This window comes from Aphis gossypii, unplaced genomic scaffold (assembly GCF_020184175.1).
Source record: "Aphis gossypii isolate Hap1 unplaced genomic scaffold, ASM2018417v2 Contig00401, whole genome shotgun sequence".
NCBI classification, from domain to species: domain Eukaryota; kingdom Metazoa; phylum Arthropoda; class Insecta; order Hemiptera; family Aphididae; genus Aphis; species Aphis gossypii.
The window spans coordinates 5448-116803 of record NW_026083092.1 but is presented as its reverse complement, the minus strand read 5'-3'; the positions used below and the strand labels follow the sequence as shown (position 1 = coordinate 116803).

The window sequence follows — 111356 nt, the reverse complement described above, 5'->3', positions numbered from 1 at the left end:
AGACTCAATATTACTAATTTTATTTACCAATAATTTATTTTCATTGAAAAAGTCTTCAAATTTCTTAGATAAACTATCCAACTTACACTCAATATCTCCGAACTGCTTGTCTTGTTTTTTTTTTCATCGCGAATTAAGTTCACGGAGTTAATTAACTTATTTTGAGTAATTTTCATATCGTTAATTGATTTTAATATTGAATCAAGCTTTACGGAAACTTCTTCATTTTGCATTTTAGAGAAAAAATAAGAATGTTTATGAAGAAAATTAAATTGACAACGATTGAATCTAATACAATAAACGCAACAAACACACTGATAAGCAAAACGGTGATGAAGAAGTAACGTGTTTATAGTTTAAAGGCTGAACTGTAACTTATACTATATATTATATACCTTTGGTCGTCCGTGTGACCGTGTTCCTGATTATCGAGTTTCTGCGAGTTATCGAATTACTGAGTTTCTGCGGATTTTCTGTAGATTTTCTGTATCGGTTTTCTGACACCAAAATCGATTGAACTCAAACGGCGGTAGTCCACGTAGGTTCTTTAGTGATCTCCAAAATTGCACCGTCGCAAAACAAATTACGACAGTTTTTCGCTTTTAGAGATCCCATCGCTGCCACCAATGAAGTGTAGCCCACCGTCAAATGGTGTTCAAATAGTAATATCGGCGTCAAATTAAACAACACAGGAATTTACTAGGTATATAATTAAAGATTTATTGAATAAAAACACTATAGACTGAATATGTTATTACAATTTACGAGATACTCTGACTAAAAAAAACTAAAAGATGCTCTGTGTAGACACGCTAGTCATTTACTCACTCTCGACTTTCCTCGACTGACTGCCGACCACCGACCGGCCCGTCGAAACGGCCCGTCCGGGGCCTTCGGTATGTGCTGACCCAGCCATTTCGGTCACGTAGCCCATCGTGGGAACCAAAATGGTCACACACTCCTTTACCCTGAATCAACACATTTGTATATGAGTTTATATGTAGCCTACAGTACATACATACACACTACATACTCACCAATATACAACAAAAGCGACTAGGGCAAATAGAAAACGTTTCATTTTTAGCAATTGCTACAATATTAGATCCTAGATTTAAAAAAATGTATTTTAAAAGTTCAGTCTCATTATCTAAAATGTTAACCAAAATATCTGTAGAAATGAAGTCGTATGAAGAAACATCTGAAAGTTCATCTGATTCTTCTGATTTAACTCGTGAGTAGTAAAAAATATTATTTGTCATGTAGGTAATTTATTTATTAAAATATATTATTAATTTTCAGAAAATAAAGAATATAGTCTATGGAATAACCACGAAAAAATTGTTCCACAAAGTAGCCATAGTCGTGGACGAGCCACAAGAGATGAAATTGGTTATCCATTTGAACTAAATTTATACTTGAAAAGTGCTGTAGGTCGGTTGACAGACGGCCCGTTATTACTATGGAATTATATATCCACAGTTTATCCTTCTCTGTCCAAAGTAGCTTTAAAATATTTAAGCACAGTAGCTACTTCGGTACCTAGTGAAAGACTATTCTCTAAAGCAGACTTGACTATGCACCAACAGAGAAACCGTTTGACTAGCAAAAAATTAAATATGCTATTGTTTTTACAATCTGATGATCGTTTTTGGGAATTGTAATAATTAATTAAATTTGTATCCATTTATTATTATTATCACATTATTATAAATTTAAATTGTATTCATTTATTATTATTTTCACATTATTATAAGTTTTAATTGTATATCAAGATTTAAACTTATTTAGGTTACGTTATATTTTATTGTGTTTTATATGTAGGTATTTAAAAAAAATAAAGTTGAAAAATGGTATTTTAATTTTTAAATTCATTATTTAATTAGGAAACTAATACACACTGCACTGAACAGAATACAGATAAAAAGGTGTGCATCAGATATTAGCCCTAAAGGCTGAAGGGGAAAAAAAATTTTCGATGTTTTTAAACATCGATGGTTTTACACCGATACGTCGAACACATCGATATTTCAAAAAACGATGTATCGATACATCGAAAATCGATGGTCAAACATTTTTGCCCATCCCTATTAATAATGAAATTAATAGTTAGTAATAGTAATTAGTTGACTTTCATTAACTTGCCCAGCCTCATTTCTAAATTGTATCTTTTCAATAAACTTTTAGGAATTAATTTGTGAACCAATAATGAATATTGAACATCCATGTAATGATCTTATGCTGAGTTCCAGAGTTTTGATAGAACATAACTATTCTACTGATTGTAATGATTCTTCTTTAAATGGCCACAGTACTTCTGATTTTAATATTCCCGTACATCAAAAAGTAAACTGATACTACTTTTTAAAATATTTAAAAATACATACCTATGGTGTCACTTTTATTTATAGAATAAATTGAATCAAACATCTAAAGAATAATTTAATACTGCCAGCATTTTATTTTACGAACTAGATACATGGAACTTGCCATCAAATTGGCAAAAGTATTTATTTATGGATAAAAAGTTCTTTGGTGTATCTGAAATGGTTGTAATAACGCAAAAATAAATAAAAAGGAAAAATAAAATTAAAAATAAGAATATTAGTAATTGTAAAAATATTAATATGTTGATTAATATTTTTATTGTTTTTATGAAAGTAATTGTTTTGTTTTATGTGAAGTAGTTTAAATAAATTGTATCGGCAATCACAAGGGACACAAGCCTTGAATGATTGCCTCAAATATATTTATAAGTTATTAGAGATTTGTCGATTATTTTAGCCTATGTTTTATCACTTTAAATTTGCGGAATCACCTTCCTCCTGATGGTCGGAGGGCTCTCGAGGTCGTGCTTCGAGAACGATCAAGTAAACTCTATAATACTACTATTATATAAACATGGATGCGCATGCACCTTACCTCGTAAGGTCGTGTAGAAACGTAGAATCGTGTTCCCAAAAAGGTAAAACGTACGGAATCGTGCTTTACCGAGTTATACATTTTACTAAGTCACCAGTCGAACACTTTGTGATTTTGTGTAGTGTTAAAGTGCGGTGCGTTAAACAAATACAATTTTATTAATTTAGTCAATAATATGGAAGTCAATAACGAAGTGAAGTTTATTATTTCTGAAAAAGGAAAACCACTTGCGTTACTTACACTGAAAAAAATAATACTTGTAACATTGACAAACGCGTTTTGTAAATAATTGACAAATCTAACATGTATTACGCTGACAATATTTTATCGTGGTGATACAATTATTGATAAATTAATAAAAAATTTGTCATATAATGTTGTTGTTTTTTTATCAACCTGACAAAAAGTTGAAAGTTTGATAAATCTTATTAAATCCAACCAACAAAATGTATTTATTATTTACAATATACATTTTTTTAAATCGATAATTTTTTCATCATTCTGACAGTAAATTGTACTTGAATGATAAAATCATATTGTATAAAATATATTTTTCAATTGACAAATTAATTTGTTTAGTGCAACTAACATATAAATCAGCTTTACAAAATATGATTATACTTTACCTAAATTCGTATCTCTGTCCACTAGGTATATATATTATATATGCCCACTTTATTTTTTATGAGAATTATTGTTATAACTTATAATACGGTATTATTAATACCTACATTGGCTAAACATTGAATGTATTAATTACGTTTATTAGTTATTAAATAATTTATAGTGTTTTTAAATATTATATTTTATATTTTGTAATCCAGCATATTATTATACAATGTTACACAATTTAAAAAATGGTCAATTTTTGGTTTATGAACCATAAAAGTGAGGTAAGTTTGTTTTTGTATTCATTATTTCATTACGTAAGTATATTAAATACAAAATTAAACGTTACATGATATGCATTTAGCATTAATGCACGTATATTTTTCGCAGAATCAACGTGCCTCTGTGTCTGTTAAAATTAGTTTGAAGCTTAATAATAATATGTTATAATATTAAATTCGGAAAAAAGCTCGATTGGTGATAATGGGAAATAATTTTCCATGAATGTGTGAGCGATTTAACGATGGGTAAATCACATTTCTCGTCAACTCTCATTAGGCCTTTACTGATTTTGCGCCTACAGAACAAACAAATAATAAGACGCGAACGTTCTAGATGATTATACATTTATACAGTCTTGCATTAGTCGCAATCCGATTTTGGTGTTCAACTTAGCTTAAACGCTAGATACCATAATATTCTATTATTATATAAGAAAAATTAGCATTTATATTTTTCTCATATTGTATACAGACTTTGTATCTTACTGCAAGTGTTATACAAGCCATAAGGTAAGTTTATATTAGTTACCTAGTTATAATTTACATGAATTAACCATAGTCCATAGCCCATAATAAGTATGTACAAGCATGTAGTTAACTTTTAGGCATTTTAAGGTTTATTTATATAAATATAGCTAATGTTGATCTTGAATTTTGAAAAATATACATACAAATTTCAAAATATAAAACAAAAAATTAATTATTTTGAACATAATATTATTATTAGGTAGCTAGGTACCTATATAATTGAAACTATGCTATTTTTTTTTATTTAATATAAGATTAACTCATGTGTAGGTAGGTACAATACATAATTTAAAAACATTTTTCTAAATATTTATATATAAATAACCAATATTAAATTAAGTAATAAATTCACATTTAACTTATATTTATTATAAATATTTTTAAAAACTGGAGTACATATAAATATTTACCTAATACTTGATTAATTTAGAATATCATCCATGCCCACCACACACACTTTTGTAGGCTTGTAGCTAATCACTAATTATGCAAGTTACTATTTTTAAAATGTGGAAAATATATAAATATTTTTTCAGGTTAAATTCCAATACTGCAGTACTGGCTGATTTTTCTTTTTTTTTTTACTTATTCTTACAATGATTTGTTTTATTTGTAAATCTAAATTTTCTAACTTGAAAAACCTGGTGGTCCATTTTAAAATATTTCACTTACTTAAGACAAATAGCACATATGAATGTGTTGAGGAATCTTGCCATCAGGCTTTCCAATGTTTAAATAGTTTTAAAAGGCACATTTCAACTAAACACATTTGTCATAATAATCCAATAGATAATGTTGAAAATTCTAATGCCAATAATTATAAAAATGTCAAAGAAAAATACCTTGATACACCCACATTAGATAGTCAGCCTAATTGCTCAACAAAAACATCTGAATGTTTTGATATAGATTCTGCTATTAATTCCTTATATAAATCAGCTATAACATTTATTATGAGTCTACACAATAATAATAATTTTACGGTCAAAGATGTTTTAAAAATACAAAATGGCATTATTGAAAATTTAACTAAACCGATGGCATTTATGCTTACAGAATTAAATAAAACCCAAGTTGAACATTCAGTCATAAAGTTAAAACTTAATAAACTTAGCTCAGTTTTTTCAAATCCTTTTCAACCTTGTAGTACCGAATATCGTCTAGAAAAATGGCTAGTTCAAAATCAATATGTTACTCATTTACAACAATTTACAATTAACAATGAAATTTGTAATGTTCAGCTCATGGGAGAAACAATCTATGATGAAAAGGTGACTAAAGGAGCTCTGTTACCCTTGAATGAACAATTTAAAAAATATTTAGAACATGGTGATAATTTGAATAGTTTTATTAATAAGCTCACCTTACTAAAAAATGACACTTCAAGTATCTCTCATTTTGTACAAGGGAATCTTTGGCGACAGAAAACATCCCAGTATGTTGGAAAATTAGTTTTTCCTTTTTTTTTTGTACATGGATGATGTGGAAATAAACAATCCTTTAGGGTCTCATGCAATGTCCCAATCAATATCTGCAATTTACTATAGTTTTCCACTTGCGGAAAACAGTTCTCAACTCTCAAATATTTTCCTGGCTGCACTTATAAAAACCATTGATTATAAAAAATTTGGAAGCGAACCATGCTTAACACATTTAATACAGGAAATAAATGTTCTTGAAAAAGAAGGAATAATAGTTACAACACCAAGCGGAGAGTTTCATGTGCATTTTATTCTAGGTTTAATATTGGGTGACAATTTAGGATTGAACACTATGCTTGATTTTAGTAAATCTTTCTCAGCAAACTACTACTGTCGTTTTTGCAAAGCTAGTAAATCTGAAGCTTTAGAGCTATTTGTTGAAAATAAACAATTACTGCGCACAATTAACAATTATTCAAATGGTATAAATACAAATGACTTTAAAAGTACTGGGATTTATCAAGAGTCTGTTTTAAATCAAATTTATAGTTTTCATGTTGTAACTAATTATTGTGTAGATGTCATGCATGACATATTTGAAGGGATATGCCATTACGATATCTGTCATGTAATTTTTTATTATACGCAAACTGTTAAATTATTTTCTTTAGAAAAATTAAATAATCGAAAAACCACATTTCACTATGGTCCAATAGAAGTTGGTAATATTTCACCCGAAATTACATTATTACATTTACAAAACAATCACTTAAAAATGTCTGCACGAGAAGTAATGACATTTATACATTTTTTTCCTCTGATGATAGGAGACTTAATTCCTGAAGATGATGAGGTATGGAATTTTGTAATTATTTTGTTAAAAATAGTTGAGTTATTATTGTCTTACAAATTTACAGAAAGCTCAATAATATATTTGGAACAGTTAATTAAAGACCATAATTTTTTATACAGCCAACTTTTTAATGATAGACTAAAGCCCAAACATCATTTTTTGATACACTACCCTAATATAATACGTGAATCAGGACCACCTCGACATTTTTGGTGTTTTCGTTTTGAAGGAAAACATAAGGAGATAAAAATGTATGCACGTTCAATAACATCAAGAAAAAATATAACACTAACACTTGCAAAAAATTTTCAAATTAAATTTGCCTATCTACTTATGCAGCCAAAAAAAGATGATTTGGTATTGAATTTTAAACACAAAATTAAAGAAAGTCAATTTGGCAAATTAATAAGTGATAAATATAAAATAACACCTAACCAGTATGAATGTTATAATAAAATTGAATTCAAGGGCACTAATTACAAAGAAGGATACTACTTAACCAGGTTTATTTATGAAATGTGTCTATTTAAAATTATAGAAATAATAGTGATTAGTAACATTAAAATAATTATTTTGACCAAACAAATACAATTAAATGGTTTTCATTCTCACTTAGAAGCCTACGAAGTAGATTTCAATGAGCATATCATTTTAAATCCAGTTTTTAATGAAATAAATGACTTTAATGGACCACCAATAAATGTAGTTAATACTTCAATAGGCAAAAAAATGTTCAGAACAAAAGAGTATTTTATGTAATATACATCTTTATGAATATTATGTTTATTATTAGGTATAACATTTCAATAACTGATAGCTAATTTTTGTTTTTGTATAATAATATATTATAATTTAACCAATAACTTTTAAGATTTATGATTAAAAACATATTATATTGTAATAAAATTAATTAGAATTAATTGTAATTTGAAGAAGAATGAATAGTATCAAAAACATTTTTGAAAATTTGAATGATTCAATGTCTGCTTCAATTAGTAATGAAGAGTGCTCTTTTACTGAAACTCAGGATTTTAATAAAGTATGTATTATCTTATAAAATATTTAAAACTGAATTAGAATTTAATTTTTTGTAAATATAGGATCAATCTGCAATTTATGTGGATATTCCAACGGTTGGCGGTTATGAATATCCATTGGAAAATATTGAAAGTTTAAGTGACTTGTTGAGCCAATGGGGATTGAGTTGTTTATACAAAACATGCTTAAGTAATTATAACATAATTCATAAATATAGTTCTGAAATATTTAATTTGTATCCTTTATTTTTATTTTTTTTATAGCTGAGCTGGTAGACCTTACAAGTTTGTCAAGAATAAATCCATCTGAAATGTCCATGTTAGTTAAGGAATATCCTTTAGGCGTTCAGATCAACTTTAGGTACCATGTTGAAGCATGGCAAAAAAGTAATATTACAGAAAATGAACCTAATACAAATATAACATCATCCCATGTTATCCCATCTTCTTCTTGTTCGTCTTCGTTGGAAATGATAAAATTAGACAAAAACCAAAGTATTCAGTGTATAATACCCTCAAAGAATCCAAACATTGAAGTATCAAATATATTAAACTCCACTCAGGGTGCTTTAATAATTGATTATTATAAGAAACATAACAGTATAAATGACAATATAAGAACACTTTTAGTCGAAATAATAATTCAAGAGTTTATCACAAAAAAAATATTAATGTCTGTGTCATTGGCAGAAGAAATTGCTGACCAAATACAGCAACTATTTCCCTCTGAATTGAAGGTTTGATATGAATAAATATAGTACCTATTAACAGTAGCGTATATAGAAATAATTTTTGGGATGGGCTATAGTAGATAGAAACTAGCAAGTTATCTAGCACCTAGACGCTATGTATATTTAACAGTTTCTTTTAAGGAATTTTACGAAAATCATCTAATGCAAATGCTACAGGTGGTGGTAATTATTTTGTGGTACATGCTTAAAATAATAGGTACCTAGACGTTTAAATTTTGTTGGGATTTTGGGAAAAGTATAATATTAATACATTATTATATAATAAATAATAAGTAATAAGCATATGGCATAGATGACAGATCAATTTTGTTTAATCTATATGCTATCAATATGTTTATAGAACTATAATAAAATATCTGAATATGATTAGGAATGTATAAAAATGGATATTTACCTAAGGTACCTAAACTAAACAAGTTATATCATAATCAGTATTCAGCATCTAATACCTATATCCTATTATGTACATTTATTATGATAGGAAGATTTTTTATACTAGGTAGTATAAAAAAAATAATTTTAGGTATGTATTATGTAACATTAAACTCTTTAGTCTTTATAACTTCATATAAAACAAAACAAAACAAATAGGTAAAAATCATTTTTCTATTTTTTTTTATAAAACTATTTACAGTGTCATCAATTTGCAATGGTATATTTCTATGAATTGTCATTAAGGCTAATCCAGTTAATCGAACATTTCCACATTGGTTTCTTATATATGTTTTTAGTCTTCCAAGAGTTGAAAAACTTCTCTCTACACTTGCAGTAGTAATTGGTATTGTACACAGAATTTTCAGCAGAATATAAATATTAGGGAACAGATCAAATTGACATACTTTCAAAGCTGTTAGAGCATTTTTTGGAATCTTTTCAATAGTTGTATCAACCATTTTCCATTTTTTAACCCATACTGTCCACTCACCTTGAATCATAGCTTCAACATTTTCAAAATCAGCGAGGTAAAAGTGTACAGCATCAACAATATTTTCATATTTTGATTTAATTGCATTTATCGGTATAATATTTTGTAAGCTCACAAGAGTCTTTTTGTGTTTAGAAAATCTGTTGACTAATGATGAGTTTAATTCATCAAGATACGGTATGAATAAACTAATTCTATAATATACATCCGGAGAGTTGGTTGAATAATTATGACGATGTCTTTGAATACCAACAATCCTAGGTATTGATGGTTCAACATTAAGTTTAGAACTAATAGCTTGAGCACTTAAATACAAGTGTTTAAATTCAATTTCAACATTTGATCTAATATCACTTATGACTGATTTTACAAGTTCTATGTGCCCAATAGCAGAACTTAATCAATATCAGGTTTTTGTAGGCTTACTGATATTTTATGAGTTATAGCTAACATTTTGCTAACAGTGACTAATGTTATTAAAAATTCAAAATCACAAAGTTTTTTATGAAATGATCGAGCAGCTGTTTCATCATCTTTATTATCTAACATTATCTGTTCCATAGTTTCAATAATTGGTAAAATATCATTTTTGAAATTAACAATTGCTTCATGCCGTTCTACCCATCTAGTGTCACAGTAATTCTTTAAACGTGAAGGTGTCAATCCTTGTTTACATAATTTTGTTTTTAAGATATTAGATCTTCTCACTGATGCTCTTATAAAAGTACTTATTTCCCTTATCACTCCAATACAGTTTCTAACCGGTTGTAATTTTGATGCATCATTTAAAACCAAATTCAATGAATGAGAGACACAATGGGTGTAAATTGCCATAGGATATTCCTCCAATATTATTGCTTGTACTCCATTGAAAGCTCCACTCATTGCAGCAGCCCCAACATACCCTTGTCCACGCATATAGTTTAAATCAAGACCAAGAGATTGTAGTTCATTTTTTACTGTAGTAGCTAACCCTTTGCCTGTAACATCATGCACTGGCACAATTTTTAAAAAATCTTCTCTTATTTCATTTATATCTTCATCAAAATAGCGAACAACTAATGAAAATTGTTCAATTCCTTGAACATCAGATGTTTCATCAGCAAGCACAGTGAAAAATTTGGTTTTTTTCACTTTTTCAATAATTATGTTTTGAATATAAGTCCCTATTAGTTCAATTATTTCATTTTGTATTAATGGACTTGAATACATTTGTTTTCCACCAGCATTTAAGATATGAGATTTAAGAGTATTGTCCCCATTTTTAGCTCTATAGCGCAACAAGGCTCTGAAGTTCCCATCATTATTATCTGGATCATTCAGACTTAAGCGACCATAATCTTTATGTCCTCTTAAGGGAATTTCTTGCCCCCCAAAATATTATTGTCTCAATTATTGCAGAAATTTTTTTGGTGTTTTCAATCAATTCTTTCTTCATTTGCTTATCGACTTGAAATTGTACACTATCTATCTTTCCATCAACCATTTTTAAAAAATTATCTGATTTTAAAACTGCTAATTGGTGATATTGAAGATAAGAATGACGATAAAAAATTTCTTTGGCTGATTTCCAATTCTGCAATGGTTTTGACACAAGCTGTCCAACACCCTGATGTGATCCTTTACCGGAAAAACTTCCAGGACCAAAAACTACACAATTTTTACAAAATGCTCCATTTTGTACTTTAGAATAAGCTAACCATTTAAATTCATCTAACCAAGATTTTTGAAAGTGCCTATTTACATTAGATAATACTTGTACATGCAAGTTGGTGAATGAATCTGGTATCCATGTATTTTTCAAAAGCTTTTCTTTAATACCGTCACTGGAAGTTTTACTAGATGTTATGTTAATATATAAACCAATATCATAATCACTGTTGCTTGAAGTTGTTTGGGTAGAATTAGAATTAATTATTAAATCCTAAAATTAAATTACATTAAAATCTGTCTCAGGATTTTCAAAACTGTCATTAATTTTGTGTTCATCGTTGATTATAGAATGTACTTGACTGGAACTTGTCTCATGTTTATGTGCCTTTAAATTAATTATTAAATTGGGTTAAAAAAAATAAACAAAAGAAATAAGTATACTTACTTAATAAGTAATAGATACATGTTACATAGTATTAAATGGTACAATATTGAAAAAAAATAATATTTTTAATTTAGTTCTTAAATAATAAAATCAAATTTTATAATGTATAAAAGAAAGTTATTGAAACTAATAGAAACATACAATTTTAAAATATAATTCTATATTTTTTATAGAAATGATATTTTACTAAATACTAGTATAATATCCATAGTATATTAAGACTTAAGAGTAATACTGGGAGAAGTTAAGAGTATCTACTATTGTTAAACTGTTAAAGTATTGGAAATGTACACAATTTTCAGAAAATAATTTAAATGTTACATTACACTAATTTAATTTATTACCTTTTTGGATATTTGTATATATTCACTAATTTCGTTAGAAAAAGGGCGTTTCTCAACAGAGTTTCCTTCATTCAATTGTGTGTTCTAAAAATTAACACATAAATAAAAATATATCATTAAGTTATGATAAAAAATAAAAATACGGATGGAAATAATGGATGTCTTGATTTATTAAAATAATTTTGTTTATGTTTTAAAGGTTTAATGTTTGTAATTTTTTTTAAAAAACATAGGTAGGTAACTAACTAAAATATCTAAATTTAATTTATTATTTTAGATATTTTAATACATATTTATTAATATGGGTAGACAATTAAATACTTTTACATTTTAATAAATGATTTGACAATGAATAATGATATTAATTTACGATATATTTCAAAATTAAAATCATCCATCAAGACATCAATAATGGTACCTAGCTTTTTTAAATAAATAAAATATTAATATTAAATTTTACTTACTTTTTTGGCATCAAACACATATTTTTTTAATTTGTCTTTAAAATTCATTATTTAAAATTCAATTAACTATAATATTATAGTAGGTATATACTAAGTAGCAATTTTCACAGTACCTATTAACGTATTTAACACGAAATATTTTAAGTACTACAATAAATAGGTATTATAATCAAACAAAATAGGTCATTAATACGTGTGATTGTGGCGAATATTTCAGCGTCTGTCGTTGTGGAAGTTTCAGTTATTGGATAGGACAATGCTATCAACGACAACGTAAACATGAATATCGAATAAATTAAATAAAGACGTATAAACCAATAATAATTATTAACCAACCTATAAATAGCATTTATAGTGATTGATAAACAATTACTATTATTGCCAGTCTGGGCGTCTGGCAGCATAATATTATTGTTATATTATTCCCACAGATATACTAAGATATTATAGATAATAAACGATGATAATACATAATGTCAAATATTCGTATAATCGTATTTGTTATTTTTCAACAGGCTACGATGTATTATAATTTATAACTTAAAATATTACCTAACAATTTAATATGTTGTTATTCTATTTAAAAATAAAGACTGTTATTTCGGGGGGGGGGCTGCAGCCTACTAGGCCCCCCCCCTATATACGCCACTGCCTATTAAAATACTTGTATAACTAAAAATTTAATTTATCATACCATTTTGTAGGAAAATTATTTCATTAAGGACTGTTCAAGACAACCCAAAGGGAAGTTATATTGCAAGTACTATAATACAATGAGAACATTGAAATCAAGTGGGTTAATTTCAAAACAAAAATCAATAAAAAAAATAACTAAAAGTAGGAATTTTAGTAGTTGGACTAGCAATACTTTTGGTAAATATATTTTTAAAAATCATATATTGTATCATACATATTATACATAATACATTATTTAATTTAAAACAGAACCTGAAGAAGATGTACAATTAATTTTGAATCAAATTAAACATGATAATTGTAGTCTTCCAGAACTTGAACGACATTGGAGTTCAACTGTCAATTATAGACTAAATGAAATTCAAAAGGCCACATCAACTCAGGAAATAATAAAAGAATGGAGGAGTTATAAATTACCAATGGGTTATAAATTAGTGAGTAAAAGTATATTTTTTAAATTAAATTTGAATCAACTTTCAACCATAAGTTGTTTGAAACAATTATATGCTGCACATTACATGCAAATATTAAGTTTAAATAAAATTGATTAATATTATAAGTAGGTAAATAATACCAAAAAGGGTATATATATACTACTATAATCAATTGTGTGTTCATCTATCTATTTTACATAATTTATTACAATTTACATAACACTGTTGCCTTAGACTTAGAGTAACATGTACCTAACATGTACCTAATGTAACCTAACCTATACGCCATTGTAAAACTGCGAATAGTAAATCATTGATATTATATTATGCATTATTTTGCCTAGCAACCATCATGTTACAAAAATAATTTATAAACATTGGTTTAATTTAATACATACCTATAAGTAACTAATTCCTACACTTTTAGTTGATACTAATACAAAATATAAACTGTAGCATCAATTTTTATGAATCTGCTGGTTGACCTTTATAAATGTATAATAAGGTATATAATTAATATTACCAAACATTTAATTTTATTAAATTTTTTATGTAGAAAGTTTACTTATTACTTACATAGTATAATTTGAATCAATATATTATGCTAAATGGTAAATAATGCCCTTGCATATGAAAAAAAATTATTATTTTTTGTTCGTTAATGGTTATAGCTGTAATAGATTGTAGCATAACTAGTTACTCGATTCCACACATGAATTTGAATATCTGCTACTGCATTTTAGTAAATTTAAATGAAAAACTACAACAAACTATTTAAAATCTTGAAAAATTCTGAATATTTGGTGCCTTGCTGGTAAACAGTTATAAATAATAAAAAAAATACTAAATCGGATATTATAGAACATACTACTATAGTACTACAATTGAAAGTTGTTTTAACTTCAGTTTCAGTTACTTTTTGATTCACTAAATTGTGACTGTTGTGTTTTTATCATTGAAAAAAAATGAAATGATAATGAAAGCATCTTATTTCTTATTAGTGACTAGACATTCTATTAGATTCTGAACGAAGTGATGAATGTATTGATTTTACAATGATGTGTGTTTTTTTTTTTTTTTTTTTTTTTTGTGTCTGTGTACAGCATAACTAGTCGAAATAATGCTCCAATTTCAAACAATGGGGGTGGTTTCCGATGTAAAAGTGAATATCCTTGGTGCATTATAGAGGTAAAAAGTTAACATTTTCCAACAGTTTTCAAAAAAATCGAGAAAAACAAAAAAAAAATGACGGAAAAACGGCAATTTTTACGCAAAACCAGTTTTCGACCAAATCGATTTTTTTTTATGGTTGTAATTCAAAAACTAATTACTGAAAATACTTGAAATTTTCACCAAATGTTAATGTCAGTGGTATCCGTATATAGTTAAATTTTCAAAAAATTTTGACTTTTTTTGAGTTATTTATAGACCACTGAAATTTTCTATTTTTTTGAGAAATTTTTTTTAAAGTGTCGATAAAAAATTTTTGGACGACCAAAAAGTTTTGAAAATTTAATACAAGGTTCCTTATGAGTTGTTTTTAATGTAGCTAAAAAAAATTAAAAATCGTTAGTCACAATTTTTTTTTATAAGCGTTTTTAGTTCAAATTTTTACGAAAACATTTTTCTTCAAATATCTGTAAAAAAAACTCTACCGGATTCAGACAAAAAATTTTTATGAGTGTTTTAAATTTAAATTTTTACAAAAACCGCGTTAAATAACAGTTTAGCCTCAAACGATTTTTGATATTTGTTATTATTCAAAAAGTAAGTCGTAGATACTTGAAAATTTTACCAGTTATTAATTCGCGTTTTCTTTACGTGATTTAAATTTCAAAATATTTTGACTTTTTTTGAGCTATTTATAGACAACTGAAATTTTCAATTTTTCTGAAAAAATATTTTTGAAGTGTCGATAAAAATTTTTTGGCCCTATCAAAATACTTGAAAATTTAATACAAAGTTCCTCATATGTTATTCTTATAGTGATTAAAAAATTATAAGAATACATAGGCACAATTTTTTTTTATTAGCATTTGAAGTTCAAATTTTGACGAAAATTCGTCAAAATTATGAATATTTGCGAAATATTTGAAGTTGAAAAATCATAAAATTTTTTGTGTTTATAACTAAGGATTAAAAATACAACACTAAGTTTTCCATAAGTTTACCTTCAAGTATCTATAGAGAAAACTCGAAGCATCATTATAGGAAAAATTTTAAGTGCGTTTGAATTTTAAATTTTAACGAAATAGCGTAACGATAACGATTTATCCTCAAATGATTTTAAATATTTGTTATTATTCAAAAAGTATAAGTCGTAGATACTTGAAAATTTTACCAGTTATTAAGATTCGCGTTTTCTTTACGTGATTTAATTTTCAAAATATTTTTTAATATAAGCTGGTTTTTTTAAACCACCTTTTTTACCAACCACTAGAAATTATATCCTAGGCTGACAAATCATCTTCGTTCAGAATCGTTTTTCGTATACAATGATAACTATCATTGGATTCAAATTTAACACTCCTATAATATATAATAATGATCCATACGGCACCTAATGTACAGCAGAGCGGTACTCACTTGCCCACTTTTTTTAGATTGTATAGTGTATACTGTATGATAACATTGTAATCACAAACTTGATAGTAAATAAAATAATTTTGACTGCGATTATCAATACATGATGTTCTATGATATTATAGATATGGATATAGATTATACCTGAGACCAGCGGTCGTTAACCTTTTACTTTTAGTTTCCTGTGTATCCAAAAACAAATACGTAAATGGACCCTGCTGATTACCTAATACCCCTACCGGCCCTACCTGTCTAGAATATTTTATAGGTAGACCTATTTGGGCTTGAGCTAACATGTCTTATAGCTTATTTAAATAACAAAATGTAAAATATTTATTAGGTACCTGCAAATTTATTTTTCAGAACGATATTGATTTTAATGTTCTACATCCAAATTGTTTCAATGTACTGGGCAATTATGAACTAAAATTATTCAGAATATTTAATATTTTAACAACAAAAAAATCAAAGATATAAGCTCTCGTAAATTATTAGAGAGTTTAAATGAGATTGAAAATCCATGTGAAAGTAATTTGCAACAATTTATATATTATACAGGGTGTCCCACTGAGATCTGACAAATGAAATAACTTTTGTTCTAATTAATATTTTTAAAAAATGTCTTTTAAATATGATTCATAGACAATTGAGCTACATTGTTAGTATACACTTTTTATTTTTTATTTTTTAATACTGAAGAAATTTTTTAAAAATATTAATTAGAACAAAAGTTATTTCATTTGTCAGATCTCAGTGGGACAGCCTGTATATTATATCTCTTAATAAGATTATAATATCTTAGACTTGTAGTCTTGAATATTGATAACTAATTATATAATATATTTTCAGATGCTAAACAAGCAGTTACGTTTTATTTATTACATTCGTTACTTGTTCCAACTACTAAGAAAGTAACCAGGGATGATAAGGGAAAAAAGAATATTATTAAATTCTCTATAAAAGATTCCCAAAATACTTTTGTGGTGTTTTGCAGTACTGTTTCCCAAGCTGAAGAATTAATATCTAATAAATATAGCCTTAATATGCCGATTCAGCCTTTTATTTTGATTATTGGTACACCACTACAACCAAAAGAAATAATAGTATATTTTGATACAATAAAGTATAAAGTTTTCACTGTATTAAGAGCTATAGATGTATGTTTCAAAATAATACATTTATTTAATTTAGAGTACCCAGTAGAATCGTGTGCTGTATGGCTATTTATTCAAAAATATTTGTATAATATTAAAACCAAGTTCGATAAATCCCACCCTAATCTAAATCAATTGATATTTGATTTAGAAAATAATGTTGAATAGTTAAATTTTATATAATTGTTGAGCTTTGTTAGTTATTACTAGAACCTAATAAAAAAAATAAAAATAAATAGTTAAATATATATTTTATAAGTTGAATAATAATTTATTTACTTACTTGTAATTAACTACTTTAACTATATAATATTAAAATATGTATACATTTATAAACCTATGTTTCTTTTTCTTTTTTTGTAAATACATTATTAATTTTATTCAATATACCTATAGATAATATATAAAAATAATAATATAGGTATGTATAAACATTTTTCATGTAATTTACACATAGTGTTATTTGTATTAGCCTATACTTGTTGTATTTATGTTGCTTAAAAAATATATGTTATCCTTAGGCTGTTGTGTGGTTTAAATTAAATATAAATTTCCTACTTATTCGTTATAATATAATTTAATTTAATATACCTTTTATTTATTTGATTTATTTGTTTATAAGTATTCATAGTAGTAGTGTAGTATATGGAAATTTTAAACACTACACAGTAAAACATTATAATGTAATTTATATGTATTTGTATTGTATACTTTATTTATCTAAACTTCATTAGGTACCTATGTTATTTAAATATATTTAATACACTGTCTTACTTGTATAATTTATATGAATTTATATTGTATAGGTACATTATGTGCCTAAACTATTCAATTATTTTAATATATGTTTAATATATCTATTTTGTTTAGGCTGTATAATTTTATTTATACTTACATTTTGCTCACATTTATGTTTAATAATATTTGACATTTTCTAAAAAATAAAAAAAAAATTTAATACCTTATATGTATTTGCAATTTGCATATTATATTTTATTTCAACCAATAATAAATTCAGTTAATATGATTAAAATAATTTATTGAAATAATAAACATATTTTGTTGAATGGGAACAGTTTTTTAATCAGTAACAAATTTCTTAAGATGTGTTAATCAAATAATTTATTGTATTGATTAAATATTTTATTGTATTGATCAGAAATTTTATGAAAACAATTTCACCATTACAATATAATATAATCAAAATAATAATATAAGTTAAATCAAAATGATAAAATGTTTGTCATTTTTGAAGATCCTTAGGAACTGACATTTTAATTTTGTTGATTGGATAAATTTGTTTGTAAGCTGTATAGTGACAAATATTTTATTGATCCAATCCATATTTTTATCAATGTTACCAAGGTTTTTTTTTCAGTGTAATTTGTATAAATATCGGCTTATACGAACACGAAAAGATGGTCTTAAAAAATGGTGTGTATACAAAAGTCGTGCTACTGTAGCATTGTAACAAATGGAAATTTACTCCACGAAACGACAAATGAACATAATCATAGTGAAAATTCAGTCCAAAGTATTGAAAGACAAATTATAAGAGAAATTTGTAAACGCAAAGCAAGTGGCTCTATTTCTGTTCGACCTATAAAAATAATTCGAACAGAACTCGTAAATAGTGTACATTCAGAAATTGAATATAGGGATATAGAAAAGCCATGTACGACAAACGACGACAAATATATCCGGCTTTTCCTAAATCTCTAATAGAGTCGATTGAACAACTTAAAAGTATGGATAATAATGATGTACTTAAATTTAAAGGTGACCAGTTTGTTTTTGTGCCCGATAACAAATTATTCGTTTGTATTACTACAGAACAAAATCTAAATTGTATGGTTGATTCATCAGATTTTTTTGCCGATGGTACTTTTAATTATGCACCAAAATATTATATTCAGCTCTATACAATTAATTGTTTGCGAAATGGCTTTTATATACCCGTGGCTTATTTTTTCTTGCCAGAAAAATCTATATCAACCTATATTGACATGTGGTTGTATCTTCAAGATTTGTGTGAAAAACTTATTTTCAAAAAACTTGTTATTCGCAAAATACATTTAGATTTTGAAATAAGCGCCCATGAAGCATGTCGAGAAGTATTCCCAAGTATTAAAATTCAAGCATGTCGATTCCATTTAGGACAGTGTTGGTGGCGAAAAGTAATTATAGTTAAAATATATTATAAATATATACATTATAAAATTATAATATTAAACGTATTAACTTTACAGATAAATTCTGTGCAGCAACTCCGTACAGCATATACTAACGACGGCGAGTTAGGAAAATGGTTGAAACTATTTTTTGGGTTGCCATTCCTACCACCACATGAGATTGAAAATGCATTCGTTGAACTTGTATCAATATGTCCAAATATAGATATAGGATGCTTATTTTCTGATTATTTATTAAATACGTACGTAGAAGATGATTGTCTATTTCCGCCAAAAATTTGGGCTCAAGAGCCATCAGAAAATCCTCGGTAATACTAAATAACTATACATAGTAACATAGTATAGATACTATAACCTAACCTGTTTTCTTATATATTTGTATTGTTGTTAGTACAACAAATGGATCGGAGAGTTTCCATAGGACATACAATGCGCAATTTCATAATCCACACCCTTCTATTCATTTGGTTATATCAGTTCTGAAGGAAACTCAAGAAGAGACCTGCATCAGCATCTAAAGGGCGTTTCAATAAAATTGCATTAGCCGACAAACAACGTTTAGACCACACAATTAACGAATACAAAAAATATTTGATTCATAAAAATATAATAAAATATTTATTAAGTATTTGTAACAAATACCAAGGAATTAAATTATAATTTTTTTTTTTTAGATTTTTACAGAAATTTTACAGTTTTTTTATATATATTTTTTTTATAATTTAAACAACGAATTTACTATAAATATTAAATTATGAAGTACAAAATATTTAACAAGTATTATATAATTATTTTTTTTACATTTTTAAAATTTAAAAATTTTTTTAAATTTTATACGAATCGACATAAAATATTTATTAAGTATTGTATAATTTTATATTTTTATTATTATATAAATTTTATATTTTAAACGAATTGACTATAACTAATATTAAATAGCGACATATAAAATATTTATCAAGTATTATATAATTATTTTTTTTACATTTTTAAAATTTTAAAATTTTTTTTACACGAATTGACAATATTAAATGGCAACATTGCACAGACAATCGTACGCAATCGTGTTGTTTTTGGGGCCTTTTTGACGATCTATTGTTTGAACAAAATCGTACGGAATCGTGTTCCCAAAAAGGTAAAACGTACGGAATTTATTAATTTTTTTAGCACTCAAAAAGAAATAACTAAACACTTCAGTAAGTTTCGTTTTAGAAAAAGGAAACGGTAAAGTTGTCGTAGGCAATGTCTTTTGAGTGGTCGTGTGTAAGTCTGCTGTGCTCCTGCACTTGTCTGGTTGAGTGCACTGAAAAAAAACCATTGGTAAAATTAAGAAGATTGTCTTGTTAGCAGTTAACAATCTATAAATTGTTACCTTAATAATATTATGGTCAAAATAACAATATTATTCATTTGTTTAATAGTAGCATTGGTTATAATGATAACTGTCAAATAAAAATTAACAATGTACTATTTATTAAATTAACAATGAATTGTTGAAACGATTATATTGATCTTATTATTCTATTCTGCAGTATTGTTACTGTGATCACTATTGTTTCGATACGAAATCTATTTATAGCTTGGTTTTACTAAAAAACAACAAATGTCTTGTTATCGCGATAAAAAAATTGTTAAAAAATATATTGTTTTAATCGTTTTTCCACTGCACTCCAGCATACATGGTCTATCGTCTGTCGCCTACTTGTCTGCCGTCTTCTAGTCTGCCGTCTACTCGTCTGCTGTCTACTCGTCTCTGATCATTTGCGCGTTTTCATATTTAAAAATTTAGTACCTATTTACTATTTCGTAGTGCCACTGTGATACCATATAAAACTTTCGAAATTTTAATAAAGATTGTGTTAAGTGTACAAAAATCTAAGTGAACTAATGAACTAGGTAAGTATACATAAAAGCTTTTTAACGGTAAGTCAAACTATAATTTTAATTATACCTATACCGACTTCTTTAAAAAAACGCATTTCTTAGGATACTAAAAATTTTATATAACAGGCACGTATCCAAGCTCATGAAAACTTTCACTTATATATTAAAATTTTAATATATAATAATAAATATATACCTATTATAATTTATATTTATTAATTATTTTATATAAAAATCAATTAATACATCATCACCAAACTAAAATTGTATTACGTATTTACGTGACTAAATACTAGAATTTAATTTAAAAGAAATTTGTGTTATCTACATACTAATTTTAATTTTAAAGTGAAATGTTATATTTGTTATTTAAATGTATCTAACTGGAAAGCCTTGGTGACCCATTTTAAAATTTTTCATTTACTTAAATCTGATAGTGCTTACAAATGTTGCGAGGGAAATTGTACACAATCGTTTCTGTGTTTAGGGTCTTTCAAAAGACATATGATAAGCAAGCATGCCCCTAAACCTGAACTCTTAAATTATAATGAACACCTTAATTGTAAATCCCCTCAGCCTTCTCAAAATAACGACTACATCGATAATAATATATTAATGCAATCTGACAATGACAATTCTATCCCTACTGCCGAAGTTCAATTTAACATAGATCAAGCTATTAAAGATTTATATAAATCTGTTGTAGAATTTATTGTTACATTACATGATAACAATAATTTTACTAAAAAAGATGTAACTAAAATTCAATCTGGTATAATACAAAACTTACTCACACCAATGGTCTACATATTAAAAGCGATTGTAAAAACCGAAGTAAAAGAACCGCTATCTCTTTCAAAATTTAACCAAATTATAACTGCCATATCTAACCCATTTCAATACTGTAGCTCTGAATATAATTTACTAAATTGGTTAAGTACTAATAATCTAATTTCTGAAATACAACAATTTACTATTAATAATGAAATTTGTCCAATTCAACACATGGGAGAGTCTATACATGACGAAAAAAAAACAAAAGGTGCATTATTACCATTAAAACTACAATTTAAAAAATATTTCGAACATGGTGATAATTTAAAAATTCAAATGGATGAAATCCAAAAATTACAATTAAATAATGACGGCAATATCTCAAATTTTATGCAAGGAAATCTATGGCGACAAAAATCTCTAATTACAGCCAAGAAAAAATATTTATTCCTTATTTTCTGTATATTGATGATGTAGAAATTAATAATCCATTAGGATCTCATTCTATGGTTCAACAAATGTCAGCAATTTACTATAGTTTTCCGGGACCTTTTCCGTTAGTTCACTACCACTACTTTTTTTGATTTTTCTGTTCATTCACTAACATTAATCCATAAACATATTATTTAGATTCTGGGGGTATGAAATGTGCTTTATGTGTATATAGTTACTACCAATAACTATATGCGTGTTTCGGCACTCGTCGCTACGCTCCTCGGCGCCGTCGCTACGCTCCGCACAAATCGAAAATATCCCTCGACTTGCTATGCAACGCCACCTCAAGTAGGTCACAGGGTAAGTTATGTCGTAGTATATGGGCAGTGATTATCCTGTGACTTACTAGACCAATAGAGTGTGGTAATCTTTAACCTGAAATTTCAATTAATCATTTAAATAATTTTCATTTAAAAATGTCTGCTAGGAAAGTAATGACCTTACATACCTTTATACATTACTTTCCCCTTATGGTTGGAGACCTAGTGCCAGAAAATGATGAAGTTTGGTCTTTTTTTTTAATACTGCTCCAAATAAATGATCAATTGTTGTCATACACATTTAATACAAATTCAATAAAATATCTTAAACGATTAATATCAACACATAATAAACAATACACCACCCTATTCAACGACACTTTAAAACCAAAGCACCATTTTTTAATACATTACCCTACTATTATAGAGAACTCGGGATCTCCTCGACATTATTGGTGCTTTCGATTCGAAGGAAAACATAAAAATATGAAAATGTATGCTAGGTCCACAACTTCTCGAAAAAACATAACATTGACTTTAGCTAAAAAGTTTCAGTTAAAATTTGCTCATTTTTTGTTACAACCTACTGCATTAAAAATAATTACAAAAGATAAACACAAAATTCATAGCAAAAACATTTTAGAGATATGTAGAACATTAGATTTAAATCCATCTCAATTTTCCTGTTATAATGAATTGGAGTTTAATGGTGTTGTTTATAAAGAAGGATATTATTCAAGCAAATTTATAAATGAAATGAATTTATTTAAAATAGGTAGTTGAAATAATTGCTGTTCATAAAAACTATGAAACAGTTTTCATTTTAGGTGAATCAGTATTGTTGAAAACATTTGATACACATTATGAATCTTATTAAGTTAGTGATGATGAAAATGTTTTAAAGAGTTCTATTATTTATAGTGTAAATGATTTTAGTGGACCTGCCATTAATATCACAAATGTTGCAACAGGTAAAAAAATGATCCGTTTAAAACAGTTTTACTGAATGATCATTTATCTTAAAAATATATATTAATATTGTTACTGTATATATTGTAAATAATTAGTTTTATTGCTTAAAATTTTGTATTTTTTTTTTTCATATTTTCATATTTTAGTACCTACCTATTTCATATTTGTAATGGAACACATTAATAATATTTTGAATTCAGATATTTATGGGCAATCTTCATCTGATTTTGTAAGTTTTAAGTTTATTTATCAATACAATAAATGTATTTGTTAGTGTGTCTGTTATTACCTAAAATTAATTTATACATATATTGATATATATATAATATGCTGCAGCATCCAGACCAATTACAAAACCAACTAATTGATTTAGATATAGAAATAAATGATAACATTAATAAGTATAATAACATACCTTATTATAACTATCCTACTGAAGATGATTTGCTTAAACTTAAAAATCTATTAAAAAAATGGAACTTACTATGTGTATACCAGACTTGTATTGGTAATAATATAATATAAATACTAATATATTACAATTAATAATTAATTACCTATGTTTATTATTTATGGTATTTTACCTATATAAATATTTTTTTCTTTGTAGACCAACTGATTGATCTCAAGATTATGGCATGTATGAGAGTAGAACATGTTCATAAATTGTTAGAAAAATTTCCTTTAGGTATTATAATATTATTTGAGTCTGAACTAATAAAATGGCAAAAAAATAATGGTACTATTGTTAAAAATATTGTATCTAATAATGAAATAGTTCAAGCTCAAGTTTGTGTTGAAAATATTTCATATCCTCAAAAGACATTTGAGTTAAAATTAGATGAAATATTACAATCATCTGGGAAAGGATCTCTTATAATTGATTATTACAAAAAAAAAATAAGAAACTAAATGATGGAATCAGAACAACTTTAGTAGACTTGATTATTAGTCATATGGTAACAAAACATATTCCAATGTCAATTGGATTAGCAAAATCCTTGGCCAATCAAATAGTAGCCATGTTCAAAACAGAAATTGAGGTATTTAATATGCTATTCTAAATTACAACATTCTGTCTGTAAAATGTAGGTATCTAATTAATTACTTTGTTATACTTATTTTAGGACACGTATTTCATGAAAATTGGTAACAATAGAAACACCAAAGGAAAATTGTATACAAAATATTTCAATTCTGTGAGAAATTTAAAAACAAATGGATTAATAGAAAGTGCCTCAACAATCAGTAAATCTAAAACAAATGATGATACATTTGACAAATATTATAGTTGGACACAAAAGGACTTTGGTAAGCCATATTAAATTTGAATTATTAATACACCTATATAATAAATTATTTACTGAACTAAGTTAAAATGTATTATCTAGTTTAAATATTTATTTAAATATGTACATTAATAATAATTATTACTATTGTTTTAGTGCAAGAAAAAAATATCGAATGTGTTTTAGATGAATTAAAACATAATTCGACTTCATTTCCGGATTTAGAAAGAAACTGGAAAGCTACAATTAATTACAGACTAAATTATATTAAAAATTCCTCGTCCACCAATGAGATATTAAAAATGTGGAAACAATATTTAATACCATATGAACATAAACTAGTAAGAGATCAATAATTATCATAACAACTTAAAAATATTATTTTTGTACCTAGGTACTTAATATCTTAGAACACCATCATATTGTACTTAACCTGTTAAATAAGTGTTTTATATTATTTATTTTATTTTGTGATGGTTTTTTATGTGACTTAAGCTACCTATTTATTTATAGGCCATCCCTTTCTTAAATAATCTTCTAATATGGAGCGATATCACAGACCATTGAAGTTTTTTTTTTGGGGGGGGGATTTGGATAACCATGTAGTATAATATACTGTAGTCTAAAAATAAACACAAAATATTATTTTATCTATATATTCAGATCTAATTATTAGCTTTGTAATAAATATATTTTATATTAATACAATTTTCAGATTGATATAGACTATAATGCATTATTTCCCAACAGTGCTAGTATATATGATGAATTTAATGTAAAAATTGATAAAGTGCTTACAATTATGGATGAAAAAATAAAAGATATTAATTGCCGTAAATTATTAGAAGAAATTAAAACTGCAAAGGATATTACTGAAAGTAATATATATTTTTTTAATGATAACAATTTTATGAATTATGACTTGGTACCTAATTTATAATTATTAGATATGTTTCAACTTCAAACATTTTTCTATATTATATTTCCCACTTTCAAGTTTCAGTCAATAATAAAAAAAAAAAATCATATTAAATCTGTAGTGATGTTCCTTTTAAATATATTATAAATATTCGAAAGTATTTATAAAATATGTTTTGAAATTGAATCAAGTATACCCAACAGATTAAAATCATTATAAAAATACATATAATACCTACCTACGAAAAACAAAAAAAAAATATAGATTTTTAATTTGATATTCAAAAAGTGGGCAAGTGAGTACCGCTCTGCTGTACATTAGGTGCCGTATGGATCATTATTATACAATGTGTCCCGGGGCGAAGTGACCGGCCGCCGTCATATGAAAGTATACCTAAAATGACGAAGAAATAACCTTTAAAGTGGGGGTCTAACTCTTTTTTTTTGAGTTATGGGCAATTTAAGTTTTTTTAAACCAAACAAAAACTACCACGGATTTTTTTATGTTTCTCCAAAACTTTTCAACATTTTAACATAATTTTTTTTTTGTTTTAAAGCTATTTAATTGTCCTTTCAACCAACATACGCAATTAAACCAAACTTATGTAAATTATTATTATTAAATTGAAAAAATTAAATTTTTTATCAAAAGTTGGAATTTTTAAAAATAAATCTCGTATTACTCAAAATAATTCAATATTTAGTATGGGTTATTTTGGTTGTGTATTATTCTACAGAATAATACCTTGATTACCTTATAAGTTTGGTTTTCATATCTTTCATAATTGCAGAGTTATACGCAGCTAAACATTACAGGTCTTTTGTGATTTTAATTATTGACAATTTATTTTATGGTAATTTTAGGTGATATAAATAATGTAAGAAGTCAATTTTTTTTTAAAATAAAATAAAAATAAAGTAGTTTAATAATAATAATAATTAAATAACAAGGAAATAAATGTTATGTTTATTTGATTAATTAATAAGATTTTCAAAGTGTTCCCCACCTAACTGCAAACAAGCTTGAGCTCTAAATGAAACACTTTGTGTAGTCCTTTGTATTTCAGCATGATTTTGTCGTATTTCTTCTGCTGCTATCACCCCTAATGAGTTTATGCCTAAGTTATACTTGATGTTTAGAAAAATTATAAATTGCCAATAATTAAAATCACAAAAGACCTGTAATGTTTAGCTGCTTATAACTCTGCGATTATGAAAGATATGAAAACCAAACTTATAAGGTATTCAAGGTATTATTCTGTAGAATAATACACAATCAAAATAACCCATACTAAATATTGAATTATTTTGAGTAATACGAGATTTATTTTTAAAAATTCCAACTTTTGATAAAAAAATTTAATTTTTTCAATTTAATAATAATAATTTACATAATTTTGGTTTAATTGCGTATGTTGGTTGAAAGGACAATTAATAGCTTTAAAACAAAAAAAAAATTATGTTAAAATGTTGAAAAGTTTCGGAGAAACATAAAAAAATCCGTGGTAGTTTTTGTTTGGTTTAAAAAAACTTAAATTGCCCATAACTCAAAAAAAAAAGAGTTAGACCCCCACTTTAAAGGTTATTTCTTCGTCATTTTAGGTATACTTTCATATGACGGCGGCCGGTCACTTCGCCCCGGGACACATTGTATATTATAGGAGTGTTAAATTTGAATCCAATGATAGTTATCATTGTATACCAAAAACGATTCTGAACGAAGATGATTTGTCAGCCTAGGATATAATTTCTAGTGGTTGGTGAAAAAGGTGGTTTAAAAAAACCAGCTTATATTAAAAAATATTTTGAAAATTAAATCACGTAAAGAAAACGAGAATCCTTATAACTGGTAAAATTTTCAAGTATCTACGACTTATACTTTTTGAATAATAACAAATATTTAAAATCGTTTGAGGATAAATCGTTATCGTTACGCTATTTCGTTAAAATTTAAAATTCAAACGCACTTAAAATTTTTCCTATAATGATGCTTCGAGTTTTCTCTATAGATACTTGAAGGTAAACTTATGGAAAACTTAGTGTTGTATTTTTAATCCTTAGTTATAAACACAAACAATTTTAGGATTTTTCAACTTCAAATAATTTGCAAATATTCATGCTTTTGACGAATTTTCGTCAAAATTTGAACTTCAAATGCTAATAAAAAAAAATTGTGCCTATGTATTCTTATAATTTTTTAATCACTATAAGAATAACATTTGAGGAACTTTGTATAAAATTTTCAAGTATTTTGATATTGCCAAAAAAATTTTATTGACCCTTCAAAAAAAAATTTTCAGAAAAATTGAAAATGTCAGTTGTCTATAAATAGCTCAAAAAAACTCAAAATATTTTGAAAATTAAATCAAGTAAATAAAATACCAATCTAAATAACTGGTAAAATTTTCAAGTATCTACGACTTATACTTTTTGAATTATAACAAATATCAAAAATCGTTTGAGGCTAAACCGTTATTTAACGCGGTTTTGTAAAAATTTAAATTTCAAACACTCATAAAAATTTTTTGTCTGAATCCGGTAGAGTTTTTTTTACAGATATTTGAAGAAAAATGTATGGAGAACCTTGTACCAATTTTTCAAAACTTAGTTATAAAAGAAAAAAATTTTATGATTTTTCAACTTCAAAATTACTTGCAAATTTTCGCGTTTTCGACAGATTTCGTAAAAATTTGAACTATAAACGCTTATAAAAAAAATTGTGACTAACGATTTTTAATTTTTTTTAACTACAATAAAAACAACTCATAAGGAACCTTGTATTAAATTTTCAAAACTTTTTGGTCATCCAAAAATTTTTTATCGACACTTAAAAAATTTCTCAAAAAAAACGAAAATTTCAGTGATTTATAAATAACTCAAAAAAAGTCAAAATTTTTTGAAAATTTAACTATATACAGATACTACTGACATTAACATTTGGTAAAAATTTCAAGTATTTTCAGTGATTAGTTTTTGAATTACAACAATAAAAAAAAATCGATTTGGTCGAAAACTGGTTTTGCGTAAAAATTGCCGTTTTTCAGTCATTTTTTTTTTGTTTTTCTCGATTTTTTTGAAAACTATTGGAAAATGTTAACTTTTTACCTCTATAATGCACCAAGGATATTCACTTTTACATCGGAAACCACCCCCATTGTTTGAAATTGGAGCATTATTTCGACTAGTTATGCTGTACACAGACACAAAAAAAAAAAAAAAAAAAAAAACACACATCATTGTAAAATCAATACATTCATCACTTCGTTCAGAATCTAAAATACATTATTAACTTTACATCTATAGGTATTAATATGTACATACTTAATAATATATTTAGTGTTTATTATAATGGTTTTTCTTTTTTTTTATTAAAAATTTTAATTTCTTAATAGATACAAAAAATGCAGCAATCATGTATTGTTTACATGCAATGTTTGCAGCTACATCAACAAAAGTTACTTTGGATGAAAATGGCAAAAAAAACCATAGAAAATATTCTATTAAAGATTCACAGGATCATTTCATGGTTGATGGTGAATCAGTGGAAGTCTTTATGGACCAGTTACAAAATTAAGACTGTCCTATTCAACCTTTTATTTTTATAGTTGGTAGTATTTTTCGGCAAAAAGAAATATTAGTATATTTTGATTCAATTTTATATAAGGTACATTTTATTCTAAGAGCCGTTGAGGTATGTTATAAAATCTTTCATCTATTTCAGTTAGAATATCCATTACAATCACAGATTGTATGGTTGTTCATACAAAAGTTTTATTTTTGTTTTTCATCTAAGCACGACAAGCCTTATCATAAGTTGTCTCAAATATTGTCAGAGTTAAGTAATTAATATTGTCCAGTAGGTAATATAACTAAACCTATACTTGTATTATTTTATACTATATTGTTTTTTTATAAATAAAAAGAAAATCTTAAGTTGAATACATTGTTTTTGCTTAATCAACAATTTATCTTATTAATATGATCATGGTTTTTATTTATCACAATGACAATTTAAAGTATGTTGGTTTGACTATAACGTGTTACCTAAATACTGTAACAAGATTTTTATCGAATCAACAATTTATCTTATTAATATGATCATGGTTTTTATTTATCACAATGATAATTTAAAGTATGTTGGTTTGACAATTAACTTGTGTTGTATTATATGTATGAATATTTTATAAGAGATGTTAGTACGTAAGAAATAAGTTAAGAAAAACTATAGATAATAAGTAAAACAGTAAAATTCAATAAGTTAAGCAATACTTAATTATTCACACAAATAGGTTAAAATAACAATTGTGCAATTCAGTATCTGTAAACTTTATATTACAGTTAGCATAGTAAGCAAGATATAATAATAAGAAATGTAAATAAATTTGTTTAATAATTTTCTAATCGGGTTAAAATAACAATTACATAATAATCATAGTGTCATAGTGTCTATAAACTGTAAATTTAACGTAGTAATAGAAAAATGTAGAACAATCGATAGTAATTCGATTGTAAGTGTAATATATAAGTGAGATGGCTAAGACAGCAAAGGGAGTCAGTGGTGGTGATCGTGTGACTCGAGCACCACCGGACGTCGTGTTCAAACTTCAAATAAAGTACTTTGCGTTATTTTGTGTTTAACTTTATTTTGGTGTACGTCCGAGTAATCGGCGTATACGACACTTGTTACCTAAATTGTAACAAGATTTTTGACAAATCAACAATTTATCTTATTAATATGATCATGGTTTTTATTTATCACAATAACAATATAAGATATGTTGGTTTGACGAATATCTTGTTAGCTAAATAGCAACAATATAATTGTCAAACTAACATAGTTTTTTTTCAATATGATCAGGATTTTTTTTTCAGTGATGGTGCTCGTGCACTGATGAGAGGAGACGATTTTGGTCAGGCCCGCCAGAGTCATCGGCGGCCCGATCAAAGGTGTCGGTGTCCCCAAAGAAAATTGTCTTTTTCCCTGGTGAAAACGACCCTGACCGGTCCGATGGTCCATCCCCCGTCTCCGGCGGCACATGAAAGAAGTTGCATGTGTTGCGCTGTACCGCTATAATCCCGTACAGTGTCCTGTACGTGACTAGATAATAGGAATCGTTCCAATCATCAGTGACTTGATTTATTGGGGTTATTTTAGATTTTATTACATGCGTGCGACAACTCAACCGTTATATATTTTATTAAATGAAAATAACGAATTTAAAAAAATTATGATATGTAAATTTGAGCATATCATTACACGGTTTTTGTATACGAACAGAATAATGTATATTCATTTATGCGAAAAACTATTATTGTTAATCAAAACTTAGACCTCACTTGCAATATTTTGGGCAAAAATATAAGCGGAGAGAAGTTTAAAAATTCCTTCCATAAACTTGAAAGTCGTCAACATTTAATAAATTCAATAAATGAAATGGCGTCCATGAAAATCTGTAGAGGCGTTGATTTATCATCTACAAAAAAGTAAATTTTATTTTTAAATTTAAATAATATATTTTCATTATTTTTTTTTTTTTTTTAGATATGATTCGATGCTTTCAAGAAACACAAATTTGCTTAGTGATATAGTGATACTATGCTAATAAAACGTCATTTTAATTGTTCTATAGTTATTATAAATTCTTACCATTGTTAATTTTGCACAAGAGCAAAACAATCAATAAATCGACAGATATCACAAAGATTGTCAATATCTTCACCAACACGTTTGACAATAAGAACAACTCCAAAAAGCAAAAAGAGTCTTGAAATTTTGCGTAAGAACAATGAACGGCAAAGAAAACAAAATAACCGTTTTAGAAAAAAAATTGACCTAATGAGAAAAAATATGGATAAATTACAAGAAAAAATAAAAAATACAACTGAATGTAGTATTGAACAAAAAATGAATGATATAAACTGTCCAGAATATCAAAAAACAATTATAAAAGAAATATTTGGGGCAGCAAAGGTAGTAATTTTAATCATGACAAGTAAATACTAAAATAATTGTATTAAATAAATTTAATTTAAATTAGGTTAATAATTCAAAGGGCAGAAGGTATTCAGATGAATGGATAATGCTGTGCATATTGCTGCACATAAGATCATGTAGTGGTTATAATTTTTTAAATAAAAATAATATACTACCATTACCAAGTATTAGCTCTATCACACGATATCTAGGATTAATAAATATGACTTGTGGTTTTTATCCAAGATTTTTGCCTTGTTAAAAAAACATTTGGAGAATAAAACAGAGTTTCAAAAACATGGAATTCTTCTAGTTGATGAAATATCAGTGAGAGAAGCAATCACTGTATGTTCTAAAACCTTAACATATAGAGGTCTTGTAGAAACGGAGAAAGCTACAAAGCAACAAACATCAATGAGAAGGCAACCAGTGGTCTAGTTTTTATGTTTCAGCCACTTGCCGATAGTTATTCACAACCAGTAGCTGTTTTTGCTTCCAGAGGTCCTGTAGTTGGAACTGAATTAGCTAAACTCATAATCAAGTGTATAATCCTTTTAGAAAAGTCCGATGGAATTATTCACGGTATAGTGTCTGATGGAGCTCAGACAAATAGAAAGATGTGGGCTGAATTAGGTGTCAATGGGCATATTAATTCTTTTCAAAATTGGATTCATCATCCACTTGATGATGATAGAAAAATATATGCCTTTTCTGATACACCACACCTGTTTAAAAATGTCAGGAATAAATTATACAACTATAAAACACTTAATGCAACTTTGAAATTAATTAATTGTTAATGTGTTTGTGTATCAAAATAATTCTTATGTGTTGTGTTTAGAATTTATTAATTTCCAACATTGGTAAAAAATATTGTAGGTATTTATACTAATTACTAATACTTTTAATTTGCTTTATGGTAAACATAAATGTGATTCGGTGCTATATATTTTAATTTCAATATGGTATGTTAGATACTAGATGCTAAGTGGTATATTATGATTTTAAAAATTGACATTTGAAACTATGTAAAATTGTTTTAATAATTGGATATGTTAAATATTAATTCTATTATTTTAAACAAAATTCAGAATACTAACTTTTAATAAATTTACCTATTTAATTATATATAATATAGATTCATGGTCAATATATTCAATGGCAACACATCAAATGTTTCTATGAAGAAGATGTGAAACTAATGGGCAATTCGAGAGTGCGCCCAAAGTTATCAAAAAATCATATTGTGCTAAGTGTATCTGATAAAATGAGGGTTCAATTGGCCATTCAAGTATGATATTTATTTATAAACAAATATAATAATTCAAAATATGAAGAATTAATGCAAATCAATTTTGTTAAGTTACCTTATTGTTTAATTTTATGTATAGGTCTTGAGTAATTCAGTAGCTAATGGGTTATTATTTTATAAAACCTATACAATTTCTGGCTTCGAAGACTGTTGCAACGTGCTCTGATACTTGTAATAAATATAATACATAAATTACTACATACTGTAGCCAATAATAACCACAACACTAGGGGCATAACAAACAACACCCATATAGTTATGCTAAGGGTGAGCAGTCAAACAAGTAATGATCGAGTATAAAAAATTAATATCTAAAAACAAATGGTAAAAACCAATCGAAAGTATCATCGCCCGTATGCTTTCTACCCGCAGGAAAATAATGACAAATAATCCGGTGACATATTATGGATACGTAATTACCACCCGGTAGAATATACTAGGAGCGTAATCACTCACCCGGTAGAATATTACAAGCACATAATTTATATTATTGGCGCACGACATCGTTCAGATAACGCAAAGCGTGGGTAGAAGCGGATGCAGGTGCAGATGACCAATAGGGACCTGAAGGTACCGCTGGAGTCCCTGTACGATATATAAGGGGGCCCAGATTAGGCACAATTCAGACGTGATCCACCAGAGTTAGAGCGAGCACCTTCACGTCACCCAGATCAATAGTTTTGTCATTTGGACTTGGAATATTTTTCACAAGTTTAATTAAATTAATTAATTGGACTTAGAATAATTTTTAAATAAAAACACTTAGAATAATTTTGAGAGTTTTCATTTATTTCAAAACAACCTCTCCGATTCGACATCATTCAACTGATTGTACGTGGCACGTTACACTGTGAACAAACTGCCATGTTTTTCCGTAAATTTAATGATTGCTTTGATGCTCTCAAAGGAAAATTTGGCGCTGAAGGACTTAGAGTTAATGGCAAAAAAGTGGGCAAGTGGGTACCGTTCTGCTGTACATTAGGGGGTGGGATTTACCTCGGACTAGGGTAGGTTAAATTTTAATGCAATGATAGGTATCATTGTATACGAAAAACGATTTTGAACAAAGATGATTTGTCAGCCTAGGATATAATTTCCAGTGGTTGGTGAAAAAGGTGGTTTATGTTTTAATGGCCTGAATACACCAACATTTAAGTTCTTTTATAATTATTGTAAGCTAAACTTATGAAAAATCTTGTATTAAATTTTCAACTCTTAGCTACCGATACAAACATTTTTATGAATTATACCCACAAAATAATTTGCAAATATTCATAATTTTGACGAATTTTCGTCAAAATTTGAACTTCAAATGCTAATAAAAAAAAATTGTGTCTATGTATTCTTATAATTTTTTAATCACTATAAGAATAACTTATGAGGAACTTTGTATTACATTTTCAAGTATTTTGATATGGCCAAAAAAATTTTATCGACACTTCAAAAATATTTTTTTAGAAAAATTGAAAATTTCAGTCGTCTATAAATAGCTCAAAAAAATTTAAAATATTTTAAAAATTAAATCACGTAAAGAAAACGCGAATCTTAATAACTGGTAAAATTTTCAAGTATCTACGACTTATACTTTTTGAATAATAACAAATATTATTTTTTATCCTAACTCTCTAAAAATCTCAATATAGGCATGTTAATTTTTCATTTAATAGGATATTTATCAAAATAATTGCTGAAATACACCAACGATTGCTTGAACGATTGTGATACCTGCAAATCTTCTTTTGTACTATCAGAAGTGTATTCTCAGCAGTTGCCTGCTACTTTGGTGAATATGAAAACAAGAGATGGATTGATACACCCAAACATGCACTTTTTTAATTTTATAAGAAAAATTGAAGAAAGTTTTGCTCAACATAGTTCATCAGCAAATGTTTTCGAACTTATAACAATTGATTTGATGAAAATTAAGCCATTAAATTTTCCATGTGCAATACATGGTGAACAAATTATAGCGTATACAGTCATGTATTATGTTAGAATGCGGATGAGACAATTTGCCTTCCAAGAAAATAGGAAAGAAAATAAGGCTAATAGGAATAAAAAAAATAGCCAAGTTTTGTAAGACTTAGCTGAATTTTTAATGTGTAAAACTAACTTACTAAAACGATCATACAGTTATTTTAATCTTTTCGTTCTTTATACAGGACCTTTAATGTCTTTATCTGATCTTCTCAACTCTTCCTTAGAGGTCTTAAAGGTTTCTTTCCCTTTGAAACACTCCATTTGTAAATATTTGGAATACTAAAATATTGTTTTAAAATTTAAAATTCAAAATAGCAACAATAACAGTAACATAATAAATATATAGTATATTAATGTATATTAGTGTATTAATGTAAATGTGAATTAATCTATTCTGTGAAAAAAGCATTGAAATTATTTGATTATTTTTGGTTCTGTTTTTACTTAACCTTAAAAATGTATAACTGTCAGCGCTAAATTTTACAGTGTCAATATTTTAAACATATTTGCACAATTAAGCGGAACACTGATAAGAAAGAGTTTTCCGACCGTGTCTTCTAAGACCGTGGAACAATATATGAATCATGATAATATTATGAGAGCTTGTCATAGGTAATAAATGGATGTATAGGCCATTCCTATATTAACAACATAGGGGTTTGCGGGCCGGAATGTGAATGAGAGACAGACTGCTTTTATATAGTGCTCTCACTTTAGCAAGGGGTATTATCGTTTATTTTATTTTACAATGATAACTGATAGCTATATGATATGATAATAAATAAACAAATAGTTTTGGTGGTTTTTATTTAAACAAAATAGTTATTATTATTATTATTTTATTTAAATTAAATAATATTTCTGTAGCAACTGTACCTAACTGAATTGAAAATTAATTAAATCAGTTTATTTTTTTTTTAAATTTCGATTTTTTGCTATGGTTTGAACTTGTATTTTTTGTCATGTGTCTTCTAAAGATAATAAAGAAAATGTATCATTTCATTTGTGAATATTATTTTTGTTATTAATATTATCCCTACTTGAAAATATATAAGTATATTGTTGAAATTGTTTTGGTTTAGATTTCCAAAAAATGAAATAAAGAGGAATACATGGTGTGATGCCTTGGGTATATCAAAAGCTATATCTAACCAATCAGTGTGTAGTAATCTTTATTATTTATAATCTTTACAAAATCCAAACAAGTGTTTGAGTGGGATACAACCAGCAAATTTGTTATTTAACATGAAATGTTTGTTTTCACTGGTATCCATATCTACATCCCAAGTAGCGTTTTGTAGATTATTTAATTCACATGGAGTGTGCGAGCAAAAACCTTTAAGACTCGAAAATATTCCAGGTGATTTTAATTTTTGTATTTCTACTCCGTTAATTTCATATCGGATTTCAGAAAATAAAAACGCTAAGCCATTGTTTGTAAAATTGAATTCACCCTTCTCTGCTGTTATATCTGCAGGTATATTTAATTTACCTTCAATGTACAGATAGCTTTCTCAAGGCAAAGTGTAAGCATCCATATTTTGAATAGATATTTTAATTTCATCGTTATTGGATAAAGCTGTAGTCGAATACGAAAGGAAAGAGTGGTACTGCATTTGAGTTATTTTGAAATCTTCTTCATATCTGCCAACTGCGTCCAAATACATTTCATTCGTGATTATGGAACTTTTAAAGAGCGTAGAAATGATAGATTGTTTTTGGTTAGTTTCTTTAAAATCGGTGTACGTCTTGACGTATTAATCTTGCTAGTAGAACTATTGATTTTTTTGGTAACATTTCTTTTTATATAACTGTTGAACTTAATAGCCATATTTATGTTTAATTTATAAACAAATTTTGATTGGCTCCCTTCTTAAAATGATGAAGTTATTATTTTGATCTCTTAGCACTATATATACTTTACTTATAGACGTGGAATTAAGCCGGTATAAAACTAAATGTTTTGAAACTTCAATGATTTTATGTCCAGGCGGCGAAGAAGGGAAAAACTCGTATATCGTCTGGCTAAATATACCATTACTGAATGAACCAGAAATTAGATTGCAATCTATTTTTATAAAGTTAACTTTCATTATGTTAACTATTCGTTCAGATTCATGTTTTGTGTCTGCAGAGTAGACTTTATTATCAAAACTTAATATTTTCGATACATTATGTTCACTCGTGAAATTAACATTATGACTACACAGTACACATCATTAAGCATTTTAATGTGCTGCCATCAGCCTTGAGTTGAAACAAAGTAACATGATTTGGTAAGAGTTTTTGAATCGTTGACTCCAAATTAATTATTTCATATGATCCAACGATAGTTACATTTATACATTTTCCGAGCGAATTGCGAAATCCAATCGTATTACAATCCGGTTCTACGTTTGGTATAGAATTATTTGTCTGCAGGCTTAAAAGACACAGCTGCGATGTATTTTTTACTTCTAACGGTGGAAAAATATCACATGACATTTTGCTGGAATTACCATTTAATGTTATCGTGTACATAATAAAAATTTCAAACACAAATGCCTGCATTTGTTTGTTAATTTCATCAGATTTTTTTCATTAATATTTTTTTTGAGTATATTTTTAGCTGCCTTTATAGTAGCTTTGAATCCACATCCTATACCAATTTCACGTTTTGACTTCACATCCGTAGTGACTAACCACGCTGCTGCCATTTCTTTTAAATTGGAGTCTTTTGACTTGAATCTATTTCAAGCTCTATTTTCTAATATATAATCTGCTTTTTGACGATCTGTCAAAGATTTGCTGTGATCATAAGCGATATCGTGTTCTTTACACGCCGAATCTAAAGGATTGATACCTTTATCACCACGATCCAACCGTTTTCTCAATTTTATCCCCGGACCGCAGTACTGATAACCTAAAATGATAAATAAAAACTATAAACTTGTAAAGTGATATTGTTAGTTTATGTGTGTGTGTGTGTGTGGTAGAGTTTATAATTACCTGGTAAATGAAGTTCAAGTGGTAATTTATTTATAAGAGTGTTAATTATACCTCCGCCTTTATTCTTGTTGTTTCTTCGAACGGGTGACATCGTGTAATGGTCAGATTACAAAGATTACACAGCTATTTATACATAATCATTATATTATAATGAAGTTTGTCGATCAACAAATAAAACTTACAGTGGAAAATATCGACCCATCTACGACTCGTGAATCAAGACATGGAGCGCTTTTACCAAATACCTGTCGTGCTTTAGTTGTTGGTCCTTCTGGATGTAGTAAAACGAATTTAATTTATGCCTTATTGACTAATATCAATGATATACGATTTCATAACGTTTATATATACTCGAAAACACTCGATCAACCTAAATATAAAATGCTTTGTAAAATTTTAAAAGATGTGGACGGAGTACAGTTATTCACTTTTCATGAAAACGATGAGGTTATCCCTCCAGAAAAAGCATTACCAGATTCTGTTTTTATATTTGACGATATTTTATGTGAAAATCAGAATATTGTACGTTCTTACTACACGCGCTGTAGACATAACAACATTGATGTGTTCTATCTGGCGCAATCATTCGCACGCATACCAAAACAACTTATTCGAGATAATAGCAACATGATAATATTATTCAAGCAAGGTGAGACTAATTTAAAACACGTTTACATGGAACACTGCTCTGGTGATATGAATTATCCCGAGTTTAAAGAGTTTTGTACTTTGTGTTGGAGTAAGGGGAGATTCAATTTCGTCGTAATAAGTAAGGACTGTGAACGTGACAACGGACGATATCGACACGGTTTTGACACGTTTGTCGTTATATAAAACACTATAGTACGATATTAACCATGGAAGACGATAGTACAGTGTTGAACGAATTAGTTATTGCTAAGGAAAACATTAAACGTAAATTTGAAGCATTAAAAAGAGGTGATGCCGACATTCAATCTTATGTATCACAAACATTTAAACCAATAATCGAGCCTCTGAACAAATTACATAACCAATCGCCAACACCACAAACTTCCGAAGCAGGTAATGATAATGACATTTCGAATGCAATTGAAGATTTAGCTACCGATAATCGGACGGGAACTTACCGGTCATTAGAAGAATGTGAGAAAGATAAAATATATGGTCCAAGAAAAAAATCTGATGGTGTTATTAAATTAGGTCATGAAGAAGTAAAATTTAAAAACAATGAAATAATTATCAATGATTCATCTTATCAGCTAACACCGGGGCTTGTTGAGTTATTGTTTTCTAGATATCCAATGCAATAAACTGATAGTGATTTAAATACATATAAATCAATACTTATTCAAACATCGGCACATTTAACGCTGGACGGTACAAAAATTAAGCAAGGTGGTGCAAAGTATAAACAAATTATTTGTAAGCTATTTTCCTCGGGGACCGGTGTGCAATTACAAACGCATAATTTAGTATATTGGAATGATCCGAATGAGTTGGTTGATAGATTAAGACTTCTTTTAGCCTCTCAATCTGCGGGAAACACCGGAGTTTCCAACGAAATATTATCTATTTTTGAAGAACTCTATGAATCCGGTATAACAAAGAAAATACCTAATGTCTAAACGTGATATAGCAATCGAACTTCACAGACCGGCTAGGAAAAATTATACTAGACGAACAGTAAATGTGTACGGAAAAAACGATTTATGGCAGGCAGACTTGGTCGAGATGATACCACTTTCAAAGAAAAACAATGGATACAAGTATATTCTCTGTGTGATTGACTGCTTCACGAAATTCGCCTGGGCTATTCCATTAAAAACAAAAACGGCTTGCGAAGTGACCGGTGCCATGTCAAAAATACTTATAAGTAGATCGCCTAAACTGCTGCAGGTAGATAATGGAAAAGAATTTTACAATTTGAAATTTGACATGTTAATGACAAAGCATAATATAAAAAAGTATAGCACATATTCAATGACGAAAGCTTGTTTTGTAGAAAGGTTTAACCGAACTTTAAAAACAAACATGTATAGAGAGTTTACTGCTCAGGGTTCACATAAATGGTTATCTATTTTATCCATCCTGATAGATAATTACAACAATTCAAAACATAGAACGATCGGGATGACACCAGTCCAGGCGGAAGAAAATCCTGCACTAGTGACTTTGAAACAACGCACAATCGTTAATAGGAAAGTAAAATTTCATGTTGGAGATAAAGTTTGAATAAGCACTCAGAAAGGAGTTTTTACAATAGGATTTTTACCTAATTGGTAAACAGAAATATTCACAATAGTAAAAATAAACAAAACAGAACCACCCACTTATCAGTTACACGATTATCATGATGAACCAATAGCCGGTTGTTTTTACACCGAAGAAATATCTAAAACAAATTTTCCTAATGATTATTTAATCGAAAAAATTATACGAAAGAAGGGGAATCAGATATATGTTAAATGGATATGGTTTAACAATTCTCATAATTCATGGATAAATAAGAATGAAATTAAAAAATAATTTCAGTCGGTGTTCAGAAGTGAATGTGCTTGGTACCACGAAATTATTTTTCAATATTCCATACGGTGAATCAGCTTAACAATATGTCTTCGGCTATTTTGGACATTCATTGCATTCTCGGAGTCAATAACAAGTATTTTATTAAGGAAATGTCTATAGCAGATACTGAAACATGGTCCCATCAACACTTTATATTTCTAACATATTTCTTCAAAACAAGACGCAAAAAGTCGAAGCGTAAACATTTGGCTTGAACGGTTGCAACATGACTTATCATTGGAATACGACGATGTCCAGTATGGAAAAATACATATGGATTTTAATCTACAACAATGTACATTGTATAAAGTATTTGCCTTAAAATGATGGTATCTTCATCACATAAAATTGTAAATATATTATATCCTCAAAATAACTACTTCGGAAAAGTAAAAAAGACTTTCTGTGCGTAAGTTGAAGAGATTGGGAGAAAAGATAGAACTTTGGTGTTAATAAAAATGTGAAATCAATCTCAAAGTTCTGTGCCAAAAAGGGCCACGGTTGAAAAAATAGAATTTGGGGCTTAATAAAGAAGTGAAACAAATACCCAAATTATGTGCCTCAACTTGAAAAAATATCTTATTCAAAAAAATGTCAAGATGTTCAACTGTACTAACATTAAAAAAAATATATTAGCACAGAACGGCGTACAATAATGATGAATTAGCCATAAATCGGAGTTGTTGACTTGTTTACGAGTTAATCTGTCTGACTAGAAATTTTGTTGATAATCTGTAATTAGGGCCGCTTTGTGCTAATTTTCTCATTAGTATGAATTTTTGTTGACAAACTGTAATTCACGCCGTTCTGTGCTAATACATTTTTTTCAATAAATGTACAATTGAACATCTTAAAATTTGTTTGAATCAGATATTTTTTCAAGATGAGGCACATAATTTGGGTATTGATTTCACTTCTTTATTAAGCTCCAAATTCTATTTTTTCAACCGTGGCCCTTTTTGGCACAGAACTTTGAGATTGATTTCACATCTTTATTAACACCAAAGTTCTATCTTTTCTCCCAATCTCTTCACTTACGCACAGAAAGTCTTTTTTACTTCTCCGAAGTAGTTTTTTTGAGGATTTCAATTATTTTTCCGAAGCACGTTTTACTGTGATATCTCAGGACAATGTAATTATTTTGCTTCGAATACTAAAATGTGTGCGTTTTTGGAATTCTGGGGCCACTTTTGTATTTTCGTGATTTGGTTTTTTATTTGTACCCAGTTGATTTTGCATCTGCCAGATTTAAGATTATTCTCGTAGAAAATGCAGCTGTGTAGCTTATAGGAGCGATTGTGAATTTTCAGTACAGATGTTGGCAAAGCCTTTATTTTGTAATTACAGAATATATAATCCTCAGGATTGCTATTATAGGAGTTTTCCAACTGTAATTGAATAATCAAAATTTTGTTTGTAATTTTTGGATCAACCTGAACATTATGAGTTGTATCCTTGTTCCAACTTAAACATGTAGTCCAGGTTTTTTTAATTGAAAGTTCGAAATCCATAAGTGTTTTTAACTCATACGTTATTTTCGAATCATTTTTTATGGGTACTCGCATAATATTTGATTGAAATTCTTGGACATTTTCACAAGAAGATACAATGCAAGTTTTAATATAAACACCCTTGAACGAAACGATATCATTAATTTGATTACTTTTATTCAAAATAGATTGTAAGAAGTTGGGTAGTGTTATGTTATTATTTGTTGCAAGCTTATACTCGTGTCCAGCGAAAAGCATAAATTCTCGAAAATCTTGCAGTCTGTTTGCCCAGTAATTATTGATCATCACGTTCAAGATATGATGTGGTGGAAGTTTTTGTATTTGATTCCTCAATGTTGGATTTGATAACAGTAAGAGGAATGTAACCGCTGCAAATGAGTTGTAACCGTCTTCTGGGAACCCTCTGAGATTGGATATGTTATTTGCTGGATCATGATTCTGTTGAACTTTTAAAACTTCTCTTGGAATAGCCCAAACCTATTCAACATGGTTTTGATCACGGCAATCCGTGATGGAAGACAATAACCTACCTAGTCGGGTCTAAATTTTTGTCTTAAGAAGTCGTATTGCAAGATTGCTAGTGTATCTGCAACAACTTTAAAACTATCATAATTTATTAGGTGTAGGCCATTCAGAGAAGTGACTCTAGATAGGGCTACATATATTTGTCCCTTTGCAAAATTGTGCACCCCTGCGTCAATGACTACAGTCTTTAAGCTAATGCCTTGACTTTTGTGTATGTAGGATGAATATTATTGGATGTTAGATAGTGTAAATGATTATATAAACAATTTAAGTTTTAAACAATAAAGCAAATATACCAATATAAGTTTGTACCCAGAAAATGGTGAACCAAAGTAAGCTTAAGAAGTTTCTCAAAAATATATATGGGATTTGTCTGTGGGAATCGATCTTGTACAATCCTCCAGATGTCTTCGGTATTGATGTGTTTCCTGAGTCGTTGATGTTGGTGATGTATTCTTTTACTTCAGACTTGTATGTTGCGGTGGTGAGGTTTCACACTAGTCACTTGCATATTATATTGATGAGGTTTTACATTAGATCTTTTACACTACCTCTTACACACACTACGTTATTTTACATTGCATTACTACCTTTTGTACACTGCCACCTTTTTACTAGACTGCTAGGATGCACTACTACTACAAAGATGCTGTGTGGGTGTTGTGGTTTTTATACACTTTCTCCCCACTACATCAGGTCATCTAGTCAGGTCAGGTCGCTTATGTGACCGACGTGTTTATTGCGTAATTGTATGATTGGTATTTAGTTTTAAATTTGATTATTGTATAATTGTTTTCTTATAATATAATGATCTTGGTATTTATTTTAATTTGGTCAATCGCTATTTCTTCATCTTTTAATTATTGTAGTATTTATTTTAATTTGTTAATTAGGACTCCATTGTTTTGTTATAATTGGATGACATTAGATACTACTCATATTAATTTAGTCAATAATTGCTATGTCATCATCTTCTTATCATTTAATAATAGTGACATTTATACTTAATTTGGTTACTTGCATTTGGTTTCACATTTTCTAAATACGCCTATAATTGGAAATCTACTTTATACATTTATTAGAATATAACACTGTGATATTTATATATTACATTATCGCATATCACGGGCCCCAATCGATATGCCAGCAAAAACCAATCACTGTTCTTAGTTAACTTAAGGCTTGTTCTAGGGTTTAATACCTATTTTTATAGTTTTATATGCGACCTACCCCAGGTACTTTGTGCTTTTAATTAATTGTTTTTAAAACAGTGTTTTATGTTTTGCATAGTCTTTGTGTCAGTGTATCAAAGGTGTGTCGTATACTCGTATAGTATTAAAATTATAACAATAATGAACCAGGTTAATACCTAAAAGTGATTTGTACTTCATTAATTGTTTTATTTAAAATTATTAATTTAATATTGATAGGTATAAATTGTTTAGTTCTGTCGTTGTCTAGGATTCCGGGTATTTTTCTATTATTAACAGTCGATTTTCGGAATAAAGGAAGATAACCAATTTATTATATTATATTACTATTTTATTATAAAGGTTTGATTATAACATTTTACATTATTAAACTACCTATTATAAATTATTCGAAGTATGTCGTTTTTCTTGGATAGTCACAAATGTGATAGTCAAATGTGCCGCACCGGACGGTCACCCGGTTCAACGTTCAACTTGTGCCACAGTCAACGTTGAACACGTGCTAATATGCACTAATATTAAATTGTTTAGTATGTTATTATGTTATCTGTTATAAATATAGAAATCTGTTGTTGTAAATCAGCCTATAGTTTTGGGGAAAACTATACAACCACTCTATGCCACCGCCGTACGCCGCACTGTCAATGTATTATCGTTCGATCACGGCGCGGCGGTCTCACACTCGCACACTCACGACTTACACGTTAATGACGATTGACGATACACATTACACACATACGTACAGACTACGCTTGTAAAATTATCATTTTTTTTTTAAGTTTGCTATTGTTTTGAAAATTCTACTGTATCTCTGTAAAAGTGTGAATTTAAATCTATCTACGACGCACGTGTTGACGTACATCATTGAAGTTCAACAGTAAAGTTGTACAGGTACATTTTCGGTAATTACCTACCTATTTTTTAAGTTAATATTTTGCTCATTATTGTTATGGATATTATAAATTGTAACTTCATATTAAAACTCACTGTACATAAATCAGAACTAATAGAACAAAGTAAAAATAATAGGTTTCATAATAATATAAACAAATATGTATTCAATTTTGTATTGTTAATTCAATATAATCGATTTGTATTAATTGTAAATACTAAATAGTGTCGGTCCAGTATACTAAATTTTCATTTATTTATCATTATTACTCTCTTATAATTACTAAAATTTAAAAATATATTTATGTGAGTTTGTGACTATGCACAGTTGTTTAAATTAATAATTATTGTGGTTGGTCTCCTCTCTATTTTAACCAAAAGCTTACTTGTATATTAATTTTGTTAGTTTTAATTAAACATTAGTACAGCTTGTTAATGTAAATGTAGGTACCTAGATATAGTATAGGTAGGTAGTATCTATAGTTTTTTAAAATTGAATTAATTTAGATAATAAATACACAACTTAAACATAAAGTGTCAAGATAACTTATAAATATTTAATATACCGTCGAATATATCTATATTATTGAAGTATGTATCTTTATAAGTAAGTAATATAACGGAGGGAAGGAAGTAACAGACCAGCATTCTATTATATCTATATTAAATAAAAAGTTGTGAAAATTGTTTATTATTTAATTTTATAAAAAATGTGCTTAGATATTTTGTTGAATTCTCTACACATTTTGATACCAAAATAAAAAATACTAAGGTATTAAAGTTAAAATTTTAAGTTTTGTAAATACATCAACAATTAATATGCAGTAGGTACTTGAAGACTAATTTAAAAAAAGTTAGATTTGAAACCTACCCCACCCCCTTTATTGGGTTTTTTCCTGGTATACTTTTATATGATGTTGTCCAGTCATTTCTCCCTAGAACATAGTTATAAATACGTATATTAGGTATACACCTAATACATGGAATATTTTTAGATTAATAGTTAATGGTTGATTAATATTAGATTAACTTAAAATAGGAATGGATGAACAATATACAAATAAATGAAAATCTGAGCTTAAAGATACCCAAGTTTTGATTTTATTCAAATACCTATCAAAAAAAAAAAAAAATTGATATATTATACTTATAACCAACAAGTATTTATAAATAAGAATATTTAAGTATTACACTTATTAGTTGCACCCAGAGTTGGACAGTGTCAAAGATAAAATTGTACCTATTTTGTATAGTTGTAAGTGATACATTTTATACTTTTACTCAGGATGGAAATTAAAACGTTAATAAGCTAAAGTTAAGTTAATTGAACTTTTAAACCTAAAAAAATAATTTTTTATGATCATTAACTTAATTATTTAGATTTTTTTAATTAAGTAGGTATTTCATTACTGTTTTATTTTAAATTGTAGGTATACCATAACTTTAATACATTTTTATAAGTAACTATAAATCATTTAAATATAAAATTTATTTCTGTGATTTTTTAAAAAAAAGTATATATTATGTGTTCAAAAATCATAAATACATTAAAAACTGGTATTTTTATATTTCAACTATTCTAATGTTTATGTTATTCGGTTTGTGAACGACCAGTTTTTACAACCAATCAAAAATGAGTAGTGCATATCATCGATTGAAAAAACATCGAAAACTTCAACAAACTACTGAAATCAAGGCAGAGGTATCAACATCTACAACTGAAATATTAGATATTGAATGTGAAAATTCAAATTTTCTAAATGAATATCAGCATATAACTTTGCCAACCAGCATTGAAGATAATCATAGATTATCTAACCTAACAGATTCATCTCTAGAGTGCTCATCTCTAAATAGATTCCCAGATAACAATCCACTTGATTATAAATATTCTTCTTCATATCATCATCTTCTCAGAATTCATCAAAATCTCACTGTAGTGATGATTACAATATATCTCCTATAGGCCATGCCTTCGTGATAAATTACAAAACTTTGTTGTACGATTCAGAAGCAACATGACAGTTGAGTTAATTAAAAATTTGTTAGAAATATTGCGTTCTGAAAATCATTATGATTTACCTAAATCAGCAACGGGCTTACTAGGTTAGTAAACCTAAACCAAGTTTAATGAAAACGTCCAAGTAATGAAAAGTTTAAAAAACACAAATGGGTCATATGTATATTTTGGTATTGAAGAAGGAATAGAAGGTATAATCTCTGAGGAGTATACTGAAAATACCATACGCTTATTATTTAACATTGATGGCTTACCACTATACAATAGTTCAAATCAACAATTTTGGCCTAACTTGAGACTTATTGTGAATATGACTCAAATCCATTTATTTTTGCTGTGTATAGTGGTGATTCTATACCTAAAAATGTTAATGATTTTATGAAAGACTTTATTCAGGAAGTAAGCTATTTAATTAAAAATGGTTTAAATATTCAGCAAAGAATTTTTAAAGTAGAAGTTATTGGGTTTTCCTGTGATACACCTGCAAGAGCATACATCAAAAAATGTAAAGGGCATGGAGAATTTTACTCATGTGAGCGTTGTGAAACAAGGGGCAAAACAATAAATAAAAAAAGAGTGTATCCCAGCATAAACTCAAGACTTCGAACAAAAAGAATTTTTATAAAACAACGTCAACGTGAGCACCATTTAGATGGAAGGGCGTTACTACTAGATATTCCAGCCTTTAACCCAGTAAATTCTGTATTCTTGGACTCAATGCACTTAAAGTATCTTGGTATAATGAAATGGATTTTACAACAGTTACTTGGTGCCAATATGCGAATTAATCGTAAATGTAAACTTTCTCAAAACAACATAAAATATTTAAATTCAATCTTAAACATATTTAAAAGACATATATCAAAAGGAAGAAATTAGATTTAGATTAATTTACTCACTGGAAAGCTACACAGTTTAGATTTTTTTTTTAAACTACTGAGTGACTCTCGTACTACGTAAAATTCTTAGCAAAAAAATGTACCATCATTTTTTACTGTTGGTAGTTGCTTATAGAATTTTAAATGATTCTGAATTATGTGTTGAACATATAAATTATGCGAGGGATTTACTGAAAAATTTTTTTGAACTCTTTCCTTCATTTTATGGATCTGACTCACAAATTATGAACAGCCATAATTTGGTTCATATAGCAGATGATGTAGAATACACTAATATGCCTCTGTCTGTAATATCCTCATTTCCTTTTGAAAATTTTCTTGGAAAAATCAAACGAATGATTGGTGGTAGAAATAAGTCTCTAACACAGTTAGTTAGATGAGTCTCTGAGCAAAAGGCATGTCCACAAATGATGATGAAAAATGCTATACACAAGAAAAAGTGCTTAATAATTAACCCTGACATTACTCATAAAAGAAATAATTATTTAACAAGTATAATTTTAGGGGGGTTTGAGTTGAATACAACACAACCCAACAATATTGTAAAATTAGATTCTGGTGAGGTTTTTAGAATTATAAGAATTCAAAGAAAACAAAATAGTATATGGATAAGGCTGTCACTGATGCTTTCAAATTCCCTTGCCAATATACAAAAGTTGAAATTATGAAATTGGGTAGATTATGTAACAGAAAAATAATTATTTCAATTGATAAAATTTAAAAAAAAATGTGTTCTCTTTGAAAATGGGAGTCATAATTATGCAGTGACATTACTTCATAACTCATAACAATTTTTTATTTAAGAACAAACTAAGCTTACTGTAAATATACTTATACCTAATATTAAATAAAAAAAAAATGAAAATATAAACATTGCAATTTTGTTACAGATATGGACTTAAAAAAAGGAACAACCCATGTTTTAATAAAATTTAATAAAATAAAAAAATGTAATAAAACAACCATTGATTTAATACCAATATCATGGACTTATATTGAAGATAAAACATTTTACTGCAAATATCCTAATAAAAACGAATATAACTAAATTTACCAAATGAGCAAAATGTCATCAATTCCCAAGGTGTCTTGGAAAAGCTTTGAAATAACACTAATAAAAGAAGCACGTAAGTATTTCAATTGTATTAAATAGGTCACAATAATGTACATAAATAAATATTCAAATAGAAAAAATGATTATATTTTATGATATAAGCATACCTATAGGTACTATATACTTTTATTTATTAGGAATATACATTTCAGGGAATTATGATCAGGATGTCAAGTAGGTATATGCAAAAAGCATTTTCTGGTACTGTCATACAGAATAGTGACACGACCTGGTGGCGGTAGTAGCGGCGCAGGTCGGTCGCGACGAGCGATGTGGTGGAATAAGAAAGGTACCAAAGAAACCAAAATACAACGTCGTGGTAGATTCTACCGTGTGGTAGAATTTATTGTACGCACTGGGCGTGTAGCAATCACAAGCGTGAAGTAAAACAAAAAAAACTGTGTTGTCACAAGAACTGTAGACGTTGAAAAAAAAACGTGGCGGTGGTATCGAGCGATGACCACAAGTCGAAAAAAAAATTACAAAAAAAAAACGTGCGGAACGATGTTGTCCGGGTCACGGGTTTTGCAACGGGTTCAAGTATAACTAAATTATACATTAAAATTTTAGTATTTTAATACTATTTTTATACTTAATTTCATAAACTCATAATTCATAAATATAACAAAATTACAAATTTATTTCATATACTATCAATTTAAGATGAGGATTTTCCGGTGTCTAAATCAGACATAGAATCACTCAGACGAAGTATTGAATATCGCATCAAAGAAGAGTCAAAAATAACAAGAACATTATTAGCAACGACAAATAGATCTACTGACCTAAATAAAATATTAAAAGATGCATTAATTGATTTACCAAAAACGACATTGGACAAGTTTAAAGAATTTGATGATAAACTCAACACTGATATCGATTTAATTAAAAATTTGGTGAGCATATATTTTTTTTCCTGAGTCTATAAAATGTCATAAATAACATTTATGATTTGTACACTTTTAGAAATGTTTTATGGTCATCTATATTAGAGGGATGGTAAAAATAAGTAAAAATTTGTCTACAGTTATCCCTAAAATAATGACTTAGAAACAAAGAGCTGACTGTCTGCGTGGCCAGGCCGCTGGTCGATCGCGGACTAGTCCACTGGTCCGCTGATAGTCAAACAGAATGCGGACAAGCTTGAGCGAACCAGTTTGGTTCTTATAATTGCTTCTTCTGCTTGCCTTAAGTCAAGCCAGAAGAAAAAAAAGAAAATGGGTACATGAAATAAACCAAAAAAGGAAAAAATTCGGTGAGTTTCACCGACTGTGCAGTGAATTGAGTTCGTTTGAAGACCGAATTTTTACATATTTTCAAATGTCTCGAGAACAGTTTGAGAATTTACATACTTTTTTAGAATATAAAATATCGAAACAGACCACTAATTGGAGGAAACCCATAGGGACAAAGAAAATATTAGAAATTTGTTTGAGGTAAGTAAAAATAATCATTATTTTTAACAGTAATTATTTATTAAATCATTTTTCCACTATATTTTACATTTTAAATTATATATTTATATCAAATTAATGAATTAAGTTGTGAAGTGTTCATACCACTCTTTTGCCGAAACTGAAGTTGAATCAAATTCCTGCGGTGGCCTGTTCGTAGAATAAATTACACTTGTTTCTCCAGATGAATTATTATTATAGGTCTGGGTCATTTGCCATGATGAATTACTTGAATTTGACGGAGAGGATGGATTTTGAGCATCAATTTCTCAAAGTTCAGCTCGACCAAACATTTGAGCCATCTCCATTTTCATAACAGTCTGTGTTCTAGGAGAAAATTTTTTGAATGTCTCTGCGTAACTCAAAAAAAGGTTGTCGATATGGTTGAGGTTATTTTTTTGTTTTAGTTCTTTTTTATTTACAAGATAGTTTATGACGCTATCAACGTCCGAACTGACTTTTGGTTTTTTTCGGAGGTGATGGCATTTGGTTACTGTCATCTGATACCCAACTATTTTCGTTAATATCATCTTCACCGTGAACAACTCTTTCTTTGACTGAGGTATATTTGACACAGTTGGTCGTGGAGTAACTGTATTTCGAAGAAACTCTAAATACATTGCCCAAGGCCAATTTTTGAACTTTTTTGCCGAATCAGTAGCTCCCTTTAAGTATTTGAGATACTTCACATATGAATCCCTCAAATTTTTCCATTTCAGCCTCACAGCTTCAGCTAAATAAAACGTATAAAATCAATCAAATTTAAAAAATAGTTTATAAGTTAGTTCTTCGATAGTTTTAATTTGTATATGGTAATTTGTGTGTGTGTGTGTATTAGGGCTCCGACCTAGGTGTTAACTACTTTGTTATAGGTATTTGGCTACCTATAAGGGGATTCCCATCATACAATTTCTTTCTCATTTCGTGTAGGGCGAACTACAGTTTGAGCATAGTTAAAAAGGTGTGTATGGAAATATGGAATGTTCTACAGCCAATATATTTAGCCACTCGAAAGCCCACGAAGATACGTGGAGAAAAACTGAAATTGGATTTAAAGAACGATGGAACTTTCCTAATTGCATAGGAAGTATTGATGGCCAACATGTGAAAATCAAATGCGCTAATAAAAGTGGTACAAGGTTTTTTTGTTACAAAAATTATTTTTCAATTGTATAACTGGTCATAGTTGATCCTTTCTATAATTTTATAATTATTGATATTGGTAGTTATGGACGACACAGCGATAGTGCAAATTCGAGAATTCTTCGTTCTATCGTGAATTTGTTGATAGTAAAACAATTTTGCCTCCAAAACCCTTACCTGGGACTGATACCCCTGTCCCACATGTGTTTGTGGTGACGAAGAGTAGTATAAATATGGGGCGTCTGGCTCCATTTTTCAGCGGAGATGAAAAAAGTTTGAGGGGGGTATTGTCTCCTTGCAGTGTAAGAAATTCCCGCTGTAAAATGGAGTCAGACGCCCCATGGTTTTTCTGAAAAAAAAAACCTAGGTAAGTAATTCTCCCTTCCACACGTTATTTGATTTGATTTCACATGTATTTCAATTTTTTTAATATAATCAGTTTAGTATATAACTATACATGCACAAGTAATATACTTAGTTTATAAATATGCGTTGAAACGATCATATCTGTGTAAATAGCATCTGTGTTTCACGTTTATTTAAGTTATTACATTTATTTCTATTCGTGTTTAATTTAAAACATTTAGTTTGTTACTAACGGTTGAACAATTAAGTCGTGTTATATTTTTTTTATTATTTCTCTGATAAATTAGCTTATTGATTTGTTTGTTTTAAGTATTTATCTTGATATACATCTTAATTAAGTCTTGTTATATTTTTTTATTATTTCTCTGGTAAATTAGCTTATTGATTTGTTTTTTTTAAGTATTTATCTTGATATACATCTTAATTAAGTATTGTTATATTTTTTTTATTATTTCTCTGGTAAATTAGCTTATTGATTTGTTTTTTTAAAGTATTTATCTTAAGCTTTATTGTAACCATGAATTTACAGAAATTTTCCAACGATTTTCCATCTTTAGTTTATTTAGTACGAAATAATTCATATCCAGTACATTCAGATTATACCACATTTATGTCAAGATTAAAAACATATAACTCATATTCATCTACTTCATGTCAAAATAAATATTCGTTAGCTGAATCTGGTTTAAAATATAGGTACCGGTTGTAGGTATCGGGATGAGGTAACTAAAATAGTGATGTTCTTAACGGCGGAAACACTCTTTATTAGTAATAAGTTAACAAATAACGACGCGAGTGTCGGCGACGACGGTTCGGCAAAAGCTAAAGCTCGTCGCCGCCGCCGACCGGGCTGTCGGCCGTGCCTTGAGGCGGCGGCCAGACCGGTTGTCCAGTCGCGTTATCGCGGACGAGAAAAGGCAGCCGCGGTCGTTGCGATAACGATCGCGACATACTCCCCCCCAAGTCCGCGAAACGCGACTAGCGCCCCTGACCCTATTCGCCCAAGGGGCCGGTGTCCGCCTCGTGCGTCACCTCCATCTCCTCGATCCACCGCTCCACGACTGCCAACTGCGCCTCGGGTGTGGCTGGTGGTTGGGAGGGCTGGATCGGAGGTGTGGGTGTAGGAGCTGGTGCTGGTGGTGCCGCTCCGGGCGTTGGCTCAGGAGCTGGTGGCTGTCCGGTTGGCTGCTGAGCTGGCGGCGGAACTGGTGGCTGCACGGCTGGCGGCGGAGCTGGTGGCTGCACGGCTGGCTGCAGAGGCTGGAACCGCCCCCGTCTGTCCCGCACATCGTGACGCTGGTACGCCGGCGCCTCTCGGTGGGGGGGTGCCCTCCCCGGAGGTCCTGCCCGCGTCCTGGCAGTAGGCTGCGGGGTGTTAGCCCGCGTGGACCGACGTCCCTCGGCGAACCCCCTCTCGAAAAGAGCCCACGCCGTCGGGCTGGCCCGGATCCGGCCGAATGAGGCGATGGCCGCGCGTTCAGCCGACCAACCGCTCACCATATCCTCCGGTCCATCCCCGGAGAGCCTCCTGGCTTCCCGCAACAACTGCGCGGCCATCGCTCGGAGCTTCTCCACATGTGTGGCGATCATGCCACGGGTTGGCCGGTTGTTGCGGGTCGGTGGTGGGTTACCTCGTTCTGCCATCTAAAACAAGGTATGATTAGTTAGTGTACTCTGACGTTCCTACAGCTCGCTTCATCGCTGAGATATGTAACTTGGTAGGGTGTTTACCCTCCGTCAAGAACACTCCGGTTCCTAGTGGCTTACCCAACATAACCGGACCTAACCATTTCGGGGCGAACCCCGCGTGAAACCGCTTCTCCGCACTTGACTGCGGATGCGCTTTGTAGTATACCCAATCCTCTACTGCCAGATTGCCTTTTCCCGGGGATTCTGGGGGCATATGGGTATTAGGAGCCTTGGGGCCGGAAACCACCGGGTAACCCCCCTCTACCGCCGGAGCATCATCCTGTTCCGCCGGAGAATCTTCGGTTCTTACCGGAGGGTTCTGATGTGCTCCGGACAACTCCGGACCATTGTTGCCGTCGTCCGGTGACTTTTCAGCCAACTCAAGCTGCCAGTCTCCGGGGGCCTTGATCTCCCGACCAAGCATCATTTTGGCCGGCGATTGTCCGGTGTTTCGGTTTTCTCTGTTTCTTACGGAGAACAACACGTGTGGCAGGTAGACATCCCACAGATGATGAGGCTTATCAACAAGTAAGGTTCGTAACCCTTTCTTCAACTCTTGATTCTGCCTTTCTACCGGGTTGGCACGTGGGTGGTAGATTGGAGTCGTCCAACCTTCCACTCCCCACTTCTTGAGTGCCTCTCCCATTGCCTTGGACACGAACTGCGGGACATTATCTGACAATAATGCCCTCGGGTATCCGAACCGTGGGAGCAACTCCCGTTCGAATGTATCCACAATCGCTTTGGTCGTCGCCTTTCCTAAAGGGTAGGCCTCTACCCAGCGACTGTAGCAGTCTGTTACTACCAAAATCGTCGTCTTACCCCGCTGCGTCCGCGGGTACGGACCCATAAGATCGATGCTCAGTACTTCCCAAGGTTGACGTGGGATCCTGGTGCACATCCGATCTTCAGGTTTACGATTCAGTGGTTTTACCCGTGCACAGATGTCGCATGCCCGCACGTAGTTACGCACTGCTTCACGCATACCGGCCCAAAAGAAACGACTCTTTATGCTGCGGTACGTTTCTTTCCACCCTGGGTGATTCGCTGTATCGTGGTCGTGAAACCTTTGCAGCAGAATTTGGGCCTTGTCAGCTGGGACGACCACCCCCTCTTCTCCATTCGCAATGGATCGAGGGTGGCGGTGCAACACCTTGTCCCGCATGACGTACAACTTCGGCAGACGCCCGAACCTTGCACCGTCTCCGGAGAGTTTGGCAACTATCTCCCGTATGTTCGGGTCGTTCTGTTGCCACTCTCGGACATCTTGCAATGTGACGGCTGGATCGCACCACACTGGGTGACACCCACTCTGGGTCCTCCGGCCACGCCGGACAGATCACCGAAGACTCCGAACATTTCTCCGGACGCTCCCGGCCGAATCACAGGGGGGTCGTGGATATTATTCTCCAACGATTCTTCGTCCACTGTATTCGGTCCCGCCGGACAACGGGATGCGAAATTTTAAATCGTGTCACGGTGGCTCCTAGATATGCCGACCATATCGATATGATAGTAGCAGCGTGATAACGTTCATCTTGATAGTAAATAGCATTGATAAGTAATTGATAATTAAAAATTAAAATTTAATAATTTAAAGTTCAATGAAATATAGTACATACTACATAAACTGTTGTATTTTAAATGTGTTTCACAGTTAATAAATAATTAAATAATAATTCAAAAAAATTAAATATAATTGGGTAAGTAGTCACATTAATAAAAATTATTAAGTGTAGGTACACTCAGTCATTAATAAAAAAAAATAAATTACTTAGCACTATGATTTGACCCTAATGGTTTATTTTTATCTACACAATATGATATTTGATGAGGCATTTTTGGGACTTTAGGCGCTAACTCACATGGATCAAATGGTTTTCTTTTTAATTTAAGAGACTGATTTGATGGTTTATTGGTATAGGCATGTTCAGATACCCTTTTCCATTTTGGTACTCGTCCAGCTGCCAAATTGCGTCTGCCACCAATTTCTGTTGTACGCCTAGCTCGAGCTGTTGGCTGAGTCCCAATGTGCTTGTTTCCAACGAGTTTAATATTTTTAGTGTTTGGATTAAGACCGCTATATTTTCCAAATGTCATCATTGCAGATAATAATGCTGAGTGAGTATTAACATTTTTTTCATATGAATTTACCATGGATTTAATTCCAGGCAAAAAATATTGTTTCTCTGACATAAATGCCGTTTTCATTTTTTCAATAGTCTCATTAAATTTTTCTACATAATTATCAAATTCGCAACTCTCATTTATATCTTCTATATTTTGTTGTGTATCATCGTTATTTAAATATGTAATTGGGTTTTGCATTTGTGATTTTGAACTACATTGTAATTTACTAATGTCTTGTATGTTCTCAGTACTAGCTGGGCCATACCATCCTGTTTGTATATCAGAACTCCCAGTCGCTATAACATGAAGCTTTTTCCTTGTTTCTTCAGTAGTTGGTAAGCACAAACTAAGATTAATATTCAAACTTTTTGCAACAAAAATTTGATGTTTGCATGGTTTTCCAGTACTACCTTGGACACAAGAACACATTCCAGAGTCAATATCAACAGTGTATTTAGTACCTTTTTCTTTATTATCAACTACAAAAAGTGAGTTGTTTATATCTATTTGTTGGTACTCTAATGACTTCATTTGTTTAGATGAAATAAAAAATCTTTTTTTTAAATATCGAGGAGGCCGATTTGCAGCAACATCTAGGATTTTCATCTCATAAAATACATCCATGTCATTAATGATGAAGAAAAATAGTTGGACTGGTGAATAAGCTTTTGTTCTTTCAAGGATGACGTCTTTCATAATTTTAACTCCAGCTTCGCTTATATTGTTTGTGTTTTGGCCTCTTATTACAAAATTGTCTCTTAAACAAATAGCCCATTCAGTTTTTCTCTTAAAGAGTCCTTCTACATATGATTTGAATCGTGGATATTCATTAGTCAAAGAATCAGTCAATATTTTATTGTATGAGTTATTTAAATCATCTGGATTTTTTGAATATACCATATCTTTTATTCCACAAAAAAGCATCGGACGGTGTTTTAAGGGAACTCCATGACTAGAGTCCCAAAGGTATCTCCAAGCCGCTTGAAGCACATGAAAAATACATAATAGCAGTGTTGTTTGTGGAAAACATTCTTGCAATGCATTTCTTTCTGCTGTAGAGTCATCGGTCATAAATACTAGAGGACCATTTATGCATCTATTTCCCAGTGCGTTGAGTGGTAATAACTTTTTCCACATTTCCAAACCTACTTTAATGACAGAAGTGGCCTCACTTGTTAAAATAATAGTACCAACAATCATACCACCAGCACAACTATTCGTATATATTAAAAATACTTTACACCCGAACCGATCAACATTCCCAGTTGAATCAATGAACAAAATTTCTCCACTTTCTTCAAACCCTGCACTTATGCGTTTCATTAACGGACTAACTATAGAGATTACAAAATTCCCATCTTCAAGTACTTCAATCAATGCACATTTGGACTCACAATCTTTGTTGTATTCGTCAACAGCGTTTTTAAGTGAGATCATCATATTATTTCCATGGGATGCTCCAAAGTGTTTTTTAAACATTTTGTAATAAATATAATAAATCCATTCTGGATCTGGAAGTTCTCCTCTGTCACCAACACACTTATAATAATCATTACCTAATTCATTGCGTAATTGTTTTTTTAGAATAAGTAATGCTTTTGAAGGAGTTTTTCCTTCTTCAAAAAGCTTCAAGATCTGGTTTTTAACTTCGTCAGATGGAATTCTATATTTTAAAACACTAGCACATAAAATGTCATGATTGTGGATGTGTCTAATTACAACAACTGCTTTTGAATATTTGATCCTGAAATAAAGTATATTTTTAATTTATATAATTATTTATTTATTTATTTATACCTACTCACATTTCATCAAATTCATGAACTATTTGAATAATTATAGAAGCTTTACATGCAAAATGTTTGGCACTATGAGCTGAATTTTTTTTTGGCCTAGTGTTATGATGACAACGATATCGCCTCTAAAAATATTTATTTCATAACTTTATATTATGTATATTATAATATTTATGGTAATACACAATTTTTTAATAATAATTAGTAATTACTTTAAAAATAACTGAGTCTGGTTTTTTGCAGTTAGTACTTAAATATGTAGTTTTGCATTCTCTCCTCATAGCTAGCATCCATTTTGTTACATCAGTTACATCAAAGCTTAGAATTTCAAACTTTGAAATAAATTGTCCATTTGATAAGTTTTTTTTACAAAGTATGTTATACTTATAATTTTCAGGGATTTGATTCTGAAAAGGATTGAGTTAACAACTAGCAAACCAAAGTGCATATTACAATTAGTACCAATAATTCAATGTTGTCACTTGAATGCTGAATCTCCGTTTTTTCTTCATTGTAGTTTAAAGGCTCCAATCTTGAAGTTGGCTACAATTATTTAATTTTGGGTACAATTGATTCTTTAAAACTAATTTAATTGGGTTAACTTACCCTTAATATAAGCGATGAGTCCGAAACTTGTTTAGGTGTAAACCCATGAACTGATTTCAAATGCCGATTGAGATTTTTTTTCAAAACTTTTTTACAACATTCTTGTTGTTTGAAGTTTTGAAGATTAGTTGGTGTAGCAATTTTTTCCTTCTGTAAACCGTGTTTCACTCTTTGGTGTCTCAATAGTGTATAGCTATATTTAAAGCTCAGATTACACTCATCACAAACAAAAGACTATAATATTGAATTTGTATTAGAATTAGATAAATTAATGAACACAAGTGTTTTATTATATAAAAAAAGTTTATTTATTAAGCACAAAAAATATACACACATAATAATATATTTATTTAGTTATTTTTTTTGTACAAACATAAGTTATATTCATATTCAATAACACAAAAATATTTAATATTGTAATTCAATTCAAATTAATTTATGACTATAAACATTTAATAAAATCACATACAAAAATATGCATACATAATAATATAGGTATTTATTTAGTTATTTTTTTGTACAAACATAAGTTATATTCATATTCAATAACACAAAAATATTTAATATTGTAATTCAATTCAAATTAATTTATGACTATAAACCTTTAATAAAATCACATACAAAAATATACATACATAATAATATATTTATTTAGTTATTTTTTTGTACAAACATAAGTTATATTCATATTCAATAACACAAAAATATTTAATATTGTAATTCAATTCAAATTAATTTATGACTATAAACCTTTAATAAAATCACATACAAAAATATACATACATAAAAATATTTATTAGTTATTTTTTTGTACAAACATAGTTATATTCATATTCAATAACACAAAAATATTTAATATTGTAATTCAATTCAAATTAATTTATGACTATAAACTTTAATAAAATCACATACAAAAATATACATATATTTAGTTATTTTATACCTCTGGCTTTGAATTTTCCATTATTATTAAAAATTATTTAAAAACTATTAATTAAAAGAGGACAAATTTTAATTTTTAATTATATTATATCAATGCTATTTACTATCAAGATGAACGTTATCACGCTGCTACTATCATATCGATGTGGTCGGCATATCTAGGAGCCGCCGTGACACGATTTAAAATTTCGCCAACGGGATAGCGCGTCGGCTGCTTCATTTTCTACTCCGGGCACGTGCCGGATTTCGAAATCGAAAGCCCCGAGTTGTAACGCCCATCGCGTTAGTTTGCTGTTGGTACAGCGAGCTTGCTGTAACCATCGGAGTGCCGCGTTATCTGTAAATAACATAAACTTACCAGACTCAAGATACGGCCTGAACCTGTCAACTGCCCGAACTATGGCTAGACATTCGCGTTCGACTGCCGAGTATCTTCCCTGAGCTGGGTTAAGTTTTTTGCTGGCATAGGATATGATTTTCCTGTCGCCACTCTCCCCCCGCTGGAAGAGCACGGCACCAACTCCGACTTCGCTTGCGTCGGTCTGTAGATTGAATGGCTTACCCGGAAGAGGAGGGCAGAGCCGTGGTGCGGACACCAAAGACTCCTTCAACTTCCGGAACGCCTCTTGCTCAATTTCTGACCAACGCCATCTGATCTCGGCATAGTGTGGCACGAACTGGCTTTACCAACCACAAACGCCTAACACGCGCAACACGTCTTTTGTCTTTTTTGGAACCGGTAACTCCTGAATCGCCGTCAATTTCTCCGGTTCCCGGTCTATTCCTTCACCGTCCACGACGTGACCTAAGAATTTGATCTGTGCCACCCCGAATGTACATTTTTTGGGTTGACACGTTAGACCGTAAGACTGGAGTCGCTCCAAGACTCTCTGCAAGTGGTTTAGATGTTGATCGGGACTCTCAGAGTATACCACAATATCATCCAAATAAACCAACACAAATTTACCAACTAACCCACGGAAGACTTCGCTTACCAAGCGACAGAAAGTGGCGGGGGCGTTTTTAAGTCCAAAAGGCATTACCCTAAACTGGAATAATCCCCTTTGGGTCCTAAACGCTGTCAGTGGACGTGTCTCTGCGGAGAGACCCACTTGCCAATATCCTGATTTCAGATCCATGGTGCTGTAAATTTTCGCTCCGCCCATTCCTCGGACCATGTCATGGAGGTCCGGCATTGGGTGAGCATCCGACTCCGTCTGCATGTTCAGACGGCGATAGTCAACGCAAAATCTGCGTGAACCATCCTTTTTCTTCACGAGTACTACCGGTGCAGCCCATGGAGATATGCTAGGTTCAACAAACCCCTGTTCCTCCATGTCTCGCACCATCTCGGCAATTACCTCGTTTTTCTCTCGGGAGTACCCGTAAGCATTTAGAGCCACCGGATTTGGATCCTTGAGACGGATCTGGTGCTCTATCACCCGAGTTCTGCCTACCTCTCCGGAGAACACCTCCGGATATTGGCATAAGACTTCTTTGACCCGCGTACCGTACTCTCCTTCCGATAAAACTGCGGTCGTTAAGTCCACTCCTACGGTGACCGGAGTTACTGGATTTCTCCAACTCACGGAAACCCGTCTTTCTTTCCCCAAATGGATTATGCAACCACTATAGTCCCAAGCGACTTGTTGCTCCACGAGGAAATCGTGGCCCAGGAAGACATCTCCAATGAGATCGTCTAACACTGCTGCCTTGAAGCTTACCTCCATATCCACTATCCGGGCCCGAAATTCGGAAAACTCCGTAATTTCTCGGGTCCGACCGTCCGCCATCCGGACAATCTCCGGTTCTTCGGTAAAACTTCAGCCAAACTTCTTTGCCACCCACGGTTTGACATAAGTCCTCGCCGCCTGGGAGTCCAATAGCGCTACTACTACCCCGAGTGCAAATTCAAGTTCTATGGCCAGTACCGGAACATCCGATACCCTAGTTTTCCCCGTTGACACCGTTGCAATGGCTGGAGACTCAAACGCTTCAGTCCGCAGATCCGAGAAACGTTGCCGCAACTCAAAAACTTTGAGTCCGTATCTGAGTCTCTCCTTTTGCACGTCTTCCGTGGATAAGGAACTATTTCCTCGGGAAAATCTTCGGATGTGACCGGACAAATTAACAACTGCTGTGTTAACTTATCTTGTTCCGCATCACTTGAAATGCTGTTCGCGACATTTTTATCGGAAGGATAACTCACCTCGGTGATATCTTCACATTTGTCCGAAACATTTTCAATCCTGCTCGATTTTCCATACCTTTTGTCCGGGTGGTTCGACCACCTCTCCGTCGATTTGCTATTTGCCCGACTCATTGTCACGAACTGTGGTTCCTTTTCCGGAACATCGCTTTCAATGAGTTTCCTCGGGAGGCTACGGCGCTTTCTCCGGTGTTTCCCCGGAGGCTCGACGGTTTTCACCGGACAACTTCTCACTCCGAACGTCCACTTCGGGTAACCGAAGTTTTCCTCCGGAGGATTTCCGTTCTTACCGGTTTTCTCCGGTCCAGAACTCTTTTGGTCCGATTTATTCGGATCCTTTCCCGAGTCTCCGGTCCGTAAAGCTCCGAAGTTCCATTTCTCGGGGTCAGTTCTTGTAATTTGTGGTTTCTGTACCGAAACGTTACTTACTGACCGAGTAGAACTTCGTTGCTTACCACTCTTCGGACGACTCGTGACTTTTCCGCCGGTTACTTCCTGGCCGGTCGGGACCCGGCGGTCCCGCCGGTCGTTCTGGCGTTTCCCGACTCCGACTTTCTTTTCGGACATGCAGCTTGCCAGTGGTCATGACTACCACATACTCTGCATCCTGCACCCGAAGATAGTCGTTCCCTCGGATTAGGCACCTGGGATTTGCTAGCATCCTCAGCTTTTCTCCTATCAACCATTTTAATTTTGGTGGTCCGCTGGTGCTCTCTCCCGCCTTATCCGGTACTACGGCCTTACTACCATCCAAAATATGTGCAAGCGCACGTAGTTCACTGAACGATTTCAGCCGTTCAATGCGTGCATGAATTCTAAATTCATCACGCATGAGCCCAATCACCGTCATCACCACCGCTTCTTCAGTCAGACCAAGATTTAACCTCCGATACAACTGGTACTTGTGAAGGACATACCCTCCCAGTGTTTCGGCCTTGGTCTGGGCGGTACTTAACAGTTCCGATTGTAGGCTCGACTGTAATTCGTCCCCGTTGAATTTTTCAAAAGCTCAAACTTGAACTCTTGCCATGGCAAGTCCAACGCCCTCATGGTTCCCCACCATGTACCTGCCTGTGCCTTTAGCTGAGGGGCCAACACGGTCACCCATCGAGCCATGTGGATACCAGTTTCTTCAAGTATTGCTTCGGCCTGGAGCAAAAACCGCACCGGGTCTTCCTCCCTCTTGCCAGCAAACTCTGGTATCGACGCACGGGCCATATTCAACTCATTTTGAGGAATGAGCAGGCTGTCCGCGAAGTGAACACGTTTTCCACCGGAGAGATTACTCCGTAACGCTTCCCCATCACTTCTACCGGACACTTCGCCGGACACTCCGGACAGATCACCGAAGACACCGGACATTTCACCGGACACTCCGGACCGGTTACCGGAAACTCCGGATACTTCCCGATTTCTCGGGTTTTCCACGGCCAATCTGCTCCGTATGCTCGCCCAACGGCTTTCAAAACTCACACCTTGAGTTTTGACCGGAAGATTTTGACTTTTGCTCGGGCAATTTTGATTTTCACCGGACAAAATGCTGGTAGAGGGTTTGGGGAAAACCCCACGGCATGCGCCACTTGCTTGCGCCACCCGTTCGGTCGACCTAAGCTTTTCTTCGGCTAACTCCCGCTCCAAGCGTTCCACGCTCTCGCTGAGAGTAGCAATTGTTAACTGCTGCTTGTCGACCGTTGTTTCCAACCCCTCCAGTCTATCTAACATCTGTTCCATAAAGTGGTTTATCAAATCTCCGTCAGATTTGCCCTCTTCACCACTGTTCTGGACCTCCGATGTATTATCTTCCAGTACCTGGGCTGACGTCCTGTCAGTTACCCCAAATCGTACTGATCTTGGATCCATGTTTTCCTTAGACCTAATATACTCCTCTAGTGCTAGGAGTTTATCGGCCTTGGACCCCCCGGTCTCAATACCACGTATCGACAATTCCCGGTTAATTTCTACAATATTTAACTCACTAATGCATTTCGTAACCATTGTGGAGATTAAATTTAATTGCAATTATCTATCTAATTAAATTACGATGGATACGAAATTACGTAACTCGGGCTATCGCTGGTAGAGATATGTACTTTCCAATCTATAAATAGCCAAAACCAAGTTTAGCTCAGTAGGAATTACGCTAAATTATGCAAATTTTGCCAAAATTTACCACCTTAGATTGGATAAGCCCTTAATATTTTATTCAAAATAAAAAATATAAATAATTTGAATAAAACTATTTAGGAACCGGTATGATCAGGACACCTATTGTAGGTTCTTTTAACCCGATATGTGCTAATTTACTTTAATTTACATAAAATTATTTTTATTAAAATTAGCACTTACCTTACTCCTATTCCGACTGCGCCAATGTAGGTATCGGGATGAGGTAACTAAAATAGTGACGTTCGTAACGGCGGAAACACTCTTTATTAGTAATAAGTTAACAAATAACGACGCGAGTGTCGGCGACGACGGTTCGGCAAAAGCTAAAGCTCGTCGCCGCCGCCGACCGGGCCGTCGGCCGTGCCTTGAGGCGGCGGCCAGACCGGTTGTCCAGTCGCGTTATCGCGGACGAGAAAAGGCAGCCGCGGTCGTTGCGATAACGACCGCGACACGGTGTAGGTGATATAGTTGAATGTTTTTTCTGTGGACTTGTCTTACAAAAATGGTCAAACGATGATATACCATGGGTCGAACACGCAAAATGGAATCCTAAATGTATATTTGTATTACTATGTAAAGGAAATGAATTTATAGAAAATGTAAAAAACGAATATGTAAAAGCTAGCCATGTTTGTGATTGTAAGTCTAGATCAAATGATATTACTTGTTAGATTACTTTGATGTTTCTTATTACTTTTATAATTTATTTGTATTTCAAAATAAATATTGAATTAATCAACTTAAATGTGTTAATATTTGATTTTATACCTCGTGAACTTGTTGTCAAGTAAGATAACGCGTCTAATTATAATTAAATATATTAGATTTAAAAAAATTGCAGTTTCGGGTTCGACAGATCAGGTAAGTAATTCTCCCTTCCACACGTTATTTGATTTGATTTCACGTTCACTTCAATTTTTTTAATGTGATCAGTTAGTATATAACCATACATGTACAAGTAATACACTTAGTTTATAAATATGTGTTGTAACGATCATATATGTGTAAATAACATCTGTGTTTTGCGTTTATTTCAGTTATTACATTTATTTCTATTCGTTTTTAAAAATTATCATCAGAAATCGTCTATATCAAAAAGATCACGTCGTCATACAATATGAATCCATCAATTGTTGTCGCAAAATCAATATTCAGTATTAGACCTTTTAACAAGAAAAGTGTAACGGTTGGATTTTTGGTTAATAAAACGATTTCTGTTATTGTAATACTAGAATGTAATGTTACTAAAAAAATTGTTAACCTTCGATTTACTTCAGTGGTGTACACTAATGTGTGATAGCAATTATAGTTCAATAAAATAATCTACATACTAATTGTAAACGTGTGAAAATAACTGATAACAATATTATTCAGTCAATTTAAATCAGTTAACTATTAAATTGCATGTTAATGATCATTTTATTACCTTATCATATACTGATTTACATCGTTTAAAACAATTACAACAATGTATCGATTCACATATTGTACAATAGCAGAAAAAGTTGGTTTCATATCAGTCAACTTTTGATACCGTACATTCATTAATTAGAGCAGACATAAATATTCTACCATCATCTTGTCAGCGAAATGATTTTACTAATCAATTTATTCAAAATTTTGACTTTAGCATGTGTTGTATATGTTATGTACGCATTAGCCATTAGTATATAGTATAAGTCTTTTGTATTAAATATAAGAGTATATTATTGTAGTCTGTCGATAACCGGATAACGCTTAATGTGTAGGCGGCTCTGAGAAAATTGTAGCTACGCGACATCCGCGAGCGAGCCGCAGAGTCAGTCGATCCAGCACTCTTAAAACTGTACGTCGTCTCGACGACCATTAACTTATTGTACATTGAACTAAATGCTTCGACTCATTTTAAAATTATATTAGTATAAAAAATTCTTATAACTGTTTGTTGTACTTTCTCTAAAAAATCTGAACCTCACACTACCGAAAAACAACGTTCGAACGGAACAACCCGGACGAGCACAACAACTGGTGGCAGCGGTGTCGCGGTCTTAATTTTTTTGGAGAACAATCAACTTCAGAAGGATAACTGATATATCTTAATCTAATATATATCTATTCGAGGTAATTTTATATTTTCTTTGCAAATATTAAAGCTACCTCGTTCGCCGTAGGTATATCGTCATAAGGACTATACGAGAGATATAATATTATATATCACACTCGTAAAAATTTCACGGGCGTTCAAGTTGTTAACAACCGCACGCAACCGTCTATAGTGGGCACGTATTGTATTCGACTTCGTGTTACACTCTTCACAACCCCATCACAACCGCCGCGCCGTCATCGTTGTCGTCGCCGCCGTCGTGCCGTTTTCGCTGCCGTTTACACCGACGACGCCTTGCCGCCGCCGTGTTGCTGCAGCCACAACGCCGACGCATCGTGGGAGTCATAATCGTTGGAGCATAATTCAGATGAATGCGATGCATTCATGGTTAATATTGTAAGTTTACTACGAAGATATTACGTATATTTATCATATATATTTTACATATTGTCGACTGATACGAGTATAAATTGTAATCATTATCACTATTAATATAATCATTATTATTTTATTTTGATAATAGTGTTGATATTAAATTTTAAGATTGGTGATATTACGATAAAATTTTTCTATTAATAATTATTACGTTAATTTTTATTATTATTATTATTTAAATTTAATGCATGTCAGATAGGTCTAATAGCAGTAACGATAGTTCCGATAGTTTTGATTTAGACAAAGACTACGTCCCTTCACGACCGGTTGATATAAATCTATTAGGACCGTCTAGACCTGTTACTAGATTACTGAGTCATCGCCAAAAAGAAAATTTAATACAAGATTGTAGGAAATCAGACAATTTTAATTCAGAAGTATCAGGAGATTTAGTAAATAATATTCAAATTTTAGAAATTAATAACACAATGTCACTACCTACTTCGACTACATTATCTCTGGAGACAGCTATTAAATTAATTCCACATTTCAATGGGGAGAATGTACAGGAGGTTTATCCATTCATAAATGCATGTAATTTTGTCATGAAAAATGTTGAGGAATCCATACAACCGGTGCTCTTACAAGTTATAATAACTAAATTGGCAGGCAAAGCATTTGCAATAACCCAACATAGGGACATTTCTACGTGGGAAATACTTAGGGATTATTTGGAAAGCACATTCTGTGCTACACGCACACCCGGATACCTTCAGTTAGAAATCACTACTACTAAGTTTCAACAGGGTGAAACTATACGAGAGTATTCAACAAGAGTAGAAAGACTATTACATGAACTCTGTAACGTAAGCACAAAAGATAAGTCAACGAGTGACGCTAAAGCTATACATAACTATATAAAAGAAACCACTTTAACCACATATATAGAAGGCTTACCATTTACTATTCGAAATGTAGTCAAATCAAAAAATCATTCATCGCTAAAAGAAGCCATAAAGGATAGTCTAGAGGAGGAAAAGATTTTTCAATCGAATAAAGGTACACAACGTATATTACATAACAAATCCAATAGCAGCAAATATTGTAAAAACTGTAAAAAAAATAATCACAACACCAATGAATGTAGGTATAATAATCGCACATTGGACACAGGCCAACAAAATAAGCAAAACAAAGAGGACAATAATAAAACTACAGATGGCAAACAACTTAAGTGTGCGTATTGCAAAAAAACTGGGCACACAATAGAAGAATGCTATAAGAAAAAGAATGCAGATGGAAGGAAAACGAAATCTGATACACAAAATCAACCATCTACTTCGGGAAATGGAACAGGACCGGGCTCGTCGGGCATTCGTCCGGTCCGAGAATTAAAAATAATGGCCCAAAATTAAAAATATTTACTTTCAAAACTCAATTAACAGACAATTACGCTAAATACAACATACCGCAATGCATCTCCGGCAATGCTAACTTATTGATTGATACAGGAGCGGACCTCAATCTAATTAAATTAGACTCATTACAAGATGACATTATTGTATCAGAAAAGAAAATCTACAAAATGCAAGGCATCAATGATCAACTCGTTAATACACTGGGTAGTACAATATTAACAGTAGAGATAAACGATAAAACGTATGAAACTGAATTTCAAGTAGTGGATACATCTTTTCCAATCACCGGTGATGGAATATTGGGAATACCTTTTCTAAAGGAAAACCATATAATCATCGATGTCAATAAAGGTGAATTAACCTCTGCGAAGAACCAAGATAGCACTATCCCAGCCCGTAGTGAGGTCATCATCCCAATTCAGGTCGATAGCCAAGACCTATTGGATAAGCAAATTATACTGATTCATGCACAAGAACTCGGTAAAAATATATTATGTGGTAATACAATAAATAATGTAAAAAGAGGACAAATCCTTATAAGCGTAATAAATCCTACGGAAGAAATTCAAACAATCACAACACCAAAACTGTCCGAAGTTAGTCACGAAATTTATGACACCATCTCAATAAACACCATAAAAACTTCTGAAATCGCCAAAAATCCTCAAAATCGTATAAAACTATTAAAGGATACATTAAAATGTGACCATATGAACAAAGAAGAAGAAGAAGCGATTCTAGATTTATGTAGTGAATTCTCAAATATATTCTTTTTAGAAGGAGACCGAATGACGTGTACCGACGCAGTGCACCATGAAATTAAAACTCCTGGAGTCACTCAACCAATACATCAAAAACCATATAGGCTTCCTTATGCACAAAAAGAAGAGATATCTAAACAGGTTAAAGAAATGCAACAAGATGGTATAATAACACCAAGTGATAGCCCTTGGAATGCCCCATTATTGATTGTACCCAAAAAATCAGATGTATTAGGTGAAAAGAAATATAGAGTAGTTGTTGACTTCCGCAAACTTAACAGTATTACTGTTGGAGATGCTTTTCCCATGCCAAATATCACAGAAATACTTGATCAACTAGGTAAAGCAAAATATTTTACTTGCTTAGATATGGCAAGTGGATACCATCAGATACCATTACATCCAGATGATCGAGAAAAAAACGGATTTAGCACGGATCAAGGTCATTTTGAATTCCAGAGAATGTGTTTTGGTTTGAAGGGAGCACCAGCTACATTCCAAAGACTGATGAACCAAGTGCTCACTGGTCTCAACGGTATAAATGCTTTTGTTTACTTAGATGATGTCATTGTAATTGGAACATCATTGGAAGATCATTTAAAGCAATTAAAAAAAGTTTTTTATAGATTCCAAAAATATAATTTGAAACTAAAACCGTCTAAATGTGAATTTTTAAGAAAAGAGGTTTGCTACTTGGGACACATTATCACAGATAAAGGTGTCAAACCAGACCCAAAGATCACAAATTGCGTATCAAATTTTCCAACTCCAAAAACTGAAAAAGATGTCAAATCTTTTCTAGGTTTGGCGGGATTACAGACGTTTTATTCCGAATTTTAGCCAAATTTCTAAACCCCTAACAACTTTGTTAAAAAAAGATGCAGATTTCATTTGGACAGATTTATGTCAAGATGCATTCTTAGAGTTAAAACAATTATTATCACAACAACCAATATTACAATATCCTGATTTTTCTCGTCCTTTTATTGTTACAACGGATGCCAGTAATGTAGCTGTTGGAGCAATTTTGTCACAGGGGAAAGTAGGTTCTGATTTACCAATTGCATATGTCTCCCGTACTTTGAATAAAGCCGAGAAGAACTACAATACATCAGAGAAAGAATTATTAGCGATAGTTTGGGCTGTAAAGCAGTTTAGACCCTACATTTTTGGGCGTCGGTTCACAATCGTCACAGACCATAGACCGTTGACTTGGCTATTTAATGTCAAGGATCCGGGGGCTAGGTTAGTGAGGTGGCGTCTACAACTGGAGGAACACGATTATGAGATATTATATAAACCAGGAATATTGAACTCAAATGCGGATGCGTTAAGTCGCATTACCCAAATTAACTGCCTGAACAACTGACAAACCATAGTTTAGTTACGTACGAAGGATATATGGATGATATACGATCAAAAATAATAACAAACTCAAATATTGTAGAAGTAGAAGGAGATTTATTTCAAGCCACAGAAGATTATGCATTAGGTCTCTGTGTATCCAAAGATTTCAAAATGTCTAAGGGTTATAATTTAGAAAGAAAAATTTGGGCAAATCGACCAGCTACTTCTGCAAAATAAACAAGTCACTGAAATAGCAGCTATAAAATGTGATAAACGTAATATTTTATACATAATCACTAAGGATTCACATAACCAAAAGCCAACTTATGAAACAATGTTTTATGCCATTAAAAATTTACGAACATTTTGTGAATCCAATAATTTAAATAAAGTGGCTCTACCCAAAATCGGTAGTGGCTACGATCAGCTTAACTGGGAACAAATTCGAACAATGCTACGATATATTTTTAAGAAGTCTGAAATCAAAATAATGGTTTACAGTGGTGACTCTTATTCAGAGGAAGAGAAACACAAAATTATCGAGGAATTCCATTTATCACCATTAGGAGGACATCAAGGGATTTCTAGAACAATTAAGCGAATTAAATTACACCATACGTGGAAAGGCTTGAAGAAAGATGTTATAGAATTCATAAAAAAATGTACCTCTTGCCAGATTAACAAAAGTAGCAATCACACAACTCAGCAACCCATGGTAGTAACGTCTACAGCTACTAAACCATTTGAGAAAATTTTTCTTGACATTGTTGGGCCACTCGAAACATCAACTGAAGGAAACGCATACATCCTCACAATGCAGGACGATTTAACAAAATTTTCTTCAGCGGTTCCATTAGTAGATCATACAGCCAACTCTATAGCTAAAGCGTTTGTTGAACATTTTGTTTGTCTACATGGAATACCAGAGTCAATAGTGACGGACCAAGGACAAGATTTTTACAAGGACAAATATTTACTGCGTGTTGTAAACTGCTTCAAATAGATAAAATCAAAACCACGGCGTATCACCCTCAATCAAACGGCGCGTTGGAGAGATCACACCGAACGTTAGCGGAATATTTAAGACATTTCGTCAATGATAAAAAACAAAACTGGGACCAATACTTAGCATATTCTATGTTTGTATATAATAGCTCAGTTCATTCTACAACTGGATTTCAACCCTATGAACTCGTTTATGGTAGACAGTTAGAAGTTCCACACTCACTTAGTAGGACACCACAACAAAACTATAACTACGAAGATTATACTTTTGAAATAAGAAAACGATTTCAAGAGTCACATAAAATAGCACGCGATAAGCTAATGGAGATGAAACAGAAATCAAAAAAAGCATATGATAGAAAGCAGCATGAAATTATCATTAATGCTGGTGATAAAGTTTTAGTAAAAGATAATAAACAAAAGGGAAAATTACAATCCAAATGGATGGGGCCATATTCAGTTACTGCTCTTCATGATAATGAAAACGTATCCATACAACGTGGACGCAAAGAAGTAGTGATACACAAAATCAACTAAAAATATTTAACTCATAATATAAATGAAAATCGAATAACATAATATATCAAGAATCAAAATTTCACTAAAATACAAAATTAAAATAATCTAAAATAAAACTTGTACCAATTGTTTCAGAGCACTATGTGCAACTGGACCATGTATAAAAGCAGATTCATTATATAATGTTTCTCAGACAAAAGAATCGTCTGGAATTTATTTCGACTTCATTTCCGATATGCGAACAGTTGCAGCTAATTGGGAAATCACAGTATACTTGAATATAACAATTTACTATACACATTACATAGAAGTTAGAAGCTTACAAGAAGAAACATTATCGATTTGTAATGAAGCTACTAAAAGTTTTGAAAATGATTGTAACTTTTTGTGTTTTAGCAAAAAATTCCACACAAATGACACGTGTTTAAGTTTTAAATCAGAATCAGATAAAATTTTAAAGAAATTTGAATCAGAAACTAATAACCTTCTTCAAGTAATTGAAGGACAAAATCATTTAAGAAATAAAAGACAATTATCTAAAAACATAGGAGATATGATTTATACATTGTTTGGAACAATTAATTTAAATGATATTGCCAAATGGTATTCAAACATAAAAAATATGATAAAAAATGGTAGGAAATTTCAAAGCATAGTAGAGAATAAAATGATGATCACTCCTGCTAGTACAAATGATGCGATAATACTTGATAAAAAAACAATAGAAGCAACAACAGAAGTGTCAAATAATATTAGGAAAATACGTCATTATATTACTTCGGATAAGGACAACTTTAGCGATGAAAATATGGAAATAATTATAAAAAATCAAATTCTAAATTTAGAAACAATTTATAACCAATACTCTTTAGAATGGTGAGGGTAAACCAAATTTTGCATTTTGCTATACAGGGAAAACTTCACCCATTAGTTATATCCTCATCTCAGTTATTAGAAGAAATGAAAATAATTAAATTAAATCTTCCATCTAATCTCGACATCCCAGTAAAACTAGACCTATCGGATATGTCGGAAATTTTTAAAATTATGCAAACAAATATTGTTAGAAATAATGATGTAATTATGTTTATTAACACTATTCCAATAGTTTCTAGTAGTTTATATAATTTATATAATATTATCCCTAACCCAGTGTTAGTGGAAAACAACTTTTATATGTTAATTAAACCTAGGATTAAGTATATAGCTTTAACAATTGATCAAGAATATTATGTGAACTTAGATCAAAATGAATTTAATATGTGCTATGACACAAAACAGTTTAAAATATGTAAAAATCTTTTATACAAAAAAAGAGTAATGACATCTGAAGACTGTGAAATAAAGTTAATCACTAATACAAATTTGTCCAACATTGATAATGTTTGTAAAATTAAATTCACGTCAATAAAAAACGGTATTTTCCATAAATTAATGTCAACAAATTCATGGTTGTATACAGTAAATCAACAAAATTTAATTATTTCTTGTTCAAATCAGAAGCAAATTATAAAACAAATTTTTGGGACAGGAATTATATCACTTAGCGAACAATGTTCGGCTGCGTCTGGAGGTTATCATATCGATACATCCAACGAAAAAGGTATTAACTCGATTTTTTTCATTTTTGAGTTACGACTGTATTCCGATAAAGAATCATTTTCTCTGTCGATTGCGAAAATGATCGTATCTCTATCTATCCCAAAGAAATTATAAAATAATATTTTATAATCTCCCAATATGACAGTTTCCAACGAATAAAGTCGTATCTCGAGTTACGACCTCTTTGGAAAAAATATTTTCCGCCGAAAAAGGTAGTATGTTTAGATAAGAATTTAAAAATAAACGTAAATAGTAAATACCACTGGGTATTAAAGCATAATAGATGGCAATGTTATACTATTAATATTATTTGTCTCATAATAAATATTATGATGATAAACACTGATTACAAAAATTTACTCATAGTTAATAATAATTTTTATTATAATATTGTTAATGTGTTAAAAATTAAAAATCATTACATCAAGTTATAATAATATTTACTATAATAATGTACAATGATGGATCAGTCGTCAAAAGTAAGTACACCTACAGTATTATCATAATTTATACTAAAAATATTGTAAACTTACCTAAGTCTGTTTTATACAAAAATATTTTTGTTGATGGACTGTACAAAAATTTATTTTTCCACAATATGGGCATACCAATGTCATATTCATTTATTGGAATAATTTTTTATTTAAAAGAGACATTTCACGTTAAATTGTATTATTATTATTATTTGTGTTGTTTTACATTAGCTAACAGATCATCAACATAATAACACTAACACATCTTGTAATTTAATAATATTGTAGTTTTAGACTTCTGGTGTGAAATAATGTTTTAAATATACCTAATAAATATTATTATTAAATAAATAATTGCAAACTATGCTATCAAAATTAAAAATAATAATATTGTTATATTTTTTTAGGATGAACTTTTAAATCTGAGCGATTCTGATTTATCTTCCACTTCTAGTATTTTAGATACCTATGTGTATGGAAATATATCAAGCGATGATGAATATTATAAATTTGTGGAAAAAGAGGTAAATATTTTGTATACATTTTTCAGTTATACTTAAATAAAAATATTTTCTTAACTTATTATAGGATTTTAAAGTACTACCTGAGAGCCAAACTAATGCTATCTGTTCTCCCATAATACATTATGATAAAAATAGTTCAACATTATTTGAAAATACAGAGGTAAATATTTTGGATTACTTTTTTAGTTTTAGTTAAACAAAAATAATTTTCAAACTTGAATATACATTACACTTTTCATTAGGTCTATATTGATTGTAATTATTTCATTAATATTACCAATTGACAATTATAAAAGATAATAATTAAACTTCAGTATCTACCTATATTTTAACATTTTTATAGTTTATTACCTATTAAAATATAAATTAAACTAGTAATGTTTTTAACTCTAGATTTTTTTTGAAAGTCATGATGAAAGTATTAATAACTATGACAGTGACAAGGATCCTGAATACATTCCCCTGGAATATCAAAATATTGAGGAACCATTATTATCAGAGGAAACAGAGGTAAATAGTTATTGTATTATAAAACAAAATATTCAAAAGCTTGATCAATGTAAAATTGAAAATATTGTATTATCATTGTAAATTACATTTCTGTTTTATGATATATTTTAGTACTTAATACTTGTGCATAATAATTATTGTTTACATTTCTGTTCTTAAATAAAATTATAGTGATGAATAATGATATTTATTATTGTTATTGATCTATTAAAAAATGTGTAATATTATAAAATATTTATTTTACATTTTCTCAGGTGCAAACCCAGAAGAAAACAAAAAAAAGAAATATAACCCCAAAAGAGAAGTTAACAAGAAAACGGACAAGAAATGAAGGGGGATGGATAGATGTAAAGGCGAAAACAAATTTAAACATAGGTATAGAGCATTTAAATAGATCAGGCAAACTAATATCAGCCAAAAAAATGGGACCACCATGTAATTTGAGTTGTAGATTAAAATGTGTAGACAAAGTTAGTGATGAGATCCGCAAAATATTGTTTGCTGATTACTGGGCTTTAGGAGACCACAGTAGGCAGTGGGATTTCATAGCCAGATATGTAAAAGTAAGCAATAAGCAAGTAGGATCTGTAAATTCTAGAAGACAATGCTCAAGAAAATATTTCTTACCTACACCAAAGAATAATACAGAAATTCAAGTGTGTAAAACTATGTTCTTAAGAACATTTTCAATATCAGAAAAAGTTGTTCAAACAGTTAGCTTAAAACTTAAAAATTCGCCAGCTTTTATGGCTGATAGAAGAGGTAAACACACAAGCAGACCTGCTAGAATTAGTGACGAAGTAAAAGAATGTATAAATGACCATATCTCATCATTTCCACTAGTTGAATCACATTATACTAGGGAACGCACAATGAAAAAATACTTGGACTCAGATCTTAATATTTCCAAAATGTATCGTTTGTATAAAGAATGGGTGACAGAAAAAATAGTTTGTGAAGATGCCAAAAATGCAACTTTTAGACAATATAATGACATTTTTAATAATCACAGTAATATCAGTTTCTTTAAACCTAAGAGTGATTTATGTGATCAATGTGAAAAGTATAAGCTATCAACAACCGAAGAAAAAGTTGCACAGCAAACAAGTTATGACCTGCATTTAATGAATAAAAATATAGTTAGGACAATTAAAAATGAAGATAAAGAACGTGGAATACTTGATCCTAAATTGTGTGTGGCATCTTTTGATTTGCAAAAGGTTTTAACTGCACCACAAGGAGAGTCAAGCAGTTTTTATTACAAAAGAAAGTTTGCTACCTATAATCTAACCGTATACGACATAGGAAAAAAGTTAGGGTATTGTTTCATGTGGAATGAATCTGAGGCCAAAAGGGGTGCAAACGAAATTGCCACTTGCTTGATAAAATTTATGACTTCATTAAAACAAAAATATGGTACAACAGAATTTATTTTTTACTCCGACAATTGCGGTGGGCAAAATCGGAATAGATTCATGTTTAGTATGTGGGAGTATGCTTCATTCTCTTTAAAAGTAAAAATAACCCATAGATTTCTGGAGAGAGGACATACCCAGACCGAAGGAGATAGTATGCATGCCTGCATAGAAAAGTCAAAAAAGGGAAAAATGATTTATGCCCCTTTGCAATGGGTGACGTTAATCAGGTGCGCTAAAGTTACAGGTAATCCATACGTGGTAACCGAAATTGCAAATGAAGAGTTTTTAAACTTTAAACCAATTGTTGAAGACAAATCTTACAACTGGAAAACTGCAGTTGATGGAAGCCTGATTAAATGGAATCAAATCAAAGAGTTAATGGTCACCTCTGAAAAACCATTCATCTTAAACATAAAATATAACCTTACATCAAGTAATTTTATTACAATGGATTTGAAAAATAAAAAGCGAGTTGGCAGACATCAGACTCGAAGTATACCAACACAAGCTTATAGTGAAAAACTTCCTATAGAAAAAGCCAAGCTCGAAGATTTGTTGTCATTGTGTGAAATGGGTCTTGTCCCATTAACTTACCATGATTTTTATAAATCTCTTAACTCTAAGTAGTTAGTAATTTTATTGAATATTGATGAATAACTTTGTTTTAATGTTAAAAGTATTATTTTAAACAATGATAATAATAATTATAATATTATTTTATTAGGTATAAAACAGTTAATTGTATTTTGTAACGTTGATCAAACAATAATTTTTTATTTAAAACAATGCAATAATTTTGTATACAGTATTTAAAATATTTTTTTTTTAATAATGACTGATAATGAAAGAGTTTTTCATTTTCCAAAAAAAAGGTGAAGATGAGAGCTTTTATTTCCCACGAAAAAAGTAGTAAGTTGAGATACGACTTAAAATTTCCGACGAAAAGTGTCTTAAGTCTGAAAAAAAGTTTTCAAAAATATTTAGAAACAATAATGATTTTTTAGAAAAACTAAAAAAGTCATTTATGGTCACATATAGGCTAGATGCCTAGTGATTTTCAAAACTATCAAAAAAAAAATAGAATTAAAAATAAACTTTGACTTTTGTTTTGCTTCTCCTGAACAATTGACACAATGGAGTTAATACCTTTTTCGTTGGATGTATCGATATGATACCGATCAGAACCATATACTCTGACATAGACTCAGATATTGTACCGAACATAAATATAATTCACTACACTCACAAAGCTCTTAATATAAACAATTTAATACCTTCGGAATCTATTTTCGAAAATTACGAAGGATATGAAATTGTCACGCAGAATTACACAATAATGAGTCATTCTAGTAAATTTTAATTTTATAATTTGCATCTGTACACTGCTAATCATTATATCTATCTTAAGCATAATAATAGTATACAAATGTAAAGTAAAACATGAACCAACGAGTTCGACGGACCCACCCAACTCGAACTAGTATAGATGAAGGATCACCATCGTTCTTTAAACATAGCCATGATTTCCGTCTAACCCGATGTACGCATTAGCCTATAGTATAAGGTAAATAAGTAGAATATGAGATCTACGATCAACCCAAATATAAGGGATTATGAAAACGATGATACGTAATTAGATTATTAGTATGTATGTAATAAGCTTTTGTATTAAATATAAGAGTATATTATTGTAGTCTGTCGATAACCGGATAACGCTTAATGTGTAGGCGGCTCTGAGAAAATTGTAGCTACGCGACATCCGCGAGCGAGCCGCAGAGTCAGTCGATCCAGCACTCTTAAAACTGTACGTCGTCTCGACGACCATTAACTTATTGTACATTGAACTAAATGCTTCGACTCATTTTAAAATTATATTAGTATAAAAAATTCTTATAACTGTTTGTTGTACTTTCTCTAAAAAATCTGAACCTCACACTACCGAAAAACAACGTTCGAACGGAACAACCCGGACGAGCACAACATATACAGAACGATGATTCTTGTTTTATATATGAAATACTTCAATTCCACAATAATTCACTATCAGATATGATATTATATAATTTAATGACGATTTAAAATAAAATTTGTATTGAACTTTATACCATTATAATTGTTATAATTACTCTAAGAATTGATTTCAATATTATAGTAAAAAAATAAGATTAATTAATTTTATCAATTTTAATAATTTTATTAAATGTTATAATTATACTATCAATAAATAGTTTTTTACATTATAATATATTTGCATTTTATTTTTTGCTGTTTTTTACAATCTTTCGTTTTGGATCCGATGAACATCGATTCAAAATTGAACGAATAAGTTCGTTTATTTTATTTGATATTTCATTATCAGCAGGATAGGTATTGCAAGTATACAACTTCACGCTAGCTTCAGAATGTTTCCATCTATTATAAAAAATCATTATTTAATAATATTCGTAATATGTTTTATTATTTAATCATGTTATAGTTAAATATCAACGATAAAATCCTCAATCTCATTATTTTAATTAGAATTTAATAATTTATTTGTGTTGAATAATAATAGGTAACGGTCAAATTAAAAAAATAATCTGGTGATCAATAAATGATTGTATCGCTGTTGTTTAACTATAGTTCATCATTTAATCATTGGTTTTTTTTTATTATGGTTTTTACCTTTCAAGTGACGGAATGTCCTTTATAGCAAGGGCGTATTTCTGGGGGGGGCGATGGGGCCCAGAGCCCCTGTTTTTATTTCTATTTAATAGTACCTACTTTAATATTTTCGTAATTCTATGTAATTATGATACAAAAAGTTTTTTTTTTAAATTGTATCAATAAGTCGCCCCCCCCCCCTTGAAAATAGGGCCAGAGACGCCCTTGCTTTATAGCACTAGTTTTATAATGTTGGATGACGTAGTAGTCATCGCATTTTGGCGCTACTGGACACCGAATCGTATACGTGTAATTTCCTTCCGTCAATGTTATTGAGTTTGAAACGTTATCTTCAATATTTCCTTTCGAAATTACACTAGCTAAGGCATCCTTGTACGTCTCTATTGATTCTGTTCGCTGCTATACATTCATATATATTTATATTAAAAATGAATGTGTGGTGTGTGTGTGTGTGTGTGTGTGTGTGTGTAATATTTAAAAAAATAATACAATACAAATTATTACCTTTCCAGCCTTAGACATTTTAACTTTTGGTTCAGTATCATTTTTTTCTTTTTTTATTCTGCATTTTTATCGGTTTTAAATAAGATGATAGTGTTGATAGCATACTACTTTCATTCTATTATTTAATAATAATATATTAATATCATACACACCAGGGTTTGAAGTACTGGCCCCAACCCATTAAAACCCACCGGGTTTTAATGGGTTGGGCCCAGTAAAAAAACCCAGAAAAAAAACCAAAAAATTACAAACTTCAAACTGCATATTTTTTTTATTACATTTTAACAAGTAACAATAAATAATAAAAATTAAGTAATATAATAAAATAAATAAGTTATAACTTTTTAATAAACAAAATACAAATTAACTGTATAATATTATATAGGTAAGTAGTTTTTTTATTACTTTTTAGTAACAAATAACAATATACAATACAAATTAAATAATAATAATAAAATAAATAAGTAATAACTTTTTAATAAACAAAATACAAATTAACTGTATAATATTATATAGGTAAGTAGTTTTTTATTACTTTTTAGTAACAAATAACAATATACAATACAAATTAAATAATAATAATAAAATAATAAGTAATAATTTTTAATGTTTACTGGTGAATGATAACAAACAAAAAACAAATAACAAATTAACTGTATAATATTATATAGGTACTAGGTAGGTATACCAACATTTTTTATATTACTTTATAAGTTTCTTAAATTTTATAGTTTATAGTTATAATTTATAAGTATTAATTAGTAAGTTATTTAATTTTAAATAAGCAATAGGTATATTTTTAGTTTTAATGTTTAGTCTTTAGTATAATTTATTTGGTTTTGACTTTTGGTACAACTTAAGCTGCGATAAACTTTAACAAGTTTTTGTGCTTTCTCTGCACCTAAACGATTTCTTAAATCACTCCATACAAGTCCATATGTAGAAAATATTCTTTCGATTGAAGCAGATGAAGCTTTGCAAGAATGTAAAGAGATCAAAAACTTGCAAAAGTCATTAGGAACATTATCAATTTTATCACATTTTTTTTCCATTATACGCCACCATTGTATAGTTTTAAATTCGTTTAAAATGCTTGAGTTGGACATAGTTTTAGGAAAATAGGATTCATCTTGAATTTTAAAAGCCATAACTGCAGGTAAGAAATGGGGATACATTGAAATTATCCAATCTTCTGCAACAGATTCTTCTTCTGGCGTTAATTCATTTTGAAAAATATATTGAGGGTCCAGCATATATGCAAGAAGATGACATGGTTCAATTGCTTGTTTATATCTTTTTATAAAACAGTCTTTGTAAGGTAGTAAATTTTCATTTAATAACAATTTTTTCCATATATCTACCGAATCGGATATAGATGTGCTGTCACTTTGGAATCTGTCCAATGCATTTGAAACAGTTATAAGTTGGTCTTGTAAGTTGAGTGCTTCTTTATAAATTCCAACGTTATTTAATATTTTTTGAATGTTATTATCAAAATCATCATTGTCAGTAGAAATTTGACGGTATAAATGGTAATTTGAAACAAATGTTCTAACACATGCAGAATGAGAACTCCATCTCGTTTCATTTGGAATTTGTGGCATGAGCCCATTCTTTTCTCTGAGCCACCCATGTGCCTGATGCACATTTCTGAAATATTTTTGTACTTCTACAATATGTTTCATAACCGTCTTTGGAGTTACTTCTTTTTCAATCAAATTCACATAATGTGCAGAGCAACCATAAACAACTAAACCTGGACATTTTTCATGAAGTAATTGTTTCATCCTTTTCATTTTATTCTCATTGTCTGTAACTATAGCGAATACATCTTTTTTTAATTCTTCTTTACATTTCTTTATCATTTTTATCACATGTTCTGCACAAAATGCTGCTGTTTTTTTCATTGAACTAGTATCCAAAGCATCATAAAGGAAACAGTTAATTCCTGTGTGTAAGCTAGTAGCAAGTATCGGATCATTTTTTACATTAGACCATCCATCTAAAATAAGTGTTAAAGAACAATTTTGCAATTGGGATATTAATTCTTCGTTCACTTTAATACATGCAGCATCTAGAAGTTTTCCACTTATTTGATATGGCGATGGTGGAGTATAACCTGGGCGTAAAGCTGTAATCATTGTCTTAAAGTGCTGATTATCAGCAGCATTAAATGGCAAATTTGAAGAAAAAAAGAAATTACCTACTAATAAATCTAATTTTTCTTTTTGACTTTGAGTGGTTTTTATTGTAAAATCAGTCACTGATGTCTGTAGTTTTCTCTTACTGGATATAGGTATAGGAGTACTTGTTCTTGTTGATCCTGAAATGTTTGCAAACAATGACGTTGGTGATTACGATAGTCCTACAACTCCTACTTCTGAAATATCTGTCAAGGAAACAGAACTTAAACTACTTAAAGAACTTGTTGGTCTATCTCTAGGGCTATTAACAAATACAAAATCATCATCAACAGTTTCATCATCATTATGAATTGAATTGTATGTTTGTCTTTCAGCTGATTAAAAATTAAAAAAAAAAAAATAGTAAATACTTATGAGTTTTAAAAAATAACAATGTATTAAATAAGTAATAACAGGTTGGTAGTAGGTACTTACTTCGGATTTGGTTCTGTGGATATTGCAGACATTTATTTAAATGCCCACGAATTCTTTCAATTTTAGCACTGATTAACTCATTACAATGTTTACATTTGCATTTTGAGTCATTGTCAATTTTTAAAACTTCCGACCACTCTAATGCAATTTTACGTCCTTTTGACATGACGAATCAAGTGAACAATGAGAAAATGTAATAAAACGAAACTACAATAGTACAATTGGTCAATGACTATCATTGACTAATGTAAAAACTAAAAAATTATCCTATACTTGCTACTAGCTTACACACAGACACAGTTCAATGACTCAATTTATGATTGAAAACAAAGAAGTAAGAACACTTTATAATTTATTGAAAAACTGTAACTTGTAAGACAATCTGACAATTTGAGTCAATAATCAAAAATCGAAAGTAAAAAGTGAAAATAATTTAATAATATTATTATCACTTATCAATTATCAGTTATAACGGAATTAATTCAATTTTGTTGAGGGCCGTTCTATCTTCTATGGCAAGTGATAACAACTAATTTTTACATTTTACTCCACCAGTAGAGAGTGACCAACCGTTGAATGAATATGGGAATATTATAATACATTATTATATAAAATTAATTTTGTATTTATCAAAACTATTTAAAATGGTACATATTTTATGTTTTATGGGTTAGGTTTGTAGGGAACTTCCCTTTAAAAAAGTGTCAGGAAACGGCATTAATTTGAAAATATATAAAACCCATTAAAACCCATTTAAACCCATTAAAACCCAGTTAAACCCAACCGGGTCGGGTTTTTTTAAAAAACCCGTAGATTTTTTAAACCCTGATACACACACATACATAAACAAATAGGTATAGGACATAGGTACTTACATCATCATTTGAAGAGCTTTCGCCTGCAGATACATTAGTATAGTACGACAAATTATTTTATATATATAAATATTTTTTTTTTAATATACCTTAAATAAAAATGATAAAAGTTTCGGGTTCGACAGATCAGGTAAGTAATTCTCCCTTCCACACGTTATTTGATTTGATTTCACGTTCACTTCAATTTTTTTTAATGTAATCAGTTTAGTATATAACCACACATGTACAAGTAATACACTTAGTTTATAATATGTGTTGTAACGATCATATATGTGTAAATAACATCTGTGTTTCACGTTTATTTAAGTTATTACATTTATTTCTATTCGTTTTTTAAAAATTATCATCAGAAATCGTCTATATCAAAAAGATCACGTCGTCATACAATATGATTCCATCAATTGTTGTCGCAAAATCAATATTCAGTATTAGACCTTTTAACAAGAAAAGTGTAACGGTTGGATTTTTGGTTAATAAAACGATTTCTGTTATTGTAATACTAGAATGTAATGTTACTAAAAAATTGTTACCTTCGATTTACATCAGTGGTGTACACTAATGTGTGATAGCAATTATAGTTCAATAACCAATAATCTACATACTAATTGTAAACGTGTGAAAATAACTGATAACATAATATATTATTCAGTCAATTTAAATCAGTTAACTATTTAATTGCATGTTAGTGATCATTTTATTACCTTATCAATTATCATATACTGATTTACATCGTTTAAAACAATTACAACAATGTATCGATTCACATATTGTAGAAAAGCAGAAAAAGTTGGTTTCATATCAGTCAAGTAGGTACTTACATCATCATTTGAAGAGCTTTCGCCTGCAGATACATTAGTATAGTACGACATATTATTTTATATATATATATATATATATATATATATATATATTTTTTAAATATACCTTAAATAAAAATGATAATCAGTATAAGTTTAATTTTTAATTTAACAGATTGTTTAAAAAAACATTTACCTGATCAAATTGTGTTACTTGGTTTGTTATCGACTTGTAGCAAACGGATATATTACGGTATGAAACGACGAAACATAAAATGTATAGACAATGTTGAGATTTAACACTAACTATAATCAATGTCTACTGATCACTTATATACAGATTTGTAAGGTTGTGGTATCATATTTTGTGATCATAGTTTTATCTAATCTATAAAATAACTGTGGTAGCGTTGTAATATGGCGTGATCATAGTTTTACCTATTCTAAAAAAAATAACTGTAGTCAAAGTTTAATATAGCGTGATCATATTTTTACCTAATTTATAAAAATATCTGTGATCAAAGTGTAATATCACACCATTGGATCAGACTATAAATCTGGTTCATGATCATTCAATATTATAGACTTATAGTCATTTACAAAGTTCTCTTGAGTTGGTTATAGTCTAGTATCCTCAGCCTTTCAGTACTTGTGTAAGTCGCCGACATTATTACAACACTATCATCAAGCAAGGTTTTTTATATTAGTTAAGTCTTATTAATAATTAATCTAAATTAAATACAATATTAATTTGAAGAAACAGTTTATTGGGAATCGACACCGCGCGCGATAGATTAAAAATGGCGCACGGAACTGGGCATGTAGTCTGGCGGCGCAACAAGCTCTAATGTAGCGGACCCGTGGTCGCACAAGCCACAAAGCACAATACAGAGTATTGACTGTCTCAAACCTCAATATATCATACAATTAATATCGTACTATAAAAGTATATATATAAAAAAAAAATTAGTATGATTGTATTTAATATTAACAAATAATATTATTAGATCCCTTTACATTTTGGTAAAATGGTAAACCATCATGTGTTTTGCATTATTTTGACGTCATTATGACACCATGCATTTATTCCAATTGAAAATAGGTCTTATCAATGAAGCATAATGCAAATTTAGTATAAAATAGTTAAAAATAAACTGTTATCATCATAGAAATATGAGTTATGAATATTATTCTATTAAAGATATTATTATCCTATTTATTATTCTGCAAGTCTAGTCTAGTCTAGTCTATGTTTATCATAGATTAGTTGGTTGTTTTCATTAAAAACCTTTGTCGATACTAAATTTTTAAATACCTATGCTTAAAAGCAAAATGTACACAATTTGTCTATCAGAGATTTATAGGTTTTGTAACGCTACTCCGACCACCAGAAATATGGTGGAAGGAGAAAATGTATTAAGCAGCGGACACATTATTAATTGTGGATACGTTAATAAAAACGAAAAGAGTATTGATATTTTTGCGACATGTCTACAAACATCTTCAATTAGGGATAAACCACACGAAATAAATGGTAATCTACATTTTAAAAGTTCTTGGGAAATAATCGAACTGAATTGTACATGTAAAGCTGGAGCTAGTCAAAGATGTAAGCATGTTGTTGGTGTATTGCTTCACATTTTCAGGTCAGTACCTATTTAATAATTTATAAATCAAAATTAAATTATTATTTTTAGTAATATAAGTATTTCTGTAGATATTTTATTATGGTTTTTTTGTTCAATTAGATGTGGAATAAATGCACTAGAACCCATTTCCCAAACAGACCGTCAGTGCATTTGGAGTGAACAAAAGTCTATTCTGCAAAAGTTTACACCAAAACCATTGAAGGATCACCCAATTTTTTATCAGAAATTAAGTATTTCAAATTCATCTATGCCTGAGGAAGTAGAAAAACGTATAACACAGTTACTTTTGGAAAAAAATAAAAATTCAGCAATTTCAAAGCATAGGTAAATCATATTTAAAATATGTTAATCAACAATACTTACTATATTATTAACTCAACCATTACAATATAACATACATTTATTGCTTTTTGTATAATAAAATAATAGCTTTAAAAAAATATGACAAAATTGACACATGTATAACATTTGTAAAGGTACCAATTTATTTATTTATTTATTTCAGAACTGGAAGACAGTTAACTATGAACAACGAGATAAGTATAAGTAAAGAAAAAGAAGAATTTTACCATTTTTTAAATTTAATTACAACTAGAAGAGAAGAATATTCAATAAAAATAAACTACATCTTTGCCCCATTAAGAGAATGTTGCCAACAAAATTATGATATATTGATGAGTGCTAATATAGGTCAAATATGTTTTGAAAGTAAAAAATCTAGATATATATGGGAAAAAGAGCGCAAACTTAGAATCACTGGGTCACGTTGTTATTCTTTATATACATATACAACAAATAAAAAACCGAATTGGGTAACCAAAGCACAAAAGTATTTCAACATCATAAATTTTTCTAACAAATATGTAAGATATGGCATTGCAAATGAACCTATCGCAAGACAATTATACGTTGATACAAATCCTAATTGTACAATATTTGAACCAGGACTGCTTGTAAGTCATGAAAATCCTTGGACAGGTTACTCTGCAGATGGTATTGTATTTGAGTCTGGTAAACCTAACAAGCTTTTGGAAATTAAATGTCCTTTTATGGGTAAAAATTTTGGAATTAAAAAACTGTTGAAAACCTGTAAATATTTAGAAAAAAAAAATGGTACATATTGTTTGAAAAATCGACATGCTTATTATGGACAAATACAGCTAGGAATGCATTTATTCAACTTATCATCAACTGATTTTTGTATTTACTCTTCTTTTAATAACAGTATGTATGTAATAAATGTCAAAAAAAATAATAATTTTATTTTTGAAATACTAAATATTTTAAAAAAAGTGTATTTTGACTATATGTTACATGTAAATTGTTTAGAAAATATATAAACAAAAAAGTTCATAAAGTATTAAAATATATTTATTACTACTTCAAAGTCACAAAAAAAATACATTTTACATTACCTTAATATTATAAAAATAAATATACAAAATATAATAAATAATTTAATTTTTTATTGTCCAAGTTATACAATTTTATGCTCATTGAATTACTAGTTAAAAAAAAAAAAAGATATAAAGTTGAATGACATTCTTATGACATTTCAACAGAAAAGTCTAAATTACTATTGTCACTAACAAATTTATCATCTGCCAGAATAGGTTGGCTCAAATTTACAATAGCAGATACAATTAAGAAAATAGCATCAAGTTTAGATATTAAACTACTGGGGAATTTTTGAAACACACTAAAAACTTTCATTCTCTGATTTACTCTTTCAATATGTACCCTGGCACTTGCAATTGTAACATTTAAAAGGGCCTAGTCTTTGCTTAATTGTGTTTTACCTTTTAAGAACGGTGGTCGGTATAATTTTATATGTCGTTGGGCACATACATTATCAATCAAAAATCCCTTGTCTGCCATTATTGCATCCCCAGCTTCTAATTTATCAATAAGTTTACTATTTTCGAATATAAATTTATCTGATGCACGACCACCATAAGCAGGAGTGATAAAGGATAAAATTCCTCCAGGAGTAATCCCAGTCATAAATTTAGCAGTATATGTTGATTTATACTGAGAATATGTTATAATGGAACTAGATAAATGTTTAGGTTTCATCAACGGTATTTCTATACAATCAACAATTATCCTAGTATCAGAATAATGTTTAAAACATAAAGGCATATTAGAATTCATTTCATTTCTAGAGGGCCATGGAATCATGGATTTTAGTATAATAGATAACATATCAATTGTATTAAATATAATTCGTTTACAATTGGTACAGTTAAAAAGTATTGCAAGTACAGAATAAGACATGTTTTGTTTGAGCTTCATAAGTGTCATAACAACTCTTTTTTCCAAAGAAAAAGTTTGGAGTTTACGGTAAGGTACTAGTTGACTTAATTGTAAACATTCAATTATACTATTAAGAAGTTCATATGAATGAATCCCAGTTAATGTACTTAATTTTTTATCATTATCTATAAATGATAATAATAATGGAATTTTAAAATCACCAGTTGTTACCTGTATTGATACATCATTTGTTTCTGGTTGAAAAGTACTAGCTTTTAAAGTGTCATATATATTAAAACCATCATCATCATTGACATTATCTATTTTTACTTTACTTTCTTCAGATGAAAAATCAATTCTTTTAACAACTTGAGTTGCCCTTTTTATAGTTCTTCTTTTCCTTGCTTCAGCTTGTGCCGATTTTGTAAAACAAATTTGTTTTAAAATAGTTGATTTGGGTAAATTGCAAGTGGGAACTGCAATTTTTTTCAAATATCGTTTAGTCGAATGAGTATCTATAAAAACATAAATATGTGAAATATAGGTGCATTCATAAAAAATAATATATTAAATAAATATAGTTTTGATGAGTTATGAACATTTTAAAATAACAATGTAGGTACCTGGTAAAAAATAATCATCACGTTTGAAATGCAATGAACAAACTACCATGTGTTTGGAAACTTTTTTCCCAATTCGAAGTGCATTTATCCATTTTGTACGTCGATTTTTTTCATTTTCGCTAGGAAAAGTGTGGAATCTTAAATCAGGATTGCGTCTAGATCTTGAATTACAACCAAAAACTGAGCAAAATTGATTCGATTTATTTGGTCGTGGTGAAAATATAGCACCTTGCCCGTCACTTTCGCGATCGATTTCCATACTTTTTTAATTCGATAAGTTTTAATTACAATATACACAGTAAATAATTGTATAAATAAAGTCAAGTAGTGGAACTTAATAATTTAATATTGTTATACTTATCACTTAACACTAAACTCAAGAACTTTGATTTCATAAAGATAATCGAATGTGTTAAACGGTTAAACCGATTAAGTAAACAACCATGCCCAGTTGCATTAGTTAAAATTTATACCACCAGAGTGCATGTCAGACCTTGGCGATTCCCAATAGTCCGCGACATGAAAAGTGGCCGATAACCGTCGCGAACCTAGCGGCTGTTTCACCCTAGTGGTTCACAATCCCCACCACAGTACATTTTACAGCTGCCCTCCAGGCATTCCAGAAGATCCGCTAAGGGCACACAAAAAAAAACCAGTATACTATAATGTATGGAATATATGTAGGAATGGAATAGACAAAAGGTACGCGCTGGCGCGCGCCGGGTAGTAGATGTTCTAGGTTGAGAACCAATGACTAACAGGTTGGGAAGCCGCAACGGGTCGCGGCACACATCGGCCACTTTTCATGTCGCGGACTATAGTTCTTAAGGGGATTGGTGACGGTGATTGCCTGTCTTTGTCTAACACATGCGCAACATAAGAATTCAGACGTGTTTTTTGTCCAACGTACCGATTGATACAGTAAAGCGATAAGAATTCTGAAAACAGATTTGAATTCTTCGTCAAGTCTACTTGAGAACGGTCAGTCCACATTTTTTTATATTAAAATATAACTTTTTAAATAATTGAAATATAACAATTTTTTAATTACTCGTTTGTAATACAATAATTTTAAGATTTTTGCAGATAATATTAAAAATGTAGACTGGCCGTTCTCAAGTAGACTTGACAACGAATTCAAATCTGTTTTCAGAATTCTTATCGCTTTACTGTATCAATCGGTACGTTGGACAAAAGACACGTCTGAATTCTTATGTTGCGCATGTGTTAGACAAAGACAGGAAATCACCGTCACCAATCCCCTTAATTCATTTTTAATTGATAAACTAAAACCTACTTATTCAACGCAACAACATGGACCGAGGTATTCATCAAACTATGCAGCAAAACAATAAGTAAGATAAAATACAAATATAATTAATTATAAATAAATATGTTTTAATAATTTACAAAATTTCAGTGAAATAAAAAATCAGATGAATAATAAAATATTTAAAATATAAATTAATTCATACGTATAATATGAAAATATAAATAAAATGAATAAAATATAAAAATAAAATTGGTTGAATTCAAATTCAATATTTAATATATATAATAAAAGTTGTAAAACACGATCAGATTAAAAATATATGATATAAAATCAAAGTTAAAAATTATTATTTTATTTGAATATTGTTTATATCATTATAGATTAATTAAGCTGCTGGTGAATCTGCTAGTCTTCGTGAATAAATATAAAAGATATGATTTTTTTTATTTTTTTATATATTTCTTAAAAAATAATAAGTTATGTGACTATAAAATATTTATATTATTGATTATAAAAAAATTTGTTTTAATATTTTAAAAAATTTCAGTGAAATAAAAATCAGATGAATAATGAAATATTTAATATCAAATAAATTCATATTACGCACAAATAAAAAAAATAAATCAATAAAATATATAAAGTACATTCAATAATCTAAATTTTTATAAAATAAAAAATTATGAAATCAGTATTTTATTTTTATTAAAATATATTTTAGTAACATAGATACAAATAATACTATGATACTATTAATTGATGTTGTTTAATTACAGGCAAAAACCAAAAAATAAAATAATTATAATTGATTTTGAATTCAGCAACTATCAACGAACAGATTCAATACTTATTTCTGCAGCTATATCACAGACTCACGTAAAATCTGAAATTATTCGTCTACGAGGTCGACCTTTAATAATATCACCTGATGGAAGAATAAGATTAATGAATAATTATTCATATGTAAAAACTAGAGATTTGTTACTAAAAATTTTTGAAAAGAAACCAGATCAGCTTCAAGTTATATTAAATGAATTACATTTAGCTATGAAAACAAAAACGTCGAACCTAACTACAAGCTTTTTAAAAAACTATCTTGATTTTAATAATCAAAATGCAATTATTTTACTATGGAATGGTAATTCAGATAAAAATATTTTACAAAGATTAGGTTTTAATACAAATATAATGTTGAATATGACTGCATACGATACTGATAATAATAGAGTATTTTATTTAAAACTAATTAATTTTAAAAGTAATGAAATTATATTAAACCATAAATTAGGTTATATAATTAAAAATGGTAGATTTTTATCGTTGAAGGAAACTCATGATTCAATTTGTAATCAAAACCATGATATAACTTATATACACGACGCAGTTAGTGATGTAAAATTAACGAAATGTATTTTCAACTATTTATGTATAAAAAACAATTATCAGTTTATATTAAGTAAAATAATAAAATAATATAAGTTCTTACAAAATACTAATAGTTCGCAATTAGTAACACAGTAATATTGAAAAATTAACCTCATCCGTTAAAAATAATTACAATCAATTTTGATTTTAACAAATATTAACATGTCGATTTAATACTTAATTTCTACAGCTATATCGCAGACTTACGTTAAATCTAAAATTAAATGACATTGAGAACGACCTTTCATAATATCACTTGATGGATGAATAAGATTAATGAATATATATATATATATAAACCAAAGATTTGGTACTATTAAATATAAATTATAAAACACAACAATGCTATAAAAACAACTCTATATTTCATAATTAAAGAATCCAATTACAAATAACATCACAACTCACTACCGAGGACCGAGAGACGCATGGACCGGACCCGACTGACTGACTCGACCGTTCCATCAGTACCATGCACCCTCCGGCATTGTAGCAGGCTGACCAACCCCACAACTAACAGTATTTAACAGTACTAAAAAAATTTTGAAAAAAAACCAGATCAGCTTTAAGTTATAGGTATTAAGTTAATTATTTATGTGTAAAAAAGCAATATTATCAGTTCATATTAAGTAAAATAATAAAATTATATTGACTTATCTTTAATGACAATAGATCGTAATTAGTAACACAGTAATATTTTAAAAATTAACCTCGATCGTTCAAAGGTCAACGCTATCGATTGTAATAAAAATAAATAATGACTTAATAAGCATAAATGATAAATACGTATTTTTTATTTAGCAATAAATTTTTTTATTGTTATTTAATGGTCAATTTTATATTATTATTATTTATTTATTTTTAATTACAGTAAAATACAACGAATTGTAATATCAAAAAGAACACGTATGAACGTAATTGTGGAAGCGGACTTATTCAATTAAATCGGTTTAAAAAATGTTCAAAAACGTTTGTTTTTAAAAACGATTATAATTTCATAGACTTTAATCAATTTTTTGACTACGGTTTTGAAATGATTGTTTGTAAATTAAAAAAAATGTCACAACAAACTAGTATTAAATTTAACTTATATCTCGACTGTGTTTATATACATGTGTTAACATAGGAACACCGAGATATTTCATTTAAAACAGTGAATGTGTTGGCATATACAAATTCAAATTTCGAAAATTTATTAAAAAAAATGTTTGATAAAATTAACAAAGAGGAAAGTAATTTTGTAACTAAAGGAAGTGGTTGGAGTTTATATTCAATTGATGCATTACAATTAAGAAACAATATTGTAAACCCTTTAACCGGATCTTCTTATGTAATTTTACCAGACTGTATAAGGAATAAGAAAGCTGTTATAAATGTAAAAAATAATAACAAATGTTTCAAATATGCAATTTTAACAAAATATAATACTCGTTCAGATAAAACTAAATTTAGTAATCAATATTTTAAAATGCTTGAAAAAAAAAGTGGATTAAATTTTCATTGTATCGATTTTCCGACACCAGTTAATCAAATTAAATCATTTGAACGTTTAAATAATGTACCTATCAGCTAATGTTTTTAGTTTAGATAATAAAAATGTTGTTTTCCCATTATATATGAATAATGTGGAAAGTAAAAACAATTTCGATCTGCTTTTAATTAATAATGGTATAACGTCACATTATTGTTTTATTAATGATTTTTGTAGACATATTCGTAGTCAAAAGACGAAACATAAATCTAAATTAATTATATGTAAAAGATGTTTTACAGTTTTTAGTAATAATCCTTGTAAATTCAAACTATGGGGTATTAATGGGTAAAAAAAACATAAAAAAATTTGTGGAAAACATAAACTTGGAAGACCTGTAATGTTTGATAACAGTGATGACGAATGACGATACTATTTATTTTAAAAATTTTAAAAGATCTCAACGAATACCTATAGTAATTTATTCTGATTTCGAATGTTATTTAAATCCTATAATAAACAACCAAGACATTAAAACTAAGACATTGATGACTCATAAACATAAACCTATGAGTTATACATTTTACGTAAAAATAGATTATGACATTATACCTAAATATTTAATAAAAAAATATAAAATTCCAACATAACTTCATGTTTATAGAAATCGTAATGCAGCAAAACATTTCATAAAGACAATGATAGATATAGGTTCAAAAGTGTGTAATCTTTATAAGATAAATATACCCATGGACAAATTAACTGTTGATGAAGAGCATAAATTTCAAAATGCTAGATTATGTGAATGCTGCTTCAAATCATTTAAAAACGATAATTTATTTAAAGTAAGAGATCATAATCATTTTACAGGACGTTTTAGATCAGCTGTTTGTTTAAATTGTAATTTTGAATTAACTAATGTTTCATTTATTCCAATATACTTTCATAACTTAGTCTATGACAGTCATTTTATTGTTCGTGAACTTGGTTGTAATGAAAATGATATTCATGTAATACCTAATTCATCAGAAAAATATATATCATTTAGTAAAACTATTCAAGATAAATTCAATATAAAATTTATTGATATATTTCGTTTTATGTCAGAGTCTCTTAGTTCACTAGCTGATAATTTATCTGAAGACAAAACTAGATTTAGAGAAACATTAAAAATATTTTCTTTGTCGACATTAAATTTAGTTACACGAAAAGGTGTGTTTCCTTATGAATATATTGACCATCCTAATAAATTAAATGAAACTTGTTTACCACCAAAACAGTTTTTTTATAATTCATTAAAAGATGAAGATTATGCGCATGCTCATAATGTTTGGAAAAAATTTAATATAAAAACATTAGGAGAATATAGTGACTTATACTTAGCAACAGATGTATGTTTACTTTCTGATGTTTTTGAAAATTTTAGAGATCTTTGTTTACAAACACTTAAACTCGATGCTTCACATTTTATGACCGCTCCAGGATTTGCATTCGATTGTATGTTAAAACATACTAATGTTAAATTAGAACGGCTTAAACAGTATGATATTCAAATTTTTCTGGAGAACGGATTACGTGGTGGAATTTGTCATTCAGTTAAAAGACATGTAAAAGCTAACATTCCTAATATTCAAAATATTAATTATGATTCAAACAAACCTGTAACGTGGTTAGCTTACTTGGACTGTGTAAATCTATATGGAAAAGCAATGCTATCTGTGCTTTACCTCATAAAAATTTTGAATGGTTTAACGATTTGACAATAGATATAACACAAAATGAAGATGATGCTGAATATGGTTATATTTTAGAAGTAGATGTTATTTATCCAAAACAATTACATGACAATCATAATGATTTCCCATTTTTACCTGAGAATAAATGTCCTCCCAATTCAAAAGTAAAAAAACTATTAACAACATTAGAATCGAAATTTAATTATGTAGTTCACTATAGAAATTTGAAACAGGCCATCATTAATGGATTAAAAGTGAAAAAAGTTCATAGGATTCTGCGTTTTTCACAATCTCGTTGGATGGCACCATATATAAATTTATGTACAAATATGAGGGTTAAGTCAAGGAATGAGTTTGAGCGACAATTCTGGAAACTGTTAGTGAATAGTGTCTATGGAAAATGTATGGAAAATGTAAGAAAACGTATGTCAATGTTTCTAGTATCTAACGCAAAAAAAGCACATCGATTAATGTCGAAAACAACATTTAAAGATCGAACTATATACACAAAAAATTTAATGTCCATTCATATGAATAAGGAAAAAATTAAATTTGATAAGCCTATTTATGTAGGATTTGCAATATTGGATATTTCAAAGTCAATAATGTATGATTTTCATTATAATGTAATGAAAAATATGTATAGAAATAAAATTAACATTGTGTATTCAGATACTGATTCGTTAGTTTACGAAATAAGAACTTCTAACTTTTTCGATGACATAAAACGAAAATTATTTTCTTACTTTGATACTTCAAATTATCCGAAAAATCACTATTGTTCTAGTGATCGTAGAAAAAATCAACCAGGTTGTTTTAAAGACGAATTAAAATCTGAAAACTTATTAGAATTTATTACTTTACGTCCTAAACTCTATGCATATAAAACAAATAAAGATGAAGTAAAAAGAGCTAAGGGTGTTAAAAAATATGTTATTAATAATCACATGAAGTTTGACGAATATTTAAATATATTAAATGCATACCTATATCAATAATTCAGCTAGTCAACAATTATGTAAATCTATGAATTTTATACAATCAAAACACCATTTTGTTTATTCTAAATCTATAGATAAAATTGCTCTTAGTGCGAATGACGATAAAAGGATTATTATGCGTGATGGTATTAATACTATTGCATATGGTCACTATCGTTTAAAAAAATAGTTTATTTTATTTTTTTTAATTATGTAAAATTGATATAGTATTCAATAAAAATAATAATATTAATAAAATAAAATATAGGATAAATACAATTTAAAAAAAACAAAAACGTTATTTATTCATTATTTTTATTTTTATTACTAAAATGCATGTTTAAACAATTAGCTAAACAGTATAACATTTAATTTTTCAGAATGAACAAACCTAGAATATTCGTTCAAAACCTATAATTCCAAATTAGAAATCGATATTGAAAATCTGAGTGAACTCTATTTTATTTTAGACAAAGTTTTACATCGATTGGCAGATTAGTAGGGATATGGTAGTAAAAAGATTAACGGATTTAATTCAGTTATAACATTCGGTAATCAATTAAAAAATAAATTAACATAAAAATGAAATAGATCCAAACATTGTAATAATAAGATGGTTATATTATAATAAATATTGATTGATACATTTCGTTTATTTACTATTTTAAAGTATCATTTACATCAATCCACGAATTATAACTGTTGTTAAAACCTAACCATTTAACATATAATTTGTTTTTATTTTTTTTTATAATACGTTCAATGAGAAAGGTGTCGGTAAAAAATGTTTTTTTTAATTCTTGTGTATAAAAATAGCCTAATATTATATCATTTGAACTATCTTTTAGTTGATAAATTAATGGATCTGTACTTAAAATTTTAGAAGTAGTGAACACTTCTGTTGTCCAATTTGGTGTATAACCTTTACTGAAATTATGTTTATACTTAGATATTCTTACTTTGTCATTAATTTTAAATTTAAGTTTATTTGATGTATTAATTTGTAATGTTTTTCTTATTATTGTAACCGGTTTGATCCGAGCTTCGTGTGGTGAACATTTTATTGTTGAATGTTTTGTATTATTATAATTATATACTAATTTAAAAATTGAATTTATCCAATTCCACGAACCTGTTGATGTAAAATATTTGTAAATTTTATTTTTTATTGTTCTTATAACGCGTTCAACCATACCAGCCTTTATACTGCTGTATGTTGAATAATGTCTAATATGATACTTATTCATTATACTTTGAAATTCATTATTGTAAAATTCTATTCCGTTATCTGTTTGTAATAATTTTGGTTGATTTTTTTTTAATATTTGTATTATACCTTTTGTACACTCCTTTGCTGTTTAATTTTTTAGTGCTTCTACCCACACATACTTCGTAAATGTATCTATAATAATTAAAATGAATTTAAAACCATTATTTTGTCTAGAATGTGGTTGCATGTCTATTAAATCAGCTTGCCAGAGTTCATCTTTAAACCGTGTTACTACGCTTCGTCTAGGAAATATTTTTCTCGCAGGTCCATGTAACTCCTCAGCTAAACTGGTTAAGATTGTCATTATACTATAATATTTCTCTCGCGTAATTCTTCTAAAATTGATATAATTTCATTATTGACACCAGTATTACCAACATTTTGTGATGATGTTAGAAGATTTAATCTAGTTACTAGTTCATTCGGATCGTCATAATAAACTAATTGTGTTTGAGGTATTACATCTTTATATAAACCAGAACCTCTCTTAACCTTTGGGGTTGCAGTAAAATTAAACATTTTTTCATTTTTTGGATCTGTAGTCATAGAACTGTTTGCTGTTGGACGAAATTCAAATGGATCATTTGGTATAGTTGTATTATTATGAATATTACTACGTTTAGTGTTAGATCTAGATAAATGATCGGTAATTTGTTCTAAACTTAATCGAAGAGTTCTTGAGTTATTAATTTTATCTATTTCTTCGTTTAATTGCTTTTCCTCATTTTTCATTCTATCGTATAGAGGTTTTACAACATTCGTCCATTTATGAAACTTTGAGGTTTTAGGTTTCCCATCTGCTTTTAAATGAGCTCGTGAAGTTTTTAAAATGTCGTAATAAGATTCCATATCTTGTAGAGTTGTATTTTTTGGTTCTTTCTCACATAGTAAAGACCATAGTCCTTCAGTCCATGGATAGTATTTATTAAATAACTGTAAGTTACCATGACTAAAAGTTACAGAGTGGCCTCCTAGTTTATATGAACCACTTTATCATAATTGGCTTTATCATAATACGTACCATATGATTTATCATATCGTTTTGATGTAGGACGTTTATTGAAAAAATTTGAAAATGATGAATTTAATTCGTTATCATTATCATCATCACTAACGTCTGAAGTTTCCGGTTTTATTTCATCAGCCGGTTGTGTATTCTTTTCTGTTTGGTTGCTCAATGGTTCTATTATTGGCTTAAATGCTTCACGAAAATAGTTGTCGGAATCTATGATACCACGTTTCATTTCCATTATTTTTCGTTTTATACTTTTTTTTTTGAGGTTATTAAATTTTCCAATAAAATTTTTTCTTTAATCATTTCAAATAGTAATGTGAATATAACTGTATCGTATGACTATTGACAACACAATGTATATAATTTCAGATATACTTTATATTTATATTTATACTTACATTTATTTTATTTTAATAAAAGTATGAAAACCACATCTGTATCTTCCTTCATTCATTTCCCGAGTTTTATCAATAATCATAAACCCATAATCACTATGATTCCAACATAAATGGGAAATTTTCCGAAATTCTGGATATATTTGTAGACGAATGATCATTGAATATATGTCGTAAATTTGTATCGTCTTGTTTTAGTATTATTAAAAAATTTGAGTTATCTCTTACTAACTGTTTTGGTATTTTAGAATATGTTTGTGCTAAATAAAATACTGAACTAGCACCTGAATGTCTACAAATTGAGAAGTATTCTTAGATTACTGACTGCGGACCACGTATAACGTCATCAAAAATTATAATGGAATTTTTTTTAGTTAAGTTTGGTTTTATAACTTTATCAGCACTTGTAAAAATGAAAAAAATTATCACCTTTTATATCATCTATTATTTTTTTTAACAAAACATATTTTTCTTGATTTGAGGTTTTAGAGTATAGATAAATATTTTCAAATCTTAACCCGTTTTCATGGGTAATTAAATTATACATTATATTTGTTTTTCCTGAACCACTAGGACCAACTAATATAGCACGTATGGTATCAGGTAATAATGATCCATGTTTTGATGGTTTTTTTTCTATCTGAACATCAACATTTGTAATATCTAATTTATCTTTCTGCTCAATCAAGTTCATTTTTTCGTATAAATACTCATGAATTTTTACTTTATAATCAGTTATAAATGATACGTTCAACTCATAAGTGTAAATCAGGTAAGACTGGTAAAGGATTTGTAAACTCACTTATAAATAGTCACCCGTTTGAAGCTCGTATTTCAAACTATTAGTATTGTTGACATGGTGCAAAATTAAAAAAAGAGACTAGATTGTGGTGATAAAGGAATAAACCCATTGGATACTGCATGTTACGATCACGATATTTTGCATGCAACTAGAAAACATTTAGAAGATAGACATAAAGTGCTAGAACTTCGGGCTTGGGAAAGATTTAAAGCAAAAGATAGATCTAGAAAAGAGAAAATCGTTGCGTACACCGTAATAACTGCAATGAAAGCTAAAAGAAAAATAGGAATGGGTTGTAAACGTAAACGGAAACGTACTACAAAAATAAAAATAAATGGTATACTGTTAACGAAAAAAAAAAAAACCGTTAAAAAAAAATGTTGGTAAATTGTTGATTTTAACACCAGGTCAGTCAGGTGGTGCAATTCCTTTAATACCTATTTTTGCAGGATTATCAGCACTTGGTAGTTTAATCTCTGGAAGTGCCAGTGTGTATAATGCAATACAAAATTCAAAAAGAAAGAAAGGTAATGGATTATATTTAAATAATAATGGATCAAGGAAAAAAAACTGATGAATACGCTACCTAACAGACCACTAACTTCTAGAGATATTATAAAATATGTTGCAAAGTTTAATATCAGTCATTTCCGTGGAGTATTTTCACTTGATAACTTACCTAAAAAACCTCTCGCAATCGAATGTGGTATATTAAACTTAGACGTATCTTCCGGTAATGGAAGTCATTGGGTAGCGTTTTATAAAATTTAAGATAAGATTGAATATTTTGATAGCTTCGGTGATTTACCTTCACCGATTGAACTACAAAACTATTTTAAAGGAAACAAAATTAAATATAACTACACAAATTATCAAGATTTTAATTCATTTAATTGTGGACACTTATGTCCTAATTTTTTACAATGCAAGAATCAGTTACTTTAAGTTTATCTGGTAATACAACCACATTATCTGTACATTATTGTCCACCAATTGATGTATACGATGACTCGGAAATTGCTTTGTTAAATTTGCAAACATATAATACATTTGCAAACATAAACGAAACTAATAACAACTTCGAAATATATTTAGAAAACTCCGATCGTTTACTAAATAATAATAAATTTCCAATCTGTTCTATCACACTGAAAAAGGAGTGTTACGATATTAAGGATATTAAAAATCAAATTTTGACACAAATAGATGACTTTAATAATGATAACGATTACTTTGGAATAAAATCGACAGAGAAAACAACTATTGATATCGGGATTGATCAAATAGATTTTAGAACAACCATATTCAGTAATGGTGCAATACGTTTTAACGTAGATAACAGTATAGGACCTTTATTGAGGTTTGAAAAAAAAAATTATGAACTATTCATGCACATTGATGGTCATCGATTACAGAAAGTGACAAATTTAATCAGTGTTAACTCAATAAAAGTAATGTGTAATATAGCTCAAGGTTCATTCAACAACCACATGTCAAGTCATTCAATTTATGAGTTTTCCCCTAGTGAAAACTTAGGGTCGAAGCTGATTCAAACACCAAATAACCTAATATATTACAAATTAAATAAAACAAATATCGATTCAATAACTATACAATTAGTTGATTAAGATCATAATCCGATAAACAATTTAGGTGAGAAATTAATAATCAATCTACATATTAAACGTTACGGATCTTAATATGGGATTAAAATTTAATATAAGTCCATTACATAAAATAAATCTTGTTAGACAAAAGACTAAAGCGGTACCGGTAACATCGAATAAAGTAAAAAAACTAACAACGAAAAATAAAACAATTTTAAAGGCTTTAGGTTATAAATTAAAGCAGAATGCCTGAAAGTGATATTTTAGATATAAGTTCACCATTTGAAACCGATTCTAAAATTACGAAAATCGAATATCATTCATATACACCGTATACAACTTCATTTAATAATAACGATGAAATGCGTATATCAATCCAACAAACAGATGTTTATCCGTATCTGAATGAAAGCTTTATATAATTAGAAGGTCAAGTATCAGATGCTGGAAAAGTAAAACTTACTAATAACGGTTTTTCCTATCTCTTTGATGAAATACGACTTGAAATCAATGGGATAAAAGTAGATAGTACACGTGTACTTGGTATTACCAGTTCGTTAAAAAGTTATCTATCAGGTACACCTGATAATTATAATTGTTATGAAAATGCTGGTTAGATTTTTAAAAATAGTTCAAACCCAGCAAATAGTAATGGAGAATTTATTGCATGCATTCCGTTAAAATATTGGTTAGGTCTATTTGAAGACTTTAAAAAGATATTAGTTAATTCTAGATTAGAACTAATATTAACTCGAAGTCATAGCGATTTAAACGCTCTAAAAGTAATTACTAGTGGAAGTACAAATTCTGGAAAAGTTGTTTTGAATAAAATAGTTTGGAAGGTTCCACATATTACTGTTGATGATGAAGAAAGGTTAAAATTATTAAAACTTATTGAAAAAGAAAAAAGTTTGTTTATCCCGTTCAGATCTTTTGAAACTTTTGAATATCCTGAACTCGGAACCACTAAAAAAGTTGTATGGAACCTAAAAACTGCTTCAAAATTAGAAAAACCTCGATTCATTATAATCGGATTACAAAAAGGATGTAAAAATTCGTTAGAAAAAGATTGTAGTATATTTGATCACTGTAATATAACAAACTTTAAAGTATTTCTTAACTCAATAGCTTATCCATATGATAATTTGAATTTAGATTTTACGAAAAATAATTTCACCTTATTATAAGATATGTATACATCGTTTCAAGAATCGTACTATGAAAAAAATATACGAAACCCCATATTAAGTCCATCTACTTTTCTATCGAACGCTCCAATTGTAGTTATCGATACTTCAAAAATTAACGATTCGGCTACAGCATCATCAGTAGATGTTCAATTGGAAATTGAAGCATCGGAATCTCTTACAGGTGTAACTGCTTATTGTTTATTAATTCATGATCGCATTGTTGAATATGTACCTTTTACTAGAGAAGTAAGAAAACTAGTGTGAATAATATCACAAAACTGATTCATTTAAAATACTTGATGTTAAATACTATTAATTAATTTAAAATAAATAATCAAAATGATAATAAAAAAAAAAAAATGTTTTTATTTATTTCAGAAATTTAAACGAAAATGATTCGTTTAACTAATAACTAATCATGTTTTATTTTCAGTAAAAGTAATACGGAGATTTTTTATACTGTAAGAAGGACATTCCGCTTTAAACATTTTTCGTGTCCCTATAAAAATGGAGCCAAACGCCTCATGGTTTCCCTGAAACAACGTGGGGCGACTGGCTCCATTTTACAGCGGGAATTTCTTACACTGCAAGTGGACCATACCCCCTCAACATTTTTTCATCTCCGCTGAAAAATGGAGCCAGACGCCCCAAATTACTACTAATAAATGGTTAGAAAAACCATGGGGCGTCTGGCTCCATTTTACAGCGGGAATTTCTTACACTGCAAGAGGACCATACTCCCTCAAACTTTTTTCATCTCCGTTGAAAAATGGAGCCAGATAGATGAGATGGATGAGATAGATAGATGGCATCATAGTTTTAAGAATATATAGTTAAAATATTTGTTATAATGTATTTTCTAATGTTATACATTCAGTTGTCATTAGCTTTTTGTGAACAGTTATTTGTTCCTTTAGACATAGATGATATTATATACCATTGAACAGTTATTACCTAAGAATAATAATTGGTATACAAAATTAAGAATAATTCATTTAATAAAATGTAGTAAATAAGCAAGAAATGTATTAATTTAAACTATTTATACTTTTTAGATATAATTCAAAGTAATATATGTATTTTTTTACTAGAACTTTGAAAATGGTATATTTTAAACATACAGGTAAAGGTAACGAGCATTATAAAATATAACTACTTTTTTTTAAACTTGGTTTACACGAAGATGTTTTAGATTACTAAAATTATAAACAGTTTACAGTTTTCAATATTTGTCTATGAGTATAATATATGACTTAACATTGTTAAGCAACTAAAGTTAAAATATTGAACAAAATAAAATATAACTACCTAATTATGTAATGAGTCAAGATATAAATTATAATCAAAACATACCAGATGTTCTTGTAGAAATCTTTATGGGACTGTCAGTTATACCAAGGTTTTGAGATTTATCCAAGTAGGAAAATAAACTTCTTTTAGCTTAAAAAAAATGTATATCTCCTTATATAATAAAGCGTGAAGCGGTTCGTCTTTCCGCCGCCACGGCGGCACCCGTATTATAGACAATTACCAATCACAAAATTCCGTTCCGCCGCGCCGTTTTCGAAAACGTCGTCCGCCGCCGTCGCTTCGTTTCCATACGTCTTTTTCTACCTTTTTTCCGTTTCTCGACCTTTTCCCGCCTTAAATACGTATATTATTATTGTAGCTCGACAGTGAACGTCTTTAAAACATTCTCGACAGCGATAATAATATTATCTTAATGCTATTGTCTTATGTATTGGTCTGTCGGTCTATAACGACGCGCGCTCTTGTGAGCTCGGAGCGGGTTTACGCGTAAAATATATTACTGTTCATCGTACCCGTGCGTGATATAATACGGAGACTCGATATTTGATCGTACGCGTATTTTAAACACGGAGATTCTCATGTACGCGTTTCGGTTTCCGCGACATTATTGGTCTTTACGACGGGCGTTTGTGTTTGATTTTCGAACCGCGAGAGGTACGTCGGAATAGCGCGCGCGTCTGTTAAATAGTCGTCGTACGTATGATAACGACGGCGATTCTTCTTTTACGATCGTTAAGGACGGAGACTGCGAATCGATGCGATTAATGCGGTGTTCTCTACGGTTCGGAAACGGCTTAAGAGCTCGACGTTCGACTCGGTTTCCCATCTCAAACTGTAGTCGATAGGTTTAGGCGTTAGTTCCCCGTGCTGGGGTAGTCAGGTTCGAATCCCGCTCCGGCGGTTACGTCGTCGATACGACGGCGGCGCTTTGAAACGCACGGCCGCCCGGACACTCGATTTTTTGCATTTTTTCCGATTTTTTTTTTTCGTTTTTTCGTTTGATTGTCGAGAGTTAAAGCTCTAATATATTATGCATACCTACGTATATTACTGGAATATTGTACATTTATTTTATAGTTTCCCATATATTTACTACCTATACGCTATTTATGTATTGATGTATATTATTATTTTTTGAACTCGGCAATATTGTACACATGGGTAATTATATATTTTAGGCGGATTGGTTATTCAATACCGATTTTCGACGTGTTTTTCGTGTTTGTATTATATACGTACAGGTTTATCTCGAGTTTTTGCACGCCGATGAAATGCAATTGTTATTAAACATTAAAAAAAAAGGAGATTTCGATTTTATTTTTACGTGGCGTTTATATTATGTTTATATAATATATATTGTCATCTTCGCAGTCCGATATTAATTGGACGTCAACGGCGGCCGTGTTAGATTTAATCTTTAGGTATAGTAATACTATCTTATCGTCGATAAGATTTCGATTTGACGAATTGTAAATCTATTTATTGTTGGTAAATTCGTTGTACTCAATACAAAATTAGTATTTATTAATTATTAGTGTAGGTACCCATCATTACAATACGCCTTCACTTCCACAGTCGGCGTATTATTGTTAAATACGTACAACTTTAAATATGCGAAAGTATATACAAATTTTGCTTATTAGGTATATATTTTGTATTCGTAGAAAACCAATACCTTATTGAACCCCTTAAATACATATATTATGTATTAGAACACCGATATCATAGACACGGAAAATACGTATAATAATAAGATGCAATTGCACGATATACAACATCTGTCATCTAAGCACCATGTATTTTTTTTACTACTGTTTTTTTTAGCTTATATATTATGAGACGTTATGCTTAAAATGCTGGTTTAATGTAAGCCAGTTATCTGAACATTATACATAGGTACTCATTCATATTTACACTTACAAAGCACTATTGCTTTTAAATTGGTTCTGAATAAACCAATACATTTATTACAATAAATTGTCTAATTTTTATTTAACGACTTATTATATTTCATTAATGCTGAGCTATAAATTATAATTATCAAACGATTATTTTCTGTTTGTTGTTAATATTCTTTATTTTATTTATCTTTCCTTCACATATTATAATAATACTGACTATATAACGAATACACGACACTGGTCAATTATGTAAAATATTGGTACAATAAAGGATATTTTCATAGATGGGTTAAATATTTACCTACCCTGTTTTTATATTTATCACGTGTGATATAAGCCTTATGTATTTTTAAAATTTCAAAACAATTTTTAAATTATGATAATAATGATGATGTATTTAAAAGTACATATTACAAAGATTTACTTTAGGTGATGACTGATTGCTAGACCCCCCCTCAAATACTTAATTTCTATTCTATCGTGTAATTCTTTTGCGTTTCAAAATTATTCTGAATTCAAATTTCAAATATTTCAAATACCTACAATAAAAAATAAAAAAATAAATTAAAATTGTAGAAAAGTCAACTCAAATACTTATTGTTGTATTCATTGTAACTAATGCCAATTTTAATTTTACTTCATAATACATATTATAATCGATCCTACTGCGGCGATTTGATATACACGGCCACCCGCGAACGCTCTAAATTTATTGCATTCTTTTCAAGTTATTTTTTGATTTTTTAATTTGAATTTTGAAAATTAAAGCTATTGCTTTCTCTTATACGATAAAATACATACGTCTACGATTTTTTTTTAATACCATATTATTACGATTATTATTAGTATAATATAAAGTGTAGTACTACAACGCGTTAATGGAGTACATTTTGAATTTTTATGTTTTCAATTTTTATGACATCTGATATGTTTTATAGTTTCTTATATATCAAAAACAACATCTGAACTTTGACATTAGGAAGTATGACAATTATGGATCTAACTTTCGGACATCAATTTACATCATATTATGATGACTGATAGCTAGACATTCAACTACCATTTTCACTAAATAAATTTTATAATATGAAAAAAAGAACCAGGCATGCGACGGAACACGGTATCAGATTGTTCATATTATACTATATTGGCATTATAAACCTACTATTCACGCATTGTCCGCGATCCGACGCAGTCGGATTGCCTACGTGGTGGGTGGGTTTAATGGCGTTTAATTCGATTTTTCCCAATGATAACTGACAACTCGACTTGAATGCTCACAATATGTTATTCGACTTTATATTTATAATCCTACAATACAACATTAGATTTCGACGTCGGAGGCGCAGGCATCACGTGATGTGATGATTGATAGCTAGACACTCGACTATCATTTTCGCTAAATACATTTTTTTATATACAAAAAGAACAGGGGTCATGCAATGGGAAACGGTATTACACCAGTTTAGGACTGATAGCTAGACACTCAATTACCATTTTTCGTTTTTATTTACTCGACTTCAGTACTTTTCTTACTTTTTTAGTGTATGATTTCTTTTCTAGACACCCGATTACAATTTCCGACCGAATTCCTGATAACACGATTTTTATACGACCCCCTCGAAGGCGCCGAAGGCGGCTTCCACCAGCCCAGAAATCGAGGCACACCGACCCCCTCGAAGGTTAGGTTAGGATCCTATCGGCTCCTCTCAAACCACCGGAGGTTAGGTTAACTAAAATTGTGACTACTAGACTTTTTACGATATTTTCTTTACAGTCCCGTCTCCGACCTAGGGTACTCACTTAGAGCGAATATCACTTAGACCGAATTTCACTTAGCCCGAATTTCACTTAGACCGAATTTCACTTAGACCGAATTTCACAGCAGAGCGAGGCACATCTAGTCTTATATAATAAAGCGTGAACAATAGTTTGTTTCACTATGAAAAGAGTGCGCCTCGGTCGCCGTTTTTTTCTTCCATGGCCCGCCGCCGTCGTTATCGCGAAAACAGACGGTTCTCCAACGCCGCCGTCTCGATAACGCGTTTTTCTTAGGTTAGGTTCGATTATTACGCGGGTTTTCGACGATCTTATTATTTTTTCGATTTTTTTTTTTTTATCGACTGTTTGTTGTATTAAAATATGTTGTTGTATTTTCAAGTGTACGTTGCTTTGGGAAACGTTATATTAAATAGACAATTAATATTAATATAAGCTTTATTACACACGAATTATATGGAATTATACAGGTATTATACAGGTATATATGATGGCATACTTTTCATTTACATATAAAATTGATATGTCTCATAATATAAAAGCCCCTGAAAGAGTTGAGTACAGGTATAGTTAGGTAAGTCAAAGTTGTAATTGCAAATATTCTTAATCATACCTAAGAGTTTCTGTAGGAAATGTTTATGACACTTTTCTTATAGTATTTTATTATGCATGTCCTTTAAATTGACTACCTATGATGTAATGTGTAATACGTTTTAATGTATACTGTAACAATTTCTCTGAACAAATTATATATATTATTATTTCCTATATTAAATATTGTTATATATTGTATTATTGTAATTTCTTTTTTTTACATTTTAATATTTTATTGCATTATATATTTTAAAATTAATTAATATAATATAATATACTTAAGATTACAATAAGCTGAATAAGCATACATAAATGTTTTAACTATTTAAGCTACTAACCAAAAAATAAAAAATACCTATAACAATACCAACGGTGCCAACACTCAACATAATAATAATGGTACTTAAAATACATGTTTATTATTATTATTAGGTTAACCTATTAGCTGCACAAATACCTGTAATTGTAATGTAAGTAATTTGATCGAACTTATACTTTCCTTTACAAACATGATACATTGAAGTTGCACTACTACAACTGATACTATTATTTAATTATTAGTTACTCATATTATATTAATATAAAATATAGAAACCAAGAAAACTCTTAAAGAAAAACACATACAAATATATTGATTATATTTTATTTATTCTGAAAAAATAATAATAAAAATGCTAACAAAAAAAAACGTATTGCTTACCACTTGGTCATCCTTCTCTGTCCTGTATTTAAATCATACTTTTAACAATCAATATTAATTAATAATATTGGGGGACGAGGTGGCCGTGCGGTCTAAGGCGTCGTTGCGGCGCAGCCGGGTTGCTGGTTCGATTCGCGGTCACCGGGTGGCATTGTTCTTCGGGCAAGTCACGGTGTCTGGAGAATAAGTGCCGCCATCCCCCGCGCAATAATAATAATAATATATATAATTACAAAATATACGTACAATCACGGGCCAGATGGCTTTTTGTGCTACAGTTATAGCATCCTGAAAAATAAAAGTGTATAGGTAACATTGTAAATATTCATTATTTTTGATATTCATACTTTTTTGGCATTTTTGGTCGGTGTTGACCATCACCGTACAGTTTCTGAAACTGAACATAATCTATAACATTTAATATTAAATTATTAATTAAGTAAAAAGTAAAATGACATATTACAGTTAACCTAAAAACAAACAAAAAATACACGCGAAAAGGTTAAAATAACTAATACGTGTAGATACTCACTTCGAATGAACAATTCAAATTGAATGGCGTCCGTAAGACGTTCGTTGTTCCATTGCATATTACGCATTTATGGTTGGAATTAGTACTATAAATAACCGTAAGTCTGGTCCATCGGTCTACCCATTAGTGACGATTGACAATTAATATTTAATAATATCCTTTGTAATATTAATTAAATTATATTATGTGCGGTATTTAATATTTGGTAATACTGGTGCCATGTTGTGGCGGAGTGGAGAGCGAAAAGCGTTGAGGACCTGGGTCCGGTGAGCCTGCATCAGGCAATTTTTCTTTGACGTTCATGCAACACAATTGTCTTTACGTAAACAAAAATTTGCACTTTTTTCTGTACTTTTTTTAGTACATATTATATATATATATATATTTTTTTTTAACTTCGTTGGACGTTTTACAGACCGGTAAGTACAATTTGTATCATTCATATAAGCTAATTAATTAGCGCATCCGCCCCGAGTATTACCTACAGGGATATGCATTATAATTTATAGTCGTCCAATTCAGAATGCAACGCGAATTACTACCGGGCCGTATTACCACAAAGTCCGTATGTGATTTCGAGGATGCCGCTTTTTTTATACTTACAACTTAATGTGTTCCACGAAGCAACCAGGGGGGTGGACCCTGGCTCCGGACCCCCCTTGGATCATGCCATAGTATTTATTTTTATTTTATATTTTTAAAGTTACCCAAAAGTTTTCATAAAAATGTATTGATTATAATTATTATTAGAGTTGGTATAATAATATAATTGTATATATAAAGCAATGAAATGTATTTATAATGTATAAAGTATATACTCAGGAAGAAAACAGAAAAACAATATATAATAAATAAAATTTCCTGAACCCCCCCCCCCCCCCTTGAATAAATCCTGGTTGCGCCACTGATGTGTTCTATTATTTTTAAGTTCTTTTCCGGGATCGTCGGTCGATGTGGTCAACAACATTCTCATTACGTTCGTACCTCGCACTTTTTCAACGTGAATATTTGTCGTATTTACACATTTAATTTGTATTTATATTGTTTTTCAATGTCCTTAAGAAACATAACAAGTATGATTGACATTGTTTCATTGAACAAAAATTTTAATTGTTATAATACATCATAAGCATTGTAGTTACTGATTTGTAACCAAACTAGACACTGTTGACCATAACAATTGTTATAACACACACCATGTACAGCGTTTTATGTATGTAATATTTTCATTAATTACTTACATTATAATAATAATTATAATACACATTGTACTGTATGTTTTTTTTTTATGTCTCATGTTCAAAATATATATCAAATATATCATAAAAATATACAATATTCTTAATTATTTACCATTACAAACAATTAAAAAGAATAAACTCCAATACTTAAACGTATTATTGCCAAGTTTAATTTTACGTATACAATAATATATATTTATTGTTTGTTAATATTACACTTTACTATAGTGTCCTTTAAAATACTTTATATTCCTTTAATTTAATTTTCAAATACATGTGTACAATATATGATGTGGTCGATTAAATTATAATATGTATGTGTTTAAGAACTAACATCACATTTTCACAGGAATAGATTTACACTGGTTGAGGACGGATAGCTAGACACTCAATTGCAATTTTCAAATTCATTTGTTTTTTGTTTTACAAACACAAAAGAACCGGGCAAGCAACCGAACACCGTATTACACTGGTTGAAGAGTAATAGACAATCAATTACCATTTTTCGTATTTTTATATTATGTATATGTAATATATATATTATTACATAATTACACATTCCAAAAACAGCCGGGCAATTATGTCGAGATAAACTTTTACACCGAGAGCGATAACAATGATAATACTATCAGTTAGGTATATTAACTATAGGTAATAATTTATAAACACAACGATCGACTTAAGTACTTTTTTAGTAAATGATCTCTTTTCTAGACACCTGATTACCATTTCCGACCGAATTCCCCGTAAAACGATTTTCACTCGACCCCATCTAAGGTTAGGTTAGGACTCCCCTCGGCGCATTACATAACCCCTGGATAGGTTAGGTTAACTAAAATTGTGACTACTATTTTTTTACGATATTTTCTTTACAATCCCGTCTCCGATCTAGGGTACTCACTTAGAGCGAATATCACTTAGACCGAATTTCACACAGCAGAGCGAGGCACATCTAGTCAGTTATACCAAGGTTTTGAGATTTATCCATGTAGGAAAATAAACTTCTTTTAGCTTAAAAAAAATGTATATATAAATAATAATACCTTAATAAAATACTTGGATAACAATAGAGGTAATAATTTAAGTTTTAAAATTTTTTAAGTTAAAAAATATATATACCTAGATTACCATATGATAAATGAGGGATCTCTCCTTTAGTAATGATATTACTAATTAAGCAACTATTATTGTCCTCAATTTTTTGAGGAGGTACAGCTGTATTAGTAGTCAAATGTTTCGTCTATAAAAAATAAATAATTTATGTACTAGAAATATATTGTATATATATATATATATATATATATATATATAATTATTAGAATAATTAGTCTTTGCATTAACATCATCTTTCGAAGGAACACTATTATTACCAATATCATTATGGTAGTATTTCGATTTAGAATTCGAACTTTTATTATCTTTGATAAATTGGTCAGTTTTTTGAAGAACTGGGGTTGATGTAATATATGCTAAAACATAAATAATTGATAGGTATTGTAATAACGGACGCCTGTCAAACGGTTGAATTTCAAATGGTTGAACGTTAAAATCTTGAATGTTAAATTATGTCAATATTTTAAACATTCAAAACCTTGAACGTCAAAACCTTAAACGTCAAAATATTGAACACAAAAACTGTTTCCGTCTAAACCTTGAACACAAAACTGTTTCCGTCAAAATATTGAACACAACATTTTTATGCCTAATGGTATCCAGTTAAGGGGTAGATGGTTGGCTATTCCCTCTACAGTTTACATGCACCGGTCTTTAGAATCAAGTTGTTTGACCGATATAACATATAAATAAAATGTTCTTAATTATATTACAGGTATTAAGTATTTTACAGGTTCTAAAAACTTATGACCTGTGTTCATAACTTAGCAACGTATACAATAATTTTAAGATCGCAGGTGTAGTTAAGTAATTAGATTAATTATTTTATTAATATGAAATTATATGACTTGTCTATAAGCAGTAGGTTATTTTACCTATAGCAAATCAGATTAAAATGTTTAATAAGAAACAATTTTTCAATCATCGTCATTTGGTTTATTTGGTGTCTTCAACTTAAAAAAAAAATGTTAGTGTCCTTATAGTTGTCAATTAAAATGTGCAATTATTATCGTAGTTCATCCAAAAAACTATTATCAAAAAAGCTATTCAAGTTACATTAGTAACATAAGAATACGCTTTACTTACTTCAAACTCAATAAAAGTACGAATAATGTTGTGGCAATATAATACACAGTAATACAGTATATATTATTTAGTATTAAACATGTCGAGTTACCTGAATTTTTAATTATTTATTTTAAATAACAATAAATAAAATATTATTTAAAAAACTATAAATGGCTATAAAACTGTAAATAATACGATTAACATACAAAATGTTACTCTGTATTTTTTTTTTTTTATCATGATATTTTACCAAATTAAAAAATTAGGTATTCTTACACAATTATGTGACTCATAAACTAATATTTCAATGTTATTTACGTATAGAATTATGTTATACCCTATTGCCCTAAAGTCACATTAAGCAAACTTAGCAAACCTAGTTACAGTGTTGTACATTGTACAATGTATACCCACACAGCATAAAAATATTTCCCAATTATGATAAAAATATTTTCAGGAAAATAATATAGTTGTCAAATATTGTTTGATTATTGTTAAAACTTGCATAAATAATTAGAAAATATTTTAGTTATATTCTTTGTCCAAGAAGTTCATATTTGGAAAATATTTTATAAAA

The 111356-nt window shown here is 29.9% G+C and overlaps 6 protein-coding genes and 2 pseudogenes across 15 annotated transcripts; 6 read left to right on the top strand and 2 right to left on the bottom strand.

The window, feature by feature from the left end:
* Nucleotides 1–7524: 7524 nt before the first annotated feature.
* LOC126554015 (uncharacterized) lies at nt 7525–17436 on the top strand. The gene is made up of 5 exons (XM_050209132.1): nt 7525–8388; nt 12939–13107; nt 13180–13364; nt 16311–16475; nt 16797–17436. Exons 1-4 carry the CDS (start codon nt 7963–7965, stop codon nt 16422–16424), a joined length of 894 nt encoding a protein of 297 aa, XP_050065089.1. The 5' UTR covers nt 7525–7962; the 3' UTR covers nt 16425–16475; nt 16797–17436.
* A 1338-nt stretch (nt 17437–18774) lies between these two features.
* Nucleotides 18775–19811, top strand: LOC126554010 (uncharacterized). The gene is made up of 4 exons (XM_050209127.1): nt 18775–18982; nt 19082–19278; nt 19351–19601; nt 19685–19811. The coding sequence occupies exons 1-4, from the start codon at nt 18775–18777 to the stop codon at nt 19809–19811; spliced, it is 783 nt and encodes a 260-aa protein (XP_050065084.1).
* A 1672-nt stretch (nt 19812–21483) lies between these two features.
* LOC126554009 (uncharacterized) lies at nt 21484–29749 on the top strand (annotated as a pseudogene).
* An 18886-nt stretch (nt 29750–48635) lies between these two features.
* On the top strand, nt 48636–49907 carry LOC126554008 (uncharacterized; annotated as a pseudogene).
* A 2416-nt stretch (nt 49908–52323) lies between these two features.
* On the top strand, nt 52324–64513 carry LOC126554014 (death-associated inhibitor of apoptosis 2-like). The gene is made up of 3 exons (XM_050209131.1): nt 52324–52516; nt 63810–63997; nt 64396–64513. Exons 1-3 carry the CDS (start codon nt 52338–52340, stop codon nt 64422–64424), a joined length of 396 nt encoding a protein of 131 aa, XP_050065088.1. The 5' UTR covers nt 52324–52337; the 3' UTR covers nt 64425–64513.
* LOC126554013 (uncharacterized) lies at nt 55011–58390 on the top strand. Of its 10 annotated transcripts, none has more exons than XR_007606597.1 (6): nt 55029–55212; nt 55434–55630; nt 55888–55974; nt 56044–56127; nt 56179–56295; nt 57224–57414. XR_007606597.1 is itself a non-coding variant. In XM_050209130.1 (5 exons), the coding sequence occupies exons 2-5, from the start codon at nt 55539–55541 to the stop codon at nt 57336–57338; spliced, it is 378 nt and encodes a 125-aa protein (XP_050065087.1). In that variant the 5' UTR covers nt 55033–55212; nt 55434–55538; the 3' UTR covers nt 57339–57414. The 10 variants fall into 10 exon arrangements, 1 of the variants encoding a protein (XP_050065087.1); XR_007606598.1 differs by having other exon boundaries at nt 55033–55212; nt 56212–56295; XM_050209130.1 differs by lacking the exon at nt 56179–56295 and having other exon boundaries at nt 55033–55212.
* Nucleotides 64514–86273: 21760 nt separating the features above from the next.
* On the bottom strand, nt 86274–87638 carry LOC114126003 (uncharacterized). Its single transcript, XM_050209126.1, has 4 exons — nt 87380–87638; nt 87087–87271; nt 86988–87028; nt 86274–86859 (listed from the first exon to the last, which is right to left on the bottom strand). Exons 1-4 carry the CDS (start codon nt 87636–87638, stop codon nt 86274–86276), a joined length of 1071 nt encoding a protein of 356 aa, XP_050065083.1.
* A 1864-nt stretch (nt 87639–89502) lies between these two features.
* Nucleotides 89503–96781, bottom strand: LOC126554007 (uncharacterized). Its single transcript, XM_050209125.1, has 3 exons — nt 96643–96781; nt 95221–96502; nt 89503–89574 (listed from the first exon to the last, which is right to left on the bottom strand). The coding sequence occupies exons 1-2, from the start codon at nt 96779–96781 to the stop codon at nt 95835–95837; spliced, it is 807 nt and encodes a 268-aa protein (XP_050065082.1). The 3' UTR covers nt 89503–89574; nt 95221–95834.
* Between the last annotated feature and the right edge of the window lie 14575 nt (nt 96782–111356).

Bases quoted from the DNA above. Each gene is read 5' to 3' on its own strand.
- LOC114126003 (XM_050209126.1), bottom strand. From the start codon at position 87,638: ATGGAAATCGATCGCGAAAGTGACGGGCAAGGTGCTATATTTTCACCA. The intron at 87,029-87,086 runs GTAAAAATAGAT...ACACTTTAAAAG, and splicing joins TTTCATCTGAAGAAAGTAAA to CTAGTACTTTTCAACCAGAA. The intron at 86,860-86,987 runs GTAACAACTGGT...TTTACAATTAAG, and splicing joins CAAATGATGTATCAATACAG to TCAACTAGTACCTTACCGTA.
- LOC126554014 (XM_050209131.1), top strand. From the start codon at position 52,338: ATGAATTTACAGAAATTTTCCAACGATTTTCCATCTTTAGTTTATTTA. The intron at 52,517-63,809 runs GTACCGGTTGTA...ACGACCGCGACA, and splicing joins GAATCTGGTTTAAAATATAG to CGGTGTAGGTGATATAGTTG. The intron at 63,998-64,395 runs GTAAGTCTAGAT...CGTTTATTTCAG, and splicing joins AGCTAGCCATGTTTGTGATT to TTATTACATTTATTTCTATT.
- LOC126554007 (XM_050209125.1), bottom strand. From the start codon at position 96,781: ATGGAAATGAAACGTGGTATCATAGATTCCGACAACTATTTTCGTGAA. The intron at 96,503-96,642 runs GTGATGATGATA...CATATAAACTAG, and splicing joins ACCGGAAACTTCAGACGTTA to GAGGCCACTCTGTAACTTTT.
- LOC126554013 (XM_050209130.1), top strand. From the start codon at position 55,539: ATGTGCTTGTTTCCAACGAGTTTAATATTTTTAGTGTTTGGATTAAGA. The intron at 55,631-55,887 runs GTGAGTATTAAC...GTATGTTCTCAG, and splicing joins ATTGCAGATAATAATGCTGA to TACTAGCTGGGCCATACCAT. The intron at 56,128-57,223 runs GTGAGTTGTTTA...TTGTTTTTTTAG, and splicing joins TTTATTATCAACTACAAAAA to AATAAGTAATGCTTTTGAAG.
- LOC126554010 (XM_050209127.1), top strand. From the start codon at position 18,775: ATGTACGACAAACGACGACAAATATATCCGGCTTTTCCTAAATCTCTA. The intron at 18,983-19,081 runs GTACTTTTAATT...TTTTCTTGCCAG, and splicing joins ATCAGATTTTTTTGCCGATG to AAAAATCTATATCAACCTAT. The intron at 19,279-19,350 runs GTAATTATAGTT...TTAACTTTACAG, and splicing joins GACAGTGTTGGTGGCGAAAA to ATAAATTCTGTGCAGCAACT.
- LOC126554015 (XM_050209132.1), top strand. From the start codon at position 7,963: ATGTCCATGTTAGTTAAGGAATATCCTTTAGGCGTTCAGATCAACTTT. The intron at 13,108-13,179 runs GTAAATATATTT...AATTTAAAACAG, and splicing joins TTGGACTAGCAATACTTTTG to AACCTGAAGAAGATGTACAA. The intron at 13,365-16,310 runs GTGAGTAAAAGT...TTTATTTTTCAG, and splicing joins TACCAATGGGTTATAAATTA to AACGATATTGATTTTAATGT.